Source organism: Staurois parvus, unplaced genomic scaffold (assembly GCF_062004578.1).
Source record: "Staurois parvus isolate SC_StPar_1 unplaced genomic scaffold, SC_StPar_1.0 ptg000980l, whole genome shotgun sequence".
NCBI classification, from domain to species: domain Eukaryota; kingdom Metazoa; phylum Chordata; class Amphibia; order Anura; family Ranidae; genus Staurois; species Staurois parvus.
The window spans coordinates 368061-512239 of NW_028318776.1; the positions used below are offsets into that span (position 1 = coordinate 368061).

The 144179-nt window shown below is 41.4% G+C and overlaps 1 protein-coding gene across 1 annotated transcript; it reads left to right on the forward strand.

The window, feature by feature from the left end:
• The first annotated feature begins 47292 nt into the window (after window positions 1-47292).
• Window positions 47293-111443, forward strand: GRXCR1 (glutaredoxin and cysteine rich domain containing 1). The gene is made up of 4 exons (XM_089657305.1): window positions 47293-47765; window positions 90131-90370; window positions 107067-107132; window positions 111167-111443. The coding sequence occupies exons 1-4, from the start codon at window positions 47367-47369 to the stop codon at window positions 111344-111346; spliced, it is 885 nt and encodes a 294-aa protein (XP_089513431.1). The 5' UTR covers window positions 47293-47366; the 3' UTR covers window positions 111347-111443.
• The last annotated feature ends 32736 nt before the right edge of the window (window positions 111444-144179 follow it).

Here is a 144179-nt window from a genome sequence, read left to right on the forward strand (position 1 = left end):
AAAGCAACAACCAAAAACAATTTTTATTATTTTCAGTGCTGTTCTATAATCACTAATATTTTGTGACAAGTTGGACAACATTATTAGTGATCTTTAGACAGTATGAGTTGTTACAGAACACATTCCCATACATCCCAACTTAGGGAGATGTGTTATGTTTGAGTTATGTGGACCATTAAAATCCACAAGTTAATTATTTTCCACCACTACCTTTCCTTTACATTGGTGTTCTGGTTTCAAATGTCGCTTTAGGCTTTGACATACCTCCTTAGATCCAGTCTGTTCAGACATCAGGACCATTGTTAGAAATCAAGGCCCCATACAGCTTACCTGTACAGCCCCCGAAAATATAATTATTAGTGGAAATAAACACAACATAACTTACAAAATTCCTGCTAAATCTAAAAGATAAAACTGTATTGAGTTAATAAAGCTCTGTGTGTGAATGAGGTCTTGGGGCTTATTCACACGAGTACTGTGGCCTGTGCAGTACAAATAGGCATTTTTAAAAATGTGGCTGGAGCAGTGTGCAGCCAGCCTATGTTATGCTATGTGGATGCAGCAACTGTACGAACACAGCCGCAGGTTCTAATTTGACAGGTGTATGGGTACAGATGTATATCCCAGAATACAGTGTGCATTTGGGATCAGTCACTTGCACCTGCAGACCTGTCATTATTAGGACCGGTGGCTGTGTTTGCACTGCCCCTGCAAGTAACAGGCAGCTTCAGCCACACAAACAAACCACTCATTCACATTGTATGAGCCAGAGAATCCGTGTGAAAGAACCCCCAATTATGTGTTTTTTATTACAATTTTATTTTTTTAATTTTTTTTTTATAATTTTTTAAAAAAACTCTGTTGGGTGGTTTTGGTGAAATAGCAGGAGTCTAAACAGACCCCTAATGTCTCACATTGGAAAGAAAGTAAATAATTGTTACAGGTTGGCCGCTCTGTGCAGAATCACGTATCTATACACATGATTCTGCTTTTCCAGGTGGGGGGCACATGCACGCCCACCTACCTGATCTGTCATTGGCTGCTGTACATGTCAATCACTGTGTTCCAGTCAGCAATCCATGGCCGGGAACCTGGCAATCGGCAGAGAAACTGACAGGCGAGATATCTACAGTGGCAAGAGATCAGGGGAGCTCAGGGGAGAGAAATTCCCTAATAAAACAGTACACAGTGCACACCAATAACATTCAATAACACACAGTTAACCCTTTGATTTCCCCAGATGTTAACCCCATCCTGCCCGGTGTCATTAGTACAGTGACAGTGCTTTTTAATAACACTGATCACTGTATTAGTGTGACTGGAGATATCAGGGACAGTTAGTCAGTTTCCACCCAGTGTCAGTTAATGTCAGAATGCCCACCGTACAATCACAGTTCCGCTGTAAGTCTCTAAACACCGCCATTACTAGTATAAAAAAAAAAAATTCATTATCTACTGTATACCATTGTTTGTAGACGCTATAATTTTCACACAAACCAATCAATATACACTTATTGGAATTTTGTTTTTACCAAAGACGTAGCAGAATACATGTAGGCCTTAATTTATGAAGATTTTTTTTTTATTGGATATGATTTATAGCAAAAAGTAAAACAATGTTTTTGGTTTTTTTTTTAAATTTTAAATAATTTTTCATGTATAGATTGAAAAAAATAAAAAACTCAGTAGTGATCAATTACCACCAAAAGAAAGCTTTGCTTGTGTGAAAAAAAAGGATATAAATTTAATTTGTGTACAGTGTTGCATGACCATACAGGAGGGCCGTTAGTACTTCTGATCAGCAGCCGTACCAGACAGTATAGCATACCTTCCAACTTTTTGAGATGGGAAAGAGGGACCCATAATAGCATAAAGTATGTGGGCAAAGGACATGCCCCTGGCGGTTGTTGTCACTACTTTACACTTGCTTTTGAATGTTACAAATGCAACAATTTAGAAAGTGGATAAAAGGTTCAGAACTACAAAACACTTTTTTGGTAGATGAACAGTGTATTGTTATACAGGTATATACATCAGTTCAAAATGAGGGCCAAAGAGTAGGAAAGACAGGGGGACTTTGTTTTAAAAGATGGGCAGTCCAAATCAGATACAGTTGGGAACATAGGAGTATGGTCACCTACCTTTTTGGCACCATCTATGGGTAGCTTAACTTTTCAATAGGACACATAAATTGAATCCAACTCAATTTTACTTCAGCTAATTGCAGTACAAAATGTTCATCCAGTGTAAGAATACCTTTCCTGAACCCCATCTCTTTGAAGTACTAACACTGAGGTAAGCATTGATGGAAAAAAAAGGAAAAGGTTACAGGGGAGCGAGCAGATGTAAGCATTGGTGAAAGAGGGGAACAGGGGAGGGTGCAGAGGTGAGCACTACTGAAAAAGGGGATACAGAGGGTGTAGAGATAAGCATTGGTTAAAAAAGTAACAGAGGAGGTACCTCTCCTCTCGTGCACACGCTCATCAATGCTTGGGACCAGGTGGGGCCGCGCTCATGTGAAAGTCAACATTAAGGTGGTACCCTGGCTTAGAGATGAGCAGTTCACTGTGTGCAGTTGAGCAACATATAGATCTCCTCTGTGGAGTATTTCAGCCCATGTCAATACAGATCTTTGCTCCCTGACTGCTGCATTTAGGAGGGACAATGCTGAACATATGCCCTCTCCACCTGTCCAGCGTATCTCTGCCACTGATCTTGCTTATATTCACATCAGCGCCTTAGCTTAACAAGTATGGTAGCTCTATCAAGCAGGACTGAACTGAATAAATCTGGATGCATCTCGCGTATCAGGTTTGTCCAGCTTACTTAGAATCTAAGGTAGCTGATTGACATTGTATATACATCTGGACAAAATGTAATATAATGATCTAATATATTCTCAAATTACAGACAATTTTTTTCTGCCTGAAGCTGTTGAGCATGCTTCACTGTACTGTGTAGGTATAGTGCGGGTTAACAGTCAGTGTTATGAATATTTAACAGCCCACTGGGCTTCAGGGGCTGGTAATGTGTGCTAGGGAAGTGTTGAATATTTGGGTGACTCTATAATGGGGTTCCGTTTTCCAAGGCTTATTCCCTGAAAGGATGCAGCTACATGCTTTTTGTCTCTCTTGCCAGTTCTTTGGGGTCAAGGGATTGGATGCTGCAGGAATTTCCCAAGAGGACTCTTTCAAAATGCTAGAAAATATTTCTGGTTTAGATCAGTGGTTTTCAAACTTTGGGCCGAGGGCTGGATGTGGCCCTTTGCTAGCCTTTGTCTGGCCCTTGGGGCACTATTCCTCCCATTGATTTGTGGCACTATTTCTAACACGGATACCAACAGTGGGGCATAATTCCTCCAACTAACACTAATGATGAGGCACTATTCCACTAATAGCAATGATGGGGGGCACTATTCCATCTACTGATAGCAGTGATGGGGCACCATTACTCCCACTAATACAAATGATGGGACATGATTCCTCATAGTTATACCAATGACAGAGCACTATTCCTCCTCCTACAGACCACAAGCACTACGCAACACCACACCTGATGCTGGGCCTGGAACACTTTCTGTCCCTATTTTCTGGCCCCCATAATCTGAAGGACAGTACACTGGCTCTTTGTTTGGAAAGTTTGAGGACCCCTGGTCTAGAGGAAGCAACTGAATCTGTCCCACAAGGGGGCCAGGGATTTTGGGTGACATACTATATTTGACCAAATAGGTTGTATTACTTGGATAGTTTGTTGAAAATCAGAAGCTGGTCAGAGATCTGTCATTTTTCAGTAGTAGTCTGGTGAGGAAGCTTAGTCGGATAGTGGATTGTGGTGGTGGTAGGTTATCGTGATTAACCTTGGATCTACATCACAAGATGATATGATTGATGATGGATTTACATTTGTTTTGCATTGTAATTAACAAATTTTTGTAGGTGTGTTTATTTACTTTTAAAGTGATTCAAAGCAGAAAGTGGTTTACCTTAATGCATTCTATAGGTATTCCTATAAAAATAATTTCCTCCGTTTCTGTTCTAGTGACCACTCAACATTTCTTTCACTTTTAGAGATAGAAGTCATCAGCACATATAGAGAAGGTAAATTCCTATTGGGGGCACGGACCACAATAAAAACCTGACAGGTGTTCTAATACCTCTAACAGAAGAAAAGGTTTTGCCTTCAGTTATACTTTAGCAGTTATTTGCAGTATCTAACAGCAGTGAATACCCCCCTCACATTATTGTAAATATTTTATTATATCTTTCATGTGACAACACTGAAGAAATGACACTTTTTTACAATGTAAAGTAGTGAGTGTACAGCTTGTATAACAGTGTAAATTTGCTGTCCCCTCAAAATAACTCAACACACAGCCATTAACTACCTGCCGACCGCAGATAGCCGAATGACGGCTGCACTGCGGCCAGCCAGTTCTGGGTGGACGTCCTACGGACACAGCTGATCACGTGACGTGGTAAAAGGCCAATCACAGCGGCCTTTTACCACGTGATCAGCCGTGTCCAATGACACGCTGATCACCGGGAAATGCAAATGCCGGTTCTCGGCTGCACTTTCCTCACGCTGTCAGAGCGTGAGGTAAGTGCTGCCGAAAACCGGCAGTTGTCAGAGCGGGGATCGGCACCGATCATCAGGATCACTGATCATCAGTGCCCTGATGATCGGTGCCCAGCAGTGCCACACACAAGTTCCGCCCACCTGTGCCCAGCAATGCACCCACCTGTGCCCAGCAGTGCCACCCACCTGTGCCCAGCAGTGCCACCCACCTGTGCCCACCCACCTGTGCCCAGTAGTGCCACCCACCTTGCCCACCCACATGTGCCCACCAGTGCCACCCACCTGTGCCCACCAGTGCCACCCACCTGTGCCCACCAGTTCCACCCACCTGTGCCCACCAGTGCCACCCATCAGTGCAGCCCAGCAGTGCTGCCAGTCAGTGCCACCAGTCAGTGCCCAGCGGTTGTGCCAGTCAGTGCCACCAGTCAGTGCCCAGCAGTGATGTCAGTGCCACCTATCAGTGCTGTCTATCAGTACCCATTATCAGTGTCACCTATCAGTGCCACCAATCAGTGCCGCATATCAGTGCCACCTATCCGTGACACCTCATTAGTGCTGCCTATCAGTGCAGCCTATCCGTGCCACCTCATTAGTGCTGCCTATCAGTGCCGCCTATCAGTGCCGCCTATCAGTGCCCTTCAGTGCTGCCTATCAGTGCCCATCAGTGCCGCCTATCAGTGCCCATCAGTGCTGCCTCATCAATGCACATCAGTGAAGGAGAAAAATTACCTGTTTGAAAAATTTTATAATAGAAACAAAGAAACTTTTTTTTTTTCAAATTTTTTTGCACTTTTTTTGCTTATAGCTAGAGATGAGCGAATTATTCAAAAATTCGATTTGGCTGATTCGCCGAATTTGAGGAAGAAATTCGATTCGATGCGAATTTATTCGCTGCGAATTTAACTTATAAAAAGGGTTTCTAGGCTTCAGAGAGCCTTTATATTAGTGCAGAACACTGTACCTTTAATTTAAATGCCCTTGGAGATGAGGAAGGAGAAGAAGAAGGAGAAGGAGAAGGATGAGAAGAAGAAGGAGAAGGATGAGAAGAAGGAGAAGGATGAGAAGAAGGAGAAGGAGAAGGATGAGAAGAAGGAGAAGGATGAGAAGAAGGAGAAGGAGAAGGATGAGAAGAAGGAGAAGGAGAAAGATGAGAAGAAGGAGAAGGAGAAGGATGAGAAGAAGGAGAAGGATGAGAAGAAGGAGAAGGAGAAGGATGAGAAGAAGGAGAAGGATGAGAAGAAGGATGAGAAGAAGGAGAAGGATGAGAAGAAGGATGAGAAGAAGGAGAAGGATGAGAAGAAGAAGGATGAGAAGAAGAAGAAGGATGAGAAGAAGGAGAAGGATGAGAAGAAGAAGAAGGATGATAAGAAGAAGAAGGATGAGAAGAAGAAGAAGGATGAGAAGAAGGAGAAGGATGAGAAGAAGAAGAAGGATGAGAAGAAGAAGAAGGATGAGAAGAAGGAGAAGGATGAGAAGAAGAAGAAGGATGAGAAGAAGAAGAAGGATGAGAAGAAGGAGAATTCCAAGCCGGCAAAAAGTGTATCTGCAGAGCTCCGCTATTTCTTAGCGGAGCTCTGCAGGTACACTTAGCGGAGCTCTGCAGATACACTTTTTGCCGGCTTGGAATTCTTCTTATTTTCATCCTACTTCTTCTTCTTCTTCTTCTTCTTCTTCATCCTCATCCTCATCCTCAGAAGAAGAAGAAGAGGATGAGGATGAAGAAGAAGAAGAAGTAGGATGAAAATAAGAAGAATTCCAAGCCGGCAAAAAGTGTATCTGCAGAGCTCCTCTATTTCTGACAGTTCTCTGACATTCACATTTACAGCGGTTGAAACATTGTATCTATTTGTTTCCATAAATGGAAACAAATAGATACAATGTTTCAACCGCTGTAAATATGAATGTCAGAGAACTGTCAGAAATAGCGGAGCTCTGCAGATACACTTAGCGGAGCTCTGCAGATACGCTTTTTGCCGGCTTGGAATTCTTCTTATTTTCATCCTACTTCTTCTTCTTCTTCTTCCTCATCCTCAGAAGAAGAAGAGGATGAGGATGAAGAAGAAGTAGGATGAAAATAAGAAGAATTCCAAGCCGGCAAAAAGTGTATCTGCAGAGCTCCTCTATTTCTGACAGATACACTTTTTCCCGGCTTGGAATTCTTCTTATTTTCATCCTACTTCTTCTTCTTCTTCTTCTTCTTCTTCATCCTCATCCTCATCCTCTTCTTCTTCTTCTGAGGATGAGGATGAAGAAGAAGAAGAAGAAGAAGTAGGATGAAAATAAGAAGAATTCCAAGCCGGCAAAAAGTGTATCTGCAGAGCTCCGCTAAGTGTATCTGCAGAGCTCCGCTATTTCTGACAGTTCTCTGACATTCACATTTACAGCGGTTGAAACATTGTATCTATTTGTTTCTTTTCATTCTTCTTCTTCTTCTTTTCATTCTTCTCATTCTTCTTCTCGTTCTTCTCATTCTTCTTCTCATTCTTCTTTTCATTCGTCTTCTCATTCTTCTTTTCATTCTTCTTCTTCTTTTCATTCTTCTTTTCATTCTTCTCATTCTTCTTTTCATTCTTCTTTTCATTCTTCTTCTCATTCTTCTTTTCATTCTTCTTCTTCTTTTCATTCTTCTTCTCATTCTTCTTTTCATGAAGAAGAAAAGAAGAATGAGAAGAATGAAAAGAAGAATGAAAAGAAGAAGAATGAAAAGAAGAATGAGAAGAAGAATGAAAAGAAGAATGAAAAGAAGAATGAGAAGAATGAAAAGAAGAATGAGAAGAATGAAAAGAAGAATGAAAAGAAGAAGAAGAAGAATGAAACGAAGAAGAAGAATGAAAAGAAGAATGAAAAGAAGAAGAAGAAGAAGAATGAAAAGAAGAAGAAGAAGAATGAAAAGAAGAATGAAAAGAAGAAGAAGAATGAAAAGAAGAAGAAGAAGAATGAAAAGAAGAATGAAAAGAAGAAGAAGAATGAAAAGAAGAAGAAGAAGAACGAAAAGAAGAATGAAAAGAAGAATGAGAAGAATGAAAAGATTCTTCTTCTTCTTCTTTTCATTCTTCTTCTTCTTTTCATTCTTCTTCTTCTTCTTTTCATTCTTCTTTTCATTCTTCTCATTCTTCTTTTCATTCTTCTTTTCATTCTTCTTCTCATTCTTCTTTTCATTCTTCTTCTTCTTTTCATTCTTCTTTTCATTCTTCTCATTCTTCTTTTCATTCTTCTTCTCATTCTTCTTTTCATTCTTCTTTTCATTCTTCTTCTCATTCTTCTTTTCATGAAGAAGAAAAGAAGAATGAGAAGAATGAAAAGAAGAATGAAAAGAAGAATGAGAAGAAGAATGAAAAGAAGAAGAAGAAGAATGAAAAGAAGAAGAATGAAAAGAAGAAGAAGAAGAATGAAAAGAAGAATGAAAAGAAGAAGAATAAAAAGAAGAATGAAAAGAAGAATGAAAAGAAGAAGAAGAAGAATGAAAAGAAGAATGAAAAGAAGAAGAAGAAGAATGAAAAGAAGAAGAAGAAGAAGAGGAAGAATGAAAAGAAGAAGAAGAAGAAGAATGAAAAGAAGAAGAATGAAAAGAAAAATAAGAAGAAGAATGAAAAGAAGAAGAAGAAGAATGAAAAGAAGAAGAAGAATGAAAAGAAGAAGAAGAAGAATGAAAAGAAGAAGAAGAAGAATGAAAAGAAGAATGAGAAGAATGAAAAGAAGAAGAAGAAGAATGAAAAGAAGAATGAAAAGAAGAAGAAGAATGAAAAGAAGAAGAAGAAGAATGAAAAGAAGAATGAAAAGAAGAAGAAGAATGAAAAGAAGAAGAATGAAAAGAAGAATGAAAAGAAGAATGAGAAGAATGAAAAGATTCTTCTTCTTTTCATTCTTCTTTTCATTCTTCTTCTTCTTCTTTTCATTCTTCTTTTCATTCTTCTCATTCTTCTTTTCATTCTTCTCATTCTTCTTCTCATTCTTCTTTTCATTCTTCTTCTTCTTTTCATTCTTCTTTTCATTCTTCTCATTCTTCTTTTCATTCTTCTTTTCATTCTTCTTCTCATTCTTCTTTTCATTCTTTTTCTTCTTTTCATTCTTCTTTTCATTCTTCTTCTTCTTCTTTTCATTCTTCTTCTTCTTCTTTTCATTCTTCTTTTCATTCTTCTCATTCTTCTTCTCATTCTTCTCATTCTTCTTCTCATTCTTCTTTTCATTCTTCTTCTCATTCTTCTTTTCATTCTTCTTCTTCTTTTCATTCTTCTTTTCATTCTTCTCATTCTTCTTTTCATTCTTCTTTTCATTCTTCTTCTCATTCTTCTTTTCATGAAGAAGAAGAGAAGAATGAAAAGAAGAATGAAAAGAAGAAGAAGAATGAAAAGAAGAATGAGAAGAAGAATGAAAAGAAGAATGAAAAGAAGAATGAGAAGAATGAAAAGAAGAATGAAAAGAAGAAGTATTCCAGTACAGCAAAAAGTGTATCTGCAGAGAGCTCCGCTATTTCTGACAGTTCTCTGACAGTTCCTTCACATTTACAGCGGTTGAAACATTGTATCTGTTTCCGAATAAAAACATCTGTATCCTAAATGGAAACAAATAGATACAATGTTTCAACCGCTGTACATGTGAAGGAACTGTCAGAGAACTGTCAGAAATAGCGGAGCTCTCTGCAGGGACACTTTTGCCGGCTGATCGGGAAAAATCCGATTCGCGCACCCGAAGTATGCTAATATTCGGATTCGCCGCGAATCGAATTTTTCCTGAAATTCGAAACGAATTCCACTTCGCCTGGTTCGATTCGCTCATCTCTACTTATAGCACAAAAAGTAAAGTGCCCAGCAGCTATTAAATACCACCAAAAGAAAGCTCTATTTGTGAGAAAAAAATGATAAAAATTTCATATGGGTACAATCTTGCAGGACCGCGCAATTGTCATTCAAAGTGCGACAGCGCTGAAAGCTGAAAATTGGCCTGGTACATAAGGGGGTATAAGTGCCCGGTAGGCAAGTGGTTAATGTCTAAACCGCTGGCAACAAAAGTTAGTACATCCCTAAGTGAAAATGTCCAAATTGGGCCCAAAGTGTCAATATTTTGTGTGGCCATCATTATTTTCCAGCACTGCCTTAACCCTCTTGGGCATGGAGTTCGCCAGAGCTTCACAGGTTGCTACTGGATTCCTCTTCCACTCCTCCATGATGACATCATGGTGCTGGTGGATGTTAGAGAGCTTGCGCTCCTCCACCTTCCATTTGAGGATGCCCCACAGATGCTCAATAGGGTTTAGGTCTGGAGACATGCTTGGCCAGTCCATTACCTTTACCCTCAGCTCTTTAGCAAGGCAATGATTGTCTTGGAGGTGTGTTTGGGGTCATTATCATGTTCGAATACTGCCCTGCGGCCCAGTCTCCGAAGGGAGGGGGATCATGCTCTGCTTTAGTATGTCACAGTACATGTTGGCATTTATGGTTCCCTCAATGAACTGTAGCTCCCCAGTGCCAGCAGCACTCATGCAGCCTCAGACCATGACACTCCCACCACCATGCTTGACTGTAGGCAAGACACACTTGTCTTTGTACTCCTCACCTGGTTGCCGCCACACATGCTTGACACCATCTGAACCAAATAAGTTTCTTGGTCTCATCAGAACACAGGACATGGTTCCAGTAATCCATTTCCTCAGTCTGCTTGTCTTCAGCAAACTGTTTGTGGGCTTTCTTGTGCATCATCTTTAGAAAAGGCTTCCTTCTGGGACGACAGCCATGCAGACCAAATTGATGCAGTGTGCGGCATATGGTCTGAGCACTGACAGGCTGACCCTCCACCCCTTCAACCTCTGCAGCAATGCTGGCACCACTCATATGTCTGTTTCCCAAAGACAACCTCTGGATATGACGCTTAGCACGTGCACTCAACTGCTTTGGTCGACCATGGTGAGGTCTGTTCTGAGTGGGACCTGTCCTGGTAAACCGCTGTATGGTCTTGGCCACCGTGCTGCAGCTCAGTTTCAGGGTCTTGGCAATCTTCTTATAGCCTAGGCCATCTTTATGTAGAGCAATAATTAATTTTTTTCAGATCCTCAGAGAGTTCTTTGCCATGAGGTGCCATGTTGAACTTCCAGTGACCAGTATGAGAGAGAGAGCGATAACACCAAATTTAACACACCTGTTCCCCATTCACACCTGAGACCTTGTAACAGTAACGAGTCACATGACATCGGGGGAGGGAAAATAGCTAATTGGGCCAAATTTGGACATTTTCACTTAGGAGTATACTCACTTTTGTTGCCAGCAGTTTAGACATTAATGGCTGTGTGTTGAGTTATTTAGATGGGACAGAAAATTTACACTGTTATGCAAGCTGTAAGCTCACTACATTGTAGCAAAGGGTCATTTCTTCAGTGTTGTCACATGAAAAGATATAATAAAATATTTACAAAAATGTGAGGGGTGTACTCACTTCCGTGAGATACTGTATATAAAAAGTACTCTCTGAGATGTTGAGAAAGCAAGGCAGTATTTTGTGAAAAATTAATTACGAAACGTGGTGACACATTTCTGGCGTGGACGCCATCTTGCTAAACCCTAAACCCATGCAAACTACACCCATAGCATGTGGTTTGAATGCTTGTTTTCTCTGATACCAATTGAGTGGGCAATTGGCAGTGTTATGTCTTTTTTTATGCAATAAATGGTAATACACTATGGAGGATCTCTCTTTTATGTCATTAATATGATCCATATGTGAGTTGGCTGTATTACGGTTACACATATTTGAAGGGGAGATGTTAAACGCATATTACTGAAGGGGCCTTTACTATTTGGAAAGATACCACAGAGGGGAATCTGACCGTGGAGTGATCCCACAAGCGTTTTGGCCCATTGGGTCACGGTAAGGAGGTGAGAAGGCAATTCAGCTAGTTTGGATTTTATTACCAGCGACGGTAACGCACATCCACTGTATCACCTGCATGTTTTTGAAGCAATAGTGGATCACCTGGCAAATGTGCACTTTTTTGACTTTTAAAATTATTTATTTCTTATTGATTTTTTCTCACCTATATATGTATATTTCACTATACAATTATTTTTAGTCATTTTGGATTATCTTTATGTGTTATCAATTGGGGGTGATTGTTGTTTGTTTCTTCTTATATTTGTTTTATTTAATTGGAGTTCTTTGTGAAGTTCCCACTGAGCATGAGTCACTTTATATAGGAGCTATATTCCTTTTTTTAGGGATTCACTTTTCATGTGTCACTTGGTTTGTTTTGGTTTTTAGTTAGGCTGATTTTTAGCCACTGATCCCAATTAGGGATTTGGGTTGTTTGTTTATTTTTATTTTGTGGGTTCACCAAATTTGGTCCAATTAGGACCACGTGTTTTTCATGTTTTCTTGTCACTTGCAAGATCCCGGAGAGGATCAGATCACAGTATATGTGTCACAGTTTATGAATTTTTTTCACCCTTTTATTATCATTGTATTACTATATGTGGTTATATGAATAATTATGTAGTAGCACTACACCAATAGATTTATATATATTTTTTTAGCACCATTTTCACCTATAGGTATAGGATTGGGTGTTAGCAGCTTTGTAGTTATTATTTATATATATTTTTTCGCTTAAAAGCGCAGGAGGTTAAAATCATCATTATTATTTCTTCAGTGTTGTCACATGAAAAGATATAATAAAATATTTACAAAATTGTGAGCGGTGTACTCACTTTTGGGAGATACTGTAGCAGTATTTCTCGTGCATATCAACAAATATAATAAAATGCTTTCAATTGTGTGTTTAACAGACTAAAAGGGAGCAAAAAAGAGAAGTTCACATATCAGCGTTTAAATACTCTTTAAAAACTTGGCAGATCCTTACCTAAAACCGTATCTGATTAACATGGCAGACACCCTGCTAGATGTGATTCTGCTTGAAACTGGCTATACACTGATCAGCAGTTGCAGCCAATTGACTGCAGCTGCTGATCAACAAATGTTTTCTAGCATGTACCTTTGACAGAAAACAAACAATCGATTTCTGTCCAGAAAGGACAGTCACACACTAATTGAAATTTGTCTGGTTCCTGCTGAATCGGCCAAATTGTGATCAGTGTATGACAAGCGTTAGAGGAAGACATCATTTGGCCTTCTGGTGAGATCCAAAATGTGAGAATATACTCCTGCTAGGAATGTATGCTCATGCAGTTTGAGATTCTCAGCTTTGTCAGAATCCCAGTGGCAAGTGATGTTACCTTTGCTTAGGTGGGTACACCAGAAGCCAAGGTATTTTAAGTTTTTTTTTTGTTGTCCCATTTTTTTTTAAAGGTTTAGATGTTTTTTGGTTTTTATTTGGGGATTGGAAGCTGCAAATAATAGACCTTGTGTAAGGCCCCCTTAAACTTTTGATTGGCAGCACTTCACTATAAACTTTTGCCTGTGGCAATGCAGAATTATGAAAAAGTAAAAAATAGCTGCTATATAACAAATAAAAACAACAAACATACATACGGAAACAAATATATATTTAGACAGGGAAACATTTTTGAAGACAATTAGGTGGAATTCCTATTAATTGTAATTGAAATATTTGCTCTCACAGTACTGGGAAAATAAATGCTAAAATGCGCCAGTAGAGTTGTACTATGTTAGCTGTGATGAAAGTAGTTTGATATTAAAATATTTACTTTTATTGTCTAACTAAATGCATTGAAAATAAAAGCTGTAAAAACAGGTTAGGTTTTTATGGCACTCACGCTGAGTTGCATGATCATAATGTGGAGTACTGCACACCCACTGGGGGGCACTGTGCTAAAGTACACAGTTAACATGCAAGTCTGTCCTTTTCTATCAGGATTTCTTGAAATGTTACTTTTTATTACTTTTATGCTGTGTTACAGATGCAGTTATGGTTATCTTCTAAACAGAAGGGATTTGATCCTATTGCAGTGATCTCATCGCTTTCCACCTTTTCTGTTCTATCCACCAAATTCTAACTTAGTCTGTCTGAATTTAGCACAATTTCCACCAGTGATGTAACCAGTCTAAGAATCACTGGGGACAGTAAAGGCTTGTAAGGGACATAGAGAAAACTGAGAAAAGGACTGTGCATGGAACAAAGTAGCAGATGACCACACTCCAGCAAAAAGATCCATCAGCTAGTACAACTGTAGAGGAATGAGACTTCTAATGCATTCCATGCTTGAGTTAAAAGCTCTTCAATGTGTAGTGTGTTAGAAGTCTCACTCCTCCTGTTGTAATAATTTACAGATATGAACAATAAAGGAATCTTTATACTAAAGTGCAGTCATCCATTACTTTGTTTCATGGACTTTCAGTGACAAGCTAAACATGCACCCAGTATATTTACGGGCATATGTGAACCTAATTTGAGAGGTATATGTGTATTGAAAGCTGTGCTGGTCGAAGTTACTTTGCAGATGAGATGCTTCCTCATTTGGTTTTCCCCTAAGCGTAGTGTTGCTTTTGTTTTTTTCTGCTGCCTGTAGGTATCACTGGTACCTCTGGCAATAGAGTGAAATGCCATAGTAATACTGGGTTATGCATTACTGGGTTGTGCTTGAGGAAAATGTCTGGGTGCAGAAGAAACCTGTTTGTCCAGTGTGGTCCTGCTACTGGAGGTCATGAGCTCAGGGAGCCTCACAGAGGACAGTAGTCTAGAAGAAGAAGTGATGCCCTGAATTGTTTTCCAGATGTAACTCTGCTGCATTAGATCCCGAGGACAAGGAACTCTGGGAAAATATCAAGAGGGTCACCGAGGCTGCTGCTACTGTGAGATATACTACTGCTGCTAGAAGAGGTACAGATTCCAACTTAAAAGGCTCTTTAGTCAGTACTGAAGTCTATAGATGGAGTGTGTGAGTTTTCAAGTCAGTAAGGGAGTTCTGAATTACTCACCCCTCTTTCCCATGTCTTGTTCTAATTAATAAAATATTTACTGTGACTGGCACCTGATTGTTACATATCTCCTATACTTCATCCATGGACTCAGCCCTGGGAAAACGCTAGCCCATTTTGTCTCTGGGGGTACATCACATGCCCCAGAGGAAGTCAGAAGTGCTCCAATAATATACTTTCAGAGAACTATTTCACTGAACATTCACCATTAGTTATGGTGGAAGGAACCCTCTGTTTCACTATTTCAAGAATTTGCAGATCATTAAATTCTATGAGATCCATGGTGTGTTAAGTATATCTAAAGCCTATATTTTTTATTTTCAGTTTCTTTTTGTATCCTATTAAGAAAGTGTTCCGTCTCTTCCTGTTTTTCAGACATAACAGGGAAATAAACCCAAAAGAACTGTATGCACAACCAAGCCTAAAATATATGTGGACAGGAAGTTTAACTAAATCTACCCAAAGTAAGGTAAATCCACTTTTACACAGATCCCTGTCTCACTCAACATTTTAGAATTTCCCTGACTTTTAGTCCTGGTGAATGTGGGAATGCAGACAGCTATAAATCAGGACAGGGATTCTAATCAAAACTAAAAAATGGCTTTAAATACACTTTAAGTAACTTACCCTTAACTGGAAACTATAATGGTTTACGATTTTTAAATTACATTCTTTGTTTTATTCATTTTGTCTATATTTTACTACAGTAAACAATCTTTGGGTTACAAATAAATAAATAACACATGATTAAGGATTTAGAGAGCACTATTGGTTATCAAAGGAAGCAGCACAGCAGCAGCCAGCCTTTTGACTAGCATTTTCTGACTGAAACTTCAGAATAAATCGTCTGATAAGAAATTAGTTCCTGGGAGGAGTCATTCAGTTCTCTGTGTAATTTCATATTGAGATGCACAGTTTTGGAAACAAAAGGCTGTTCATCACAGATTGCTAAACAGTCTCTGAAAGATATGTGAAAAGGTGTCACACTCCACAGTGCCATCCTTCAGTGTCAGCTCTTCCCTTGTAGCCAATCAGTGGCCACTGGCGTCATGACCAAAACACTTTCAGGCACAGTTTTAAGAGGTCAGAACACTGGGCCCCCAGTGCCTGAAAGTATTCCTAGTGATCCTAGTTTTCCCTGTGTTGCTATTCCCTCCAGTGTCCACCATGCTTCTGTGATCTCCAGTGTACCTCTTCCAGTGACCTTCAGTGTGAACCAGTCAGCCACTTGTTAACAGCACATGAGAAAGTCTGCAGCCTGTATCAGTGTTTCCCTTTGCATTACCAGCCAGTTTCCTACTCTGTGCCCCCGTGCAAGCCAGTCTGTTTCCACTGATCCCATGTGACCTAGTTCTGCTTGGATTGTGCTCCCTACTGACCTGTGATCCCAGCACTTCTGCTCTACAGGAGACTCTTCCTGCATATCTTATCCAGTCCTAGGTAGTTGCCTGCTCATGTGAGTTGGAGGGCTGCAACCTGGGAACTGTCTTCAACTAAACCATAAGCCCAAGCAAGGTGTTCTGGAGAGGACCAGGTGGCTTGTTAAACTCTGTGCCTCGGACTAAACAACTGGACTATCACCTCTGCTGAATGAGTGGGCATACTCAGCTCTCACCCAAATTCAATGCACCTCCCTATTCCCATAGATAAAGTCAAAGTTAGGCATATACCAGTCAGATCTATTTTCCCTGATTAAAGCTGTCTTGCTGCTGGCCAATTTTATACTGCTGTATTCTCTTCATTATTTTAATTCTTCTAATACAACCCCCAACTGTGCTCTTAGTCATTTTGGGCTTAAAATTAATATTTAACCCCACGCTCCCCCCGTCTAGCCTGGGGATGTGATGTTGTTCGGCTTTGGCATTCTTGGATCCCTGCTCTTGGTTTGGCTATCCTTTTTTCTTTTGTACTTCTCCTTCCTTTCCACCCTTTTTTCTCTGTTTGCTTTGGTGTGGCAGTGGATAACTGCCTTTATTCTGAGTTATTATCAGTGTTATATTTATGTTTTGTTATTTAAGTGCCATTGATGGCCCCTGCGTGGGCTTATCTTTTGCCCTGTTGGTGTTAGAGCACTGATTTCTCTAATTTCTAGTTCCTCTATGTGCAATTGATAGCCCCTGCGTTAGCTTGATTTGTTGCTCCTGTGTTAATTGTTATAAATTAATAAAAACCATTGAAATACAAATAAAATATTTAAAAAAGCCTTAAAAAAATTGATATTTAACTTCTGGCCAGGTTTACAATGTTGTGGTTTCTTCAAGCTAAAATCCCTAGTAGTGGGCCCCATGATGCCCTGCAAGGGTTAAATGCTTGTTAAGACTAGGGGGTAGAGGATAAAGCTGTAATATTCTTATCCTGGCTAGCCCAGTGTTCTTCTTTTCTCTCTGACGCTCTGGGTTGTGATTATGAACATTCCCTCTGCTTCCTTATGTACAATACAGGACTTTTGTTGCCTTTGAAAGGGGCTTTGCAGGGCTGGTTGCACAGAGGAAGGGAGTCTCCTTTATTATAAATGGCCTGATGGACTCTTCTAGTAATGTATATTAGTGTAATTCATGCATCATGACAACTTCCTTTTAGGTAACAGGTGAATACTATGCTTCCACAATTTAGACCTGTTTAATGGACACACATTGTGGGCAAAACTAGTAATTATGGTGCATAGATGAAAAGATAGGAATTCTTAAAAAATATCAGAAGCCATTAAGTAAGTCAAGATGACAGTGTCTTTTTAACACTTACCCTAATAATGAGCATTTTTTGGAGCAAGGGATGCTAGTGTGACGGTTAATGAAGATGGTAGACAATAGTGTGTGCATTGAACAGCGTGTGGTAATTAATTTTCTTGTGAACAAAGATGTAAAACCTGTGGATATCTACAGAAGACCTCAAGCACAGTACGGTGATGAGATGCTCAGCCTCAGCCAGACATTTGAATGGTCTAAACATTTCAATGATGGCCATATGTCTCTCAGTGATGATCCCAGCCATGGTGGTTCCCCAGCCCACAGCAGTCATTCCTGTGAACATTCAGCTCATGGAACGCCTGATCCTGGATAACTGACACATAACTTTTCATGAAATTGGACTCATAAAAGAGATCCTCAGAGATCAGCATTTTAGCACTGATGACAAAGCGAAGCAGTCTGTCCTAGGATGGTTCAGGCATATTGACAAATCTGTCTATGCTGAAGCTTTCCAGGCATTAGCTAAACACTGTGATAAGTGTATGAAATGTAGCAGGGGAGTATGTCGAAAAACAAACACAGTTTCCACTCCATGAAATTTGTTCTTTTATAATATAAACTGAGAAATCCCAGTTTGACTAGAATGCCCTTCATATTTATAATCTCTTGCATCTCCTTGCCTGTCTCTTGTGAAAGCTAATAAAAAAGTGTGAGTTGCACAAGCACCTTTCCCAACAACCCAACACATACACTATATTGCCAAAAGTACTGGGATGCCTGCCTTTACACACACATGAACTTTAATGGCATCCAAGTCATAGTCCGTAGGGTTCAATATTGCGTTGGCCAACCCTTCGCAGCTATAGCAGCTTCAACTCTTCTGGGAAGGCTATCCACAAGGTTTAGGAGTGCGTCTATGGGAATGTTTGACTATTCTTTCAGAAGCACATTTTTGAGGTCAGGCACTGATGTTGGACAAGAAGGCCTGGCTCACAGTGTCTGCTCTAAATTATCCCAAAGGTGTTCTATCAGGTTGAGGTCAGGACTCTGTGCAGACCAGTCAAGTTCCTCCACCCCAGAGTCGCTCATCCATATCTTTATGGACCTTGCTTTGTGCACTGGTGCGCAGTCATGTTGGAACAGGAAGGGTTCATTTCCAAACTGTTCCAACAAAGTTGGGAGCATGAAATTGCCCAAAATGTCTTGGTATGCTGATGCCTTAAGAGTTCCCTTCACTGGAACTAAGGGGCCAAGCCCAACCCCTGAAGACAGCCCTACAACATAATCCCCCCTCCACCAAATTGTACACTTGGCACAATGCAGTCAGGCAAGTATCGTTCTCCTGGCAACCACCAAACCCAGACACGTCCATCGGATTGCCTGACAGAGAAGCTTGATTTGTCAGTCCATAGAACCCGTCTCCACTGCTCTAGAGTCCAGTGGTGGCATGCTTAACACCACTGCATCCAACGCTTTGCATTGCATTTGGTGATGTAAGGCTTGGAGAAGGTTGCTCAGCCATGGAAACCCATTCCATGGGCTCTTTATGCACTGTTGTTCTGTTAATCTAAAGGCCACACAAAGTTTGGAGGTGTTTAGCTATTGACTCTGCAGACAGTTGGCGACTTCTGCATACTGCGCTTTAGCATGTTCTGACCCCCACTCTGTCATTTTACATGGCCTATCACTTTGTGTCTGAGTTGCTGTTGTTCCCAGTTGCTTCCACTTTGTTATAATACCAATAACAGCTGACCATGGAATATTTAGTAGCAAGGAAACCTCACGGATGGACTTATTGCACAGGTGGCAACCTATCACGGTACCATACTTGAATTCACTGAGCTCCTGAGAGCAATCCTTTCTTTCACAAATGTCTGTAGAAGCAATCTGCATGCTTAGGTGCTTGATTTTATACACCTGTGGCCATGGAGGCGAGTGGAACAACTGAATCTAAAGACATGCTGCTGGTAGGTTAATTGGCTCCTGTCTAAAAAAATTTCCCTAGTATGTGTATGTATGAATGTGAGTTAGGGACTTTAGATTGTATAGTGTGGGTACAGGCAGCAAGTAATAACTCTTTATACATATATTTAACATATGTATAACAGTGTTCTCCTCATTGTTCTATAGGTTTTATGTTTGGTGAGTTTTCATTTCTTTATTATATCTTCAGGTTGGATTTAAATTTTTGTATTACTGTATTCTACATTGCACTGAATTGTGATTGATTAATGTGTATATCATATATACAAATTAAAATGAAAACAGAAGAGTGTAATCAGCAGACTGGATTCTTCATACAGCTCTGGATGAAGTTTCCTGGGTGCACAGCAGCCTCCTGTGGCGAGTTTGTTGACTGAACTATTCACTGTAATTTTAGATGACATTATAGCACACCTGTGCTGAGAGGAGAAGAGAGGCTGCCAGTACTGACTTCTCTGGAAAGATATTAGTTCCCTGACTGGCTATGGCTTTAATCGTTTTTGAGTCCTGTAACACATTTACTGACCTGTAACATGCATGGAGATTATATACTAATTTCAAATTAGCAATTTAGTAAAAACTTTCTGTATAAAACATGCTGCACAGTTTATACACAATATTTATTACACACACTAAGTGCTGTTTCACACTGGTGCAATTTTTGATTTGAGTTGAGTTGCACAGAATTGTATGACAAGGGAATTCTCATTATATTCAATGGTGCACGTTCTCATCAATGCGACTCAGCACAGTTTGGTTTTGGAAAATGTTCCCGTGCTACTTTGATGCAACTTGGCTGCATTTTTGTATATTCTATGGGGCCAAGTTGCATCAAAGTAGCATTGAAGTTGCACTACATAATCACACTGAAAATCACAGCAAAATCGCTTTGTAGTAGTGTGAACCAAGCCTAAGTGTGCTTGCAGCTTATTATTGTCCTTGATATACAAAAGTTTCATTTCTACTTTAGTAAGAACTTTGACTTAGCATGACAGGCAGGTGACTAGCTTTTCCAGAAGGAAAAGTCAGCAACAGCAGCCTCCATAGCCTCTTATCCCAACTTTCCAAATTGTTATCAGGTACTTACTGCAATTTTCCTTTCCTGGCCTATTCTCATGATAGCACACAACTGGTTAACTCTCCCTCTGGAACCCACAGGACCACCTCTTCCTAGATCAGTAAAAGACAGCCCCTTCCCAACTGAAGTGTTCAATAACCTAACCTGCGATAGGCCACTAGGGAGGGAGTCCTGTGCTGACATAAGGATAGGCCAGGAAAGGAAAATTATGGTCCGTACCTGATAACAATTTTCCATTTTCCTGGCCCACCTCATGTCAGCACACAACAGAATATAACTAGCAGAATAAATGTTTGGGATGGAACACATAAAAAGAGACACTGACAGTCAAAGAAAAGGTACTAAAGACTAAAATAAATTATTGCTCTTCTCCCAAACTTTGCAGAACTTGCTGACCGAACATCTAGCTTGTAAAATTGAATGAAGGCTACACTTAAGAGCTTAAGCTAGTGGTCTTCCATATATCTTCCTCTATAATCCTGGTATACCTGCCCCAAAGGCTGTCATCCCCTTGTACCTCTTCTAGAGCAGAAATGCTTTCTTCCTGCATGCCAATTTAATCACCTTGGTAATCCAATAGAAGATGACTCTTGAGGACCTGATGACAAAATGAAAACATTGTCCAATATCCTCACCTAACCCTGCTTTTAACTTCTCCACAACTTTATCCCTGACCTGTCTGGTGTGTTCCTTGACCTTCATGCTGCTGTTTGTTCACTAATGTTCTCTAACAAACCTTTGAGGGCTTCACAGAACAGCTGTATTAATACTGAGAATAAATTACACACAGTTGTACTCTATTTACTAATTAGGTGACTTCTGAAGGTGATTGGTTCCACTAGATTTTAGTTAGGGGTATCAGAGAAAAGGGGGCTGAATACAAATGCACCCCACACTTTTCAGATAATTATTTGTAAAAAGTTTTGAAAACCATTTATCATTTTCCTTCCACTTTACAATTATGTGTCACTTTGTGTTGGTCTATCACATAAAATGCCAATAAAGTACATTTATGTTTTTGGTTGTAAGATGACAAAATGTGGAAAATTTCAAGGGATATGAATACTTTTTCAAGGCACTGTATCTGCACAAAAATATGGAGAAAATAATATTAATCTCTCACAAAAGCAAAAACAAAACAGGTACATTGTCCCTTTAAGACCCATCTGCTTTCATTCATGTACTTCATAAGCAGTAGCAGGTGAGCCAAGGCAGCATGTCCAGAGGCAGACAGGGGACACAGAGTCTGAGACAAACCAGTCAGACTGTCCAACCTCCAGAAGTGCACAGCAATGGAGCAACAGCAACAGGTCTTTACTTCACAAGAGAAAAACCTGACAGGACGAGAGAGAGAGAGAGAGAGAGAGAGAGAGAGAGAGAGAGAGAGAGAGAGAGAGAGAGAGAGAGAGAGAGAGAGAGAGAGAGAGAGAGAGAGAGAGAGAGAGAGAGAGAGAGAGAGAGAGAGAAGCCAATTTCTCTACTGACTTCTAAGGCTGTTTACGCCATTGCTTGGTGACTGGTGGTCACTCTCCCGTGTCGCCCCATCAACCTGACTCCTGTGACATCATTCACAGCTTCTCTCAGACTGAAAATAAAGCTAAGGAGAGCAGTGCAGCATTCTGCCAATACAACACAGAAAAAAACCCCAAAGGAGAGCCCAATGGTGACATTGCAGGGTTTAGTAATACCACACCCATACAATACTAGTGCTGTTTAACAGCTTAGGAATCGCCCTATAGCAGATATACTGCTAGAGTGCGGCACCTGTGCGCAGAATCACGTATATATACGTGATTGTTCATTTCCGGGTAGGGGGCTCGCACGCACCCTACCCGCGCCGCCATTCATGACTGCGGATGTCAATGACCCTGTCCCTGCCAGTAATTACCCGCCAGCGCCCGGTGATTACCGAGCATCTCCGACGGGGAGGAAGATTGCTTTGTTTACAAACAATCTTCCTCCCTTTCAGCTTGAGCACACTATACGGGATACACAGTACAGCCATCCTGATCAGTGTGCTTACAGTAAAGCACACCCCACGCCCCCTAGTAAAACACTCCTAGCACAGTTAACCATTTGATCACCCCTCACATTAACCCCTTCCAGCCCAGTGCCATTAGTATAGTGTCAGTGCTTTTTTTAGCACTGTATTGGTGTCACTGTGGTGTCAGTGACACCAGGTTAGTCCCACCCCAGTGTCAGAATGTCTGCCGCAGTCTCGTTAAAGTCACAGATCACCGCCAATTATTTGTAGAAAAAAAAATCCCATTATCTATATATGCCATTTGTAAATGTAGCAGAATACATTTTGATCTAAATTTATGATGAAATTTGATTTTTTTTATTTTTTTACTGGACATGCTTAATAGCAAAAAGTCCAAAATATTGTTTTTTTTTCTCAAAATTGCTCATAGCACAAAAAAAAAAAAAAAAAGCACAAGCAATCAAATATTACCAAAAGAAAGCCGAATTCATGGGGAAAACTGATGTAAATTTCATTTGCGTGCAGCATTGCATGACCGCGCAATTGTCAGTTAAAGTAACGGAGCACCGTAACGCAAAAAATGGCCTGGTCAGGAAGGGGGGTAAATATTCAGGAGGGCAAGTGGTTAAGAGACTTTTCCCTTGCCCAGATACCCAGAGCACCCAGTTTCAGGAAGGTTTACTTTGAAATGCCTGGGTCTTTCAACACCAGGAGAGGCTGAATCTAGAGGGGTAAGTGCTTCAGGGGGGAAATATTTACAGCAACCAAAATACTTACCAGCTGCAATCAACAGGTGGCTTCAAGTATGATCACAAAACAAGAACACTTCAGTTGGGGAGGGGCTATCTTTTTTTGATAGGGAAAAAGTATAGTGCATCCAGAAAGTATTCACAGCGCTCAACTTTTGCTACATTTTGTTATGTTACAGGCTTATGCCAAAATGGATTAAATTAATTTTTTTCCTCAACATTCTACAAACAATACCCCATAATGATAACATGAAAGAAGTTCACTTTGAAATCTTTGCAATTTATTAAAAATAAAAAAACAAAAAAACCCCCACACATGTACATACTGTAAGTATTCACAGCCTTTGCTCTGTACTTTGTTGAAGCACCTTTAGCACCAATTACAGCCTCAAGTCATTTTGAGTATGATTCTACAAGCTTGGCACTCCTATTTTTGGGCAATTCCTCCCGTTCTTCTTTGCAGTACCTCTCAAGCTCCATCAGGTTGGATGGGGAGCGTCGGTGCACAGCCATTTTCAGATCTCTCCAGAGATGTTCAATCAGGTTCAAGTCTGGGCTCTGACTGGGCCACTCCAGGACATTCACAGAGTTGACCCGTAGCCACTCTTGTTATGTGAGCTGTGTGCTTAGGGTCGTCCTGTTGAAAGATGAAATGTCGCCTCAGTCTAAGGTCCAAAGTGCTTTCAAACAGGTTTTCATCAGGGATGTCTCTGTACATTGCTGCATTCATCTTTCCTTCAATCCTGACTAGTCTCCCAGTTCCTACCGCTGAAAAACATCCCCACAGCATGATGCTGCCACCACCATGCTTCACTGTAGGGATGGTATTGGCCAGGTGGTGAGCGGCGCCAGGTTTCCTCCACACATGACGCTTGGCATTCAGGTCAAAGAGTTCAATCTTTGTTTCATCAGACCAGAGTGTTTTGTTTCTCATGATCTGGGAGTCCCTCAGGTGCCTTTCAGCAAACTCCAGGTGGGCTGCCATTTGCCTTTTACTGAGGAGTGGCTTCTGTCTGGCCACTCTAACATACAGACCTGATTGGTGGAGTGCTGCAGAGATGGTTGTTCTTCTGGAAGGTTCTCCTCTCTCCACAGAGAAACGCTGGAGCTCTTTCGAAAAGTGACCATCAGGTCCTTGGTTACCTCCCTGGTTAAGGCCCTTCTCCCTCGATCGCTCATTTCCCGCTCTAGGAAGATGGCTGGTGGTTCCAAACTTCTTCCATTTACAGATGATGGAGGCCACTGTGCTCGTTGGGGCCTTCGATGCTGCAGAAATTTTTCTGTACCCTCCCCCAGATCTGTGACTTGATACAATCCTGTCTCAGAGGTCTACGGGCAATTCCTTGGACTTCATGGCTCGGTTTGTGCTGTAACATGCACTGTTAACTGTGGGACCTTATATAGACAGGTTTATGCTTTTCCTAATCATGTCCAATCAACTGAATTTCCCACAGGTTGACTCCAATCAAGTTGTGGAAACATCTCAAGGATGATCAGTGGGAACAGGATGCACCAGAGCTCAATTTTAAGTGTCATGGCAAAGGCTGTGAATACTTATGTACATGTTGTTTTTTTTATTTTTTATTTTTAATAAATTGCAAAGATTTCAAAACAAACTTCTTTCACGTTGTCATTATGGGGTATTGTTTGTAGAATGTTGAGGAAAAAAATTAAATTAATTTAATCCATTTTGGAATAGGGCTGTAACATAACAAAATGTGGCAAAAATTAAGCGCTGTGAATACTTTCTGGATGAACTGTACAAGCTCTCTTCCCAAACATGGAGCAAAAGTCATTTGGTCCCTGCTGAACTGGCCAAATTTCGATCCACGTATGGCTGGCTCTAAAGTAACAATAGGAGAGCTTTCATTTGAGAGTTTTCATCAAGATGTGATACAATGACCTGCCAGCAGAATTGCAACCCATGTAGTTGTAGTGTACAGACTGGATTGGTCTGGTGATTCGATCCCAGGTTCTGATCCCTTAAGTGTACAAGCAACCAGGCACAAGGTATCTTTGTTTGGGGGTATCAAATCTCATTAATCCTCAGACACTAACCAGGCAGGAGTTGTTCTTTCTTTGTGCTTTTTTATTTGGTAGAACTGAGATGGGGATTGAAAAGAGATTTGGGATGCCTGGAACGTGAGAATTTGCTGAGGACACTATCCTGAAACAAAGAAACAATACAAGGCAGAGTTTTTCTCCACATAAAGGTAGCAACAGTTTCAGCACAGGGGGGGCTTCCTCTAAAGCGCAGCCCTGGCAACTAGGTCTGTAACAGTCCTTTTAGCCAGAAGTGGTGCACAAGGGACAGTCACTCTCTGAGGATGCTCTGGAGCCTACTCACTTTAATCCGTGTCACAAGGCACCCCAGAAAGTTCCTGTCTGGATGTTGCTTTGACGTTTCTGTGACTTGAAAGGATGACACTTCTGCTCCTTGGTGAGCTAGACACATCTGGGGTTTCTTTAGGTCTCTCCTAAGCCTAGGAAAGTTCGCCAGCAGGAGATTGCCCAGCCTGGAAATGGTGTCAAAGGACCCTGCTACTCTCTGCTCTCATCCTTATATACCACTCTCAGCCCTCTAGTGGCCACTTTCTCAATCAGGGATTGTCGGAGTCTGTATACAAAGCCAACTCAGGGGGAGACAGGCCAGCTTGCAGCTGCAGAACTCAGAGTAGGCAAAATACAATTATATCTCCACTTCTAACAGCAGAGGCAAAAAAACTACATTTGCCTCACTTCTAGCACTTAAGCTAGGAGGGTGTTGCATAGTCTACTGGATGCCCTCTACCTTTGTTTTTCTCCCTGTAGCCCCCCCCCTTTTCTACCTGACAAAAGCCTACTGGGTGGAGTGGTTTCACATACCTGGGTAGTGAGCCTGTGATGAAGAGGAAGGCCTCCGGCTCGGGGGCTACTGGCAGAGAAGCAACAGGAGCACAGTGAGGTATGAGTGCCCGTGATCAGTCCAGTAGTCTGTGTGGCAGGAGCAGCAGTCAGCAGGTGTATGTGGCAGCAGAACAGGTTAGCTAGCATGGAGATTGGCTGGCGGCAGGCTGTGGGTATGCAGCAGGAAGCAGGAACCAGATGTGAGCTTGTGGGACTGAAGAGCTGTGGCAGGCAGGATGAGCAGGATCAGACAACCCGGGTCAGTAACGGTCAGGCAGACAGGTATAGACGGCAGATAGCAGGATAGTTGGGTCACAAGCAGGGGCGGACTAACAACTCATGGGGCCCCTGGGCAATAGGGGAGCCCCTGTGTCCTTGCCCAAACTCAAAAAAGCCTATGAAAAAGGTACCAGGGGCATCTCATGGGGCCCCCTACTGACCCCGGGCCCTCAAGCAGTGCCTGAGTTTCCAAATCGTCAGTCTGCCCCTGGTCACAAGCCAAGTCAGCAACGGGAGGTCAGTCAGGCAAGAACAGGAGGCAGAAGCAGAACGGAGGTCAGGATCAAGTCGGGTCAGGATCAGAGGTCAAACACAGGAATCAAGAACGAGCACATAGAAGATGTAGACCAAACAGCAATGTGTCAATACTGCTGCTTGTTTAAATAGCCCATTTGGTGCCAGCATTGGTGACAGGCACGTGAGTGTGCATGAATACATGCATGCGCCTATGCCCATGTCTGTGCACATCTGCTCGGCCAGTTACCAGTCTGTGCCTGCGCATATGTATGTGCCGGGAACCTTCATTTGCGCTATGGGCAAGCCTACCCTGACATTTGGTGTATAACAAAGATAAAGGGGGTATTAGCTCTGACCCTCCTGCAGAGATGTCCACCTGGAGATCATAGTGTGATGCATGCTTGTCTATAAGGGCACAGCTTAAAAGTGAATCTGGTAATAGATGATTCTTTTTTTATATCCATGCAGCGGGCTGGACGAAACAAAAAAACAAAAACTGATTCCTCCAACCACACAGTTGAGGTGGATGAAGGCTCCCACCCTCCGCCTCCTTCCTTCCACACCAGGACATTGTATTCTGATAGCAGGACTCTCCTTCGATAAAAGGTTTCCAACATTCCCTTTCAACAGTAGTCAGTCAATTTAACCATCAACTTCTGTTGAACAGGACAGCCACACGTATCAAATTTGGACCAGTTCAGAAAGAATTTTAATCCATCTATGGTCAGCTTTAGATAGAAGACTTACAATGCACACAACATAAAAGAAGATAGGTTGCTGTCGCTTGAGCTTGGCACCCATCACTCACAGCTTATTGAGAGCTGCACTGATGTCATAATGTTTGTGTTGCTCTCTGTATCATCCATGACTGTCCACAACTTGAAGACTATTTGGAATGAAGAGAACCTAATGTGTTCTTTAATCTGCCATATGACATCAGAAAAAGGTAAGTAAAAAAGCAAAAAAAGCCACTGGGGGACCTTAAGGACTGAGGGTGGGGGAAGGCTTTAGAGGCACAAAGTCTAGAGTTGGGAGTTAGGCTTAAAATGACACAAACAGAACATTTGCCTGTAAGTGCCATAATATTGAACAGGGGTATCAAAATAAAATTCACGGAGGCCCAGCCATTCACATTTTCATCCAGCAGAGGTCCGAGCCTCATGTTTGAGCTATGACTCGGATCCTTCATGTCACAGCCCCACTCCCTTACATTAGAGTTTCTCCTTTACATCACTGTCACAGTTTCCCCTTTACATCAGTTCTCCCTTTTACATCACAGTACCCCCTCTACATCACAGTACCACCTTTTACAATACAGCCCCTTCTATAGAATACAGTGTTCGTTTTACACCACAGAACTTTGCTTTTAATTCCCCCATTTACATTACAGCCCCATTTATATCAATGCTCTCTGTCCCCACTTCACATCACAGACTCCCTCCTTACATCACAGACCTTCCCCCTTTACATCAGTGTCCTAAACCACCACCTCAAATCACAGCCCCCCTCCCCTTCACATCAGTGTCCTCTGTCACTCCCTCACATCACAGCCTCCCCCCCCTCCTTGCACTTCAGTCCCACTCTCCACCCCCTTTCTTTGTATCCCAGTCTCCTTTACAGCCCCTTTCCTTGCATCCCAGTCCTCTTTATAGTCCTTCATCCTTGCATCCCAGTCCCCTTCACAGACCCCCTTCCTTGCACCCCAGTCTCCTCCACAGCAACACTCCTTGCACTCCAGTCCCCTTTACAGTCCACCTTATTGTATCCCAGTCCCCTTCACAGCCCCCCTCCTTATAATCCAGACCTCTTCATAGCCCCCCTTCATTGCTTCCCAGTCTGCATTGCAGCCTGCCTTCTGTGTATCCCAGTCCCCTACACAGTCCTACGCCTTGCATCCCAGTCCCCTTTACAGCCCCCCCTTTCTTTGCACCCCAGTCTCCTTCACAGCTTGGTATGTTACCTGGCTTCTAAGGCTGGCGATAGAAGGATAACATTTTGAACACAAATTCTCAGAATGCTCTCAGAATGTTCAAGTGTAATTCAAAAGATTTCATTTGCTTTTAACATTTGATTTTGCAATGAATGGACTGAAGAAAAACCACATACACCATTAAAAATTCCTTCAAGAGAAACCTTCCATCCTGCGAATGGTAATTTGACCTACTAATTACAGAAAGTTACTTTCTTAGAACAATCTTTTCCTAAGAATATTCATTCAATATCTTACCCATCTATGGCCAGCTTAACAGGCTCTCTGTATAACTGTTGTTATACACAATGTTAGATTGTTTGCTTCTCCGGGATTTCTTTGAATGGTTCTGTGTACTTACAAATATCTGCATCAACTGCTGTTACTTTATCAATGTGGGAAATAAACTATAAATGACTCCAGCAAAGCCAATCTAGAATATCAAAATGCCAGGATATACAGCATATCAATCTCATCATTTCAGCAGAGAAGGCATCAGGAATTTTTATGGAATTACACAGCTCAGTGCTTCTGGTACAAATAAAATAATAATTCCACCAAAAGCCCTGTTCACACATTCACATTTTAAAAAGCCAGTCAGAATGGACTAAAATACACTTGCCATTAAATTCTGGATAAAGCCTTTTCATAACTTTGTGTTGTGTTGCAGGACAGCATTGAAAATAGTTCAGGCCTTTTTTTTTCTTGTCTATGTTCAGGCATTTTGTGCCCCATAGAAGTGAATGGTAGCACATGAAAAAGCACATATGTTGTGTTTTTCACGCATTTTCTACTCCTGGTAACCTGGGTACCTGCCATGTGCTCACACAAGACCTCAGAGCAAGATGACTGCTACAGACAGAAGGAGAGTTAGATGCTGAAATGTTCATTAGGGAGATTAGCAACTGTTAGTGATCAAGAGTGGATTCAATATCTTCACCTTGTCTTCTCCACCTCCTCTTCTAGCAAAGCTGCTACAATTGCTGTTGATGCTGAAAGTATGGCAGGAAATCTCTGATTGCTCCCATGTGCACTAATATACACCACAAGCTATCCACGAAGCAGCTCTCACAAATTGGTGACTAATGATGTCACAGCAATGGCTAACATGAAAAACTCACAATGCATAGACACATTGAACACACATGCGCAGATGTGTATCATCATGCATTGATAACATATAATCACAAAGGTGTGCACCTAGCCTTATACTTACCAATTTAGTAATATTATATGGTCTTTTTTAGTTTCACAAGTGGCAGTCATCAATGGATGGGCTGCTGTGCCCGCACAATCGCAGCCGCAGGGAAACCACATAGATGCCAACCTAACCTTACATCTGTTCATAGAATGTCTGCATGCTAACCCAAGCTCTATCCATGTTATAATATGGATTACACAGTGACTGGACATCTCTCTGTCAGACGTATGTACAGTATATTGTTCTTATTTTGCATATTTTGAATAATTTTGGATAATTTTTTCATGGATTTTTTTGTGTGTTTTTTGGTCTCAAATAATCTTCAGCATTCCTATCATAATTTTTTTCTCTCTGCTTTTCTATAGTTCATCTAAATTTTAACTCTTCTTCCAGATTGTTCTAAATGTCTGAAGATTTTCCTCAGTATGCCATAGACAGGCAAATCCCTCAGAAAGTTAGGTTGTAGGACATCTAACCACACATGATTAAAACTCTAAACCATCAGAGATGGCCCTGAATTTCCATGATTTGTCCAACATGTGGATGTGGTTCATATGCGGTACAAAAAAAGAATGATTGGTAGCAACTGCAGAGATTTACTAACTTACTGAAGAATATCCCAATGTGACAAGAATCAGTTCCAATATTTCCAAGTGTGCATTTTCTTTCTTGTGTTAGCCATTTGCCCAGCTGTCATGTGCAGTACTTAGATCAGTCACATTGCCTGTCCAATGATGGACAAAGTCTGTTTTTTTTGTTGCTCTGCAGAGAATAAAGGGGTTCCCTGTAGTCTTTGCTACAGTACAGGAATATGAAGCCAGAAAGTATTGGAAGCAGATGTGCATCACACAGAATTTGGAGAAATGGGATTGGGCTTGAAAACCTTTTATAATTGCATGCCAGGCACATCTCATCTTTCTCCACTCACTCCATAGATATGTAGTGCAAAGGGACATTTAAGACCTGTCCCTGGTACTCAGCCACTGTATCACTGGAACAAGGCGGTGTCATCTATAGGGTGACCACTAGATGTCATCTGTCCGGATGGAAGCTGTATCCAGCCACTATATTAATGGATCAGGAGGGTGTCATCTATAGGGTGACCACTAGATGTCATCGGTTCCAGGAGGAGCTGTATCAGGGATCCAGGGATGTCACTTGCAGATGTGTTCTTGCTAGGCACAGCCCCAGGACCTTCTGATGATGTGTACTTACACAATACGCGTTAGGGAAGTGCCAAGCTATGTTTATCCTGTGTACATGTACCTCCGGGTCTGGCCGTTTATTAGCAGCTGAACCTTTGTTAGTAAGTTCCTTTTTGATTGCTTATTGACCTTAATAAACGATATCACACTATTTGAGGCCTTTTTCCACGGGCTCTTTATTTCTGGGGAGCCTGTAATCCAGAAGGTCCTGGTGCTGTGCCTAGCAAGAACACATCTGCAAGTGACATCCCTGGATCCCTGATACAGCTCCTCCTGGAACCGATGACATCTAGTGGTCACCCTATAGATGACACCCTCCTGATCCATTAATATAGTGGCTGGATACAGCTTCCATCCGGACAGATGACATCTAGTGGTCACCCTATAGATGACACCGCCTTGTTCCAGTGATACAGTGGCTGAGTACCAGGGACAGGTCTTAAACGTCCCATGCGCTTTAACATGCGCTATCTGGTTAGTGCATTACTTGGCTATTTTCTGATATCCACTATTTCTGGCTCCTCACATGTTGGAGACTGTATGCATATTCAGCACATCTGATGAACTTACGCAGTCATTTTACTGATCCACAATCATCATTTACTCTGAAGGTTCACGAGGTGCCTTTTGTGCCAGCAGCTACCCTACCTACATCCTACTGTGTGCTCGATTTTATATATATATTTGTATATATAAGTTTATTTTATGTAGTGCAAAGGCCTGCCTGACTAAATTCTTAAGCAAGGACCAGTTGGCAATTGTAATTGCTGTGGTCCCAGTACATATATTTTGACATTTATGGTATTATCTGTAGCTAAAACATAGGTACAATTCTGCTAGTACCTACCCTAGCATAGTTATTGTAGTCTTTGGATATGTGAATGCTAAGTTCTAGTCAGGCCCATACCCCAGAAAGAGTCCAGCAAAATAACTGCCAATACTGTAGAGTGCACTGACCATTCGAGCACTCGGGCACTGTTCGAGGGCCCGGGGTCAGTAGGGGGCCCCATGAGATACCCCTGGTACCTTTCATTGGCTTTTTCATAGGATTTTGTGGGTGAGGGCGAGGACACAGGGGCCCCATGATCCCTTATTGCCCCTTAGTTGTCAGTCTACCCCTGGTAGAGTGGTAAAGAAAAGTTGACCTGTTTTTACGTCTATGGTGACAGTCCTACTTTCAGAGAATGAGCAGGTGATATCATTGCTCTGGTTCATGGCACCTACCCTGAGTGTAAGAATCAGACCTCTATTTAACACAATTAGAGCTTGAGGTGGACAGAGCTTTTTTTGTGGTGGGACCTTATGCAGATGATTCTCTTTCCATACTTGCTGTATGCTGTTTATCATATTGTTCGATGCACTTATGTAATGTAAACACAGCTATATGCTTTTTATTCATTTTTGTATTAAAGCAGTATTACAGTATTAAATTATATTTCATGCATAAATCCTTCCCACATTGAGAGAATTTATGGAGATGCCTTTGGAATAATGGTAAAGATACAGTGAAGGAAATAAGTATTTGATCCCCTTCTGATTTTGAATGTTTGCTCACTCACAAATAAATGATCAGTCTAAAAATCAACTGGTAGTGTATTGTAACACTGAGAGACAGAATAGCAAAAAAAATTCAAAAGAAATGCATCATTCAGCAGGATTTCTGGTTGCCAGGTGTCTTTCATACAGGTAACAAGCTGAGATTAGAAGCAGTCTGTTAAAGGGGGTGCTGCTAATCTCATTTTGTTACCTGTATAAAAGACACCTGTCCACAGGAGCAATCAAACAATCAGATTCCAAACTCTCCACCATGGCAAAGACCAAAGAGCTGTCCAAGGATGTCAGGGACAAGATTGTAGACCTACACAAGGCTGGACTACAAGGCTACCAAACTATCGCCAAGCAGCTTGGTGAGAAGGTGACAGCAGTTGTGCAATCATTTGCAAAGGAAGAAACACAAAACAACTGTCAGTCTCCCTAGGTCTGGTGCACCATGCAAGATCTCACCTCGTGGAGTGTCAATGATCATTTGAACAATGAGGAATCATCCTCTGGAACTCCCAATCCATCAGACTATCACCTACTCTCCTCTCATTTAGGCGCACCCTGAAAACCCATCTCTTCAGGGAAGCCTACCCCACCCCCTGCTAATTGCCGACCTCTTCCACTCTTCCTACCACTCCATTCCCCACAGCTATCTCCTCCTGTACCACTATCCCCTCCCTCCTAGATTGTAAGCTCGAAAGAGCAGGGCCCTCGAACCCCTCGTGTATCACATTGTATTGTTTTCGTACTGTTGCATGTTCTGTCTCCCTTTGTAATGTACAGCGCTGAGCGAACTGTTGGCGCTTTATAAATACTGTATAATAATATTAATAATTTCAGAACTATAAGTGAGAATCTTGTCAATGATCTCCAGGCAGCTGGGGCCACAGTCACCAAGAAAACAATTGGTAACACACTACGCCGACAAGGATTGAAATCCTGCAGTGTCGCAAGGTCCCTCTGCTCAAGAAAGCACATGTCCAGGCCTGTCTGAAGTTTGCCACTGAACATCTGAATGTAGCAGAGGAGGACTGGTTGAAAGTGTTGTGGTCAGATGAGACCAAAATCGAGCTCTTTGGCATCAACTCAACTCGCCGTGTTTGGAGGAGGAGGAATGCGGCCTATGACTCCAAGAACACCATCCCAACTGTCAAACATGGTGGTGGAAACATTCTGCTTTGGGGGTGTTTTTTGCTAAGGGGAAAGGACAACTGCACCGCATCAGAGGGACGATGGACAGGGCAATGTACCATTAAATCTTGGGTGAGAACCTTCTTCCCTCAGCCAGGATATTGAAAATGGGTCGTGGATGGGTGTTCCAGCATGACAATGACACAAAACACACGGCCAAAGCAACAAAGGAGTGGCTCAAGAAGAAGCACATTAAGGTCCTGGAGTGGCCTAGTTAGTCTCCAGATTTTAATCTGATTGAAAATCTGTGGAGGGAGCTGAAAGTTCGAGTTGCCAAACGTTAGCCACCAAACCTTAATGACTTGGAGAGGATCTGCCAAGAGGAGTGGGGCAAAATACCTCCTGAGATGTGGGCAAACCTGATGGCCAACTACAGGAAATGTGTGACTTTTGTGATTGCCAAGGGATTTGCCAACTAAGCCCTGTTTTGTGAAGGGGATCAAATACTTATTTCCCTCATGAAAATGCAAATCAGTGCATAATTTGTTAGACATGCATATCTTTTGATTTTTTTGTTGCTATTCTTTCTCTCAGTGTTACAATACACCTACCATTCAATTTTTAGACTGATCATTTCTTTGTGAGTGGGCAAACATTCAAAATCAGCAGGGGATCAAATACTTATTTCCTTCACTGTATCCTTTATGAAATATTTGGGTATTTGTTTCTTGATATCGTTTTCCTATTAGAAATCTGAAAATAATGGAGAAAATGTGCATCTAACCTTTATACTTTAAGGTCCATCCCATCTGGTGAGTGGGATTTTTTGAGGGTCATTTGAGGATAACACAGTTGGAGCATATCTGATGTGCAGTTAAAAACACGTGGTGTTGTAAATAATTTGCCTGGTTAAAGGTGGTGGATCTTTTTAAAAGCACAATTTATGTATTATAAATGAATCACAGTTACTCAAAGATTGTGGACTTGGTGGTCCATGCTTCTTTTGGTAGCAGACACTTTCTGTGACAATGACAAAGCTGCCCTCTACAGTATGTCACTGCATTTTTGTGGTATAACTGTTTGTACAACATTATTACCCCCCCCCCCCCATTGCCATAGCTGCCATTACATTGAAATCAACTTTAGTAAAACTAAGGTCAGATAATCCTAAAATGAGAAACAGTGGGTCTGCATGCTGGGGAAGTAGGTTTCTTAATATTTACACATTTAAAAAAATGTATCTTATTTATCTTTATTTTATTTTCATCACAAGGCTGTCCCTGCCCTGTTGAAGCATAGGGATATCAATGCAACCTGGGTACTACTTTACAAAAAAAACAAAAAAAAAGAAAATTCTAGGCTTAAACACCAGATTGTCTCTGTACCAAATGTTTTTTTTTTTTATGGTTTCCTTGCAATATAAGACTACTAGCTTAAACACTGGCCTTGCAAAGGTGAAGATGGCTACAAAAGTTCTTTTTGTGTTATCTGCATTTTTTTTTTGCTGTAAGACAGCTTTTCAGTTTGGCCTCAACTGCGTCCTTGGACTATTCTGACAATGTGGATTGTACTGATAGCATAAAGGAAAAAGTGGAAACTGTTGTTTCAAAGGAGTTGGAAGCCTCAATCAAGGAAGACAATTAAAAACTGACAAAGAAAAAGGCCTTCTATCTGGTTTTCTTTGCTGTGAGGATCACAATGAGGCAAAAAAGACCAAAGCTCATACATATTTTCTGATTGGCAAAACAGACATTACCCCTTTGCCTGACAAAGATGAAGAGTTTGATGAGAATGCAGCTGGCTTTGCTTAACTGCTTCAGCTCTGCCCCTAGCAGAAATACTGCTACAGGGCGGCAGCTGTGTGCAAAATCACGTCTATATATGTGGTTGTGTATTTCCGGGTAGGGGTCTCTTGCGTGCCCTACCTACGTTGCCATTCGTGGCTGCGGCTGTCAATCACCGAGTCCTGGCTCGTGATAACTTGCCGGCGCCTGATGATTGCCAAGGATCTCCGACGGGGGGAGAACTGTTAGTTCACAGCCATGCAAAGCAGTGTGCTTACAGTGAAGTACAAACACAGCACACACTGTACAATGGCACACAGTTAACCCTTTGATCACCCCAGATATTAACCCCTTTCTGCCCAGTGCCATTAGTATAGTGTAAGTGCTTTTTATTAGCACTGATCACTGTATTAGTGTCACTGGGGATGTCAGTGACACCAAGTCCATTCCTCTCAGTGTCAGAATGCCCGCTGCAGTCCCGCTGATCACTGCCATTACTAGTAAAAATTAAAAAAAAAAAAAGCCCAGTATATAAACCGCCATTTTAAAAATCTATAGATTTCACATAAACAAATTAATTTACACGTATTGGGATTTGTTTTAGCAAAGACATGTAGCAGAATACATTTTGGCCTAAATTTATGAGGAAATTTGATTTGTTACATTTTTTTACTGGACATGTTTCATAGCAAAAAGTCAAAAATATAATTTTTTTCTCAAAATTGTTGGTCTTTTTTTAAAGCACAAAAAATAAAAAAGCGATCAAATGCCACCAAAAGAAAGTTCTATTCGTGGGAAAAAAAGGACATAAATTTAGTTTGGGTGCAGTGTTGCATGACCGTGCAATTGTCAGTTAAAATAATATAGCGTGGTAACGCAAAAAAATGGCCTTGTCAGGAAGGGGGGTAAATCCTCTGAAGGGCGAGTGGTTAAACAACCCAGTCCTTGTGGCAGAATAATTTTTTGTTGTGGAAAGGAAAGAAGAAAAACATTTAATCTGTTTATGCAGCTTATTGTGTAAGGTTTTTTAGTGTTTCATTAAAATGTGTAACTTACTGTTTTGTGAATGCCTTATAAATAGTTACATAAGTTTGCATCTTGTTATGTTAATCTACACTGGCTATTTTTATGTACTATTAATTATAACATAAATAACTTCTACATTTTAACTGGCCATAAACAGAATCAGGGATAAAGGGCCTAACCGATGTATGCCTAACTTTTGTTTTTTCTATGGGGGTGGGGTGGGGGGCAGTAAATGCGAGTGATCCTGTGGGGACCCCTCTCAGATTGCTACAAGAGTACTGTGTAAGAACACTGTGTGTAAAAGACAACACACCTTTTCAGGCTCCCCAGACACAGAACCCTCGTAGGCCTATCCATATGACACAGAGAATGAAGTCAGCTGCACCACCCTCATCCCAGATGGCACTGAGAACTTCTTCATGGCACTCTCAGCTCTTGCTCCTGTAGTGGGTACTAGCTGCTCTTCCACAGAAGCCTCTCTCTCTGCCACTGTGTACTGGGGGGAGGGTGGGTGGTGCAGGTAGGTAGGCGGTCTTTTTCCTGTTCCTTGGGGGCCCACTCAGGTACCAATGGTCACACCTGGACACAGCTACGAGATCTCGTAAAGTGAATGCATTCAAGTCACCTCAGTTGCGATTGCAAACACTTCAGCTTTATTGGCATAATATCAGGGTTTTTATACTGTAGCCTTTGGGCAGACTCCAGATAACACACGTTCAGACCATCCAATCAAATACATGTACATTATCTTTACCTTAACTCAACAATTTGTATGATGTCTGCATTACACCTAGGTTTCTGCCTTATCTTTTACACCATATCTGGCCTAACGCGCAGACCATGGCTTTAATCTGGCCCAACGCCAAGCTGTTGTTTCAACTTTTCAGAAATGAGAGTAAAGGTTATCTCCTTTTTTGTAAAGTTTGCAAAAACACTTATTTCTACATATAGCTGGCATAGACAGTTTTGTTAGTGTGTACAAAGTTCATACAGTATATATATTTATGTTAAGCAAGCATCTTGTATTAGTGTGTACAAAATGGATTTGGTTATGTTCCATTAATCCTTTCAGATGGTATTTTATATGGATACCACTAACTTATTTCCTTTGTTTGTAAAGTCTTATATTTTATTTAGTTTTTTTTTCTGCCTGCAGCTACAGGGATCGCTTTATATGCTGCAGGTAGAAGGATAGAATATATGCTATTTAGCAGCTTTCAATCAACAATTATATTATCACAAATCACCCTTTTTTATATTAAAAAAAATCCTACGCCACATTTTATTAAAACTCCTGAGAATGGGGGCTGACTGTGACCCAAAATTAAAGGGGCAATGTTGCTTCTTTTTTTTTTCATCAGGCTCCATTTTGGTTATTTATCTGCTCAATACCCTGTTCCAGAAGGTTAAACGTATGTTCCTGATTTTTTTAATAAATTTCTTCACTGTATTTGGTGACACAGGTCTTACGCTAACATTTTCATAAAATAGCTTTATCAAGGAAGACTAAAAGCTCTGCCTGTAGATGATATCTTCACACTGGGAGCAAATGATCAGCAGTACAGCAAAGAACTGAATATTCCCCACATGCTGACAAACACGAATGTCCTGCAGAGTCCAGGAAATGAGTTGTCAGTGTAGATGAGACTTTCTATGTGCTATCACTGAACTTTAAATATCACAGAAACTATGATACAACTAGAGATCAAACTGATGTGGTCTGCCTGACATGAGTAAAAACATTTTTAATGGTTCTCTCCAAACAAGTGTCTTAAGTTATCAGCAGAAACCCAGAAAGCCAATAAACCTTTAATATCATGACTTATTACATTTTGTGTCAGGATCAGATCACAGTTTAGATGCTTGCTTGTGCTATTCAGATGGCATGTTAGCTTAGCAGGTATAGCTCATTGGATCCTCCCATGCTCGCCTCCAGGACTTCTCCCGAGCTTCTCCCATCCTATGGAATTCTCTACCCCAATATGTCCGGCTGTCTCCTAATCTATCCACCTTTAGATGAGCCCTGAAAACCTTTCTCTTTAAAGAATTCTTTACTGCTTCTATCTATTAAACCACCATTTATTTCCTCCAATAGCTCATCCCCCGACAGCTATTACCTTTTGTATCACTCAACCCTTCCCTCCTAGATTGTAAACTCTAACGAGCAGGACCCTCTGTTTCCTGTACCAAATTGTATTATAACTGTAATGTCTCCCTTCGTTTTGTAAAGCGCTGCACAAACTGTTGGTGCTATATACGTCCTGTATAATAATAATAATCAGTACTTCTAAGCGCTACCACCTTGGCACTTTGCCTAGTTTGTATGACAAAGAGCTACTGCCTCAGAGCTCTTGCACTAAAAATTTACATATTGCTAGGTAGGTTATGGGACTGTTTGGTGCTGATGATGCAGGGGCTTGTGTACGCTGCTGGATGGGTTAAGCGTATTAGGTGATGGGAAACACAGCATTTTGCAGTTGTAACTTGTATCAAGGTGAGGGGAAATCATCCAGTTGGGATACCTGCACAGGAGACAGCTGTTTAAGATATGATATCCCCCATACTTCTGCCCACTTACTGACCTGTCACCAAAAAAAAATAAATTTAAGGGAAATTCCTCTAATGAAGTTTTACAAACAGTTTTATGTTATCCCAGTAACATCTGGACCTGGGTAAATACACATTTTCAGCACCACGGAAAGCTCCAGATGATGTGCCGTTCTAATCTAAGCTGGTATTGCAGTTTACTGTGCTGGTTGTGACTTTTGGATAGTCAGTGAGCAAACATTTGCCATAGTACAAACACAAAATTGTGTACATGCTCTATAGATGTAATAATTGTCCCCCTTTCAGGGTCGGTTAACTTTGTCTGTCCTGGTTGCGGGTGAGAGAATCACATCGTTCCCGCACTCACAACCACCCACAGTCAAATTGCGCTGCTATTAGGAGACGTGCAGGGCTGCCATTCATTATGAATGGACCCACCACACATCTCAGCCCGCAGTGCGATTTGAGCTGTGGGAACTGCAGGGAAACCACATGGTCAAAAAGACCATGCAGTTTCCCTGCGGCCGCATTTTAAAAATCCTGCATCCACCTTTTTTTGTGTGGAAACATGGGCATAACAGCCCATTCAAATAAGTGGGCTGCCGTGCCCGAGCAAATGTGGACCGCACGGTCCACAATAGTGTGAACCAGTGCTTAGTCTTTAGTCTGCCATTTCAGGTGTACAGCCTGGTATCACCATAACAAGAGAGCCATCATTGCAATGGATCTCTGCTATACCCCTCCCAGTCTGTGTGGCCTTCAATGTCAAGCTGGTGCTTCTAGCGGATGGGTTGGTTAGGTGGGGCTCAAAAGAAATACTCTTCTAAAAGAAAAAATACTTTGTACTGATAGGCATTGAGTAACTCTACACCTTTTGTGCTTCATGAAGGAAATAAAAAAATGTTGGGGTTTTACCTGCCCTAGTATAAGAACAAATAAACACCAAACATATTTTTTTTAACACAAAAGCAGAGTCCTCATGTGCTCAATCAACTGTTTATAAAAAAAGTGTACATTATACATTACATACCTATTTTGTTGCAGTCTTTAGCCTGGTCCAGTGATGTCATGGGTCCTTCCACTTTTCCTCAGCAGTAGCAATGGGTGGTCCTTCCCCCTGTAGTAAATGATGATTATGTAATTACACGTGAGACAATGAGTGCAAACTGCATGATGGCGCACCCTCTGGAGGTGTGTCTACAACTTCGTGTACTCAAAGATAGTGAATGGAATAGGTTTGGCTGTCATTCAACCTAGTAGAGACTCACGGCATAGTATGCAGGAACTGGGATGAAGTTCAGAGGGAGTAGTAGTGTTTGGCCACAGGAGGAAAAGAAATCTACAAACAGATATGTAAACATAATTGCAGGTTTTTTTCATTTTTACTAAGGGCAGATGAATCCATCTCTAATTACTTCATAGAACTCTGGAACTCTGGTCCTGTCTCCTGTAACATTTGACAGGAACTAACCAAGATGCAGCTGTAAGGCAAGGGTTACATCACCAGTGCCTCACTTAACTTGGAAGTAGAAAAACAGTAATTGTAAGTAAAAGCAAAAAATGTTTGCTGAGCTGATGAATGTAAGATGATTTGATATCAGCATGCTGAGCTGTGTTGCTAAAATGATTTTTTAGTGAAATGGGGAAATATAAACTTTAACCCCTTGACGCCGACATAACACAAATATGCAGCCTCACAGAACTGAGCTTCTTTCCGTGGGGCCGCACGGCACGCTCTCAGCGCAAAGACCGCAGTGTCACTGAGATTCTGGGTCACATGATCGCTGTGATAGCCTCTGATTGGCTATCACAGTGATCAGTCACTGTATAGCCCGGCCCCCTTGTTTTTTTCTCTCTCTATGAATGGAGGAGAGAGATACATTGTATCTCTCTAACTCCTGGCATAGAGGGAAAAAAATGTTTATTAAAAAAAAAAGAAGATAAATAAACATTAAAACATAAAATCAAAAATAAAGAAAAAATACCTAGATCAAGGTTTTATCTAGTTCAGTGCCAGGGTAAGTGTTTGGGTCAAGGTCAGGGTCAAAGTCAAAAGGTCAGGGTCAAAGGTCAGGATTAAAAAAAATATGCTATCAGTGTCATTTAGTGTCAGTGTGTTTTACGTACAAAAAAAGACAAAAACAAAATGCGCACTATTGTTTCTGAGCTGTACTACAGGTACAAACAGGAAAGAACATAAACATATATGTTATCACTGCGATCATCAAGAGCTGGAGAATTTATTTTGGGTTGTTCTTTGGTGGTAGGTTATGGTAGTAACAAGAAAAACACAGCTAAATACTATTTTGGGCCAGTTTTCCTTCTATTATAAAAAAAAAATCAGGAGATATCCATTACCATTTATCACCAAATGAAAGCCCAATTTATCCTGAAAAAAACAAGGTATCATCCACCTGGATGTACAAAATAGTTGTGATGATCTGTACGGTTTTACTAACACATCTCAATGTTGCAAAACTGTGCTTAGGCATTTAGATTTGTGTTACCCTTAGGTGTGAAGGGGTTCAGTAACAGGTGTTGCCAGAGGATAACTTTGTAATTATTAATACATGATCACTTTAACAAACTAAATTTGGTTCCTGCTTCTCACACTGTCTAATTACAGTTAGTCCTGGTGGGAGCTTGCTCAGGAATATGTGCAGAGGAATGGAAGAGTTTGTCAAGAAGTGGATTTATGCAAATAGCCCATTGGCTTAAAGAGTGCCTAAAGACCTTGTCTATATTTATTTAATACATAAATAGGCTTTGACCCTTGACCTTTGTATATTACTTATAAGGCCCTTTTGATTGTAGACAATGCACTCTACAATCTCTTATGTCAAACACCCACAAGGCATATATTAATGCCAGGGATCACTACATTTTTACTTAGGTGACATGACAGAGCTTTGTAATGCATTGCAAGAAAGAAATACGTTTTACTAGAAAATATAAAGTATTTTACTGGTTTTGATATGTACCTTATCAAATAATGGCAAATGTGATTTTTTGTTTTGGTAATGAGGGCTTCACTTTACGTGAAATCCTGCAGGATGTTCATACGCTATAGAAGGCCCTGAACTGATTAATGATTCATTTGCTGTTAGCATTTTACATCATGTTTGGCAGATTTTCTTTCATCTCTTGTTGGAGACTATACAGTATATTACTGACTTGTTCTAGAGAGGGAATACCCACTGTGTAGTGATTAATGAAGACATAAACTGCACTTTTTGATAGACGCCATAGATGGTATTTGAAGGAACAATCACCTGTGTTCGAATATAACTGAAAAAAAAATGCATTTTATACTTTTTCCCCAAATAGAGCAGCCTAGGTAGACATTTTTCTTTGTCATGTTTTGAATGAATGGCTCTAGAAAAATAACTGGACTACATATCGAGTATATTAGTTTTCACATGTGATTAGGGCCATGATTACAATAACTGACACTCACTGAATGTGGATCCTTACTGTTTCTTGTTATGTAACTAGCACAGTTTTACTTTAGATTGTTTTACTTTTGTCATATTATTGGATTTATTGTATAAGACAGATCTAGGTGTGTGTAGGTTTGGTCTGTACTAGATGCAAAACTGCTGTAAGAATAATTTCTATGAGTCATCAATATCAGGTGATTACAAGATCCTGATCGTTTATTTAATTTTATTTAACCAAAGAATAATTGGCCCAAAAAAACTAGAAAAGTATATTACTTACCCAAACCCTTATTTTGTTTAACAGCATATAAAAAGTGACATCAATGTAGATACTGTAAATTTTAAATATATTAATAATAATCACCACATTTTTGAAAAACTACAAAAATAGATATCCCTAATTATTTTAGCACATTAATTATGATCTTCACCTTACTGTTGCTCATGTAGCAAATGCCTATGGGTATAAAAGCCATCTGCAGCATAGTGACTAAGCGGTTAGAATACTTGCCTTGCAGTTCTAGGTACCAGGTTTATATGCCAGTGCCACCAGCGACACATGCTGCATGGAGTCTGCATTGTCAGCCCATGCTTTTGAGGGTTTTTACCAGCTGCTTCAGTTTCCTTTACAATCCAAAACATATGTTCTTAAGATGAGTGTATGTAATAGATGTACGGTGTTAATATGTTGGTAAACTATTAATGGAAGGTTAATAAAATAATTCTATTAGTTTTTGTTAGTTTTACAACACAGACTACTACGTAGTACTAATATTACCACTCCTATTACTACTCCTAATACTACTATTATACCTACTACAGGTGCATCTCAATAAATTAGAATGTCATCAAAAAAGTTAATTTATTTCAGTATTTCAATTCAAAAAGTGAATCTCATATATTATATAGATTCATCACACACTGAGTGATATATTTCAAGCATTTCTTTCTTTTAGTTTTGAAGATTATGCTTACAGCTAGTGAAAATCCAAAATTCAGTATCTCAGAAAATTAGAATATCACAATAACAAAAAAAGGATTTTTAATACATTTTTAAATGTTGGCTTACTGAAAAGTATGATGGACATGGAGTACAGTATAGTTTGCACTCAATACTTGGTCAGGGCTCCTTTTGCATGAATTACCACATCAATATGGCGTGGCGTGGAGGCGATCAACCTGTGGCACTACTGATGTGTTATGGAAGCTCAAGTTGCTTTGATATTGACCTTCACCTCGTCTGCATTGTTGGATCTGGTGTCTCATCTTCCTCTTGAAAATACCCCACGGATTCTCTAAGGGGTTTAGGTCAGGCGACTTTGCTGGCCAATAAAGTACAGTGATACTATGATCATTAAACCATTTATTGGTATTTTTGGCAGTGTGGGCAGGTGCCAAGTCCTGCTGGAAAATGAAATCAGCATCTGACTAAAACTGGTCAGCAGATGGAAGCATGAGGTGCTCAAGAATTTCCTGGAAGAGGGCTGTGCTGACTTTGGACTTGATAAAACACAGTGGACCAACACCAGCAGATGACATGACTCCCTAAATTATCCCTGACTGTGGAAACTTCACACTGGACCTCATGCAACTTGGATTCTGTGCCTCTCCACTCGTCCTCCTGACTCAGGGAGCTTGATTTCCAAATGAAATGCAAAATTTACTTTCATCCAAAAAGAGGACTTTGGACCACTGAGCAACAGTCCAGTCCTTTTTCTCCTTAGCCCAGGTAAGACGCTTCTGATATTGTTTTGATTTTACAAATCTGCCTTCCTCACTTACACCTCCTCCCTCCATGCCGCCAAGCAGGCCTTCTTCGTAAACCTGATCAACACCCTCTCCACCTGCCCTTGCCGACTCTTCTCCACCTTCAATTCCCTACTCTCTCCCCCCCTCCTCCACTCAGTACCTCGCTTACCGCCCACGAGATTGCCACTCATTTCCACAACAAGATTGACGCAATCCGTAAGGACATAGTCAACTCGCAATCTACCTCCCCACCTAGCCTCTCCCCCCCATCTCCCCCTCATCTCTTCCCTCCTCTGACCTCGCAACCGCAGTGACCCCCACCACACCCAAGGCCCCGCTTACTGTAACCCCCCCAGCACTGCACTCCTTCAGCCCTGCTACCACTGAGGAAGTCACCAGGGTATTCTCAGAAGCCTGCCTCACTACCTGTCCCCTGGACTCTATCCCCTCTCAACTCTTCCGGTCACCCCCCTCTTCCCTCATCCGCTCCCTCACCCACATCTTCAACCTCTCCCTCTCTACCGGCGTATTCCCCTCCCCCCTAAAGCATGCGCACATCATCCCCATACTCAAAAAGCCCTCCCTGAACCCCACTGACCCAAACAACTTCAGACCCATCTCCCTGCTGCCACTCACTTCTAAGCTCCTTGAGCGCTTAGTCTACGACCGCCTAAGCACCCACCTAACTGACAATAATCTTCTTGATCCACTACAGTCCGGCTTCCGTCCCCTACACTCCACTGAAACCGCCCTCCTCAAAATCACCAACGACCTACTTACCGCCAAAGCTAAAGGCGACTACTCTGTCCTCCTTCTCCTGGACCTCTCCGCGACCTTCGACACAGTTGACCACCCCCTCCTCCTTAATAAACTACTCTCCCTTGGCATCAGAGACACCGCTCTCTCCTGGTTCTCCTCTTACCTATCCTGACGCTCCTTCAGCATTTCCTACAACGGTGCCACCTCCCCTTCCCTCCCCCTCTCTGTTGGGGTCCCCCAGGGCTCCGTCCTTGGACCCCTTCTCTTCTCCATCTACACCTCCTCCCTTGGCAAACTCATACACTCCCACAGCTTCAACTACAACCTCTACACCGATGACACTCAAATTTACCTCTCCACCCCTCACCTCACCCCCACATTCTCCGCCCACATCACTCACCTCCTAAACGACATCTCAGACTGGATGTCGCTCCATTTCCTCAAGCTTAATCTCTCCAAAACTGAGCTTCTCGTCTTTCCCCCTGCCCGCGCCCCCCCCCCATCCTATCCATCACTACCAACAACACCACCATCAATCCCGCCCCACAAGCCAAAGTCCTAGGCGTCATTCTGGACTCAAACCTTTCCTTCCAACCTCATGTCTAATCACTCACAAATACATGCAGGCCCCACCTTCGCAACATCGCCAAGATACGCTCCTCCCTTACCCCAGACACCACTAAACTACTAGTACACTCCTTGATTATCTCACGCCTCGACTACTGCAACTCCCTCCTCACCGGCCTACCCCAGTGCAGGCTCTCCCCGCTTCAGACCATCCTAAACTCAGCGACTAGACTCATCCACCTCACCAACCGCTCCACCTCTGCCACCCCCTTCTGCCTATCCCTCCACTGGCTCCCTATTGCCCAATGCATCAAATTCAAACTACTCACTCTGACCTACAAAGCCATTCACAACACTGCCCCTAACTACCTCACCAACCTGATTCCCAGGTACCACCCTACCCGTACCCTTCGCTCTTCACAGGACCTCCTTCTATCTTCCTCCCTGGTCTCCTCCTCCCACGCACGACTGCAAGACTTCTCCAGGTCCTCCCCCATCCTCTGGAACTCACTACCCCAATCCATCAGACTGTCACCTTCCCTCCTCACCTTCGGGCGCTCCCTGAAAACCCACCTCTTCAGGGAAGCCTACCCCACCCTCACCTAACAGCCGTTCTCCTTCATTCCTCCTACCACTCCATCCCCCACAGCCATTTCCTCCTGTACCACTACCCCCTCCCTCCTAGATTGTAAGCTCGAAAGAGTAGGGCCGTCTAACCCCTCGTGTGCTGTTTGTAGTTGCTGTACTGTTTCCTGTATTGTCCCCCCCTCTATTGTACAGCGCTGAGCAAATCCTTTGGCACTATATAAACTCGATGTAATAATAATAATAATAATAATATTGTCTTTGGTTCAGGAGTGGCTTGACACAAGGAATGCGACAGTTGTAGCCCATGTCCTGGATATGTCTGTGTGTGCTGGCTCTTGAAGCACTGACCAGCCATAGTCCACTCCTTGTGAATTTCCCCCAAATTCTTGAATGGCCTTTGCTTCACAATCCTCTCAAGGCTGTGGTTATCCCTATTTGTGCACCTTTTTCTACCACACTTTTTCCTTCCACTCAACGTTCCATTATTATGCTTGGATACAGCACTCTGTGAACAGCCAGCTTCTTTAGCAATGACCTTTTGTAACTTACCCTCCTTGTGGAGGGTGTCAATGACTGTCTTCTGGACAACTGTCAAGTCAGCAGTCTTTCCCATGATTGTGTAACCTACTGAACCAGACTGAGAGACCATTTAAAGGCTCAGGAAACCTTACAGGTGTTTTGAGTTAATCAGCTGATTAGAGTGTGACATCATGAGTTTACAATATTGAACTTTGTCACAATATTGTAATTTTCTGAGATACTGAATTTTGGGTTTTCACTAGCTGTGAGCCTTACTCATCCAAATTAAAATAAAGAAATGCTTGAAATATATCACTCTATGGGTAATGAATCTATATAATATATGAGTCTCACTTTTTGAATTGAATTACTGAAATAAATTAACTAGTATTCTGATTTATTGAGATGCACCGGTATATGTATAAACAAATTTGATACTTTTTTCATTGAGGATCACAATGCTGCTTTGTAAATGTTCATGATTTATCAGAGTTGAAGGTTTAAGTAGATACAAATACATAAAATACATTTTCATAATGGTTAACCAGAAAAAAAATAATTTTCTCCTCTCTACTTATGACAGTGTGCTTTTAACACAGATAAAATCAAGGGTTTTTATTATATAGTAAAACAGAATTAGTTCATGATTGTGTTAAAAAGCAGACTCATACCGTGTGTCCTGCATTTTAATAATTCTTTTTGTTAACCCCACTTAGTATATATATTTTTCGACGTGTTACTTGCTTCCCTTTACCCTATCCGCTGTGAAAGTACACAAGAGTTCATACATTATTAATTGGCCATATTAATTTACAGGTTTTAGCTTAAGGGTAACCATAGCACACAGGAATTCATTATTTATTGCAGTTTCAGAGTAAGCTAGACATTTCCTTAGTAGACTTTATTTCCTTATGGGTGCTGCTGTCATTAGTGGCAATAGTATAGCTGACCAGGAAACAAGGTGGCACTCTGGCCCTGGACAATGTTTTGCTTTTACCCATGGATGGAGATTTGTTAAACATGGACATGAAGTCGGAAGCGGATAGGCAACCAAGGAAAGTCAGGTTCAGGATAGCATCATCCTATAGTGGGCGAGTGTTGAAAGAGGTCTACACGGATGGGGATTCTGTGGATTCTGAATGTGCCAGCAGCTCAGAGACTGACCAGAACAGCATACCAAGCGATACAGATGGGAACCATAATGGATTTTTAGGTTCAGAGTTTGATGAAAGTGAAAATGAGCCCGATGATTTGCTAGTTCTAGCAAGGGCCACTAAGGACAGGGGATTTGCAACAAAACGAGTGAACATACTGAGTAAAAATGGAACAGTCAGAGGCGTCAAACATAAAGTCAGTGCTGGCCAGGCCTTGTTTGATAACTTGGCAAAAGTATTCCAGGTAAGCAAATTAAATACTTTTAAAGTTATTAATGCAAATAAACTTCATTTATTTTACAGTTAACACAGATATTGACTGCAAACCTGGGTATTGACCTAACCATTAAAATGTAATTTCTTCTTTTGGTCAAAAACATAGTAAGAATCATAAATGGCATATGAATAAAGCAACAACCATTTATTTACCGCTATTGAAATGTTTTCTACTGTTGTAATCCAAGTTACCGATTGCCTGAATAGCAGAATTGGGAACTGCTTATCACTGCATTGAATGTATTGGTAACAATTGGAGTTTTAGTAAAAATATTTTCCCCCTTGCTTGTACAAGCATTGGCAGATGAATTACCAGTGAGGAAACAGACATACTAGTTATTTTCTACTTTCATTTTCAAGCTTTACAGTAGTCAATTCTAAGTGCAGAGCACCTCATTTTCAGCAGTTTGTAGAGAAAGGACACCTTTGATGTCTTTAAAACAGCAGTGTATGTAGTAGACCTTGGAAGGTGGGAGATATAATCAAGATGTTTAACACAGGGAAAAAACATCAATACCAAATGTGATTTGATCATTTTTTTTGCGGTGGTTTAAATATATATATACAGTATATGTTGCAAAAAGAATATGCTTTATAATCACATGATGGACTGTTAAACTTTGACTTGATTTGGTGGCTTCTAAAAAAACCTAAAATACAAATGACCTGATATAGAAGCTTTTAACAGCAACTGCAAGTGTTAGTACACAGTGCTTATTGTTTTTATTAATTTATATTTCTATAGCACTTTTCTTCCTGGGGATTTTAAGTGCTTTATCTGCTTCTGGGAGGAATGGTGAGGAAGCCATCTTGGGCACAGTTAGTGGAATATTATACTAGGGCTAAGTTTAGACAGGAGACAATTAACTTTCCAGCAGGTCTCTGGAGTGTGGGAGGAAACTGCAGTGCTAAGAGGAAACCCATGCAAGTTCAATGAGGACATGAAGTAAACTACTTGCAAATGGTGTCCCAACTAGGACACAAGCCATAGACCTCAGTGCTGAACATTTGATACATATCACATTTTAATTTTTTAAATCAGCTATTGTATTAAATTAATTCACAGTGACCCTGTACCATGTGATGGCTGTGGCCTGTCACAGCAATCACAATAGTATACAAAGTAATCATGAATGAATGCCAAACACAGTTTAAGACAGATTGCTTATACATTGAACATCACTGTATAAGTAATCATAATGGAAAAAAAAATCCAAATCATACCCCCCTCAGTGTAGTACAGCATCACAATGGTTAGACTGTGCTGCTCCGGTGACAGGATGTACAAAAAAAAATAAAAATAAATACATTATATATATATATATATATATATATACACACACACACACACAATACCCTGCTAGGGTCTAAACGAGGATTATAACCCAGGATTCTCAACCGTGCAGCTTGAGGGGCTCCAGGGGGTTTGCCTAATGCATAGGAAACTGGCTTTTCAGTTTCCTCATTGTTTTCTAAAGTCTGTGTTGGGACCTGGAGCCTGGAGAGTTCTAAGCGATCCAGGTGGGATGAAATCTCTAGTCCTGGGTCCAGGTTTTGTGAACAGCCAGCACACTGATTACACAGATGTGTGCAGGCCTTTTTGTAGAGACCTGACCATGGTTCTGGGCTCCACCCCAGCAGACAGAAGGTCATCACCCAGGAGTCAGAAGGGTTCCACCTAGAAGAGAGGTAGGAGCCACAGTAGCAAGGGGCTGCTAGCAATTTAGAGCTGGTGAGCAAACAGGGGATGTACGAGATAGACGAAAGGCCTGAAGTGGAAGGCCAGAGCAGCAGTGCTGTCTGTAGAAGCCAGAAGGCTGAATGTTTATTTCTTTGCAAGTGTGAAATGCTGAAAACCCCTGTGAGGGAAACCTATGATTTAGATTTTTCTGGACCTTGGAACTTTCTTTTAATAAAATTGGGCCAGAAAATTCCTTAAAAAGAAGAAAGAGTGGTGGTGTTCTTCTAAAGCTCTACCATTTAAGTATTGGGACACCCCTCCAAATCATTGGATTACGGTGTTCCAATCACCTCCATGGCCATAGGTGTATAAAATCAAGCACCTAGGCATGAAAACTGATTCTACAAACATTTGTGAAAGAATGGGTCACTCTCAAGAGCTCAGTGAATTCAAGTGTGGTACCGTGATGGGTTGCCACCTGTGCAATACGTCTGTGTGTGAAATGTCCTTGCTTTGAAATATTCCATGGTCAACTGTTTGTGGTATTATAACAAAGTGGAAGCATCTGGGAACAACATCAACTCAGCCTCGAAAAATGACAGAGCGGGGTCAGCTCATGCTGAAGCGCACAGTGCGCAGAAGTCACCAACTGTCTGTAGAGTCAATAGCTAAACACCTCCAAACTTCATATGGTCTTCAGATTAGTACAACAGTGCATAGAGAGCTTCATGGAATGGGTTTCCATGATCAAGCAGCTGCATTCAAGGCTTACATCACCAAATGCAATACAAAGCATTGGATGCAGTGGTGTAAAGCATGCTGCCACTGAACTCTAGAGCAGTGGAGATGTGTTCTTTGGAGTGACGAATCACGCTTCTCTGTCTGGCAATCTGATGGATGTGTCTGGGTTTGGCGTTGCCAGGAGAGCAGTACTTGCCTGACTGCATTGTGCCAAGTGTTAAGTTTGGTGGAGGGGGAATTATGGTGTGGGGTTATATTTCAGGGGTTAGACTTGGCCCCTTAGTCCGAGTAAAGGGAACTCTTAAGGCATCAGCATACCAAGACATTTTGGACAATTTCATGCTCCCAACTTTGTGGGAACAGTTTGGGGATGACCCCTTCCTGTTCCAACATTACTGCGCACCAGTGCACAAAGCAAGGTCCGTAAAGACATGGATGAGCGAGTTTGGGGTGGAGGAACTTGGCTGGCCTTCACAGAGTCCTGACCTCAACCCAATAGCACATGTTTGCATGTTTGGGATGAATTAGAGTGGAGACTGCTAGCAAGGCCTTCTTGTCAGACAACAGTGCCTGACCTCACAAATGTACTTCTGGAAGAATGGTCAAACATTCCCATAGACACACTCCTAAACCTTTTGACAATCATTAATCAATGCCGTGCATAACAAATACCATATGTGTAAATATCAATATCTGTGCAATACCTTAACACAAAAGTGCTAGTGCAGTGATAATAAAATAAATAAACAAAGTGTTTAAATTCAACCACATATGTGCATCAATATTGCATAGTGTAGACTCCCATATACACAAAAGTCCAATTATGTGCTCGGATTCCACTTATATGGTTGAAATCTTGTGCATATAAATACGATTCTTCTATGTGCAAACAACTCAGCACCTTTTAGTGTTCCTCCACCTCTGGCAAACTTATGCTCTCACCTCCTTGTTTGACCCGTAATGACAGGTCAAACCGCACTTTTCCCTTTCACACAGGCAGGTATGATATCTTTAAATATAACTCCTAATGGTGGTCAGGGTGCCATTGTCTAGCCTGTACAGGTCTGTGTGTCTTTCCATGGATATGCCTTCCCAGACCATCACTGACCCACCACCAAAACATTCATACTGAATGATGTTACAGGCAGAAAGCATTCTCCACGGCTTCTCCAGACCCTTTCACGTCTGTCACATGTGCTCAGGGTGATCCTGCTCTCATCTGTGAAAAGCACAGGGCACCAGTGGTGGAATTGCCAATTCTGGTGTTCAATGGCAAATGCCACTCGAGCTCTATGGTGCTGGGCATTGAGCACAGGGCCCACTAGAGGATGTTGTGCCCTTAGGCCTCCCTCATGAAGTCTGTTTCTGATTCTTTGGTCAGAAACATTCACACCAGTGGTCTGCTGGAGGTAATTTTGTAGGGCTCTGGCAGTGATCATCCTGTTCCTCCTTACACAAAGTTGTAGATACCAGTCCTTCTACGGTCCTGTCCAGCTCTCCCAGAGTAACTGCCTCTCTCCTGGAATCTCCTCCATGCTCTTGAGACTGTATTGGGAGATGCAGCAAACCTTCTGGCAATGGCACGTATTGATGTGCCATCTCGGAGGAGTTGGACTGCCTGTGCAACCTCTGTAGGGTTCAGATGTCACCTCATGCAGTAGTGACACTGACTCTAGCCAAATACAAAACTTGTGAAAAACAGTCAGAAAAGATGAGTAAGGAAAACAAAATGTCTGTGGCCTCCACATGTAAAACCATTCCTGTTTTGAGGGGTCGCCTTATTGTTGCCCATCTAGTGCACCTGTTGTTAATTTCATTAACCAAAGCAGCTGAAACTGATTAACAACCCCCTCTGCTACTTATCTGACCAGATCAATATCCCAGGAGTTTAATTGACTTGATGCTATACTCTGTTCAAAAGGTGTTACTTAAATTTTTTTTAGCTATATATATACAGTTGCAAGAAAAAGTATGTGAACCCCTTGGGATTATGTGGAGTTTTGCATGAATTGGGCATAAAATGTGCTCTGAACGTCATCTAAGTCACAACAATAGAAGAACACAGTCTGCTGAACATAATACTACACAAACATTAGATGTTGCCATGGTTTAATTGCACATAACATGTAAACATTCACAGTGCAGGGAGGAAAAAGTATGTGAGGCCCTAGCTTAATGACTTCTCCCAGAGCTAATTGGAGCCAGGAGTGAGCCAACCTTGACTCCAATCAGTGTGATGACATTGGATGTGTTGCTGACAGCTGTCCTGCCCTTAAAAAACACACACCTGTTTTGGGTTTACTGGTTTCAAGAAGCACTGTCTGATGTGAACCATGCCTCGCAGAAAAGAGCTCTCAGAAGACCTACGATCAAGAATTGTTGACTTGCATGAAGCTGGAAAGGGTTACAAAAGTATCTCCTTGAGCCTTGATGTTCATGTGTCCACGGTAAGACAGACTGTCTACAAATGGAGAAAGTTTAGCACTGTTGCTACTCTCCCTAGGCGTGGTCGTCCTGTAAAAATGACTGCAAGAGCACAGCGCAGAATGCTGCATGAGGTAAAGAAGAATCCCAGAGTGTCAGCTAAAGACCTACAGAAATCTCTGGCACATGCTAACATTTTTGTTGACACATCTACAATAAGGAAAACATGAAACAAGAATGGAGTACATGGGAGGACACCACGGGGGAAGCCATTGCTGTCCAAAAAGAATTTTGCAGCACGTTTGAAGTTTGCAAAAGAGCACCTGGATGTTCCACAGCACTACTGGCAGAATATACTGTGGACAGATGAAACCAAGATTGAGTTGTTTGGGAAGAACACACAACACTATGTGTGGAGAAAAAAAGGCCCAGCACACCAACATCAAAACCTCATCCCCACTGTGAAACATGGCGGAGGGAGCATCATGGTTTGGGGCTGCTTTGCTGCCTCAGGGCCTGGACGGATTGTTGTCATTGATGGGAAATTGAATTCCAGAGTTTATCAAGACATTTTGCAGGAAAACGTACGACCATCTGTCCGCCATCTGAAGCTCCGCAGAGGATGGGTGATGCAACAGGACAATGACCCAAAGCATACAAGTCATTCAACAAAACAATGGCTGCAACAGCACAGAATACGCCTTCTGGAGTGGCCCAGTCAGAGTCCTGACCTCAACCCCATTGAAATGCTGTGGCATGACCTTAAGAGAGCGATTCACACCAGACATCCCAATAATATTGCTACACTGAAACAGTTTTGTGAAGAGGAGTGGTCCAAAATTACTCCAGATCGTTGTGCAGGTCTGATCTGCAACTACAGGAAACGTTTGGTTGAGGTTATTGCTGCCAAAGGAGGGTCAACCAGTTATTAAGTCCAAAGGTTCACATACTTTTTCCTCCCTGCACTGTGAATGTTTACATGTTATGTGCAATGAAACCATGGCAACATCTAATGTTTGTGTAGTATTATGTTCAGCAGACTGTGTTCTTCTATTGTTGTGACTTAGATGACGTTCAGAGCACATTTTATGCCCAATTCATGCAAAACTCCACGTAATCCCAAAGGGTTCACATACTTTTTCTTGCAACTGTATATATATATATATATATATATATATATACAGTTGTGTTCAAAATAATAGCAGTCAGACATCACTAACCTGATCAATCACTGTTTTTGGTAGAAATTATATTTCTACATGGCAAATAATTTACTAGCAGGTGTAGTAGAGTAATAGAAATCCAACAGACCCAACAGTCATGACATGCATGCTGCTGATTCTGTGTAATTGAATCACTAATTGAAAGGGGCATATTCAAAATAATAGCAGTGTGGAGTTCTATTAGTGAGGTCATTCATTCTTTGAAAAACAGGTGGCAATTATTGCCCTTATTTAAGGAAGGAAGGCAGCAAATGTTGTACATGCTGGTTACAATGCATTTCTCTCTGAAATTCTGAGGAAAATGGGTCGTTCCAGACATTGTTCAGAAGAACAACGTACCTTGATTAAAAAGTTGATTGGAGAGGGGAAAACATATAAAGAAGTGCAGAAAATGATAGGCTGCTCAGCTAAAATGATCGCAAATGCTTTAAAGTGGCAACTAAAACCCAAAATACGTGGAAGAAAGCGAAAAACTACCATTCGAATGGATAGAAGAGTAGCCAAAATGGCAAGGACTCAGCCAACAATCAGCTCCAGGAAGATCAAAGAAGGTCTAAAGTTACCTGTGAGTACTATTACAATTAGAAGACGCCTATGTGAAGCCAAGCTATCTGCAAGAAGCCCCCGCAAAGTCCCACTGTTGAAAAAAAGACGTGCTGAAGAGGTTACAATTTGCCAAAGAGCACATTGACTGGCCTAAAGAGAAATGGAGCAACATTTTGTGGACTGATGAAAGTAAGATTGTTCTTTTTGGGTCTAGTGGCCGGAGACAGTTTGTCAGACGACCCCCAAACACTGAATTCAAGCCATAGTACACTGTGAAGACAGTGAAGCATGGTTGCGCAAGCATCATGATATGGGGATATTTCTCATACTACGGTGTTGGGCCTATTTATCGCATACCAGGGATCATGGATCAGTTTGAATACATCAGAATACTTGAAGAGGTCATGCTGCCTTATTCCGAAGAGGAAATGCTCTTGAAATGGGTGTTCCAACAAGACAACGACCCCAAACACACCAGTAAACGTGCAACATCTTGGTTCCAGAACAGCAAGATTGACGTTATATAGTGGGCACCCCATTCCCCGGATCTTAATCCAATAGAAAACTTGTGGGGTGACATAAAAAATGCTGTTTCTGAGGCAAAACCAAGAATTAGAGAAGAACTGTGGAATGTAGTCCAATCATCCTGGGCTGGAATACCTGTTCACAGGTGCCAGAAGTTGGTTGACTCCATGCAACACAGATGTACAGCAGTTCTCAGAAACAGTGCTTATACAACTAAATATTCATTAAGTGATTGAAAGGAAAGCAAAATCTTCAAACATTTTTCAGTTTATATAGTGAATGTTTGAGTTTGTAAAGAAGAATACAAACACTGCTATTTTTTTGAACAGTCTAATATCCACTTTTCTTCAATTTTCTTAGAGGAACAACACAAATTTGATATAGTTTTCTTCATGTTTTGATTTGGAATAGAATGTGTAGTGTTCCCAATGCATTTGTGTGTATGAAAATAAAAGCTATTAGAAGGATTTTGAGCTTCATTCACTTTTTTCAACACACTGCTATTATTTTGAACACAACTGTGTATATATATATATATATATATATATATATATATAGTGAAGGAAATAAGTATTTGATCCCCTGCTGATCTTGAATGTTTGCCCACTCACAAAGAAATGATTGGTCTAAAAATCGAATGGTAGGTGTATTGTAACACCTGTCTGAGAGACAGAATAGTGACAAAAAATTCAAAAGAAATGCATGTCTAACAAATTATGCACTGATTTGCATGTTCATGAGGGAAATAAGTATTTGATCCCCTAGCCTTCAGCAGGATTTCTGGCTACCAGGTGTCTTTCATACAGGTATCAAGCTGAGATTAGAAGCAATCTCTTAAAGAGAGTGCTGCTAATCTCATTTTGTTACCTGTATAAAATACACCTGTCTTCACACCTGGACATCACTGCATGGGCTCAGGAATACCTCCAAAAATCACAGTTCACCGCGTTATCCAAAAATGCAAGTTAAAGCTCTATTATGCAAAGAAGAAGCCATATCTGAACATGATCCAAAAATGCTGCTGTCTTCTCTAAGCCAAAGTTCATTTGGTCAGATGAATTTAAATTTTACATTCTTTTGGCAACCATGGGCACTGCGTCCTCTGGACTAAAGAGGACAGTGACCTTTTGCCTTGTTATCAGAGCTCAGTTCAAAGCCTGCATCTCTGATGGTATGGGGGTGCAGTAGTGTATATGGAATGGACAGCTTGCATATCTGGAAAGGCACTATCAATGCTGAAAGATATATCCAGGCTTGAGTCACATGTGCTCCCATTCAGACAATGTCAGGAAAGGCCTTGCATATTTCAGCTGGACAATACTAAACCACATACTGTATCTATGACAACAACGTGATTTCATAGTAGAAGAGTTTGGGTGCTTAACTGGCCTGCTTGCAGTCTAGACCTTTCACCACTGGAAAATATTTGGTGCATCTCGAAACGATAAATACAACAAAAAAGACCCAGAACTTCAGAGCAGTTAGAATCCTATATCAAGCAAGAATGGAATAACATTCCTCTTCCAAAACTCCAGCAATTGGTCTTTGTCCCAACTTTTTTGAGATGTGTTGCTGGCATCAATTTCAAAATTACTTTTTTAAACTTTTTTTATGAAAATGATACAGTCTGTCAGTTTAAACATTTGATATGTTTTGTATTTTCTATTGTGAAAATATATGGGTTTATGAAGTTTGCAAATCATTTATGTAGATTTTACACAATGTCCATCTTTTTTGGAATTGCAGTTGTACACTGAGTCCCTTCAGCAACCCCCATCAAAGCATGAGCTGTGCTCATGGCAGAGCTTAAGGCCTGATCTGAAGTGTATTTAACTGATTTAAACTAAAAGTTCAATTTAGTTAAGGATTTAAAACATGCTTGTTAGATTTTAAGCTCCAAGGAGCAGGACCCTCCTAACCCTCTTGTATTGAACTGTATTGTTGCTGTATCATCTCCCTTTATATCGTAAAGTGCTGAGCAAACTGTTGGCGCTATATAAATCCTGTATAATAATAATAATGGAGTATGTTTGGGGCACCTGACCTCCCTATTTTAATATGGAGGTACTTTTAATCTGACCAAATGGATGTCAAAGCATCAGGATCTATTGCACTATATGGCATGCTTCAGGAAACGTTATTCATGTAGATATGCTTATTTCTCTCATTACATTCTTATTTTTTTTTATTTTTTTATATTTTACTTGTACCTTAGCCTCTCCTCACAGAAGTTTTGTTTTATGATTACCTGAGGCAAAGCAGCATGGTGTTCATGGCCTTCATGGTGTATTATATGGAATTTAGTATCAGAAACTCCTCAATGATCATTATGTTCTCTTGCACACCTGCTATAAATTCGCATTGCTTTACTTTAAGGGACAGAAGTAGATGGCTGCAAAATTCTACTGTCTTCTTTGTTTTCTTATTCTCGAGTGGCCCAAATAAGGATTTCATGCTTTTCTCAGTCTGTGATTGGACAGTAAAAAATCAGTAACATACTGATGAAATCATCACTCTGCTCTCTTCTCCTCCCAGGATGAACAGTGCTGTGCAATATAGTACAACCTGCGCTCCTCTTTCCAGCCTAAATTCGGCTGAGCTGGGGATTACAAGAGGTTAACATAAAGTAAAACTCAAATTATTTTGCTAGTTCTTTGTAAAAATAAATTGTATGTTTTTTTTAATGAATCCACAACTGGAATAAATCATGTTTTTTTTATGATATCAGCTCAGAGGTTCTCTTTTAGTACAATTCCTATATAAAACGAAGGATTACCTGGTGGTACACCTGAAAACTAAGGAGATATCAGGGTTGCCGGCAGACAAGGTCCAGATAGTTCAAAATAAACAGAAAGCTTCTTAACTGAGGAATATGCTTAGGTCAAATTAAACAGCAAAGGAAAGCATTACTATTTCCAAGATCATGACTAATTAGCCATTGTTTAGCAACTAAAAAGTGTTCTAAGCAAGTTTAGAAACTAAACAGTGTGTCAGCATGCTAAGAGAACCAGAGAACCAGAAGGGCAGAGAGCAATAAAGGAGATGTTCCAGATACTAAGGTGTCTGATGTCAGAAGTTATTGCAGCCAGCAGCACCATGTGAAATGTGGTAAGTCTGTGCAAAAAGGTAAATAATAAACATCATTAAGTAGGGTAAATGGAGTTTTCTGCATATTGTGATGTCCTTTCTAGGCTACAGTCTAATCTGGGAGGAAGAATAAAAGCCAATAGAAGCTGAGAAAGCTGGGTCCTGGTGTGGGTACAGTTTGAGGGTTCCATATACTGCGGTTTGTTATAGTTATTATATTTACTGTTGAGTTTTGTTCATCATGAGCTTGTAATGGGACATTTTCTTCTGCTGTTCTTCATCCAAACTCTATTGTTGGATACTATTCCTGTAGCACAAATGATTTCTAAATGCTTCTCTGAAACCCTTAACCACTCTCTATCAATAGGCCATAAACAGCCTGGACTTCAAGTGGTTATAACACGCTCATGACTTCAGTTTGGTACCATCTTTTTCAGATGATAATTGGCTTTTCAGTAAAAGTTATTGATTTTATGGTACTAAGTAAGTGATTCACCAACTGTCCTCCCATTCCCGGACCCCTGTGGTGTTCCCAGGCTCTCCTGTTCCCTCAGGGAACCCAGAACTGCAGTAAACTCTGCCAGGATGCTGAGCTTAGGGAACATTCCATCCTCATTCTTCGCTGTGACTAATGCGTTATATCATGTACAATGAACTATGTTTTTGTTATAATATGTTTCATGCACTATGTATGCCCCTGGTTCACAAAGAGTTAATGTGTTCACTTTTTATTGCTTTGTCATGTGAATCTCCATGTGTTCATGTGTTCTAGCTTTTAGAGCTTATGAATACAGGAGATCAGCATTGAGTGGGGGGTTGTCGGGCTATGCATGGATAGAGGATAAGTTTATCTCCAGCTGGAACCCGGTCAGGGTTTCAAAGTATGGACTGAAAGCTTATGGACTTTGACGTATCATGCCAGAATTTGGGACTATTGACAAATAGATGTATTGGAGAGACTATATTTCTGTCGTGCTATGTATGGAAGAAATTATTTAAGTAAACAAGGTTTTATGTTGAACAGTCTTTGCCTGGTCTGAATTTTTTTCCCTAATACAAAGTGGTGCATGCAAGGTGTATCACACAGAACACAGTACATAATGGGGAAGACATTGCAATATGAAGATACAGTACAAGTGTCCCATGTGTGACTGAGTTATCCTTTGCAGTTGTATCACCACTGCCGGTGAGTGGGTGTCTATTATATGACAGCATGCAGCAAGCGAGAAAGTGGGGTGACTTAGGCAGGGTGATAGAGGTCCCCAATAGTGAAGGGATCAGTTTGCTTGGGTTCCTTCCCTAGCAGTTGGTACTCCACAACTTGGGTCTGACTGCGGTATGGGCATCATAGGGAGCTGTCCTGAGAGTCACGAAAGAGAGAGAGAGGCCTCAGGGATTAAAGCACAATGTTGGGCTTCCTGGAGTACACAGCAGTGTAATGTTAGAGTGAAGAATATATGTGAATGTTCTGAAGAAACCAAGAGTCAAGTGTGATTATCTGTGTCACTGGGAGAAGCGATGGGTAATGATGGTGGTGTCTGGTGCAAGCTAGGTGTCACCAAATCAGAAATGATGCAGAGTGTGATCATGGACTGAAGGTAAAGATGTTCTGCCGAAGTGTAAAACAAGTGAAGTGCAAAGAAACTAAAGGTCCATACAGAAAGAAGTGTCATTATTAACTGAGAGTGCTGCCTAAACGCCTCTGCATGTGTTTAGGCAAATACCTCTGTCAGCCTCTAGGGGCATGAGCGTACATCCCCACCTGAACCTGCTTGCAGTATGATCTGAAAGCGACAAATAATTTGTTGCTTCCAGGTTCAGAGCTCAGTATTTACTTCACTCTGCGCCTCTCTTTATTGTGTCTTTTTTTTTCCTCGCATACTGCTGCAGAGGACTCTTCCTGATGAAAGCTAAGTCACATGGCCTTGACAGGTCATATAACCAAGCTATTCTCCTTCTCTTCATCCACTAAAATGCATGGGGCATTGCTTGCTTTGTAGAGCCCTTCATAAAGCCCAACTCTGTGATAGACATTTTTTAGGCAATGTTTTAATCATGTAAGGTCATACTGCTGCTTTATAAATCATCCTCAATTTATTAATACCATAGATCCTTATACCTTCTTAACTATGATTTTGGTGGAGTTTTTATTTCTGCTACAATATATAGGTGCAAAGTACCACATGCTCTTTAGAGATTAAAAACAAAATAATTCATTTTGCAGGTACATTATTTATGTAGTTATTTACTTGAGACAGCAGGAGTAAAGGCAGCAGACAGTGATATGGTAATTTATCAGATTCTGTTGAACATATGTTGTCCTATCCTTGTAAATATTCATGAATGTAAAGTCTGCATTCAGTTTGACAAATGCCTCACAATTATAATTCCTTAGTTTGGAGGTCTGCATTTGGCCATGTTACCTGAGACTCCCTGAGAAGAATGAATGGTACCATCTCTTTCACTGAGTAGCCTGTATTTCCTCAGTTCATACATTGGTATTTATGGTCAGCACTAATTGGCTTTCTTTAGCCAATTTAAAAGAAAGGAACATAGTCAGCTATTAACTTTGATAACATCTTACAAACTGTATGGTGTACAGTATACCAGGGGTGCCCAACCTGTGACCCAAGACAGCTATGCATACAGCCCAACACAGAATTGTAAATTGACTTAAAAACGTAGATTCTTCATAATCACGCCTTATTCATGTCATCACTTTTCAGCAGCACCTATATTTGTGAGACGCTAGTTTCAAGGGTGAATCACACAAAGGCCAACATTAGAACCAAAATATCTGTTGATCATCTTGAGAATTCATTAATTGAGAATTGCTACTAAATTCAATGAACCAGGTATTGATGCGTTAATTTATCAAAAACAGTGTCAAATATTGCACTAGTTTTATGTTGCCCTCTTTTATTTTTATTTTAAAAAACATTACAAAAAATGTAGTTTTATTACTCAGATAGGTAGAATATCTGTATCAGTGATCATTACCTTGTGATCTGTGCAACGTTTTCTGCTCATCAGCTATCCTTATTGTTAGTGTATTTTGTGTATGGCCCATGACAATTCCTCTTCTTCCAATGTTGCCCAGGAGAGTCAAAAGGTTGGCCCCCCTGCTGTATACCAACAAGTATTTGTGAAATGGTAAAGTAAAATGATGCTAATATATTTATATGACGTCAGTACTCTGATATTCTGATTATGCTGAATGTACTGTATGTTAATTGTCCTACACATTTTGTAGGACATAAACACAAGCTTTGATAAATATATGCTGACTTCTTTGCACAATGCCCAGCACCCTGTTTAATAGTACTGATCAACTTTTATGTTGAATTTCATATTGAAAAGTGGGGCAGTGAGAAAACAAACAGTGCTATAATAAATGTTATTACATATTACATATGTTACCCCCCATCCTCTGGAACTCACTACCCCAATGTTTCATTCTGTCACCTACCCTCCTCACCTTTAGGCGCACCCTGAAAACCCATCTCTTTAGGGAAGCCTACCCCACCCTCACCTAATAGCCGATCTCCTCCACTCCTCCCACCACTCCATCCCCCACAGGCACTTCCTCCTGTACCACTGTCCCTCCTAGATTGTAAGCTCCAAAGAGCAGGGCCCTTGAACCTCTCGTATATTGTTTTGTTACTGTATTGTCTCATGTACTGCCCCCCACTATATTGTACAGCGCTGAGCAAACTTTTTGGCGCTATATAAACACTGTATAATAATAATAATAATAATAGTATAGGAGGTCTGTGATGACAGATATATGACAGAGTACAATAAAACCCAACTCCAGCGAAAGCGTTTTATTAAGGGCCTGTTCACATCTGAATCTCACCGAAACACGATGCATGCACCAGTCTATGACCCCTAATCCCTATACTGGGGAAAGTCCTGCCTAGGAGACAATGCTATGACAATGCAGGCATTGTCAAACCCTTCCCTACTGACCTGTACATTGGGACCCGAATTCGGCATTGGAGCACTCAAAATAAGTCTCTCCGAAAACAGGTGTAGGTGTCTGAATGGTGTTCCAACCTCATTCTCCGAGGGGACTACATTCCTTACAAGTTATATTTGCTCCCAACAGGCTCTGTCCTTCCCAGAATCCATAGTAGCTCAGATTCCTCTTCCTATGTTTTCCCCAGGTGGTGGGTGAGGCTTTCTTTCAGCTCTCTCTGTGTCTCCATACAACCCTGCAAATGGCCAGTGCTCTGTTTCTCTCTGCCCTCTTTCTTCATAGTTGCTCCTTTTCTTAGCAACTGGGGAGGGAAAAAGAAATTGTAGAGGCAGCTGTGTAAGGGTAGCTGCAGTATCAATGTAAGGCTGGCAGCCTTATCTGTACAGCCGCTTCTCTTCTGCTAGTGCTTTAGACTAGGGCTAGACATATGGCAGCCAGGAGTATATAATATACACTGTGCATTAAATAACCCTAACGGCTGAACTTTGTATGTTGTGCTGTACATTGCATACTCCTGACTGTTGCATTCTGTATGCTGTACTGTCCGTTGCTTACTTCTGCCTGTTCTTCTCTCAGAGTGCAGTGGTCAGAAATGCTTAGCACAGAGTGCAGCATTTAGACTTTGTACATGGTAACATGGAGCCCTACCTACAAACTGCAGAGATTAAAAGTACCAGCACCACAAGAAACAATTGAACAATTAATTTCCTTTTTCTCAGGCAATAATTTCTCCCCACACACAAAATTTCCTATTTTCAGCAAAAATTCAACAAAAAAAATCTTTCTCAGAACTTCACCCCCCCAACAGCAAAAATCCATCCTCCCTCTCCCCATACCTAAGCAACCCCCCCCACCCCCAAACAACCCTCTCCAAAAACTCCCCCCAAGCAGAAATTTCCCGCTATCCTCATCCCTTTTCCAAGCAAGAATCCCACCCAACAGAAAATCCCCCTAGCATAGTACAAATTTCCCATTCATGCAAAACGCATACCAGACCTCAGATGAACAACTTCCGGCTCAGAGTATGGTGAAGTCTTCCCAGGATTCCTTTGTCTGTCTCATGTGACACATTAGAGCCCAAAGAGAGCCTAGGGAAATGCTGTACATCTACACTCTGATCTTTAATGGCAATTTAACACTATAAGGATGCTCCTACATAACTGTACTGTAGGTGTTTAACCCTGGGTCACAAAAGAAGAGTATCATAACACAAGCTGATGGTATTGGACCTAGCAATGCCAGTTCAAATTTGTTCATCTGCTTGGGAGGAAATGAAATACCTGACATTTCTGGGTAAAGATGATCATTGAGCATGTGACTCTCCCCTCCTCTCCCTTGTGACAGTGCTAGGTACCTCCTCATTAATCCAGTTGTGTCCAATGCCATTGGGAAAATAGTCCATACCTGTTTCTGCTCTTACAAATTGGTTTGTTGCCCACATGAGGCTTTCCTTTTCTAGTCCCAGTGGCTGCATGACATGGTGGGGACATGAGGAAAGGAGAGTGTTACTGCTGTGAAGGGAAGGGGGGAAGGGGGTAGTAAAAGTGACACTTTTATTTTGCTCCACATAGGCAAAATAAAGGTTTATTTTTAATGTATTGGTAGAAGCATGGTAAGTGCTCTGTGCCTCCACTGAAATCTGTTTATGATACAGTAGGATCTCTACCAAGCCCAGAAAGAGAGTTGATGTAACATAACAGTTTTGAAGGCAATATAAGAATTATAAAAACCTCCTCTGTTTATTAGCAGGGATTTCAAAACAATTTAAAGTGATATTAAACCCTTACATAAACCCATTGAAGTGACTAGCATCAGGTGATGCACAGGGATGAATTCATACTCCTGCACAAGCTATATATGTTTATCTGCACCTTTCTCTCCTCCATAACCTTCCAAAGTACACAGTTTGATGGTATTTCTCAGCTTCCAGGAAGTAGGGGATGGGGTCTGACATCACACACTGTACAGCACAGAGCATAGAGCTGAGTGTAATCTGAGTGGAGGGAAAGGGCACAGCCCCCTTTACACAGTCTCATAGGGATACATAGTAAAAAGGTGGTAATTGAGCGCTGGGAACAATAGGAATAGTGAAAAAAAGCTGCTAGCATAAAGGCAACCTCTAAACCCAATATAGAATAAATAAATAAAATAAAATATGCAGCGCTAATATGTACTTATTCATATTAGCGCTGCATATTTTATTTTATTCATAGGGCTACATGCACATCTGAGGATGTCAGTTACCTGTTGAAAGCTAGCGGGGGACTCATGCAAATAGCAGAGACACAAGAGAGCTCACAGAAACCACATTAAGTGCTTTGAACTGAGGCAACTACACAATATAGAAGAATATTTGTTCATTTTTCATTTCGGAGGTCTACAGCCACTTTAAAGGTATGTTTTCAGAACAAAAAAGGCAGCTGCTAATTCTGATGTATTTTTAGGTGCATAGCATAGGGTTGTCATTCCTATCTTCCCACCTGGTAAATCTCTGACACAAAAAAGGCAGGAACACCCAATATACACATACATGTTACAAGTCAGTGATTTACAAAGCAGTGGAGGATAAAGATGACTGTCTTGGAATGTCCACCAAATATGTCCATAATAACCATAATTCTTCCCTGAAAGGTTGTTTTTAATTATTCCCTTTCCAGCCATTTGTCTTTCATGTTCATTACCTTCTTCTCTTTACACACATAGCACGGCCTAAACAAACACTTTTTTTGTGAAAATAATCTGTAAGGGTCAGCTGAAGTCACACATACTTTTACTATCAAGTGTTTGAGATCAGACAGACAGGGGTATTAGATTACATCCCCAGACACACACTTTATTTCCAGGCATGGCACACGGCTGAACTGATAATGGCTTTTGAGTAACTGCGTATAATACAAGAACAAAGGCTCTCTTCATAGAAAGCGACCATGCTACTTACACACAATGTATGAGTTTTACTGAATAATACATATTCTGGGGATTAAGAATACAAAGCTGTACACTACTCAGCATGCACCTGTTTGTCATACAAGGTAATATCTCTGATAAGAAAGATGTTTCTCATTTATTATAATGACTTATTCATATGGTAAAAGAATATACACCATAGGTCCAGCAAGGTAGAGAGGAAAGTCTTCAGAAGGGCCAGAGGGTTAATGAAGGGGCTTACATACTACATCTTATAAAGTATCCTTTATGTTATTGGACTAACAGGATAATATGACATTTCTGCAGACAGTATGCAGACAGTATGCAACATTTATTTTTTGTGCCTTGATCTTTTTTTGATGGGGGTGTTGACAAAATTTCTCTCCCCAAACAGGATATTGCCCAAAACCTATGGGTAAGTAAGAGAACCAGATCCTATGCTAAGTGGAAGAGTGGGCTTGATAATAAAATTGGCAGTGCTTCCACCGAGGAAAGGGCCTCTGTGAACAGAGGGGATTGCTTTCTTGGGAATGTGACCAGTAATATAATCAAAGCAATTGGGAACAGAGGAACTACTGCAACATGCATATAGGATTAACCATAGCAAGCTTTATATAAAAAAGATGAATAATAGTACATTCATTCAATGTACAAACAGGTATTATCAGCAAAGGGTCCAGCAAACATCCTGGTGGAATTGTACACATATACCCAGGTACAGTATATATAGTTATTAATAGAGATACCTCCAGATGAATGTTGTAGTATAGTTCATTTGAAGGGGCCTCTGAGGATGATCAACATGCTGTGCTCATCTTGGTGTCACAGACCTGAAGGCAAGATCTGCAGTGATGGGAAGACCCTCCAGCCATTTTCCAACCAGCCTGGAACACAGCTTTTCACCAGCAGAAAATGTGATGTGACTCTGGAACCCAGTCAGACTATCTACTCTCTGCATAGTCCCTAGTAGCATCTAATCTATCATGCAAACAGACCTCTAACTGCCAAGTGGCCGTCGGATGCCTAAACTGACTCTATCCTATGCTGGTTACAGAGTCTTGAGCTAAAACTAGCTATAGAATCCCAAACCAGAGGGGACAGTGTTACCTAGACTAACAGGAGCTGCATATAAGTTATACTGTAATAAACAGGTTCCCTTGCTATAGATATATCAGTTTAGCGCTAAATCATTTCCATACCTCTAATGTGCAAAAACACAAGATGTAAGGTGGCTTAGATGTGATGTCATCACGCAAGGTGCCAGTGGGAGTCTTGCATTCTGAACTGCTTGGTTTGAAGCTCATTGAACTTAGGTTCAGGGCCATCTTTAATATGGGGCAAAAGGGGCAGCTGCCCTGGTCATCTCCTGTAGTACATCTACACTCTCTGATCATCTCCTGTAGTACATCCACATTCTCTGATCATCTCCTGTAGTACATTTGCAGTCTCTGATTATCTCCTGTAGTACATCTGTACTCTCTGCCCATCTGTAGTACATCTGCAGTGTCTGGTCATCTCCTGTAGTACATCCGCAGTCTCTGATTATCTCCTGTAATACATTTGCAGTCTCTGGTCATCTCCTGTAGTACATTCGCAGTCTCTGATCATGTCCTGTATCAAATTCTCAGTCTCTGATTATCTCCTGTAGTACATTCGCACTCTCTGCTCATCTCCTGTAGTACATCCACAGTCTCTGGTCATCTCCTGTAGTACATCCACAGTCTCTGTTTATCTCCTGTAGTACATCCACAGTCTCTGTTTATCTTCTGTAGTACATCTGCAGTCTCTGGTCATCTCCTGTAGTACATTCACAGTCTCTGATTGTCTCCTGTTGTACATTCACACTCTCTAGTCATCTCCTGTAGTACATTCGCAGTCTCTGGTAAATTCCTGTAGTACATCCGCAGTCTCTGGTCATCTCCTATAGTACATCCACAGTCTCTGGCCATCTCCTGTAGTACATCCTCAGTCTCTGGTCATTTCCTATAGTACATCTGCAGTCTCTGTTTATCACCTGTAGTACATTCACAGTCTCTGATTATCTCCTGTAGTACATATGCACTCTGGTCATCTCCTGTAGTACATCCACACTCTCTGACCATCTCCTGTGGTACATTTGCAGCCTCTGATTATCTCTTGTAATACATCCGCAGTCTCTGGTAATTTCCTGTAGTACATCTGCAGTCTGTGGTCATCTCCTGTAGTACATCCACAGTCTCTGATTGTCTCCTGTTGTACATTCGCACTCTCTAGTCATCTCCTGTAATACATCCGCAGTCTCTGGTAATTTCCTGTAGTACATCTGCAGTCTCTGGTAATCTCCTGTATTACATCCGCAGTCTCTGGTCACCTCCTATAATACATCCACAGTCTCTGGCCATCTCCTGTAGTACATCCTCAGTCTCTGGTCATCTCCTATAGTACATCTGCAGTCTCTGTTTATCACCTGTAGTACATTCACAGTCTCTGATTATCTCCTGTAGTACATATGCACTCTGGTCATCTCCTGTAGTACATCCACACTCTCTGACCATCTCCTGTGGTACATTTGCAGCCTCTGATTATCTCTTGTAATACATCTGCACTCTCTGACCATCTCCTGTAGTACATCCGCAGTTTCCGGTCATCTCCTGTAGTACATCTACAGTCTCTGTTTATCTCTTGCAGTACATCCACACTGTTTCGTCATCTCCTGTAGTTCATCTACAGTCTCTGATTATCTCCTGTAGTATGTCTGCAGTTTTTGATAATCTCCTGTAGTATGTGTATTAGACTTGGTTCACACTGCTGTGACCTAGGATCCAACTTGTGAGACCCCACATGACATGTGAAATTCAATGTTTCCCTGTGAGAGCCATCTTAACTAATGCTACACAAGTCACTCTGACTTTAGAAAAGGTTCATGCAGTACTTTGGTCTGACTTGGGTAGGATTGCAGCCCCTGGACTCTAGTGTCTAAAGTCGCAACAAAGTCAGATCAAAGTCGTGCGACTTGGCCATCGCAGCAGTGTGAACTGCGCCTTAATGTGTCGCTTTACTTGCTTAATTATTTGGGATTGCTCTACTGCTCAGTGTGTGGTAATGATGTGCAGTAACCTCTAGCAACCAATCAATGAACAGTAGTGATCTGCTGTAACCTCTAGCAACTAATCAGTGAGCCATAATGTGTGCTGTAGCTTCTAGAAACCAATCAGTCAGCAGTAATGATGTATAGTAACCTTTAGCAATCAATCAGTGAGCAGTAATGATGTGCAGTAATCCATAGTAATCAAACAGTGAGCAGTAATAATGTGCAGTAACCTCTAGCAACTAATTGGTGAGCTGTAATGTGTGCTGTAACCTCTGGCAACCAATTGCAATCGCTTCATGATCTGCTGTAGTAAAGTTTTGGGTCTACTTGATATTTGTTGTATGTCTCAAAATGGGAGGGGGGGGGGGCAAGAAAATGTTTTCCCAGAGTCAAATCAATATTGAAGGCGGACCTGCTTTGTTAAGCAGCATTACTCTTTTACCTTTACAAGAACTTTACATTGGAATAAAGGTGTTTTAATTTACTGCATTGTGGCCTGCACCTATAGCCTTTTTATTTACTGCTGGTTATATATGATGCCTATGCATGAGCTGCGATCCTGAGAGCTGTTGGGAAAATGCATTTAAACCTTTTGACTATTTTAACTCTAAATGGCCCATTATACTCGGTAAGAGGCTTGCAGCTTTACTTTTCACATGGTGTTGGCACTCATATTCAGGTTGATTGGAATACTGGATGGTGAAGGTCTTGTTACAAATGTTTGGGCACGTAATAGCACATTTGACCATTTATGTTTAAATGGTCTATTTTATTTGGTAAGAGGCTCACATTACATGTTGAAGTGAGAACACAGATATATGGTGAAATTCCAGCACTGGAAAAAAACACAGTTGGAAGAATTATATTGCTTTGGACTGAGACATTGGAATATTTGCTTTTTGTATTGGAACACTGTCATTTGTGATTTGTGGCACAATTGCACAGCTTTTATTTATAATGTGTGATTTGCTTTAGAGTATGTACACATTTTTTGGCACTCTTTGCACTTTAAATAAGGCATATTAATTTACATTTATTGTATGATCAGCACTTTACATTTTGCGTTTTTGCACATTAGAGGTATGGTATATTTATAGTTTTTTTGCAGATTCGGTATCACAAATTGAGTGTGGCAGCTTTATCCTGACAGTTTTCCCCAGTGCAGAATTTATTTTTGGATTTTTTTAGGTTCCCTTACTAACATACAGCAAGGTGACCACCACACGCACACTGGATCACTGACTGAACTGCCTGGTTTAGTGAATGTAAGATAACAACAAGTTGACACATATACTTCAGTCACTAGTCATTAAATACACCCATAAGCTCTGGGCAACAATAGTAATCTATTAACATAGGAACACTTCTCTAATAAACCCTGCTTCTGTTATGGAATAACAACTGTTCTTCCATGGGGACATGTGGTCTCAGCTTCAATTTCTCTCTTCGCTTCCTACTAGTGGGGATTGTAACCCAGCTACGCAGAGACAGGAGGTCAGGCAGAAGAGGACAGCAGAGGTAATGAATAACTCCTAAATTAGCAAGGACAATTTTGCAAATTTGAAAACCTGGGACACAGGGACATAATGACTTGGACCTGTTATCCCATGTTCTTTAGAGTTATTGCTAGTTTTAAACAGTATCAAAACCCCAAAACAAAATGTAATATATTACAGCTTACTCATCCATAAATACGGTGGCTGTTTTGGTTTCTTTTTTTCTACATTTCACTTGGTGATCTGGTCATTAACACACTTTCTGTCCTTGGATAATTCTACTTGAGGAAAAAGAGACATATTTAGACAGCAGGAATGTCAATCTGATGGACTTGACTAACATGTTAAAGGCAAACTCCTTCTAACACAGGTGTTTTTTTCTTTTGGGATAAAGGTTTTACATAAATTAACAAAAGTTGGCCATTGTATCAGTCGTCATTGGTAAATGGCTTGTTTCAACCCTCTACCTACCACTTTTTCTGGACAGATTGGTCTGTTAAAGGAAGTTGAAAAGTAACAGACTTAATGGCCAGATCACAAAGTGAAAATAAATGAATAGAAGAAAACGAATGAAAGCACTACATCTGAGATTTGGGAAAAGCTGTAGAAAAACAGAATCAGTACCAAGTAATGGTAGTACAACTAAGGAAATAAAAGGACATTAAGCAATTGGACAAATAAGAGTACAGTAAGCAAGGTAGTACAGCACATAAAGACCATAACATGGTGTATGATTAACTCAGTCTTGATTAGCCCACTGTGTTCAACTGTTCCATGAGTTATGGAAGGATGGAAATTTGTCGCCCCTATTAGCTAGTATTTTTTCACAGATATAATTAGTTTTAACTATTTCAACAGTTTTGGAGGAATTAGGAGAGAGGTTATTTTTCCAATGTTTAGTGTTAGTGTTTTTGGCTACTAATAAGATATGGATGGCAACTGTGCAGAAATTGTCAAAGCTGGTTGCGGAGGAATCAGTATGTCTGTACCTTCAGAGATGATTTGAAATATGTTTTTACAATGCCATAGTATGTGCATCAACATGCCTCTGGAGCCACATTCTTTCAATCATGTAGGAAATTGTGAAAGATAGAATTTTGCAAGTCTGTATGGAGGTAAATGCCATCATTGGGTATTTTTTTAGTTAGTTCCCAGTGCTCTATGTAACTGGTGGCTCTGTAAACAGAGCTGAGGGCTGTTATTCATTGTGTGTCTGAATATGAGGCTGGGAGGTTTACTTCCCAGTGGATAATTGCAATGCTTTTTGTGAAACATGTTTTATTATGAAGAATGTCATAGAATAGAGAAATCCCTCTTTGATTTTTTGTAGGGTAAGTATAGTACTGCCATACTGCAGTGAGAATAGACACTTGTTGGTCGGGCATCGTATATAAGTAGTGTGCAATACTAGTATAGTATAATATATATTACTGTATATATTCACTGAAGACACCCTGAAAATCAAAGTGAAAACATGATTTCGCAGGCTAGTCCATTTTGCTGAAATTTAATTGCAGCAACTCAAAATGGTACTCAGTAGTTTGTATGGCCCCCACATACTTGTATGCATGCCTGAAAATATCAGGGTATGCTCCTAATGAGACAACGGATGGTGTCCTGGGGTATTTTCTCCCAGATCTGGACCAGGGCATCACTAAGCTCCTGCACCGGTGTCGGATGGACTGAAACATGATATCCCAGAGGTGTTCTATTGGATTTAAGTCAGGCGAGTGTGTAGCCCATTCAATGATATCAATTTCTTCATCCTCCAGGAACTGCCTGCATACTCTCGCCACATGAGGCTGGGCATTGTTGCGCACGAGGAGGAACCCAGGACCCATTGCACCAGTGTAGGGTCTGACAAGTCCAAGGATTTCACCCCGATACCTAATGGCAGTCAGGATGCCATTGTCTAGCCTGAAGAGATCTTTGTGTCCCTCCATGGATATGCCTCCCCAGACCATCACTGACCCACCACCAAAACGGTCATGTAAAACGATGTTACAGGCAGCATAACATTCTTCATGGCTTCTCCAGACCCTTTCACATCTGTCATAGTACAGTATAACATATATTACTGTATATATATATATATATATATATATATATATATAGTGGGGGCTAACTCAAGTGGGGATCACCTTCCCTTGGGAAAAAGGCACTCCAGACGGCAGATCTTTTCTTAATTGTCTGACTTGTAGCCAGGTTTATTTAAAAGGTTCTATAGCCAACAAATAAAACAAAACAGAAGATAAATCCTTGTCATCCAGACACTAACTAAACAGCAGAGATTAATATCTCAGAGGTGAAGGGCTTCTCCCAGTCACCAACAAAACAAAATGTTATGCAAACCTTTTCTCTTTTCTTACAAAGCAAGAGCCACCTTTTGCTCCAGTCCTGTTTTATTTATACCACCTGCTGGTAGTCACAAGTGGAACGGAAAATCCTGTTCAGAACCAACATTGCTAAGGTGGTTCAGAAAACTGGACCAGATTCCACCTTAGTTCTCTACATATGAAAGCATGCAAGGTAATACATAACATCCCTCAATCACCTCGCATTTCATAATATCATTTTATATATATATATATATATATATATATATATATAAATATATACTGCTCCAAAAAATTAAAGGAACACTTTGAATACATCAGATCTCAATGGGGAAAAATATTATGCTGGATATCTATGCTGATATGGACTTGTGAGTACTGACATTGAGAAACATAAGGATGCCCCAACGTTTGATGGAAATGAAAATGATCAACCTACAGAGGACTGAATTCACTGAAGACACCCCGAAAATCAAAGTGAAAACATGATTTCGCAGGCTAGTCCATTTTGCTGAAATTTAATTGCAGCAACTCAAAATGGTACTCAGTAGATTGTATGGCTCCCACATACTTGTATGCATGCCTGAAAACATCAGGGTATGCTCCTAATGAGACAACGGATGGTGTCCTGGGGTATTTCCTCCCAGATCTGGACCAGGGCATCATTAAGCTCCTGCACCGGTGTCGGATGGACTGAAACATGATATCCCAGAGGTGTTCTATTGGATTTAAATCAGGCAAGTGTGTGGGCCATTCAATGATATCAATTTCTTCATCCTCCAGGAACTGTCTGCATACTCTCGCCACATGAGGCGGGGCATTGTTGCGCACCAGGAGGAGCCCAGGACCCACTCCACCAGTGTAGGGTCTGACAAGTCCAAGTATTTCACCCCGATACCTAATGGCAGTCAGGATGCCATTGTCTAGCCCAGTGGTGGGCAACCTTTTTTTTCAACTGAGCCAAATCTCGCCAAAACCACAATTGAAATTTATTTTGAGAGCCACATTTTTAAAACTGAAAATACAGTACATAGGATGGTACACTGTTTTTAGTTTCAATAAGTTTTTTTAGTAATTCATCCCCCATAGTAATTCATCCCCCATAGTAATTCATCCCTCTTATAGTAATTCATCCCCCATATAGTAATTCATCCCCCATATAGTAATTCATCCCCCATAGTAATTCATCCCCCCTATAGTAATTCATCCCCCATATAGTAATTCATCCCCCATAGTAATTCACCCCCCATATAGTAATTCATCCCCCATAGTAATTCATCCCCCATAGTAATTCATCCCCCATATAGTAATTCATCCCACATAGTAATTCATCCCCCCTATAGTAATTCATCCCCCTATAGTAATTCATCCCCATAGTAATTCATCCCCCATATAGTAATTCATCCCCCATAGTAATACATCCCCCCTATAGTAATTCATCTCCCATAGTAATTCATCCCCCCTATAGTAATTCATCCCCCCTATAGTAATTCATCCCCCATAGTAATTCATCCCCCATATAGTAATTCATCCCCCATAGTAATTCATCCCCCCTATAGTAATTCATCCCCCATATAGTAATTCATCCCCCATATAGTAATTCATCCCCCATAGTAATTCATCCCCCCTATAGTAATTCATCCCCCATAGTAATTCATCCCCCATATAGTAATTCATCCCCCATAGTAATACATCCCCCCTATAGTAATTCATCCCCCATATAGTAATTCATCCCCCATATAGTAATTCATCCCCCATAGTAATTCATCCCCCATATAGTAATTCATCCCCCATAGTAATTCATCCCCCCTATAGTAATTCATCCCCCATATAGTAATTCATCCCCCATAGTAATACATCCCCCCTATAGTAATTCATCCCCCATAGTAATTCATCCCCCCTATAGTAATTCATCCCCCCTATAGTAATTCATCCCCCATAGTAATTCATCCCCCATATAGTAATTCATCCCCCATAGTAATTCATCCCCCATAGTAATTCATCCCCCATAGTAATTCATCCCCCCTATAGTAATTCATCCCCCCTATAGTAATTCATCCCCCATAGTAATTCATCCCCCATATAGTAATTCATCCCCCATATAGTAATTCATCCCCCATAGTAATACATCCCCCATATAGTAATTCATCCCCCATATAGTAATTCATCCCCATATAGTAATTCATCCCCCATATAGTAATTCATCCCCCATAGTAATTCATCCCCCATATAGTAATTCATCCCCCATAGTAATTCATCCCCCATATAGTAATTCATCCCCCATATAGTAATTCATCCCCCCTATAGTAATTCATCCCCCATAGTAATTCATCCCCCATATAGTAATTCATCCCCCATATAGTAATTCATCCCCCATAGTAATTCATTCCCCATATTAAGTTCCCCATATAGTAATTCATCCCCCATATAGTAATTCATCCCCCATAGTAATTCATCCCCCATATAGTAATTCATCCCCCATAGTAATTCATCCCCCATATAGTAATTCATCCCCCATAGTAATACATCCCCCCTATAGTAATTCATCCCCCATATAGTAATTCATCCCCCATATAGTAATTCATCCCCCATAGTAATTCATCCCCCATAGTAATTCATCCCCCATATAGTAATTCATCCCCCATAGTAATTCATCCCCCCTATAGTAATTCATCCCCCATAGTAATTCATCCCCCATATAGTAATTCATCCCCCATAGTAATACATCCCCCCTATAGTAATTCATCCTCCATAGTAATTCATCCCCCCTATAGTAATTCATCCCCCCTATAGTAATTCATCCCACATAGTAATTCATCCCCCATATAGTAATTCATCCCCCATAGTAATTCATCCCCCATAGTAATTCATCCCCCCTATAGTAATTCATCCCCCCTATAGTAATTCATCCCCCATAGTAATTCATCCCCCATATAGTAATTCATCCCCCATATAGTAATTCATCCCCCATAGTAATACATCCCCCATATAGTAATTCATCCCCCATATAGTAATTCATCCCCCATAGTAATTCATCCCCCATATAGTAATTCATCCCCCATAGTAATTCATCCCCCCTATAGTAATTCATCCCCCATAGTAATTCATCCCCCATATAGTAATTCATCCCCCATATAGTAATTCATCCCCCATAGTAATACATCCCCCATATAGTAATTCATCCCCCATATAGTATTTTCATCCCCCATAGTAATTCATCCCCCATATAGTAATTCATCCCCCATAGTAATTCATCCCCCATATAGTAATTCATCCCCCATATAGTAATTCATCCCCCCTATAGTAATTCATCCCCCATAGTAATTCATCCCCCATATAGTAATTCATCCCCCATATAGTAATTCATCCCCCATAGTAATTCATTCCCCATATTAAGTCCCCCATATAGTAATTCATCCCCCATATAGTAATTCATCCCCCATAGTAATTCATCCCCCATATAGTAATTCATCCCCCATAGTAATTCATCCCCCATATAGTAATTCATCCCCCATAGTAATTAATTCCCCATATTAAGTCCCCCGTGTCAATTCACTTACCTTTGCTCCGCGCGTTCCTCTCGCCGTTTTCCCGCGCCGTTCCGGTCTTCAGGGCGGACTGTGAGAGGAGCCTAGCTCCCCTCACGCTCTTCACGCTGCCCCGCCTACACACATCCTGACAGCCACATCCGCGGGCCAGATTAAAAGGTCCTGACTGTTGGGGCGGCCGCCCGAGAGGAGGGAGGGGAGCGGGCGCCCGGTACACAGAAGAGCTGCATTAGCGTGTGTAAAGAGCCGCATGTGGCTCGCGAGCCGCGGCTTGCCGACCACTGGTCTAGCCTGTAGAGATCTTTGTGTCCTTCCATAGATATGCCTCCCCAGACCATCACTGACCCACCACCAAAATGGTCATGCAGAATGATGCTACAGGCAGCATAACATTCTTCATGGCTTCTCCAGACCCTTTCACATCTGTCACATGTGCTCAGGGTGAACCTGCTCTCATCTGTGAAAAGCACAGGGTGCCATTGGTGAACCTGCCAATTCTTGTGTTCAGTGGCAAAAGCCAATCGAGTTCTATGTTGCTGGGCAGTGAGCACAGGGCCCACTAGAGGATGTCAGGCCCTCAGACCACCCTGATGGAGTCTGTTTCTGAATGGTTGGTCAGAGACATTCTCACCAGTGGCCTGCTGGAGGTTGTTTTGTTGGGCTCTGGCAGTGCTCACCCAGTTCCTTCTTGCACAAAGGAGCAGATACCGGTCCTGCTGATGGGTTAAGGCCCTGTCCAGCTCTCCTAGAGTAACTTCCTCTCTCCTGGAATCTGTTCCATGTTCTTGAGATGTGTTGGGAGACACAGCAAACCTTCTGGCAATGGCACGTATGGATGTGCAATCCTGGAGGAATTGGACTGCCTGTGCAACCTCTGTAGGGTCCTGGTATCGCCTCATGTTACCAGTAGTGACACTGACCCTAGCCAAATGCAAAACTAGTGAAAAACTGTCAGAAAAGATGAGTAGGGGAAAAAATGTCAGCGGTCTCCAACTGTAAAACCGTTCCTGTTTTGGGAGTCATCTCATTGTTGCCCATCTAGTGCACCTGTTGTTAATTTCATTAACACCAAAGCAGCTGAAACTGATTAACAACCCCCTCTGCTACTTAACTGACCAGCTCAATATCCCAGGAGTGTAATTGACTTGATGCTATATGATTAAAAAGTGTACCTTTTATTTTTTTGAGCAGTATATATATATATATATAGCACCGCCCTAGTTAGATGGTAGGATGTGTATAGTTAGGTTAAGCATAGCTGTGTTTCTCTGCTTACCAGAGAGGCTGTCTGGTAAATTCAGTGTGGTATTCTGCTTAACAGAGTGCTATGATTGACTAGTGAGGTCTGCGCATGCTGCTCTGGTGTTGTCGGAGTTTGTCTGAGCTCTTCCTGCATTCAGGAAGCTATGAGAGCCTTCTAGAACATGGGTAGGGGCTAGGCAAATGCACAGCATGAATATGGATACAGCCGTGGCCAATTGCGGGTGAGGGTGACCCCATTGCATGCTGGGAGTGATATATATATTCTGAGAGCACATGGGCTTTGGGTTTTTCCTGGGAGAGGATTGAACAGCCAGGTTGGAAGCAGGCTGCCTCGCCTGGCAACAGGCTGCCATGCAGCCTCAGGTGGGTCAACCTGAGGGCCTGAAGTTAAAGAGTGACCCTGTTTATACAGCAAGCTGACTGAGGGGAGTTGTTTGCCAAAGCTCTGTCTGGTGTCACTGGAGGGTTTTGCTTGGAAGATTGGAAGGAGGCAACCATTCTGTTCTTGGGCCTTGTGAGTACTGACATTGAGGAATTTGGGGACTCTGTGTGCTTGCTACCTCCTCTAGTGCTTGATAGTCAGCATGGGTCAGAAAAAAGGGAACACTGGCTAGTGCTCTGAAGATCTTATCCAAGTGTTGCTACTGCAAAGGACTTTGCATATCTACGTTACCTTTGGGCTGTCGCAGTCTGTCGTAACTGGCTTATACTTGAGGAGCTCAGTTCTGTAACTACTACTACTGCAAAAAGGGACTTTGCTCACTCCTAAACAACTTGCTGCTATATGTTATATGCTATATGTCTGCTATCTGCTGTCAGCCAAGACTTTATAAGTGCTAAATTAAGAGATCAGCTAGATGTCCTCAGTGTGAATAGTTTTAATTTTAGAGTATCCTACTATAATTCCCCATCCCTATCCCCAGTTCTACAATAAACTAAAAAAAAAAAAATCCCCATGACTGGTTATTGAAGACAGTGAGCAGAACTGTGTGTGAGTGTATATGGCTGCAGAAATATACTGTGCCCAGACTGCAAGGTGAAGAAAGGGGAGCTCATGGAAAACATACAAGCAGCTCCTGTGGGGGCAGCGCTACATAGATATACAGTGAAGGAGATAAGTATTTAATCCCCTGCTGATTTTGAATATTTGCCCACTCACAAAGAAATTATCAGTCTAAAAATTGAATGGTAGGTGTATTGTAACACTGAGAGACAGAATAGCAACACAAAATTCAAAAGAAATGCATGTCTAACAAATCATGCACTGATTTGCATGTTCAAGAGGGAAATAAGTATTTGATCCCCTATCATTCATCAGGATTTCTGGCTACCAGGTGTCTTTCATACAGGTAACAAGCTGAGATATAGTCAGAGGTCAATGTATCCTGCTCCACCACATTTCCTATGTTTATTAAATTGCAGATGGGAACTTCTGAGTTTTTTCCTGCCCATAGGAAGCATCTAAGTAAATAATTTAGAGAATATACATAGATGTTTATTAGGTAGGGATATTGGTAGAGTGTGGAAGACATACAGAATTTGGGAGACAATAAGCATCTTAAGGGTTGTCAGTCTTCCAGCCCAGGATAGTTTGGATTGGGATAATTGTGTGATGTCTAGGGTTATATTAGCTAAAAGTGGTTTGTTGCTGGTATTGGATGTTAGGGTAATTCCAAGATAAGGTACACCTTTATCCCCTCCCCCGCCTTATTCCCCTCGTCCTTCTTGTCTCCCCCACCTTCCCAGCTGGACATCAGCCTTTGGGTCACACTAAGTTCTTGTTTGACTAGACAGCTCGGGTCGTATCTTGGGTAAAACACAGAATATTACTGGGATAATAATTGTAGGACTTTTCTGTTTTAGGTTATTTATGTATGCTGTATACCTTGTCATTTACAGACTACTTGACTAGGTTTTATGTACCTCAATTTGTTTGTATCACTGCACATCTTCAATAAACGCAACTGCTAAAAAAAGGTATACCTTTATCAGACCATGTGTAAGGAAAGGTCCTTTGTAATAAAGATCTAAAGGTCTGGGTCTAAACCCAAATGGAGCATTGGGGATTTTGAAAAGTTGACTTTGCATTATAAAAGAGTACTAAAAAGAAATAAAACTGCTCCTAGGAGAGATGAGGATGGGTTGTTCAGTAGGAGAATTACATCGTCAGCAAAATGGTTAATCTTGTGGGATTAAAGCCTGAATCTCAGGGTACGAGGGCATGGTCTCTGCTAAGGGTTCAATAAGAAGATTAAATGTAGAGGGAGAGAGGGGGCACCCTTGTCAAGTGTCATTAGTGATTGGAAATTACTTTGACAGTATATTTTTTGTGTAAACTTGGGCAGTGGGGTTTGAACATAGCACCAAAATGGCAGATACGATTGTCACAGTACATCTGAATTTGTTGAGTACCTGTTTCATAAAATTCCAGTGGATTCTGCCAAATGCCTTCTCTTTGTCTAATGAAAGAAACAGAGAAAGCTTTTTTCTGATCTCTGTGAACTGAATAATATTTATGAGTTGTCCAGTATCATCTGAGGATTTTCTTCCACAAGTAAACCCAGTTTGGTTGGGTGAATTAGGCGAGGAAGAATGTCTAAGAGACAAGATAAGATCATTTTTGTGTACATTCTTACATCAATATGAAGTAGAGAGTTTGATCTGAAATTCTGGGGTGAGGCCAAGTCCTTACCCAGTTCTGGGATTTTTATAATTAAAGCCTTTAGCATTTCAGCAGAAAAGGATGCAATTGAAGCTGATTTAAAGAATATCTAATTTTTATCTAATCTTTATTTTCAAACAAAGGTTTTCATATACAAAAACGAAGAAGAATATCTCCTTTAAATATGGGTTGAGAGTTTGCGTAACTTGTAATATTCACTAGAGAGGCCGTTTGGGCCTGGAGATATGCTACTGGGTAGAGAGTTTATGCAAGGACCTAGTTTACTTGCTGGTGACACTGTGCTGCCTAGAGTGGAAAGTTGTAGTTCCAGTTTCCACCAGCAGGTGTCTCCTAGCAGTCTGGAAACTCTAGTAATCAGTCTCCACTAGATTATGGCTGCTGGGCATGTATATAGGTCTCGCCTCTTTGTTCCAGTGTCTTTGCCTGAGCCTGTCCTATGTTTAGTTTTGACCTTGCTTTGCCTACCAGCCAGATGTGTGCATTGTGCTTAATCCTGAGCCTGATTCCATCCTGATCCTGCCTTGTAGCTGTACACTGGTGAGCCTGCTCTTGATTTTGCTCTTGCCTTGTATCCTGTGCCTTGCTGCCTTGTGTCTGCTCCCCTTGTTTGTGACTCCAGTCCTGGTTCCCCCTTACTAGCTGTTCCCTGCATCTCTAGTTTACCTTGTTTGTCCTTATTCCTCATTTCGTACATATCGTATATAGTCAGTTTGTAGTTAGGCTTCCTGTTACTTAATTAGTCACTTTGGTTATAAGGTTGTAGTTCACTTGTATATTTATGTTTGCTGTTTTTACAGTGTTTGGATGTCTTTTGCTTTGCTATTAATAACTTTACTTTACAATATCTAGTCCTGTCTCCGTTTCCTTGTGTATGTAAGCAGGTTGTAACTGCTTAATCAGTTAGATGCTGGCCCAGGCTGAGCTAGGAAAGAGTTAAGCTCACTGCTCCCATGGAGTGGGCATTTTGGGGCTTCAGCAGGCCCACCTGAGATATAAAAAGGTGGAAGGCTGAGGTCTGAGAACCTTCTAACATCCCTGCATGCTCTGGTGTGGTGCTGTGCTGTTGCTGTTCCCGTTTCCAGAAGAGACCAAGTCACCTTCCTTCTATGCCACCATCTATGGACTATGCAATCATCTATCAACTCTGTCAAGATGAACTGTCATCTACTGTATAATGTATGCCTTGGCCATCTATTAGTTAGTTAGGGTTATTGAAGGAACTGTTGCACTTTTTATCATATTTTGCATTACAGATGTACAGTAAAGACTGTTAACTTTCCCTGAGCCGGGTCTGAAGTAAATTCAAAGGGGTGCATATTGGGGCTGGTGTTTTAAAAAAACCTTGGCCTGTAAAGCACTAGCGGGGCATGCAGAACATCGCACTACAGTGCCAAGTAAGTATGCTAAGGTAGAGCAAGGTCATTGCTAATGATAACTAAGTACATCTTCAAGACACAAAGCAGCCAGTTGAGGCATGGTACCTGGATAAGGTGAGGTACACTCTGGTAGTGAGGGGGTTGTCATTTGGCTCCTTTCCCTGCAGTCCATCTCTCACAGCAACTGGGAGCAGACCAGGAATATGGAGGTCCCAATACTGACTTTATGGTATGAGAGAAGAAGGGTTACCGCAGGACATGCATGGGATCTGTGCTAAGTGTCCAGTGGCATCTTATTCTGTTACTGGGAGTGAGATAACAGAAGCATGCTGACTGTGGAGATGCGGCTGGACCCGCCACTCCAAATGCAACATATCAGTCACTGTGTGTATAGCTATAGAACATCACCTAACAGAGAAACTTCACTTTATTACTACATATAGTGTCAGCTCATATCTAAGTCGAGCATTAGTGAGCACACCCCCAGACAAAGGTGCCTCTACCGGACACGGTAGACCCCACCCACAATATGGTGTAGTCAGACCTTTGCCAGTAAAACCCAGCCACCCTTCATGTAGCTATGAAGATCTGGCCATCTCAGCTACAGCTCTCAGCTCCTTGTTTTAATGGTTTCAGCTAGTGTGAAAGGATCATTGAGACTTTGTAGTTGGGCGTCTGACAGCTTGGGTAGGTGTACTTTATCTAGGAACTCCTAAATTGCAGATTCGGATGGTTGAAGGAAGAGAGGATCATCTTTTAGATTATAAAGGGTATTATAGAAGTCTGCAAAGGAGTCCGCTATAGCTTATGGATCGATAATTTTGTGTTTTGCTGGGGGATGAATGAGGTGGGAGATTGAGGTTTCGGATATTTGAGATTTAAGTCTTTGTGCAAGGAATTTACCGCCTTTTCTGCCGCTGGCATAATAATTAATTTTCAGAATCTGAATGTAGTTTTCATGTTGTTCACATAATAGTCTGTGAAGGTCATGTCTAAGCTGGATTAGTTTATAAAAAGTCATTTGGGTATTGTCTGATTTGTTGATCTTTTCTAGAGATTGGATCTCTGCTAGAAGGGCACTAAATTTTGGGTTGGGAGAGCAGAGGATTTGACAGTTCTTACTGTAAAGTTACCTGGCTGTTGACAGGCTTCGCCCTGTACCCAAGCACTGTTGACCTCTTAGTTTTGGGGTCAATCCTTCTGGTAAGCAGGTGGAGTTTGTCTGTGGTGGTGGAGCACTGGACACTGCATCATGGACTGCTGGCACTTGTAGTTTACAATATTATTTGCATTTACATGCTGGTTACTATTATTATTATTATTACATTTTGTGTTTGAGCACTTTTATCACTGAATGGTGTCACTATATTTGTCATAAATTTTTTGCCAGTGTTTAAGAGGTCAAAACATCTATTTTTGCATTACAGATGGAACTATTTACCAGTGGACGATATGTCCATGTTGTGTTTTGAAAAAATTATAATAAGAATTAAAAAAAGTTTACTTTCATTTTCAGGCTTCTCAGGGTCTGTGACTCATAAGTCTTGAAAACAGACACTGACAGGCAATGAACATTTTCAGAAGAAGGCCTGCAATGGTAGAATAAATATTTAGTTTCATTTTCACACATTGGGTTTAGTTTGCACACATTTATAAATACTTGTGTAAGCTGCAGAGCCACCTCATAGCAACCAAGTATTATCTGCAGTCCTAAGATTTTGAGAGCTTCCAAAGTAGGAGCACATACTGTATATAATAATGGATAGACTGAGGGCAGGTAAGCCTGGAAGGAGCCCACTTCTTCTTAAAGGCACAGTGACTGTCTCTGGCAGTATGTTCTTCTGACAATCCCCTATTGTACGTCTACAGTTGATAGTTTTCTATTGTAGTACATTCACCTAATATTATGTGTGGCCCTTTGGAGATGTCAGGGGCTGTAAACATCTGCCCTGTACATCACTGCCTTAGACTGGAACAGACTTCTCATGGCTGACGTTTTACCCAAAGAATGTACTAATTGAACTGTTTTGCATACAGAAAACAAAGGTAATTTCCCTCAAAAACTGTACATACAAAATAGGCTGATTTTTTTTTCTACCTTTAAAAGTGGTCCAGTCATACAAAACTGAATCATTTTTTAATTTTAAAAAACTGAACTACAATGTCTAATTACAATTACACCCTTGTTGTCACCCTTATTATATAAATATAATAAGAGTGACAAATGTTAAAAGTGACCTTGCAATTTGACAATATAGTGCAAAGAAAAAATGCTTTAGTGCCTTCTCTACCATCTGTACATACTTATCTTCCCTTCGTTCCCCTGCTGCGCCATTTGGCCACTGGGTAGCCAGGCTCAGTTGGGTCAGGGGTTGAAGATTTTTTTCTTGTCCTCAGAGTCCTGATTGGCCAATCACCAAAAAGAAGTGCAGTCACATGGGAGATTCACCTTCCCCGTTAATCTTGGTGACTATTATCACCGAAGTGAAACTGAAAAAGAATCACAGATTTTGAGTGGCCACTAGAACAGGTGACCCTGGTGACTACCAGGGATTTCCCTCAATTTGGCTGTTGTGGCTATAAGACAGGAAGTGAAGGGAAGCCTTCTAAATGGGACACAGATGGCAAAAACACAACACCTGATAGGGATTATAATCCTCCCTTACGCAATCCACAGTTAAAAACGTTGCCTTCATTTCTACTTTAAGTGCGGCATTTCTCATTTTTTGATGTAGCCTTTTACTGATAATTAACAGATTTATAATTAAGGTGTACTAAATATGTAAAAAATATTAAACTGTCATGCCTAGAGTATATCCAAAATCTTCATTTTGTAGACAAAAAGGTCTATGTGACTGTGGGTGTGGTTGCCACCATCCCTAATATCATATACCAATTGAATTACCATCTAAGTGGGATTTTAAAGGGAACCAAGCACAAAATATAAAATCATAAAAACGTACTTTTATTACTTTTTATTTTAAAAGAAACTAATCAACATTAGAGGACATAATCCATGACACAATGTCTGATAATACACAATCTACAGTCAGGTCCATAAATATTGGGACATCTACACAATTCTAACATTTTTGGCTCTATACACCACCACAATGGATTTGAAATGAAACGAACAAGATGTGCTTTAACTGCAGACTGTCAGCTTTAATTTGAGGGTATTTACATCCAAATCAGGTGAACGGTGTAGAAATTACAACAGTTTGCATATGTGCCTCCCACTTGTTAAGGGACCAAAAGTAATGGGACAATTGGCTTTTGAGCTGTTCCATGGCCAGGTGTGTGTTATTCCCTCATTATCCCAATTACAATGAGCAGATAAAAGGTCCAGAGTTCATTTCAAGTGTGCTATTTGCATTTGGAATCTGTTGCTGTAAACTCTCAAGATGAGATCCAAAGAGCTGTCACTATCAGTGAAGCAAGCCATCATTAGGCTGAAAAAACAAAACAAACCCATCAGAGAGATAGCAAAAACATTAGGCATGGCCAAAACAACTGTTTGGAACATTCTTAAAAAGAAGGAACGCACCGGAGAGCTCAGCAACACCAAAAGACGCGGAAGACCACCGAAAACAACTGTGGTGGATGACCGAAGAATTCTTTCCCTGGTGAAGAAAACACCCTTCACAACAGTTGGCCAGATCAAGAACACTCTCCAGGAGGTAGGTGTAAGTGTGTCAAAGTCAACAATCAAGAGATGACTTCACCAGAGTGAATACATAGGGTTCACCACAAGATGTAAACCATTGGTGAGCCTCAAAAACAGGAAGGCCAGATTAGAGTTTGCCAAACGACATCTAAAAAAGCCTTCACAGTTCTGCAACAACATCCTATGGACAGATGAGACCAAGATCAACTTGTACCGGAGTGATGGGAAGAGAAGAGTATTGAGAAGGAAAGGAACTGCTCATGATCCTAAGCATACCACCTCATCAGTGAAGCATGGTGGTGGTAGTGTCATGGCGTGGGCATGTATGGCTGCCAATGGAACTGGTTCTCTTGTATTTATTGATGATGTGACTGCTGACAAAAGCAGCAGGATGAATTCTGATGTGTTTCGGGCAATATTATCTGCTCATATTCAGCCAAATGCTTCAGAACTCATTGAACGCCGCTTCACAGTGCAGATGGACAATGACCCAAAGCATACTGCAAAAGCAACCAAAGAGTTTTTAAGGGAAAGAAGTGGAATGTTATGCAATGGCAAAGTCAATCACCTGACCTGAATCCAATTGAGCATGCATTTCACTTGCTGAAGACAAAACTGAAGGGAAAATGCCCCAAGAACAAGCAGTAACTGAAGACAGTTGCAGTAGAGGCCTGGCAGAGCATCACCAGGGATGAAACCCAGAGTCTGGTGATGTCTATGCATTCCAGACTTCAGGCTGTAATTGACTGCAAAGGATTTGCAACCAAGTATTAAAAAGTGAAAGTTTGATTTATGATTATTATTCTGTCCCATACTTTACTATATGGCTAGATAACAAACAATGGAGGTGACTACAAACTCACTATGAGTATTCTGCATCCTCAATATCTATATACCAGCCAAAAATGATCAACCAAAAGTCACAATAAATTCCACTAAGGATTATACACTACTGCTAGTTAGTATAATTGGAAATCACATATATCTGTGAGTTCCACCTAAAATGTTGGTAGCTATTTATTACTTACAGAAGATCATCTATGACATTGGCTTAGATATTCCCTAATATCACTTGTGTCAGCTGCCTCTGCTTCCAATGTTTGTCTGATAATGATTACTTGAAAATGCCTTTCTATGAATATCTTGCAGTTACAGGAGGGAATCACCCTCCTATCAATTAAACCAATTAGTTTCCTTTGTGTGGATCCCCTTTCATGGAGGCAAGATGGTGTCTGATCACAATCTGCCGGCATTCTCACCCAGTGTACATGTGAGGCAAATGACACACAGCTCGATGACATCACATCCGGCGTCATGAAATGATACGCAATCGCATCATGTCCGGCCCCGCACCACAAGTCCCAGAAGCCAGGAAGGCGATGGTCCGAGACACACCGTTGACACAGAACATTCGCCACACCCGCCACCACCACAGTGGGAAAGGAGAGGGACACACACACAATTTGTCCATGTGCTTCCCCTCCTAAAGGAGTCAAATACAAAACAATAATGTCATAAAAAACACAACCCAAGCTTATATCTGTAAATAAAGAAAAAACACAATTACTCATTCAAATTGGAATGGGTCTCATCCAGAGGGAGAGAGGGAAATAAACCCATAATAGTTTGCCATAGCTAATAATCACCATGAACAAGTGGTAATAATAGGACCATAAATATATTACATTGGCATACATTTAACCCCGTATTATCGTGAAATTTTAAATCAGTTTTACCCGAGCTAAAGCCTTCTAAAAAAGTCTGAAAACTCTCAGTCTCATTGAGGCCTGGAGGAGTCATGGCATTCAAGTGCCTAATCCAGCACATCTCTCGCTGGAGAAGCACTTTATTCCAATCTCCACCTATCATCAGAATGTGGATTCTATCCAGAACTGAAAAGACTACTTTTGGCATTACATATTTGTGAATTTTGGCTACATATCTACCCAAAGGTAGGTATAAATTTCCAAATGCATACTATGGAAATGTTTATATATGCATTTCCAAAATTCTTGACGTGTTTTTTCTACATAAAAGGAACCGCATTCACACTGCATGAGGTACACAACCCCTTTGGTTTTGCAGTTGGAGAAATGCTTTGGGGTAAATCATTCACCATTTGGAAGAATAATGTGTTTGCAGTTACTAACAAATGAACAGTAGGTGCAGTCACCACATGAAAATGTGCCAACATATTTGCACAGATTTGTTCTCATTTCTCCCTCATTTTTTGTATGTAATTGCTGGAATTGTACTCACTAAGTTTCCTAATATGGATTCTTCCGTTAAGACAGGCCAATTCTTTTCCCGTATTTTCCTAATCTTGTTGTGTTCATTGGAATACTTCATAATGACTCTAGTTACCTCTCCTGTGTTCTAATGGGTTTAGGCTTGAACAAAAGATCATGTCTATTGAGATTTTAACTCGATTGAATGCCTTTTTAAGAGACTATTTGGTATACCCCCTTCTTAATAACCTTTCTGTAAGCCTATTTTCCATTTGAAAATCTTCACTGTTCATACAATTATGTTTAATTCTTAAAAACTGACTAAATTGTATGGATCTTTTTAGTGGTTCAGGATGGAAGCTGTTAGCATAAAAGATGGTATTGCCGTCAGTCTCCTTTCTGTAGAGTTTACTACTCAAACGTCCCCCTTGTTCTTTTTTTATACTTACAGCAAGCAAATTCACCTTATGGTAATCATATGCCATAGGGAAAAAAAGATTAGCATTATTTTGATTCATAGCATCCAAACATTGTTTTAACAAATTTTCTGGTCCTTCCCAAAAAAAAACCAATATATCATCGATATATCTTTGCTACATAACAATGTGGCGCATATACCTTCAAGAAAGACTCATTAGACAAAACTTCCTGCTCCCACACCCCCAGGTACAGATTGGCATAAGATGAGGCACAACACTTCCCCATAGCTATGCCCTGTACCTGGAGGTAGTGGGAGCCATGAAAGACATTATGGTGCTGTCAAGGATCCGGATATGACCAGAGATGTGTGGATTGATACAGGGAATAGCAGGCTTCAGGAGTAATGTAATAATATAGTTTATTTGTGCGACACACCAATATACAAACGCACCATGCAAGTAAAAACCAAATAATCAGAAACCTTCACCCAATATATACAGAACAAAAGAGTAGTCAGGGCTAGCTGGGGTCATACACAGTTGATCAAGCATGGGGTACAGACAGGACACGGAGCAGATCACAGGGAGCAGGGAGCAGGTTCAGGAAAACAGGTTATCACAGGCACATGGGAACAAACACCAAGGCACTGATTGCAGGCCTGGTTACTGCTTAAATACACCTCCTGCAATCAGCCTCAGGTGATGGCTTGATTGCAGGAGGTGAGACCCTGGCTGCTGAAAAGCAGTCGCTGGTAAGTACTGGTACTGCAGCCCATAGAGCAGGCGAGCCCCAGCACCACTAGCGCTGAGTCCTTTCCTGACAGGTGCAGAATGAAATCCAACATTTGTAGAATTAATTCATTGTATTTCCATTCCTGTGTACTACGTTGCTGTAAGATATATCTCACAGATGCAATTCCTTTTGTGTCTGGAATACTTTACAGTGATTCCACATCCACTGTCACTAGAAGCACTGTCTCAGGAATATCTAAATTATCAATGATTTGTAGTAAATGTATTGTATCTTTCACATATTATGCCAAACTAATCACATGGGGTCTCAAATGCACGTCAGTTAACTGACTTACAGTATTCCCTCAGAGATAGACCCAGTAGCAGAAAAGATGGGCCTCCCCAGGGGTCAGGCAAATCTTTTTGTACTTTTGGGAACACATAGAACGTAGGCACCCTGGGGTGCCTTGTTCGAATGAACCCCCAAAGATCCTGTGAAATAATTCCTCTTCTGAATGCATCATCTACTAGGTCATAGAATTTCAAATAGAATGTGTTTACAATAGCTGCAGAAATTTTTTTTACAACATTTTCTTTTATTTAACATTTTTTGGCACATATTTTTATACATGATATTGTCCGTCAAAACTGTATTTCCTCCTTTATCAGAGGGTTTAATAGTTATTGTCGTATTACTTATTAAGGATTTCTAATTGTTCTGCTGTATTCAAATTCTGCAATTCATTATTGGTTTTCAATGATTCAATTTTCCTAGTAATTTGTTTAACAAATAAAGCTATAGTTGGATTTTGATTCAGGGGCGGAAATTTGGATGATTTTTTAAAAAAAATGTTGTTTTATTTTCTGTTTCCTGTTTACTTTCCACAGTATCCTCCAATAAGGCCTCAATGTCTATTACATATTTTAAGTCCCTCTATTCATTTTCCTGTAACAGCAGATTTAGATCTTTAATCTGCTGTTGTGAGACCCATTGCACATGCTGCATCTTTATTCTCTTGTCTGACATAAAGGCTTTTAAGCAGTAGTTTTCTAGCAAATGAATTTATATCTTTTATCAGCTTGAATTTATCAGTCTTCTAATAGGGGCAAAATGATACCCCCCAATGATAAAACTTGTTTTTCTTCCAGGGACAACTCATAAGATGAAAGGTTAATTACAGTTAAACCCCCTTTTGTGCTGTCTTGATTACATAAGGTTCTATACCTTTCAGGGGCATATTTATCACAAGGCAAACAAGGCATTTGCCTAGGGTGGCATTTTTTAGGGGGCAGCACTGGCCCCCCGGAAGAAGGGACATATGTGGCATTGGGACCAGGTGGGATCCGAGAGAAGAGGCGGGCTACTTAATGGTGTATGCAGAGCCCGACTGTCATTCCAGGGGATGTCCAGAGTTAAGAAGGTGGGGTCTGATGTTGGTCGATGTCAGGCTCTCTCTCTGCTGGGGAGGATGGGGCCTCCAATTTTTGTGTTGCCTAGGGCAGCACAAAACCTAAATACACCACTGATACCTTTTCTAATTTTGGGTGAATTGTTTATGCCTTGTTTGTCTAAAAAAGTGTCTTTCTGTGTTGTATCCTGAGATTTTGTGAATTTTTTTGTGAATGGTATGCCAGTACTACCACGTGCACCACCTACTTTTGTATTGCTATTATGCCCACCACCTTAGTTACCATATGATGTCTCCACTGTTTGAGGATCCATCGTGCGTTTCTTGATTTGTTCAATCTTCCCATCCAGCTGATGTCATTTGTGGAATAAACCCTTCCATTTCTGAAATGAGTTGTCTACTTGAGAAGAACGTGATGAAGAAGAAACAGAGGATGAGACCAATAAATTGTTACCATCATGTACATTATTTTGCTTAAACCTTTGTTGTCTTTTTTTAAAATCTTTGTCTTTTTTTAAAATCAAAGGCTTGTACTTTGTGGTATTCCCAGCTGTGCATATTATGCATGTTTAAACTTCACAAACAGTTGAATCTTGATTGTTAGTTGGTCAGCTTCGGGTATCCAGCGCATTTAAAAGCTCCTTATTAAAGCTCCTTCCTCAGGGATATAAAACCACTCTGTAACATAAAAATCCATTTACAGTCATATATACTACAAAAAAACTGAACATTTATAGCTCATATACATAGTGAATACCTGCAAAACTTACATAGTTTAATTAAGCATTGATGTAATCTCTCATAGCCATAGGCAGTAGCCTATCTAAAAATGTTCCCATTTTACTGGTTTAGAGCAGTTGGATGAATGGAAGATGGCTGATTATTGGCTGCTGTATTTTGTGCATTGTTCTTTTCTTTGGTATATACATGTGTACAGTACCTGACATCATTATTGTTGGTGTCCTGCAGGCCTCTACCACACTGGAATATGGGCGGATAGTGATCTACACCACCAGTCTGCGTGTGGTGAGAAACACATTTGAGAGGTGTGAAATTGTGAGGAAGATCTTCCAGAATCACAGAGTAAAGTTTGAAGAGAAGAATATTGCTCTGAATGGCGATTATGGAAAAGAGCTGGATGACAGATGTCGCCGGGTATCGGAACTGCCATCTCTGCCTGTTGTTTTCATTGATGGCCATTATCTCGGGGTGAGTTGCCAAAACAGTAGTGTGATTTCTGTTGTGTTCTATGGCTTTTAAATATTTCACAAAACACAAGACGGCAAACTAACGAAATTTGTGTAGTCAGGCACTGATGTCGGACGAGAAGGCCTGGCTCACAGTCTCCGCTCTAATTCATCCCAAAGGTGTTCTATCGGGTTAAGGTCAGTACTCTGTCCAGCCCAGTCAAGTTCCTCCACCCCAAACTCACTCATCCATGACTTTATGGACCTTGCTTTGTGCACTGGTGCTCAGTCATGTTGGAACAGGAAGGGGCCATCCCCAAACTGTTCCCACAAAGTTGGGAGCATGAAATTGTCCAAAATGTCTTGGTATGCTGACGCCTTAAGAGTTCCCTTCACTGGAACTAAGGGGCAAAGCCCAACCCCTGAAAAACAACTCCACACCATAATCCCTCCTCCACCAAACTTTATACTTGGCACAATGCAGTCAGGCAAGTACCGTTCTCCTGGTAACCGCCAAACCCAGACATGTCCATCGGATTGCTAGACAGAGAAGTGTGATTCTTCACCCCAAAGAACACATCTCCACTGCTCTAAAGTCCAGTTGCGGCGTGCTTTACACCACTGCATCTGATGCTTTGCATTGGACTTGGTGATGTAAGCCTTGGATGCAGCTGCTCGGCCATGGAAACCCATTCCATGAAGCTATCTATGCACTGTTGTTGTGCTAATCTGAAGGCAACATGAAGTATAACCACTTGCCCTCCAGAGGATTTACCCTCCTTACTGACCAGGCCATTTTTTACGATACAGTGCTGCGTTCCTTTAACTGACAATTGCGCGATCAGGCAACACTGCACCCAAATTAAATTTACGTCCTTTTTTCCCACAAATAGAGCTTTCGTTTGATGGTATTTGATCGCCTGTGCTTTTTTTTTTAATTTTTTGCTCTTTAAACAAAAACATTTTTAAAAAAACCTATATTGTTGACTTTTTTAAATTAAACATGTCCAGTAAAAAAATAAAAAAAAAATCAAATTTCGACATAAATTTAGGCCAAATTGTATTCTGCTACATGTCTTTGCTAAAACAAATCCCAATGTGTGTAAATTAATTGGTTTACATGAAAGTTATGTTTACAAATGAGGGTATATATACTGGAATTTTTTTTTTGTACTAGTAATGGTGGTGATGAGCAACTTATAGCGGGACTGCGGCAGGCATTCTGACACTGGGGGGAACTGACTTGGTGTCACTGACATCCCCAGTGACACCAATACAGTGATCAGTGCTAATAAGCAGAGCACTGACACTGTACTTATGGCACTGGGCACGAAGGGGTTAACTTGCGCGATCAAAGGGTTAACTGTGTGCTGTTTTACTATGAGGCTGTGTGCTGTGTTTCACTGTAAGCACACTGTTTTGTACGCAGAGCCATACAAAGCAGTGTGCAGGAGCTTGCAGGGGAGAGATCTGTATTGTTTACATACAGGTCTCTCCCCCATCGGAAATCCCCGAAGATCGCTGGGTGCCAACGGGTACCACCAGCCGGGACCTGGTGATTGACAGCCTAGGCGAATGGCGGCGCAGGTAGAACGTGCGTACGACCCCTGTCCGGAACTGCAAAATCATAAATATACAAGATTTTGCGCACCTGTGCCGCCCTGTAGCAGTATTTCTGCTTCTGCGGAAGCGGTTAATACCTTTAACAATTGACCGTAGAATATTTAGTAGCAAGGAAATTTCACAGATGGACTTATTGCACAGATGGCAACCTATCACGGTACCACGCTTAAATTCACTGAGCTCCTGAGAGTGACCCATTCTTTAACACATTTGTAGAAACTGCATGCCTAGGTGCTTGATTTTATACACCTGCAGCCATGGAGGTGATTGGAACACCTGAATCCAATGATTTGGAGGGGTGCCCCAATACTTTTGGCAATATAGTGTATGTCAAGTTATCAAATGTTTGTAAATAGTGATACCAAAGAATTGTTTTTTTTTTTTAATTTTTAAAATAAAACATGTTATACTCACCTGCTTTGCACAGGCGTTTTGCACAGAGCAGCGCTGATCCTCCTCTTCTCAGGTCCCCAGCCAGCCCTTTTGGCTCTTCCCCCTTGAGCAGTGGCCCCATAGCAAGTTGCTTGTTATGGGGACACTGGTGCGTGCTCGCTCCTGAGCCCTGCTCTCTGCGTCCATAAGACACAGCAGAGCACGTCTCAGCCCTCTGCTCCCTCCTCACAGGCTGTGATTGACAGCAGCAGGAGCCAATGAGGAGGGAGAGACCAGGAGAGCTCCCGTGCACACTGCTGGACCGAGACCGGGCTCAGGTAAGTATTGGGAGGGGTGGGGCTAAGAAGGCTCAGCCTTTAGAACCAATTTAAGCTGACCAGTTTAAGGCATGTTTAAGTGGAACTAGCTATGTCTGTGCCTATGCAATAATTTAAATATTCATTCTTAACAATCTGTAGGAAATCTGTACTAAGCAAAATACAGGGGCTGATATTGTTGATCTCCTCCTGAAAATGCCAGCTGCCTGGTTGGCTGATTTTCAGTGATTAACCTGGATGTAATCTAAATCACAACTCAAAAATAACTTACCACATATCAACGTGCGTCACAGTGCATGTGCTCATGCGCATTTGATGTGCGTTATGATGTACAGTATGTTGACATTCAGTGCAAAGTACATTACAACATACATTAGAAATGTGTAACAACCCTCGTTTCAATAGTAATGTGCAGGGGTGGAGCTCAGGGGGAAACTCTGAAAATACCTGCAAGTGAAGCTTTGCCTGGACACAGCAGCTCAGAATTCAGAGGAACCAGAGGGGACTGAATGTACTGGGTGCCTTCATTTCATATCTTTTGGCAGCTTTCAGTATTCCTAAAGTGAAAGATTCAGTTTAAAATGGAACTAAACTCTGCAAAATACTCACAACCACCTTCCAGCGATGCAACAGTTACATCCCCCACCAGCTGCTGTCATCTTCTCCCTGGGCTACTTCCGAGTGCAGAGTTTTCGGCCTTTTGATTGGCCAGTTGGGGATGACGTGATTCTGGGCATACTCATGGCAATCAGTCATTCTGGCACAGCCATAGTGTGCTGAGAATGCATGCTGAGCTGTGCCTGTGCAGCTCAGTGTGCATTCAATAGAAGACTGCAAGCAGGCAGGTAAGTGCGTCTTATTCCAGAAGAACTGCCTGCTTGCAGTATTCCTAATTATAGGTTTATTGTAATTTCTCTGTACAAGTCAATAGAATACGCATAGCAAACACATAGCAAATGCATTAAATGAATGGAAAGGGCAATGCAACCACAAATCTTTATTACACGCCTATGAACACCAGCTAATAAAAAAAGAGGCAGCAATCTGCCCTTTGTTTCATCATTTGCCTAATAAAACTTTCTAATGTATGTCTCTAGGGAAACAAAAGGGAGAAAATCAACCTTTTACACTTTTTCTAATTACAATCTAGTCTTGGTCACAAAATAAAAATGGTTTATTAACCTACTGAAGTGCAAATGGTGTGCTTTTCTTATGAAGTTGTTAACCTATTATGAATCTGTTGTCACTTATTGAATTTCACAATGTCATCTGGACAATGACAAGTCAGATCTAGTATTTTATGAAATGAAGCAGTCTTAGCTAACAAATCATGATGCTGCCACAGACATATGTCAAAATGCTTTTATATTTTTAGGTAAACTAAATGAAACACTACAGATGAATTAGATATAATATGATGTTTTATAGTGGGGAGCTTCTGATTTCTGGCTTATAAATGTCCTGCATGGATACACAGCACCACCTGCCTTTTAAACAGGATTGGTGTATGTGATAAATCACAGCTGAAATACTGACAATAGCGATGATGAGCTAGGAGGGTTATATGTGTGCTCTATGTTTGTATATTATTAGCTGCTTGAAGCATAGTACACACAATGAAGAAATAGGATTACCGATTGTCCGATTTTCCACGATAGTGTTTATAATGTAGTCGGAATGGTATTGGCTTGTAAGAAAATTCTCATGTGACATAGGCAAACGTAGCTACTTACTACCGTAGTAAATGAGGAAGTGTAGGGTTGTCCTATGCTTCTGATCATGCACTTTTTTCTGTTTGATTATTTCTGTATGATTACTGTGCACATTAAATGAAAATCGGACATTGTGTTCACATACGATAAAAAATTTCCAGTTTATTTTTAATTAGTCTCCTTTTCTTTTTTTATTACTTATTTTGAGCAGTTCAAATACTCTCCCCTTATATCCTGGTACTGGTCAGTTATTTTCCTTATTTATCTTTCCATACTCTCAGAAATATCCCCCCTTCCCCTTTTCTCCTCCCATCCCTTTTTTTTTTTTTGGACCAGACCTTTTCTACGCTTTGGTTTACGAATTCATTGTTCGGCCATGGACCTTTATGTGACAATACTTCGATCAACCAATTATTTACCTTCTCCTTTTGCTGTCTCTATATCTGACATCTCTCATATGTCACACACATAACTCAATCTACACTAAATTCTAGACTAACTTTGCTATATCCAGACTGAATTGTAATCTTATAATCATGTCTTTTATTATCCTTTGCTGAAGGTGGAGGTTTTGTTTCTTTATCTTTTATTATTTGCCTTTATATTGTATACTGACTGTATACTAAAATTTAATAAAGCTACTGAACAAGAAAACATGGCTGGCAGCTGTGGGTTGACCATTTGCTGCCCCCATTTTTTTTATTCCAAAAAAGATTTTTATTTGGAAAGGAAGGTAGAACATACATCATACATAACCAAAAGTCTTACAATAAGAAACAAATATCCTGGTAGCATAACAGATGAGAAGTAGGACCATATAAATGCACTTTAAGGTTGTGAACGGAAGCCTCTGCAGGAGAGAATTCTAATTTTGGGGTAAAAGCATAGGTGTCAGAAGAAAAAGTGGTTAAAAAAGGGGGGGGGGGGAACCGGTTGGGTTGAGGAGTCAGTTAGGTGAGAGAATTCTGCAGTTGTCTGTAAGTGGATCTAGCAGGCCCATTTAGATGAGAATTTCATGGGAGAGTCTTAGGCAATAGAGATTAGTAGTTAAATCTCAGCTAGTTTTTGAACTCTACGGAGCCATTCCTTGATTGGGGGGGGGGGGAATGGGCATCCCAGGTGGATTGGGATACTCTGTTTAGCGTCTTTAACCATGTGCATGGCTACTGATTTGAAGTTGATTGTGTGGGGTAGAGGAGAGTGGTGAAGTAAGAATTGGGCTGGTGTGAAGTCTAGGTTGTAAGTAGTCACCTGTAGGATGATGCAGTGTACCTTGGACTAGTATAACTGAAGGTGTGGGCACCACCACCAAATGTGTAGGAGTATCTCACGTTCTCTCGCACCTCCATCAAGTTTCTGGGTAATCTAGGCGGAATTTGTCCAGCAGAGTGGGTGTCTGGTACCAACGCAGTAGGAACATTTGATCCTAGTCTTCTTGGGAGAAGGAACTAGAGAAGTCTTTTTCCCAAGCCCCACAGGCAGGGCTATTATTGGAAGGTTGGTCAGAGAACAGCAGTGCATGCACAGTGGATATCAGGTGGGGTTGAGGGGTCTTATTAGAACATAACTTCTCTAAAGGTGTAAGGGGTCTGGAAGCGGGTGCATTTTTGTCTAGGGAATGTACTGTAGGTAATGTGAAATCAGGAGATAAGTCCATGAGGGGATGGGAGCTCACCTCAGATGGGATGTGGTGATCAAGCAGCCAGGGCGCGGTGCCTAGGCTGCCCCCAAATTGTGACTAGTCCCTGTCAGAACCATGACTGAGCTTATTGGGTATAGCAGGTTATATTGTCATAGTGTGGATATGTGCTACCTTGACCCTGAGAGTTCCTGGCTCCTTCCCTTCTTTTCTGTTTTCCTCACTTTTCTATATTTTATTTTGTCTCTGTAATTATCATTAATGTACAGTACATTCCTTTTGTACCTCTGTCAGGAAAGGAATCCCCATGTGCGTAGGCGCATGTATGTAAGGAATTCTGTTCACGGCCAGACTTCTAATGCGCGGGCATGTGCGCGAACCGTTGTGTGAGCAGGAGTGCACGCGCATGCGTGAACGCGAATTCACATTAGTGCCACAGGGACTATTTAAACTGCACTATTGCAGTCTGTCAGTGCCGTTTGGTTTATTGCATTCCTGTGTTTCTCATACCAGTTACTGCCTGCTCTTCTGTGATTGACCCAATCTGCCCGATTCTGCTCGCTAGTTGCTGACCCGGACCGTCTTACCCTGTCATGTGTCTGTTCTTCATCTTCCTCTGCCATCCTGTGTCACTCATCTGCCAGACTATCTGGTGCTGGGGTTCTGCTCTTCCGATTACTCCTCAGCATCAACCAGCAAGAGACTATCAGGCACTTGTGCCACCCTGTGCTCTGGCATTCCCTGTCACCTTATCAGGGGCTCCTGAACTGGGAGATCTGCCAACATATTGCTGCACTCACTCAAGCAGTTAACAGCCTGCAAGAAGGTTATACTCAGCTTGAAATTTGCCTTCAGTCCCTGCTGGCACCTGTGATATCTGCAGCAGCTTCCTCTACCTCTGCAGCTACGTCTGCTGCCCAGGCTTCTGGTCCCCCTACGGTGATGATGCTGCCCCCAGAGCCAAGAGTTCCCATTTCAGAGATGTTTTCTGGTGATCGGACTAAATTCCCTGCGGTTCGTAACGCATGTCAGTTATACTTTGCATTGCAACCCTGCACGTTCTAACTGTAATCCACGAATGTGGGTTTTGTAATCTCGCTGTTGCAAGGAGAACCACAGACCTGGGCTCACCATCTCCTCGAGAAAGAGGATGCCAAACTATCTACTCTCAACACCTTTTTCAACACAATGGCTCAACTCTATGATGACCCTCAGCAATCAGCTTCTGCAGAGGCAGAACTTCACTCCCTTCAGCAGGGCTGCAGAACCGTCGAAGACTATGTGACAGAATTCAGACGCTGGAGTTCTGACACAAGTTGGAACAATCTTGCCCTGCATTACCAATTTCGCTTGAGGCTTTCTGAACCACGGAAAGATGAACTGACCAAGGTAGGAGTACCTAGTTCCTTGGAAGGACTGATTGCCTTATCCATCCAGATTGACTGGCGACTCAGGGAACGTCGGTCAGAACGGTCCTCCAGCCAAGCCTGTCTCGTCTGGATGCTACCCAAAGTATGCACATCTGCCAGTCCAGTTTCTACCGCTGCACCTGTATCTGATGAATCTGAGCCCATGCAGTTGGGGCAACTACATCCTTCTGTCACGACTCCTGATGCTCCTGATGGTGTTGATGGACTTGCAGCAGGCTGAGACCAGGTCGCGGTCCCCAGGTATGCCCAGCTGCGGTAGAGTAGACCGCTAGTGTCACGTACTTTAGTAGTGAGCCTGACGTGAAGAGGCAGAGCAGACCAGATCAGGATGCAGATGGATCTGTGTGGCAGGTAGCGGAGTCAGGCGGGCTGGGTTTGGTATCAGAGAAGGCAGAGCAGACCAGAGCAGCAGGCAGAAGGATAGTCAGGTCACAGGCCAGGTTCAGCAACAGGAGGTCAGAATGATCAGGAGCAGGCAGAAGAATATCCAGAGACAAGCCAGGGCTCAGGGCAGGAGAAGGTCAATGGTAGTCAGGAGCAGGCTGGGTTCGGCAACAGGAAACAACTCAGAGTCAGGAATCACAGGCAAAGGAATAAGACCATACGGCAATTTGGATCCTGCAGTGGCCCGTTTAAATAGCCCGCCTGGTGCCAACAGGCGTGCCTGGGTCCTAGTGCCTGCCCGGCGCCATCATTGGTGACAGGCCCGCCTGGGTCCTAGTGCCCGCCTGCCTGTATGACTTGTCAGGATCCTGACAAGGCATCCTGACAAGGCATACACCTTCCCTCACACCAGAAGAGTGTCAGCACCACATACAGCATAATCTGTGCCTCTACTGTCTAGAAGCCGGTGATTATGTACGGACCTGCCATGCAAAACTGCCTAAGTGCCTGTCCTTGTCATCTAGCAGTTATCTACCAGCTCTGACTACCTATGTGCAATTGCCACTCTCTATCTTTTTTCAGCTTTCGGGAAGAACTATTCCGTGTCTACGATAATTGATTTCAGGGCCTTCAGCTGTTTTATAGACATATATTTTGCCACGCAACATCAAATTCCTCTCCAAGCCAAGGCCCAAGGACTTTCTGTGTTTCTTGTTAATGAGTCTAGCATCAAGTCAGGAATGGTGATACAGGAAACTATTCCACTACCCGTGTCTACAGCTTCCATAAATCACCATGAACTTTTATGTATAGATGTCATCTCCTCACCTCTGTCATCCTGGGTATGCCTTGGCTACTGGCCCATAATCCTCATATCAACTGGGCCACAGGAGAAGTAAATTTCTAGTCTTCTTACTGCCAGGAACATTGCAGGCCCAGCTCATCAGTTCAGACCTTGGCCCTATTAGGCTTGGGCTCGGACAATAACCTTCAGTGGTTCAAGAGGCCTACCATGACTTCCTAGATGTCTTAAACAAACGAGGGACTGACACCTTACCACCACACAAATCTTATGACTACCCATTGAACTTCTACTTGGGGCTGAAATTCCATTTTGAACGAATATTTCCTCTTTTAGAATGCGAACTTGAGGCACTGATGGAATACTTGGACATCAGTCTCAGCAAGAGGTTTATTCGTCCTTCTACTTCTCCAGCTGGGGCAGGAATTTTCTTCATAGAGAAAAATGATCATTCCCTCTGGCCCTGTGTGGATTACAGAGACTTGAACAAGATCACCCTGAAAAATCGATACCCTTTACCACTGGTCCCTGAACTTTTCCAGAGGCTTCAGTCCGCTGTAATCTTCACCAAACGGGACTTACAGGGGGCCTATAATCTTGTACAGATCAGAGAAGGGGGTGAATGGAAAACAGTCTTTCGCACACGGTTCGGCCAGTTTGAGTACCTTGTAATGCCCTTCGAATTATGCAATGCACCAGCAACATTCCAGTACTTCGTTAATGATATTTTTAAGGACTTTCTGGATATTTTTGTCATCGTTTACCTTGATGATATCTTGATATTCACAGTTTCCCTAGAACTCCATCGAATACATGTCAGGAAAGTTCTTCACCAACTCAGGCTACATGGACTTTATGCTAAACTGAAAAAGTGTGACTCTACCGAGGGAATTGAGATGGATCCACAAAAGGTCTCACCCTAGACAAGCCTGCCCCAACCGATAAGAAGGGAATGCAGCGATTCATCGGCTTTACCAACTTCTACTGGAAGTTCATTAGGGATTCTATGCAATTATCGCACCTATCACACAGTTAACAAAGCAAAATGTACGTTTCTGCTGGTCTCTGGAAGCACAGACTGCCTGTTAAAAACTAAAAAGACTGTTCACGTATGCCCCTATCTTGAGCCATGCTAACCTGGCTCTCCCTTATATCCTTGAAGTGGATGCTTCTGAAAATGTGGTAGGAGCAGTCCTATCGTAGAGTCAGGGACTAAAGACTCTGTTGCAACCCATCGCATTCTTCTCAGGAAAACTCTTTTAAGCCAAGAAAAACTGTTATGTAGGTGACCAAAAGTTATTAGGAATCAAGTCCGCTTTGGAAGAATGGAGGTACCTACTGGAAGGAACAGCCCATCCCATTCTGATCTATACTGTTCATAAAAATCTGGAATATCTGAAGGCAGCCAAGTGACTGAGACCTTGTCAAACCAGGTGGGAACTTTTCTTTTCCAGATTTGTTTTCCACATCACATATAGTCCTGGGTTCAAAAACATTAAACCTGATGCTCTATCCCAAATGTTCGATGAGTCCAAGCAAACCCCTTCTTCTGACACCATTTTATCTTCAGACCTGCTAACACAGATTAAGCAAGCCTCTGCAAGAATTTCCGCTCCTCTAGGAATTCATATGGCATTAAGGGAAGGATTGCTGTGGTCAGAAGATAAGATTTTTGTGCCTGAAGAGGTCCGTCTGGCAGTACTTAAGCTATGCCATGACCACCCACTAGCTGAACATTTTGGTATTAGTAAGACCATTGACTTAGTGCAATGTTTCTTTTGGTTGCCAGAGGTGATCAAGAACTGCAAAGCCTATGTAAATTATTGCGGTAACTGCACCCGTAATAAGAACAGTATAAACAAGGCTTGAAGGATGATTGCAATGGATTTTATTGTGGCAATTCCTCTGTCCAAAGGACACTCAGCTATTTTTGTGGTGATTGATCGTTTCATCAAGATGGCCAACTTCCTACCCATGAAAGGTATACCCTCCGCAGCAGAGACAGCACGAGTCTTCATTACAGAAATCATTGAGGCTCCATGGTATACCTGCTGATATTGTTTCAGACCGGGGAGTCCAATTCACTTCCTGGTTCTGGACGGCACTCTATGGGTCCTTTAAAGTGCATCTTTAATTTTCTTCTGCCTACCATCTGCAAACAAATGGACAGACTGAGACAACAAACCAGACGCTAGAGCAATATTATTATTATTATTATACAGTGTTTATATGGCGCCAAAAAGTTTGCTGAGTGCTGTACAATATAGTGGGGGACAGTATATGAGACAATACAGTAACAAAACAATATACGAGAGGTTTGAGGGCCCTGCTCTTTCGAGCTTAAAATCTAGGAGGGAGGGGATAGTGGTACAGGAGGAAGTGGCTGTGGGGGATGGAGTGGTGGGGGGAGTGGAGGAGATCGGCTGTTAGGTGAGGGTGGGGCAGGCTTCAGGGTGCACCTAAAGGTGAGGAGGGTAGGTGACAGTCTGATGGATTGGGGTAGTGAGTTCCAGAGGATGGGGGAAGTCCTGGAGAAGTCCTGCAGTCGGGCGTGGGAGGAAGATTCCAGGGAGCTAGAAAGTAGGAGGTCTTATGAGGAGCAAAGAGTACGGGTTGGGTGGTATTTGGGTATCAGGTCGGTAAGGTAGTTTGGGGCAGTGTTAGGAATGGCTTTGTACGTCAATGTTAGTAGTTTGAATTTAATGCGTTGTGCAGTCGGGAGCCAATGGAGGGAATGACAGAGGGGGGTGGCAGATGCGGAGTGGTTGGTGAGGTGGATGAGTCTGGCCGCTGAGTTCAGGATAGACTGAAGCAGGGATAGTCTGTGATAAGGTAGGCCGGTGAGGAGGGAGTTGCAGTAGTCGAGTCCTGAAATAATAAGGGATTGAATGAGTTGTTTAGTAGTGTCTGGGGTTAGGAACGTACGTATTTTGGAGATGTTGCTGTCAAGGTCCTACCTTTTCCCTGAGGTTATGTTACTCCATGTGCTGGCGTCCATCTTGGATTCTGCTGTGCATGATGGGAATCCTTTTTATGTCTTCAGGTCTCTGAGGTCCACCCCCCAGAGGGGCGTGGCTGATTACATATAAGCCTGTGGCCCGCACATGCTCTTTGCACTTGTGTCTTGTGTCTTTGTGTTACTATTACTCTGTTCTGACTCTCGTGACTCTCCTGGTATTCTGATTCGGCTTGTGACTTGACTATTCTTTGTATTCTCCTTTGATCTGACCCTCTGTTGCTGAACCCGGCTTGTGACCTGTGATTCTCGTCTGCTGTCCTGTACTGTTTTGTCCTGTTGTTGTTGACCCCGGCTTGTCTGACTACTCTTTTGTTTCTTCCACCAGCTACACGCCATTGGCGGCGGCCATTACCGCAGCTGAGGTGTCTCGGGGGCCGCGACCTGGTTCCTGGCTGCGTCAAGTCCATCCCCACCATCAGGGGCCCTGGTGAAGGGCAGCCTGGGACTTAGACTCCGCGCCCTGAGGGACTTTGGTCTGTGGGTCGTGGTTGTCGTCAGCCAGTGCGTTACATTGGTAGGCCTGCCTGTCCGTTCCTCAGCTCCTGCCCTGACAGTTGCGGAAGTGGAGCCTGCATGAGTTTGCCAGCGATTGGACATGGGGTTGAAAGGACAGATTTGAGTCTAGAGTGACACCTAGGACTTTGGCTTGCGGGGTGGGGCTGATGGTGGCGTTGTTGGTCGTGATGGAGAGGGTGGGGGTAGGGGCGCGGGCTGGGGGAAAAATCAGGAGCTCGGTTTTGGAAACGTTTAATTTGAGGAAGTGGAGTGACAATATCTTTGTTGTTTTACATCCTTTTCCCAAGATGATTGGGTATCCTTTTTACCTTTGGCTGAGTTTGTGTATAACAACTTTACACATTCTGCAACCCAACAATCTCCATTTTTTGCAAACTATGGCTATCACACATCATTCCTAACCAATGACTTTCTGGAATCTTCTGTACCTGCTGTCCAGAATACTTTGAACTTTTTTCAGCAAAACAATAAACTCTTACAAGACACAATAGCCAAAGTACAGGAAGACAGTGAAACAGTTTTTGACAGGATATGAAGAGGTGAATTGATCCTACAAACCAGAGAACAGGTTTGGCTATCCACCGCAAATCTGAAGCTGGCTTGTCCCACTAAGAAGTTGGGTTCTAGATTTGTGGGGCCTTTTCCATTTAAGAGAAAGATAAATGATGTGTCTTATGAGCTGTCTTTGCCTGATTCTTTCAGAATTCTTCTGGTATACCACGTGTCTCTGTTAATACCCAGGATCTCAGATCCCTTTACGGGTAGCAGCACTGGTCCACCAGAACCTATGAATATTGATGAAGAAGAAGAATATGAAGTGGAATCCATCATGGACTGCAGGAAGAGAAGGAATCAGTTACATTTCCTGATAATATGGAAAGGGTACGGAGTTGAAGAAAAGTCTTGGGTACTGGAGACTAACATACATGCCAAAGAACTGATCCAATCAATTTTCCATAGGCATCCTAATAAACAGGCTCAATTGGGTATCTGGAGGCTGCCCATAAGGAGTGGGCAATGCCAGGAAAGGAATCCCCATGTGCGCAGGCGCATGAATGTAAGGAACTCTGCCCGTGGCCGAACTGCTAGTGTGCGATCATGTGCGTGAACTGGTGAGTGAGCGGGAGCTTGCGCATGTGCCAACATGAATTCGCATTGGCGCCACAGGGACTATTTAAACTGCACTATTGCATCCCGTCAGTGCTCTTCTGTGATTGAGCCGGTCTGCCCCTGATTCTGCTCTGATGCCACCTGTACCAAATCTTGCCCTGTCTTTGGATTACGTCTCTGCCTGGTTCTCCCATCATATACTGTCTGCTTTTACTGACCCTGGCTTGATTCCTGACTTCCTTCCTGCCTTCCGCTTGTACCTCATCTGCTGGCTAGTTGTCGACCCGGACCGTCTGACCCTGCTGTGTGTCTGTTCTTCAGCTGCCTCTGCCATCCTGTGTCAGCTCATCTGCCAGCCTATCCGGTCCTGGGGTTCTGCTCTTCCGATTACTCCTTAGCATCAACCAGCGAGAGACTATCAGGCACTCATGCCAGCCCTTGCACTGCCATTCCCTGTCACCTTACCAGGGCCTCCTGAACCGGGGCTGAAAGACAGGTCTTCCCCCGCACTTCAGGCTCCTCCATTAGGTACGTTACAACTTCGGAACTCTTAGGCGTAGATTTCCTTATGATACGGGGTTACCTTCTCCAAACTTTAATGTTTGTTTCCTTATATTCTGCTCCAAGTATTAAATCTCATGTTGCTAACTACTGGAATAGTTACATTTGTTAGCACTTAATTTGTTATGAGAGTGTTTAGTAATGTAATCAGATTGTCTTGTATGTTGATTGTACACTGCCTTATATTTTTTTCCAATAAAAATATTGAACAACCAAACTTTCTGGCTTGCACCCTCAGTTTTTATCATCTGAAAAGTTGTAATTGGCTGTCGAAAGCCCTATACTAATGACCAGATAATTGAACGATCGTTCGTCGTATAGAAATTTTTGGATGATTTTCTTATCATGTGTACAAGCAATGAGGATGTTTGATTAGAGTATAGGCATCCATGCAGTTTGCTTCTCAACAATGCCTGGTAGCAGCAACAGTATTTTGCCCAATGTCCTTTAGAAGTTCATCTGGCCGTGATACAATGACATTAAACAGATTTGCCCATATGTGTGTACTGTAAAAACTGTAAGGTGAAGAGATTTGGAAACAAAGATTAACTTGATATACAGTATGTTGACCATTTATAACAAAATTTAAATAACTAAATATCAGTCAGCAACTGAAGGCCTCTTCAAAATACAGTACATTCAATTTTTTTTAAGTTATAATGACAGGTAACAGCCATTATTTCTAATTTTAGCCATTGTTTTTCATTTTATAGACTCCAGAATGACTGGTTTGGTACCAATGGATTGGTACAAGGCCAATGTGGTGCCTATATTGTATATTAAAAGGGAACAAGGTCTTCACCCAGTATCTACAGGCCTGTAAGTTTAACTTATGTAGTAGTGAAAACATTTTAAGGGGTTTGCTAAAAGACCACCTACTAGAGTATGTGCTGAAAAAAACTATGCCATAGGCAAACTTTAGTGTGGATTCAAAAAAGATCAAGGTTGCAAACAAATCTCCTTTCTTTTTATGAGTAATTAAGCAAAAATTTAGACTAAGGGGTGGCTATGGATGAACTTTACTAAAGCATTTAATACAGTTTCCTACAGGCACCTAATGTGTAAGTTAAGATCTATAGGCTTAGCAAATTTGGTCTATACATAGATACTTCCACAAAAAAAGCCATACCTGTCATAGAGGACTGTCAGTATTAACCTTTCCTTCTGCCCTTACCTTCAGAATGCTGCTGTGTTCATGAAACCAGTACTTCCAGAAGTGTTGATCTCCTGTGTCCTCCGAAGCTCTCACTAATTCCACTTGCTGACTCACCCATTACAAGATTGAGTAGTGAAGTAGAGGTGAACAGGAGCAACCACTGAGTGCAGAGGGAAACACAGAAGATCAACATGCCTTGAAGTATACTTTCCAATAAAATTTGTTTTCAATGGAGCAGTGTTCTGGCAGTGGGGGCAGTGGGAAAAGTAAGCAATGGCAGTGCCCCTCTAAAGGTATGGTTGCTTTAGGGATTTAGATGTAATGTACTTTTACAGACTGCACTCAGGCACTATTGATTAATTATTCATACCCTAAATTATCTAAAGTTGTTAGTGGTGTGCCCCAAGGGATCATTACTTTTACTTGTTGATAAAGGATACTGGGTTTTGGAGCAGTAAAGTGTTGTACACTGTTAGTAATGGGTAGTAGTAGTAGAAGCATAATAATGTATGCAATACATTTTGCGGTGCACACTTTCAATAACACTAGCTTGTTACTTCAGGCATGGTTTCATCAAGAGTTTGGGAGAAAGAGTACATTTTCTGTGTTTGCAGACGACACAAAACCATGTAGTAAAATAAATCCTCTACAAGATTTTGGCTTACAAGGTGACCTGAATTCACTGTTTGGTTGTGCAACTACATAGCTCATGAGGTTTATTAGGTGTGATAGGGGTTGATAGATGTAAAACGATGTAATTTGGTGGCTAAAAGAAAAATATGTATGCATCATATAATCTCGAAGAATTACAATAATATCCATGCAATGCCAACCTGCATGGTAAGCAAGATACTTTCTTCTATTAAAAAAATTATATAGACTTTATGAGATCTCATCCTGAAAATGTATTTCAGTCCTGGAAAGGAGGGAGTGCAAAGAAGGGCAGCTAAATTAGTAAGGGATATGGAGGACCTTAGCTATGATACAAATATTTATTTTCCATGGAGCAAAGGTGATTGTGTGGGATTCATCATATAATTTAGTGGAATTACAATAATATCCATGCAATGCCAATCTGCAGCTTCTAGAGTGAGCAAGATACTTTCTTGTATAAAAAAAATTATATAAACTTTTTGGAGATCTCATCCTGAAAATGCATTTCAATTCTGGAACGGGAGTACAAAGAAGGGCAGCTAAATTAGTAAAGTGTATGGAGGACCTTAGCTATGATGTGCATATATTTTCCATTGAGCTAAGGTGATTGGGTGGGATATGACACCTTGCATAAATATATAGATGGTCCATATAGTTATTTTTGTGTAATGTTCAGATATACCAAAATTACTGCGTGCTTGATTTTGTCTACCCCATACAGAAAATAATTAGCCTGCCAGCACCCAAAAATGGTTTCACACCTCTAACAAATGAAACAACCAAATATGATGCAGCAATAATAAAAAATAACTTAATGTGAAATGAAAATATAGCCCTCAAACTATTCAATTAAGAGGTCATACATCACTTAATCAATATCATAAGGAGTTAAAACTCCAGACCAATGTTACATCCAACAATTGTACCCACTGTGGCTTCTATGGTATCTTCCTCATTAGGTACAGTAGAGGTCAAAGAGAAAACAGGCAAGCCATAGTCTTTTCTGCTATAATTGTTTCACTTGCCCACTCACATTGAAAATGAAGGAAACCACAGTAAAACAACACATAGGAAAGAAATGTTTACTTTCAGGTAATTGTAAATGACAAGTGGGTGCATTCTTAAAAAGTTTAACCTCTGCATATAAAAAGGCTTCTAAGAAGGATGGGAATTTCTACATTTACTCTCCATCCCTTCCCCCAACAGACCTAAAGAGAGATGAGCACTTTTAAATTGTTTAAAAACATATTTAAGCTAGGATTACTCTTTGAACATGTGAACTTTTTGTAACGTACAAGTCAATATTCGACCATACATACTGTGATGACCAAAAATTGCACATGCTAACATATTTTGACAAGCATACAAAAATGTTTGATTTTACGATTATATTCCATTACAGGGTGCTGAAAAAATACTGTCAATGAATGAATCTGGAGAACTTCAAGATCTCCTAATGAAGATTGAGGTGAATGATCCTTCCAAAAAAAATCTTTGTATTGATTGTTGCATGAAAACTAATGTATGTGAAGGAAATACACATGTACTGATTTGATGTAGATTTAGATATGTAGCCACCCCCCCCCCCCATACTCCCAGTGGGAAAGAGAACCCTCAGCACTAAGGTAAGCTACAAATCCCCCAAAGTGAATCTATGGCTGAATTGGAGGAGTTAAATAATAATTGGGCATCGGTCACTTTTCTGATAGAATTCTCTCTTGATTCACATGGAGAGAGGCTTAGGGCTCCAGATACCTTCGGCAGCATTTCTAGAATCTGATCCCACTCTTGCTGTCACATGCATAAAAAGAAAAAGGGACCACACTGTAATGCAAAAAAGGGCCATATGGCAAACATTAGCAGCACTGTATTTAGAACTTCACAACTAGGCATTAGGTGCCTCCATGCTTCTCCAAGGGAGTACTATGTTCACTTGATGGTCCGACTTGTTCCCCTATAGCAGGATATCTTCTGGCTCTTCACCTTGGGTGCTGTGTCCCCCTTAACCAGGCAGGACAGACTTCTGGCCTAGCCAGCATATCCCATTGCATATACATCCCCAGGCCAAAGCTTGGGGAGAAAACAACCTCTCACTCAGCTAACCCCTAAATATGTATGCCCTCCCCAGCATGCACCCCTGGCAAAAACACTTTCTAGTGGTTGGTCAGGGGGACAAAGATATTCATGACCAAACATTGCTGCAGTTCTCCTATATATTTTGAAAGGTCTCAGTGAAACATACTGACAGCAGTCTGGAATATCAGCAACATTGAGTTTAAGGGAAAATCAAGTGAGATGCAACAAAATAGCTTAGGCAGAATACCACCTGGCAGAACTACAATTGTCCACCCACCTCTGCTCAGAGCAAGGTGGCTACAGTCAGACAAGTTACTTCCAAATACAGGTTTCAGAATTTCATGAGGTGGTCAGCAGAGCAAGCAGATCATATGAAACATGAGCACTCCTCTTCTCCTTTGCCTGCCAGAATTTTAAGATTTTATGTCTAAAATTCCCTCATTCCACTGAAATGTGAATAAAGATTTTTTTTATCATTTTGATGGGTTTATTTTTTTTCTAATTTTTCATTTATAAAAACATAAATCTAGATGATAGAGATGTAATTCCTGTTTTTTTAGGAAACAGTCACAATATTATATCCGTTAACCCTAAAATTCTTTTTGTGACCATACTGCATAGCAATAGGTGAGCATTACACCACATCCAAGACCATGTAGAAATCACAGTTGAAAAGATTTTCATCTGCAAAACAAAATGTCATTCATAGATTTTAAACCTGATCGGTTTCTGTGATACAGAAAAGACTATCTACAGTAAGACAGTTCATCCCCTCCAAAAAAGTAATAAGCAGGGCATCTGTGTGGCAATTGTGTAGTATGGCCATGGGGTTAACGTGGTAAACATGTGGTGGCTGCAATAGTTTACTTTTTATCAGTCTTTTCTCTTTTATTTTCACCTTGTGATCCTGCCAGCAACACACTCACACCTGTCCTAAGGTGATAACACTCACTCAGTGCTGGTTCACATATGTGCGGATGGGATGTGGTTTGAATTGCTTCCAAACTGCATGACATGTGAAATAACATTGCTATATGTCCAATGCACTGGCGGTGTGGATTCAGTGTGGTTTGAAAAAGGGTCATGCACAATTTCTGAGCAGTGTGGTCTGGTTCATGTGTGGATTACAGCTTATTGACAAAATCCTGAGCTAATCCAGTCCTGAACCTGATGTAAACCTGACATGAACCGCTGAGCAACTATTGTATCAATTAGCTGTGGAACCTGAGCTTCAATCCGCACCACATATATGTGAATCAGCTCTCAATGTAATGTGTCTATGAATTGTTGTCATACTAGGCTGCTCTTTCGTCTTCCTCTCTTTCATCTTAATCTCTTTTATTTTCAAATGTCCTCTCTTATTTCAAACTTCTTCTCTTAATCTTTTTTACATGGGGAGCAGGGGAATTTTATTAACTAATTATAGTAATTGTATTAGTTTACAGAAAATACTTTGGATTAAAGATCCAAAATTTAAAAACTGAATGGTTGGCTGTAGGATGATTTAACTGTTACAAAAGATTGGATATAATAGAAAAAACAGTGGAAATACCACAAGCCTAAGTTTAATCATCTGAAAGCCAACAGCTCAGTTTTTGGTAGATGCTTAGAACTTCCTGTGAATTGAATTAAAATATAAATTAATGATCTCTTCCACTCAAACTATCTTCTGTCCTTCAGTATCTATATTTCATAGCTTGGATGGAAGACATCTTCACTTGAGGTTTCAATTCAGCTGATGGGAATTTACAAGCATCTACTGAAAACTGAACTTTTGGCTTTAGGATGACTAAGCTTTTGTTATTTCCATTATTTTCTCTATTACATCCAGTCTTTTTTTTAATGCCCCCTCTGGTTCAGTGTTGACAGTACATCTCCAATAAGCTTTTACTGACTATAAGTACAAAGACCCAGGAATAGTGATACTGTTCTGACACATAGCAATGACTGTCAGGGTAAACATTGGAGGTGTTGTTTGCCTGATGTTCAGCAATTATATTTTTTGACAAATCTGTTGGGGGGTATACTTTAGTGGATACTTAAATAAAACAGGGTACAACTGGCCATGTAATGTAGTGTGAGCACAGTGGCTGGTACGTTTAAGAATGTTGGATTCAGTAGCGTAGATAATCATAGTGATGGCACAGTACATGAAAATAAGATAGAATGACTTAGTGGTGATATGGTAGATAATGTAACTTTGGGTGCTATGTTGATTATTCCATGGTATAGCACACTGTTTAGGGGAGGGGACAGGGCTAAGAAATCATTTAAATCATGTTCAGGTCCTATTTTATGGAAAAGATCATGCATCTTTTGACACCATACACATACAAAGCAAATTAGCTTTGAGAAGTTTATAGCTTTTCCTTTTCTAGTTTTGTTTACTGATCATTGTGAAAAGCAGCAATCAAAATTTATTACTCCACTGGTTAAAGCTTTATAGTCATCCATAAAGTATTTGTAGTGTTCAGTTCAGATAAACATTCACACATTATGTTATTTACGGTTATGAATTATCCATGTCATCTGATGGCTTGTTATCCATGGCATGTTGATTTCAGGTTACGTAACACTTCTGGTACAACAAGTTGACATAATGGCTTGCTGTCCTGCATTATTGTTTGTTCTAGTTGCTCTTCAGAGAATCGTTAGCAATGATGGAGGCACATGCACAATTGTGAAGACGTTAACGTTAACAATTGGATATATGCCACATGAGCAATTTTGCTGGTCCATGAATTGCCTTCAAGAACAAACAGTACTTCAGAAGGGAAATATGCAGCTGTTTTACAGTAAGATCTCCTAAACATCTGCAGATTACAGTATAAAACCTGACCTACAAAATAAGTTATTGAGATCAGTTCAATTGAACTGTACTGGGGCTCAAGATTTGGCTACTGTCCTGCTCACTGGGCCTCACCAGCTGTTGGCTGTGAGCTCTATGGCAAATAGAAATAAATGTGAATGGATAAGCAATGGCTAAATGGCTAACATGGAAAATACTGCCCTGCAGACAGACTCAGGAGGGTAGTTGCAATTTGTGGTTGCTCAGTAACACAGTTTAGAGTCATCAATGTAGCTGATAATTTGCAAGTTGTGCACTGTATAAAAACAAGCAATCCACTGATAACATGTCACCGAATCTGAACAATCCATAGCAGATTTGGCCGATAAGGATGTCCAAATAAAGGAAATAGGAATATCCATAGTGTGTGTGAGTGTGTGTTGTGGTTGGGGGGGGGATAGGAAAGAAGTCATATGGGAACCAATAAGAGGTGATGTAGCTCTCATATAAGCACATTTTGCATTTAGTATCCTTAATATCCCTATCTGACTTAAAATGGAGGGTCGCCCCATTAAAAATGCTCGTATAGCTAGCCCGACAGCATAATCTAATAATGAGTTTTCTTGTTTTTCTTGCAGAGAGTTCAGCACCCCCATGCATGTGCCTCCTGTGGGGGTTTTGGCTTTGTCCCTTGTCTAGTGTGCCATGGAAGCAAGATGTCAGTGTTCCGGAACTGCTTCACGGACTCTTTTAAAGCTTTAAAGTGTACGGCCTGCAATGAGAATGGCCTACAGCGCTGTAAAAGGTGTACTGTATAAGACAAGCAAAGCTTCTTTGTAGCCTCGTTTTGCAATTGATCATTTCTTGCACATTTTTTAAGGTGACATTTGCATCAATAAAGTGAATTTCTACATACCTTGACCTCTTTTGATTTTAGTTTATTAAAATGTTTTTATTGTAAGATGCAGTGCTGGCTAATAGAAAGGTAAAACACAATTCATATTAGCTATATTGATGCCTACATTCCGTGTTGCAGGCAGTAAACCGTCACAATACGTGTTCATACTGAATAAAAGAAAGCTTATATTCTGAGAAGTAGGCTATGTAACGTTCAAGCTTTCCTAGGCATAAATGAAAGCTGAAACCTTATCTAAAGACTCCACCCCTTTTTACCAACTGAATTACCATGATTACTGAGAAGACAAAAAAAATCAATGAACCATTGCAGTATGTGCAGAAATACTATCCACCATGCCTTTTCTGGCAGTTTCTGTTTACATGTAACAATCAGTTTTTCTGCTATAAAATTTCTTACAACCCCCAAATATTATATATTTTTTAAAGCAGAGGCCCCAGAGAATGAATTGGAGGGTTTTGCATTTTTTTTTATGACACATGGAATATTCACAGCGGTTTTTCACATGCAATTTTTTGGGAAACACTTTTTTAAAATTTTAATGTAAAAAAAAACCAATACATAACCCAGCTTTTTGTAACATATAAAAGATGGTGTTATGCCTAGTAAATAGATACCAAACTTGTCACACGTTAAAGTTGCGCACGCCCATGCAACTGCAACAAAAGATGTAAATTTTACTATCCATAGGCGATGCTTTAAAAGATTTTACAGATTACCAATTTAGATTTACAGAGGAGGTCTGGTGCTAGGATTACTGCCCATGATCTGATATTCTGATGTTCACGGTAATACCTAACATATATGGGATGATCTCTGTTTGCATGCATGTGGGACCAACGTGTATTTTCGCCTTTGCTCGCAAACACGGGGAGATGGATAATTTTTTTTTTACACTGTTGCCTTAAAAAAAATTTCAAAAAAATTATTGCTGTCACAAAGAATGTAAACATCCCTTGTAACAGCAGTACTGTAGGTCTGTGACAGGTACTCTTTATGGAGAGACCTGGGGTCAGTAAGACCCCAAATCCCTCCTCTGCCCTTAAAAACATTCAATCACACCAAGATCTGTATGATTAAATGCTTATTTTTTTTTTTAAATGGTGCCGTATATTTCCAAGCAAACCGGAAGTGATGCTCGATCATCACTTCCAGGTTACTATTAAATGGAGCAAAACAAAGCTGATCTGGTTTTTGTTGTTTGTGACCAGCCGGCAGTAGTTCAATTACGACTCTCATTAAAGAGATCCTGTTAAAGTCGCGGAAGGTGGCGAAGAGGGGGGGATGTCCCCTCCCGCTGCTTTAATAGTAATTGAGCGGCTACTTAGCCGCTCTAATTGCTTTTACAAGAAAGCTGATGGCTCTAAAAAATGGTGCTGGGATGATATCTACAGCTGCAAGCATTATCCTGGTACAACCACTTGACCTCCAGTGACGTGCCAGGTACGTGACTGGTTGGCAAGTGGCTATTGAACTGTACAGTCCACCAGAAAAAGCCAAGCTAGAAGACTCCATGTACAATGGCTTAAAAAAAATGCCAGTGCTCTTGGCAGAAAAAATACTAATTTTGAGCATTTTTGTACTAGCATTTGAGAGCATTTAATATTTTTTCTGCCAGAAAAATGCTCTAAAAATGCAAAACAGAAAGATTTTTTTTTTCTGCCTCTAAATGCTGAGCTTAAAATATGCCTCTGGACTACCTAATGTGCATGGACACATAAGATAACATTAGTTGCATCTACTGGCAAAAAGCTAAAAACCTTTAAAAGCAGAGTTTTTTTTAAGCCAGTGTGCATGCAGCCTAAATGAGAAGATGAAAGCATTTTATTAGAGCGATCCATTCACCTCCACTGCAAGATTTACACAGAAGTTTACAGGCAAGGCAAAAATAAACCAAAATGTAAAATCAAACCATGAATATTATGTTAGGATGCCCTCTGAGAATGCTATCTAGTCATCGGTGCCCTGTGATACACTGTAGGTCCAGTTGTGTCATTACTTGTCAGTCTCCTTGCCCTCAGTCACTCTCTCAATATCTTGTCAGTATATGACACTGTACACAAAGTAAAACAAGGGGCTGGAAAGGGGGATGTTGAGTGTACTGCAGATAAATACGTGACAGGGACTCAAGCCAATAGAGAATTGTTGACATGTTTTTCCTATTTAATTTTAACTAATATAATAGTTATTTCCACAATAAACATTTATGTAACTCATGATAAATGTAAATAAACATAATAAACGTTTATATTTTAATTTCTGTTTATTGTAGACAATAGAACTGTGCCTGTTTCAGAACAGGCAAGGTCACATAGCTACATAGTCAGGTTGAAAAAAGACACAAGTCCATTTAGTTCAACCAATGGAAAAAAGAAAAAGAAAATAGAAAGCCTCCATATAAAGAACCTTAATCCCACAGTTGATCCAGAGGAAGGCAAAAACTCCACAAGCAAGTTCCAATTGGGGAAAAGTTTCCTTCCTGATCCCCTGATGGCAATCAGATATTTCTTGGATCAATCTCTGATGTTATTACATATAAATGTTAGTATCCAGTTATATTTTGTGCATTTAGGAATGCACCCAGCTCTTTTTTAAAAATTATTTCCATAGCTGACCAAATCGACTTCTTGAGATAGTATTTTACACATTTTTACAGCCTTTCAAAATAATAAATGCACATTTGTTTGCAGGTAAAAAAGGTAAAAACGGGTAGAACATGTAACATCTTCCCAAAGGTGAACTTATCCTTTAAATCTCTTTTCCTACAGACATAAAGAGATCCCCCTTGTTTATTGTAATGACCTTAAAGTGATTATTTGTTCACTATATGAACCATTTATGTATTTGTGATGATTATATTCCCCCTTAATCAACACTTTTTTATTCTTTAATCTTTCCCCATAACTGAGCTCCTCCAAGTCTCTTATCAGTTTGGTTGCCCTTCTCTGTACTTTTTCCAGTTCCCCAATTTCCTTTTTGTGAACTGGTGCCAAAAACTGAACTGCATATTCCAGACAAGGTATTACTAATGATTTGTACAGAGGCAGATTATGTCTATCTGCCTCTGTAGTCTATACATCTTTAATTATGAAGTATTTTGCTAGATTTGGAAATTGTATGTTGACGTTGCATGTTATTATTAAGTCTATGATCCACCAGAACACCCAGATCCTTCTCAACTATTGACTCAACCAGTTGTTTTCCTCTAGAATGTATAATGCATGCAGGGTTTAACCTCCAACTGCGCACCTCTACATTTATCAACACTAGCTCTTATTTGCCACATAGCTGCCCAAATAATGCATTAAGGCTTGCTTGTAAGTTGGAGACATCATGTAAGGACATTATAGCTTCATAGCTTGGTGCCATCTGCAAACACAGAAATTATACAGAAAATAAACATCCCAATATATTCAGCAAAGAGACATCAGTCCAGCAAAGAGACATCCCCATATATTCAGCGGAGAGACATCATAATCCAGCAAAGATACATCCCCATATATTCAGCAAAGTGACAGTCCAATCCAGCAAAGAGACATCCTCATGTATTCCACAAAGAGACATCCCCGTATATTCAGCAAAGAAATAACCCAATCCAGCAAAGAGACATCCCCATATATTCAACAAAGAGGCAGTCCAATCCAGAAAAGAGATATCCCCATATATTCAGGGAAGAGACATCCTAATCCAGCAAAGAGACATCCCCATAGATTTAACAAAGAGACAATCCAATCCAGCAAAGAGACATCCTCATTTATTATGCAAAGAGACATCCCCATATTATCAGCAAAGAGATAACCCAATCCAGCAAAGAGACATCCCTATATATTCAATAAAGAGACATCGCCATATATTCAGCAAAGAGATATCCCAATCCAGCAAAGAGACATCCTTATATAGTCAGCAAAGAGACGGCCCATTTCAGGAAAGAGACATCCCTATATATTAAAAAAAGAAAGATCCTCATATATTCAGCAAATAGATATCCCAATCCAGCAAAGAGACATCCTTATACAGTATAGTCAGCAAAGAGACAGCCTATTCCAGCAAATATATCACCATATTTTCAGCAAAGAGACAGTCAAATCTAGCAAAGAGAGGGCCCAATCCAACAGAGACATCCCAATTCAGGAAAGAGACCTCCCCATATAGCAAAGAGACAGACCAATTCAGCAAAGATACATCCCCATATAGCAAAGAGACATCAAAATCCAGCAAAAAGACATCTCCATATATTCAGCAAAGAGACTTTCTCAGATATTCAGCAAAGAGACATCCCCATATATTCAGAAAAAAGACAGCCTGATCCACCAAAGAGACATCCCCATATATTCAGCAGACAGTCCAATCCAGCAAAGATACATCCCCATATATTCAGCAAAGAGACATTCCCATATATTCAGCCAAGAGATATCCCAATGCAGCATGATATACCCCCATGTATTCAGCAAAGATACAGTCCAATCCAGCAAAGAAATATCGCCATATGTTCAGCAAAGAGACATCCCCATATATTCAGAAAAAAGACAGCCTGATCCACCAAAGAGACATCCCCATATATTCAGCAGACAGTCCAATCCAGCAAAGATACATCCCCATATATTCAGCAAAGAGACATTCCCATATATTCAGCCAAGAGATATCCCAATGCAGCATGATATACCCCCATGTATTCAGCAAAGATACAGTCCAATCCAGCAAAGAAATATTGCCATATGTTCAGCAAAGAGACATCCCCATATATTCAGCAAAGAGATGATCCATTACAGCAGAGATATTCCCATATATTCAGCAAAGAGACATCCCCAATCCAGCAAAGAGACACAGTCCAATCCAGCAAAGAGATGGGCCAATCCAGCAGAGATGGCCCAATCTAGTAAAGAGACTTCCCCATCCAGCAAAGAGACAGCCCAATCCAATAAAGAGACAGCAAAATCCAAGAAAGAGACAGTCACAGCCAGATCCAACAAAGAGACATCCTCATATATTCAGCAAAGAGACATCCTCATATAGCAAAGACATAGCCCAATCCAACAAAGACACAGTCAAAGCAAAATCCAACAAAGAGACAGTCACAGTACACCTCCAAGCACCACTCAGCCCTCACAGCTGTTCCCACTTCACCTCTGCTCTCTGCCAAGCATCACTCCTTCGATGCCCCCCAATCTCCTGCATATGTCAGTGCTAGAACTCTTCCAAGGCTCCTCCAAGGGTCCCCCTTATCAGAATCCCAGGGGGGGAAAAGTCCTCTTTTTTGGTGGGACTTTAACGGCACAATTTACTTTTATGATAAATTTCAACAATTCAAAAGAAATTTTTTTATAAAAACAGTATCAAATTTTATTTTTACAATCTTAAAAAATAAATATAAAGCTACAATACATAGTGCAGCGGTGTCATCATAGATGGTATTGCAAATCTAATCATGGATCATGCATGGTTCGCACTTGACACGTTTCGAGTTCAACAAAAATCTCTTCTTCAGAAATGCTCAAGAAGGCATGACGTACGATTCCATGTGAGGTAAAAACTGCCAGGAAATATTAAAAACAAAATGTATTGTGAACACAGCCACGTATTTCTCATATATCTCAGATGAAACAACAATTAATAAAGAAAAAACTGAGACCAGTGGATGAAAAATGCCACCCAAAGGCCTCCCGAAGGGGCCCAGCCCAAATGCACCCTCAACAAGATTACCTGCTGGTTGATACTGATAGGGCTGTGCTATTATGAGTGCAAAACGATGACCACAAGGAATTTGTGTGAGAAAGTGTTGATGACCTGATAAAAATCAGGATTGAGATGTGAAAGACAATATACCAGGTGGGGCAATATACCAGGTCTATCCAAAGAAGCATGCTTGATGGCTATGGCTTGATAGCTCAGCAGAATGTAAAAAAAAAAAAAAAATTCTGGTTAAACAAAAAAAAAAAAAACAGTGTGAGAGCCCCCCCCCCCCAATCCATACCAGGCATTCCTGGCCTGGTATGGATTTTGAGGGGAACCCCATGACAAAATAATAAAAAAAGACATAGAGTCTTCTCAGAATCTATACTACAGGTTTATACAAGCATGCAGCGCAGCAGGCCAGGAAAGGGGGAGACAAACAAGCGCACCCCACTCCTGAACCATACCAGGCCTAATTTCCTCAACATAAGGGGGTGCTTTGGGGGAGGGGGACTCCCCTCCAAAGCACCTTATCTGCATTTTGATGGGGACAAGAGCCTCTTCCTGTCTACACTGGGCAGTGGTTGTGGGGGTCTGTGGGTACAGGGCTTATCAGAATACAGTACATACACTTATTCACCAAAAAAAAATGTGCAAAGTAAAAAAAAACATAGAGAGAGGTTTTGACAAGCCCTTTATTCAAACCCCCCCAAAATGTCCCCTGAAGTAGATCCAAGGTCACTGCTGAATGCCGACATGCACAAAAAAAAATGCTGCACTCTGGACACGACGTGTCTCATCCAGTGACCCTCACCGAAGAACAGCACGGGAGTGAGGTCACCTGGTGACATCATTCCCCCAAAGCACCCTTCACATTAAGGGTATGTAGCCTGTTATTGTTCAGGAGGGAGGGTGCTTGCTCACCCCCCCCCCTCCCCTGGCCTCCCAGGCTGCATGCTTGGATAAGGATCTTGTATGGATTCTGGGGGTCCCCACGCCATTTAAAAAACAAAATTGGCTTGGGGTTCACCTTGAAATCTATACCAGACCTAGGGGTCTGGTATGGATTTTGGAGGGGACCCTATGCCATTTCTTTTTAAATTTTGGCATGGAGCTACCCTCAAAATCCATACCAGACCCAAAGGGTCTGGTAAGGATTGGGGGGGCATGCTATTTTCTTTAAAAAAAAAAACACTTGCCGTCTTGAGGATTTACCCCCCTTCCTGACCAGGCCATTTTTTGCGTTATGGCGCTGTGTTACTTTAACTGACAATTGCATGGTCATGCAATGCTGCACCCAAATGATATTTACGTCCTTTTTTCCCCATGAATTGAGCTTTCTTTTGGTGGTATTTGATCACCTGTATGGCTTTTATTTTTGCGCTATAACAATAAAAAGATCGACAATTTTGAGAAAAAAAACAAACAATCTTTTTGACTTTTTGCTATTAAACATGTGCAGTAAAAAAATGTAAAAAAAAATCAAATTTCATCATAAATGTATGCCAACATGTATTCTGATACATATCTTTGCTTAAAAAAATCCCAATACGTGTAAATTAATTGGTTTACGTGAAAGTTATAGCATTTACAAATGGTGGTATATATACTGGGCTTTTTAAAAAATATATTTTTACTAGTAATGGTGATGATCAGCTACTTATAGCTGGACTGTGGGTATTCTGACAGTGGGAGGTACTGACTTAGTGTCACTGACATCCCCAGAGACACCAATACAGTGATCAGTGCTAAAAAAAAATCACTGACACTGTACTAATGGCACTGGGCAGGAAGGGGTTAACATGTGGGGTGATCAAAGGGTTAACTGTGTGCTGTTTTACACTTTGTCCATGTGCTTCACTGTAATCACACTGCTTTGCATGGCTATGCTGTGCAAAGCCATCGAGAGCAGTGTGCACAAGCCAACAGGGAGAACTGTTTTGATCTCCTTGTCGGAGATCCTCATAAATCACTGGGCGCCAGTGAGTAATCACCAGCCGGTACCCAGTGATTGACAGCCACGGCCGCGAATGGTGCGCAGGTAGGACACGTGTGCGCCTCTGTGCACGCCCCCTACCCAGAAATGCGAAATCACATTTCTATACGTGATTTTGCGCACACGTGCTGCCCTGTAGCAGTATTTCTGCTATAGGGCGGTCGGGATAACCAGCACTTTTTTTTGTTTACATTCTGCTGTCAGTAGGGAATCCCACTGACAGTGGATGAGTCATGGTTGTTAAGGATGCAGTAACCACCCACTCCTTAACCACAACCACAGCTATTCACAATGAATTCAGATCTGTCCGAAGTTACACTGGGTGCATTAAAAAATTATTCAAATCTACATAATAATATACAAAACGAATCTCAAAGAAACAAAACAAATCCCGAAAACAAACTGGAACAGCATAATCAAAACAAATAAACAAAATTATCAACATAACAAATGCACCTGAAATGAAATTTACTGGTGTGCACATGTCTAGTGATCATCTGAGATGGACCACTAAACTTACTTAATCACTGTATTCAGACCATGAACAACAATAACTTTAATCTACGGTTCACTATGTCATATTGTTCTATTACTTTCCTTGATGTAGCCATCAAAAAAGAATCCACTGGTAAGCTCTCAAGTGGGCTCTATCATAAACCCACTGCAGGCAACACATCTTACATGCACATACATTAGCTCACACCCGCGATCTTTAGTCGCTTCCATTCAAATATCTCCAAATTAGACATAATTGCTCAGACAAGGACAATTTACTAAAAGAAGCAGAAAAACTTATAAAAAGATTACTCCAAATGGTGTACACACCCAAGTGCCTCAATAAGGCATTTAAATGCACTAGACAGAAATCCTTTTGTTTACTAAAAAAAAACAGATAAAATGAGGGGAATTGGGATAATTACCCGATATACAAGACAACATTACAGCATCAGAAAGATCTTGCAAAGATATTGGCATCTTCTATAATTAGATCCTGCCTTGAGCCACCACATTTTGAAGACCCCCATGATTACTTACCACTGAGGTAAATCTATAAGGGACCATTTGGTATACAGCGAATTTGTGGGCAGTTTTAGGAAAGATACATGTACAGTAAAAATATAGGTACCTTTAAATGTGAGGGATGCTCATATTGCCAATACGTAAACACCAGCAAAAATGTTGTCTTACCAAATAGTGACCCTTATAGACCCAAATATTTTGAAAATTGTAAGATTTTAGAAGGAATCTATTTACTCATGTGTGAATGTGGGGGCTTTTACGCTCAAACTTGAATTCTGGAGATGAGCGTACCGTTATATTGCAAGTATGAGATCTGCCAACCCTGATTTACTTTTGGGTTGACATGTAAGGCATATTCATGGAGGCAGATTCCCCAAAATCCATTTCCTTATTCTTGACTGAGTCCATCTAAGTGGAAGAGGAGAGGACTGGAACAAAATTTTGCTCTGGTATGAAACTAGGTGGACCGTTTCCCTCCAAGCCACCGCTCCCCCTGGGCTCAACAACACTGTTAGCTTTAAACCATTTTTGGATGGATTCGCATCAGGAGGATGGGAAAAGTTGTTCAAAATTGATTAATTTTATATGTCCCGTTCCCTAGGGTGCCCCCTCTTTCGTTTCTATCTTTAATATATCTTTGGAATGCTAATATGTCAAGGACAATGCTTGAGGTTCCTTGTTTTGACTCTCCTGTTTCTGTCCCTTTTTTTTCTTTTTTTCTCTCATATATATGTTTGAGGGCCTAGCCATCTAGTAAGCCCATTTGAATGATCCTTGCCAGTGGTGTAAGCTTGCATTTGTAGGTGGCACATTATGACTATGAATCTTTATATGTGTGTTCTTAATAGTTATTGTTTCTCCTGCTGTCTTCCATTCCACCACTAGGTGCCACCAGCATACCTCTCCCTTGGGGTCTCACCTGTCTCCACCTGGTACACACGGGCAACCTATGATTTTTCGTGGCTGGAATTCTATTGCAATTTATGAAGTGGAGTGGTGGCTGTCTCCGCTGGATGGGTCTGCCCCTGTTCTCCACTTCCCAGTGCTAGCCGGGCTGTCATTACCATGTGCGACAGTGGGTATGTTTGCGCGTGACATCATCCCATCTTGAGTGATGGGCTGGCGCCGCAGACACGTGAGCCATGGGGGTCACCATGACAGTCGTGGCCGGACATGCGCGGTCCTTTGTGTGGACTGAGCACAAGCTGGCACCAGATGCCATCTTATTTAAGCCGGTTACTGCTGGGCAAGGTGTATTGTTTGGGAGACCATTGGTGCTGTCCCCATCTCTTGTCTGTGACTGCTCATCTGTGACCGCCTTTTTCTGGGGATACTGTCTACATTTGTGCTGGCGACTATCTCTTGTTACACTGGGACATTGCTTTTACCTAGTAAGACTCTATGGGGTTTATTTACTAAAGCTGGAGAGTCCAAAATCAGACTCCCTTCTGCATAGAAACCAATCAGCTTCTAACCTCAGCTTGTTCAATGAAGCTTTGGCAATGAAACCTGGAAGCTGATTGGTTTCTATGCAGAAGGGAGTCTGATTTTGGACTCTCCAGCTTTAGTAAATAAACCCCTATATGTTTCCACATTTGTGATCACGTTGCCTGATATTCTATCAGCCATTCCTATTAACAATCCCATTGGAGGGCCCATTAGAATTTATTGCCTTTCTTTTTGCATGTGATGCATTGCAGTCTTTATGTATACATTTTATATTATTACTTTTGTTGTTCATTTTTACTACATTTATAAGCATACTTAGTGCTTCTTTATATATATACAGGTGAAACTCAAAACATTTGAATATCGTGAAAAAGTTCATTTATTTCAGTAATGCAACTTAAAAGGTGAAACTAATATATGAGATAGACTCATTACATGCAAAGCAAGATAGTTCAAGCCATGATTTGTCATAATTGGGATGATTATGGCTTACAGCTCATGAAAACCCCAAATCCACAATCTCAGAAAATTAGAATATTGTGAAAAGGTGCAATATTCTAGGCTCAAAGTGTCCCACTCTAATCAGCTAATCAAGCCATAACACCTACAAAGGGTTCCTGAGCCTTTAAATAGTCTCTCAGTCTGGTTCAGTAGGAATCACAATCATGGGAAAGACTGCTGACCTGACAGTTGTGCAGAAAACCATCATTGACACCCTCCATAAGGAGGGAAAGCCTCAAAAGGTAATTGCAAAAGAAGTTGGATGTTCCCAAAGTGCTGTATCAAAGCATATTAATAGAAAGTTATGTGGAAGGGAAAAGTGTGGAAGAAAAAGGTGCACAAGCAGCAGGGATGACCACAGCCTGGAGAGGATTGTCAGGAAAAGGCCATTCAAAAGTGTTGGGGACTTTCACAAGGAGTGGACTGAGGCTGGAGTCAGTGCATCAAGAGCCACCACACACAGACGGATCCTGGACATGGGCTTCAAATGTCGTATTCCTCTTGTCAAGCCTCTCCTGAACAACAAACAACGTCAGACGCATCTTACATGGGCTAAAGAAAAACAGACCTGGTCTGTTGCTCAGTGGTCCAAAGTCATCTTTTCTGATGAAAGCACCTTTTTCATCTCATTTGGAAACCAAGGACCCAGAGTATGGAGGAAGAATAGAGAGGCACACACTGAAAGATGCTTAAAGTCCAGTGTGAGGTTTTCACAGTCTGTGTTGATTTGGGGAGTCATGTCATCTGCTGGTGTTGGTCCACTGTGCTTCATTAAGTCCAGGGTCAATGCAGCCATCTACCAGGAGATTTAGGAGCACTTCATGCTTCCTTCTGCAGACGAGCTTTATGGGGATGCTGACTTCATTTTCCAGCAGGACTTGGCACCTGCCCACACTGCCAAAAGCACCAAAACCTGGTTCAATGATCGTGGGATTACTGTGCTTGATTGGCCAGCAAACTCACCTGACCTGAACCCCCTAGAGAATCTATGGGGCATTGCCAAGAGAAAGATGAGAGACATGAGACCGAACAATGCAGAAGAGCTGAAGACCGCTATTGAAGCATCCTGGTCTTCCATAACACCTCAGCAGTGCCACAGGCTGATAGCTTCCATGCCACGCCGCATTGAGGCAGTAATTGCCACAAAAGGGGCCCAAACCAAGTACTCAGTACATATGCATGCTTCTACTTTTCAGAGGTCCGATATTGTTCTATGTACAATCCCTGTTTTAATGATTGCATGTAATATTCTAATTTTCTGAGATTGTGGATTTGGGGTTTTCATGAGCTGTAAGCCATAATCATCACAATTATGACAAATCACGACTTGAACTATCTTGCTTTGCATGTAATGAGTCTATCTCATATATTAGTTTCACCTTTTAAGTTGCATTACTGAAATAAATGAACTTTTGCACGATATTCTAATTTTTCAAGTTTCACCTGTATATATTTTTTTTTCTTGCATCAGGGATATAGTCTCACAATTTGGCTGTAGATGTCAACAGGCAATCTCAGTGTGGGACTCGTTTTGCCCCTCATGGATTGGAGGCTGTCTCTTGGAGGGCACTAATGGTGGTCTTGATGAACAGTGGGAGTATTCTTTTAACTTTATTGGTGGCTAGTGGAAGGGCAATGCTTATTTGGATGGTATGTGATTCATTGTTTATTCAACATTGTATTCTTTGTAATATTGTATTTTTGTATGACATTCTCATAGTCGCTTATTGCATTGTAGAGTTCTTCTTTACCATCCTTATCTTCAGCTCAACCCTGATGAAAGAAATATGCTTTTCTAAAATGCATCGGATATCCAACTGAAGAAATTCTATCTGCTCATCCTCACAATTTTGAACAGGAGGACTCAAATTTATACTGAACATACACCCTATACCCTATGTTCTGCCACCTTTATTGGTTTTTACTTTCATCTGCCTTTTTGAAGTGAAATTTTATCTAATTTTGTAATAAAATATTTTTGTATCTTATTGTTAAGTTGAGTTGCCTCTAAAGTCCTATGAGCGTTGTAAGGGGAAAAACCTTTTTCTGTCTAGTGATAAGAAAAGCACTGCATTAAAAACTTAAATGCAAGATATTTCTGATTATACGAAACCACTCTAGTAAGAAAAAAATCAAAGAAAGATACAATTTCATGTATTGGGGATACTGAATGAGGGTTTTGCAACTTGTATGGAATACACAAAAGATATCCAATGCAATGGACATTGGTAACAGGAAAACTATGGTGACAGCATTAGTTCATGCCTGCATAATATGTGTTGAAACATTACATCATTTATAATAATAAAAATACTATCAGTTTCATTAAACTAAAATTCTTTTGAACACTGTACACACTGTTGAGTTTGCGCTGCTTTGCCTTGCTTTAGAATTTATACACCATGATGTTTTTAGTTTCTGTCACAGAACCCCTTAGCAGCATCTGTAGCTGTTGAGGGGCGCTTATTCAAAGTTAGCTTTCTTTATTTGGGAGGTATTGGAGATATGGAGATATCCCAGGATGACCTGGCAAATCAATAAGTGAACCAGAAAGACTTCATCAGCAGTCACTTTCAAGTCAAGTGTATATATACATAGCATTATTTGCAGCATCATGGAGCAGCATAAAGGTGAGCGGGACTGGAAAGGAGCAACTAGCAGATGGCACGCTTGGTGCACAAAGTGGGAATGCTATAGTGGAAGTGTGAGCAGGGTCCATAAAAAGAGGACTGTGCCGCAAAGGATCAGCAGAGCTTGGGAACTGGAGTGGGAGAAACTAGCAGATGTCACACAAGGAGTGCAACATGGGTGCAATATAGTAGGAGGTCAGCAAGGACAGGAGAGAGAAAGATCAGCAAACTGGAGTATTAGCCGAGCTGGGGGTTTCTACTGAGCAGAGGATCAGCAAAGCTCGGGGTACTACTGAGAAGGAGCTCTGCTGAATAGGAGTACTAAGGAGCTGGAGATCTGTTGAACAAGGGTACTAATGAGCTGGAGATCTGCTGAGCAGATGTATTACGGAGCTGGGGTTTTACTAAGCCCCTTTAAAACAAATAGAAGACCAACACACACAGGACATTTGCCATGCTTCATTAACTCTTCAAAAATGCATCACAAAAGCATCAAAAACACATCAAAATATCATGTTAAAGAGGTTGGCGCTTAATTGTGTGTTATTAATTAGTGATGGGCAAAACATCCCTGTGTTCAGTTTGCGGTTGAACATTCGAACCTAATGGATGTTCGACTGCGAACTTCAAACTTAATGCAAGTCTATGGGACTCAAACTTGTAAAATCAAAAGTGCCCATTTGGAATGCAAGTTATTGGCCATAAAAGGGGCATGGGGACTCTGGTACTGCCCTGAGGGACATGAATCAGTGAAAATAACAAAACGTTTTTAAAGGGGCAGTCATATTTCATTGCTTAAAGGAAAAAAAAAAGAAAAATTACTTTAAATATCATGCCTGGGGGATCCCCTTAAACTACCTGCAAAGTTGTGCATCTGTACAATGTAAAGAAGCTGCTGCAGCAGGACTGACATAAAAAATAAATAAATAAATAAACAGCGTGGGGTTCCCCCCCCCCAATTCTTACCAGACCCTTTAGGTCTGGTAGGAAGGTTAGGAGGGACCCCACAGTAAGAAAGTAAAAAACAAAAGTGCATGGGTGTTCCCCCTAAAAGCCATACCAGGCCCTTCAGACCTGGTAGGACTTTTAAGGGGAACTCCACCCCTAAAAAATGGGGAAACAAAAGTGTGGGGTCTCCCTAAATTCCTACCAGACCCTTAATCTGAGCACAGTCTTGGCTGGTGTGGAAAGGGGGTGAGGACGAACGAGCACCCCCCCTTCTCTGTGGCTAACCAGACCACATGCTCTCGGCAGGGGAGCTCATTAGCATCAGGGTACCCCTTTAAATAAGTGGGCACCCTGAGGCTGCCCCCCCTTGTGAATGAGTATGGGGTACTTGTACCCTTACCCATTCATTAATGGGTTAAATTGAGTAACCTTTGAGACCTTTAGTAAAAAAAAAAGCCCAAAAAAAAGATTCATCGTTGTAATCCATCATCAATCACAGCGTCCAGCATTGTCACGACTCCTGACTTGCTGAAAAAAAAAAAAAAAAAAACACACCCACTGACCCGTCCGCACCTGCCAAGCACTCACTGCAATCTGACATTTGCTGGTCAGATGTAAACAATTGGGCGGGGCCAGCAGTGACATCACCGCTAGCTCTGCCTAATTGTGCTGTGATTGGCCAAAGAATTGCACCTGACTTGAGATCAGGTGCATTGCTTTGGCCAATCACAATGCACTGGGAGAGCTCAGTGCATCGTGGCCCGCCAAACATCCTTACCATTCGTGTGTTTGGCGAACACACTAACGGCTGATGTTCAAGTCAAACTTGAGCATCAAGCCCATCACTATTATTAATCAATTCAAGTGTAAACTAGACCTAAGGCTAACATATTTTTTTCAGATTAAAAAGAGACATGACAAAAGGCTCCAAATATTTAGGTAATTACACCAAGAATATACAGTATAGCAGCAGAGACAGCACAATAATGTTAATACTCTACATACCAGTGCAGTTTACTCTGTAAGATGATTTTTGTTTTTCAGTTTCATCTGTTGCAACCTGCTTTAGCCTGATTCTTAAATAATTTATTTTTTTGCAAGCCAAGCACTACAAATTCCTTGGTGGTATAAATAATGTAGAAGGTTTCCCACTGAATGCTTTTGTGGTTTCATTACGTGGCTTAGTCAAAGTGCATATGTTGTAATTATCATTAGTGGAGGGGAAACACAACAATTACACCCCTTTTTATATATCACAAAGCGATCTATGCTGCAATAAAGTAACTCAGGCTAGTTTCATGTGTTATACAGACTGTATTAAATTAACTTGTTGGCATAATATGTTAAATTATATGTACAAATACATGTGTAAAAATATATAGAAAATGTCAGGTATCCACATGTTATAAAATAATACAAGCAGAAAAAGGACACGCAAAATATTCTTTAGTTTACTTTGGTCACATTGCCTGGTGATGGCAGTTTTTATAACCACCTACAGACTGCGATTACCAATTCTAGGTTAACATTTGGGTATCTGCCTAGGATCCTTGAAGGGGGTAAAGAATCAAGGTGGCCAAAAGGAATGAAAAATTTCAGCAAAGTCACCAAAGGATTGAGAATTCCTGATCTGCATAGATCCAAGATAAGGGATCCAGAAATGAATGAAGCAAGAGGAAGGGCATGGCAGCTGTCATTTCAGAAGGAGATGAGCAACAAGAGTTTAAGCATTTCAAATATTCTTTATATATATATATAGATATATAGATATATATATAGATATATATAGTGGCTAAATGGTTAGCCCTTCTGCCTGGCAGTACTAGGGTTGTTGGTTCAAATCCCAGCCATGGCACCGCCTGCCTGGAGTTTGTCATGTCATGTTCTCCCTGTGCCTGTGTGAGTTTCCTCTGGGTACTCAGGTTTCCACACTCCAAAAACATGCTGGTTGGTTAATTGGATCCTGTCTAAATTGGCCCTAGTATGTGTATATATGACCTTAGATTGTACAACCCTTGAGGGTTAGGGACTGATGTAAATGTACAATATATATGGAAAGCGCTGTGTAAATTGATGATACTATATAAGTACCTGAAATTAAAAAAAATAAAACACAGTATATACTGTATATGAACAGTACAAGCATACTTTTCAGTAATTACAGTAAAAATTCACCAGGTGGCACTACTGTGCTTTATAGCGAATTCTAATCAGCAGACATGAAATTCAGGCATACAGTTGTTTAACTGTAAAAAAATAATAATTTGAGGAATTTGGAAACATTCAAAGTTTGTCTCAAGTGTTCTGATGAAGCAGAAATAGTAACAGCTAGAATTTGTCAGTCCATTAAAAGAAAATGCATATCTATATATTTTGCTTTCACAAATATCTGGAAGGCAGACAAAAACAATTCTAGCTGAATCTGTACTACTATTCATTTTGTAATGATAAACAGCATAAATGCATCATTTCACTAATGCATTAACACATTTATGGTACTTTAATAACCCTGCATTATGTTCTACTTATTACAGTGGAATTATGTTTTAAACTGACTATATTAGCATTTTTTCAGTTTTTGTAAATTCAGTTTACAGAGATTATCGCACAAGTTATCCCTTAATGCCCATCACTATCAGTCTGGTAATAACCAGGGGCGTCATCAAGGGGGGGACAGCCCATATAGATGTAGGGGGCCTGGGCCCCAAGTTGGCACCTCCTCTTTGTTTTACACTTATAATTAACAAGTCCTGACTCCCACTGGTGCCGCATGCTACATGGGCTCCTGAGTCCCAGTCTCCCGTTGGCTGCTGCTGTCAGTTATTGGTTGCTAGGACTGCCTGGTGTCCTAGCAACCAATCATGTGTATTCACAGGCTGTAACTTCCTCCCCCCCCGCTCCACCGCATGCTAGTGCTACGCCTCCAGGCTTCCGCTTTCTGTCCTGCTGCTGAGGAAGGAACTGGGACTCTGGTGAGGGGCACTTTTGGAGGATTCGGAGTGCTGACCTAGTGCAGGAGATCGGGGGGCATCAGAGGAGTGATGCCCAGCAGAGCAGAGAGGCAGGCACTGCTGAAGTGGGAACAGCTGTGAGGGCCGAGCGAAACCACACCAAAGATGCAGCGTCCAGGATTTTTTAAAACGCACCGCACCCGTAGCACAGTGACGTAAACAGTCCCAAAGGATTTGAAGAGAAACATTTTTCTTGCAAGGTAAGACTATGCAGGTAAAAACTATCAGTGTGAAAGAGCCCTCATATGTTGAAAGCACTGATGTCTTGGAATACCCTTTTCAATTTCACATATTAAGTTGTAAGAGTGTTAAAATAAAATTGGGTGCCCAGAAGGACTCAGTGAAATGGCCAATGGATGGATTTGGTGGGATGGCCAGTGAGTGGACCCTAGGGAATGATGTTGGTGGTCAGGTCTGGGGGGGGCAGGCTTACAGCTGTATAAGGGGCCCCACAATTTCAGATGGCTTCCCTGGTAATATTATGGGTGTCTACTGAGAAGAGCAGGGAAAGGAGCAAGCTCAGATGGAGATAAAATAAAAAAATATAATATACCTGGTGGTCAATAGTTTAATATCTATTTAATGAGAAAATGCACTGATTGCACAGCTATGTATGTGATGTGTATGCATAGTTTGGGAGATAGAACTCTGCTATAGATTATTTGAGTTACTTTCTGCAGTCATGGTCTAGGAAAATCTTCTTCATTATCAATTCAGCTCTAGCATCTGTATATCCTTACAACTTTTAGATTTTTACATTTCAGCTATGGGCCTGTTGATTCAGTGATAACTTTGTCATTACTTAAAGTGTTACTAAACGCAGGACCCTGCATTCACTATGTCTGGTCTCCCACAGAACATGGTAATGCAATTATTTTAGTATAGATAAACCTTTTCTCACCAGCAGTATATAGCAGTTTTGTGACTTCCATCAGTGTCTTCCTGAGCACTGGTTACATTTCTAGGAGGAGTTTTCATTCTCCTCTGACTGTCCTATGAGGCTGCATGACCCCTGACCCTCTGCTTGGACAGTATTAATTTGCCTTATGCTGATCACATACACCCTCGGAAAAAAAAAAAAAACACCAAACTGAGCATTTGCAGAGTGTCTCCTATGGCTCTGTACTAGCAGCAGATGGATAGGGGACTGTGGAAAAAAGGGAGGATCAAACATACTTTTTACATAATGCAGAGGAGTAACCCCTGAGGTTCCACAATGAGTATAACAAGCATGCCTTACTGCATATACAGACTGTTGTTACTGTTGTGGGTCTAGTATAACTGTAAGATTACAAAGCATTTTTTGGGGTATCAAGTAGGGCTTTCTCTGCAACATTTTCTTGCAAACATGTATTTTATTTTATATGAAATCCATAGGCAACAGATGTAAAAAAAATATATATATATTCTGAGTCCGTAGGGTTCAACATTGAATTGGTCAACCCTTTGCAGCTATTATAGCTTTAGCTAATCTCGGAAAGCTGTCCACAAGTTTAGGAGTGTGTCTATGGGAATGTGTGACCTTTCTTCCAGAAGCGCATTTGTGAGGTCAGGCACTGATGTCAGACGAGAAGGCCTGGCTTGCAGTCTCTGCTTTGGTCCATCCCAAAGGTGTTCTTTCGGGTTGAGGTCAGGACTCTTTGCAGGCCAGTCAAGTTCCTCCAACGCAAACTTGCTCATTAATGTTTTTACGGGCCTTGCTTTGTGCACTGGTGTGCAGTCATGTTGGAACAGAAAGGGGCCATCCCCAAACTCTTCCCACAAAGTTGGGAGCATGAAATTGTACATGCCGCCCCCCTGAAAAATGCTGCACAAGGCAGATGCCTTGTTTGCCTCGCAGCAGATACTAAAAGGGCCAATAAGATTGAAATCAAAAGTATGTGCACCCAACCTTTCTTCATCTGCCCTTCGACTCTTTTGCTCCTTTTTTTTTGCTTTGCCTGTGGCAAGGATATTTGCCACATGCTTTCCACAATAGTCTCCTAAATATAGCCTTTGAAATGTGTGCATCTGCTTCCTTATCCATTGTCATTTGAGGTAATCCACGCAAATTAATTTCCCTACCATTGTAGACTGTATGCAGGTCTAACATGCACCCTGAGCTGGGCAAGACAATTCCTATTGTGCTGATATAAATACATGTGAGTCATTGCCATGTGAGCTGCGTGCCTCCCTGTGCAGGAATCTGAGGAAGCAGATTTTCCTGGTCAAGAGATGACCAATGGCAGGTCTTGTGTTTTCTGGAGTGTTTACTTTTAAGGCTTCTGCTCCTAAAATAATTCAAAACACCTTACTTTGCATTGCATGAGAACTCTGTTAAAAACATGTCCCTTGTTGCCGTCTTCTACCTTTCCCTAGTCTTCTGTGCCACTGACAGGTGTGGTGAGCTTATATCTAGACAAAAAACATGGAGAAAGTCATTAATGTCTCACCAAAAAAACAGGTACACTGAGTCTATTTACGGCCATCTTCTTTCATCTACTTACTTCAGAAGCAGCAGGTGAGCCCAGGCAACCCTTCCAGAGGCAGACAAGAGACACTCAATCTGAGACAAAACCAGTCAGACTGTCAAACCTACAGGAGAACACAGCATAACAAGGGAGCAACAGCAGCAAGTGTTTACCTCACAAAAGAAAACCAGGCAGGACTTCAGAGAGAGCCAGTTCCTCTGCTGGCTTCTAAAAGTGTTACCGCTGTTGTATCAACCACAGTCACTCTTAGACTGAAAATAAAGCCAGGAGAGTGGTCCAGCGAGCTTCCTATACAAGACAGGAAAACCCCAAGGGAAAGGCAAGTGGTGACATTGCAAAGCTTACTAATACCACACCAGTACAATACCAGTGCTGTTTAAAGTGGTCCTTCAACTTACCCCGCCCCCATTTTTTTTTTATGCCCAGCTTACCTTGTGATGGTCTAATCAAAGTTCGGATACTCACCCAGCCACCGGATCCAGAATTGTCCTGCTGACATCGTTCTGTCAACAAACACTGGGTCCTGCGCCGCCATCTTGCTTGTGACATCATCGCAATGGCTGCCGACTCTTCTGAGTTCACCTAGTGGGGAATGCAATCACATGCCACTAGGCCTGCCCACTTCTAGTCTAGTGAATGAGCGACTAAAGACCCAGTGAGCACTGTGCATGTCATTCATCAAAAAGCGAATGACGTACATTGAGGGCCGGGGTTGAGCTGTTTCTACGAAAAAAAAGGTAAATTAAAATATACACTATATTGCCAAAAGTATTGGGACACCCCCCCAAATCATTGGATTCAGGAGTTCCACTCACCTCCATGGCCACAGGTGTGTAAATTAAGCACCTAGGCATGCAGACTGCTTCTACAAACATTTGTGAAAGAATGGGTCACTCTCGGGAGCTCAGTAAATTCTAGCATGGTACCGTGATAGGTTGCCACCTGTGCAATAAGTCCATCCATGAAATTTCCTTGCTGCTAAATATTCCACGGTCAACTGTTGGTGGTATTATAACAAAGTGGAAGTGACTGGGAACAACAGAAACTCAGCCACGAAGTGGTAGGCCACGTAAAATGACAAAGCAGGGTTAGCGCATGCTGAAGTACACAGTGCGCAGAAGTAGGCAACTGCAGAGTCAATAGCTGAAGACCTCCAAACTTCATGTGGACTTTAGATTAGCACAACAACAGGGAGCTTCATGGAATGGGTTTCCATGGCTGAGCAGCTGCATTCAAGCCTTATATCACCAAGTGCAATGCAAAGCGTCGGATGCAGCGGTGTAAAGCATGCCACCACTGGACTCTAAAGCAGTGGAGATGTGTTCTCTGGAGTGACCAATCCCGCTTCTCTGTCTGGCAATTCGATGGAGGTGTCTGGGTTTGGTAGTTGCCAAAAGAACGGTACTTGCCTGAATGCATTGTGCCAAGTGTAAAGTTTGGTGAAGGGGATTATGGTGTGGGGTTGTTTTCAGGGGTTGGGCTTGGCCCCTTAGTTCCAGTAAATGGAACTCTTAAGGCATCAGCATAACAAGACATTTTGTACAATTTCATGCTCCCAACTTTGTGGGAAGAGTTTGCTGCAAAGGGCTGGAGGGGCGTGCTTGTGTGGGCCCGTGTGCACCACCAATCCAGTTTCCGGTCAAATGAAATCTTTTATACCAACGTCAATGGTAGCACCCCAATCCAGTGAGGCTACTTTTAATAGCCTAGGCCAGACTAGAGGTGTAGGGATTCTCATCTGAGGTGGTTCAGACCTTCGTGAAGGCCACAAGATCATCCATGAATGCTACATATGAGAGGATATGACTGAAGTTTGTTTTGTTTGCTCAGCAAAATATTTCTCTCCTGTGTTCCCAGCTCTAGCCAACATCCTGGACATTTTTACAATCAGCACTAGAGGTTGGTCTAGCATAGAACTCTATTAAAGTACAGATCTCTACCTTAACCTCTTTCACTGGCTGCAATTGAGTGGAAGAACCGTTGACCAAATGATTCATGGAGGTGGTAATCCCTATGCAACCCCCAAGTAAATCCTTGTTCCCTTCATGGGACTTAGGATTGGTCCTGAAAACACTGGTGCAGACACCCTTTACTCCAATAGCTTCATTTCCATTGAGGTTCCTTCCTTGTGGTAAAACTAGTTCCTCTGACCGCAATTGCTTCACACAGAAGGATGTTGGCGATAACAGCAAAGATCCCTTTTGTGTCTTTTTACTAGAAATAGCGTTAATATGTCCATCTTCAAAGCTCAATTCTAAAGTGGTATTCAGTTTCCAGGAACACTGGGGGGCAGTGCCTCCGAGCTTTCACACAGGAGTCACTGAGTACAGGAAGAGCAGGAAGACTTCAGTTCCTTACACATAGTCACGTTGCTAACAGTGTACTTGCAAAGGTCAAAAGACATTAGGAAAGTGGACAATCTTTTCATTTTGCCATCAGATCAAGAGTCATCTTCTTTTGGATTACCAGGGTGATTAGATTGGCAAGCAGGAAGTAGGCCTTTCTGATCTGGAACAGGCGGACGCTTATTCAACTAGAGGCATGGCAGCCTTTGGACAGTTATGCCAGGATTACAGTGGAAAATATACGGAAGACAGCTAGCTTCAGGAGCAATTAAGCAGCAATGAGCAACACAAATAAAAAGTACCAGTACATATTAATGGTTAAAAAGATTTAAAAAGGTTGGCAAGGCAGACTTTATATGACAGCATGTAACATCCCCTTTGATTTGCTTTTTGCCTTTGATTACAATTTAACAATACCATGGGATTGCAGGTTGCACAATCCCCCACCCCTCCTCCTTACACCAAATAATAACTCTAAACCATTTCAAAGAAATACACGACACAATAATTGACAGAAGAATGGCTGTGGCACTTTAACTGGTTTATCCAAATTGCTAATGAATCATTTCTTGTTAAACTCAAATACACAAATTATAAAAGATAAAAATCATATAATTGGTTAGTCATAAGAAATCGAGCAAATATTATACATTTTATGAAATACCCATGTCTCCCCCTGTTTTAAAGGTGACAGACCACATAAAGTGCTTTTGTCAGGTGGGAGGAAGGGTGACTTTTTTTACTGACGCTTACCAACAGCAAGATTATGTGGGAAACAAGCCCTTTATATACTATACCCCATACCTTCTGAAAAATTCTGTGACACCTAATTGAACACCTTTTGCCTATGCTCAAGGCACATGAAAACCTAAAAGGGGCAGTGCACCTAAAACTATCAAAGTCTAAAATAATAGTATAATGTGAATAAATAAGGGGGGTGGGGGACAGGTGCAAACCAATGCAAGTGCACCTAAATAAATTGTTTCCCCTTTTTACATTATTGGTGCCCAATAATTCTTGCTGACATTGTAGACACTATTCTGCTATGTCAATTGGAGCAGCACAACCTGCTGCTGTGAGACACAAGTCTCAGCCATATTTAACCCATAAATGTGGCCAGAAGGGGTGGAGGAGGAGCAGGTCATACAACATACAACACCCACCTAAAATATTTAGTCTAATTTTTTTTAGGGAACATGTGGTTAATCTTCTTCTCCTTGCAGTTCTAGGTAGCATTAATATGGCCTTTTTGCTGCACTGGCTTTTCTACTGGGTTACATGATACCCTGAACAGTACATAGATTCACCTCTATAATGCTCAGCACTACGGGTGATATTACAACAATGTGTTAGTGGAGCCAGAACAGACAATAACAGACTGCCCAGGCAATGCTCATAAGTTCTGTCCACATCAAAAGTCCAGAGTGATGGCATGCCACTGTGACACAACAGCAATACTAATTTCCTAACACCTAAAATCCAACCACTCAGACCTCCCTATTTCAAACCTTCATATTCTAAACCCCGTATACAGAATAAGAGGCCTAAGATTTTTAAGAAAGGTACAGACTCACAATAGATTTGAACCTCTAGCTGATTTACCTGATGACAATTTTGGCTTTAGAGACTCTAGATGGCACCCACGTGAAGACCAAAGACCTCTAAGACCTTCTAGGCCATCATCTCCAGCTATTTATAGGAATAATCATCATAGTTGCCCATACAGATCATAATACCATAAAGATTATCCGCATAAGGGCCCTCACAAGGGCCCTCATAAACAACATAATTCAACTTATTACTCTCCCAGAACACCTAGAAATTTTCATCAACCACCCTATAATAATCAATATTATTCTCAAAACAGGCCTCCCCCCTATAACCATGCCCCTACTAAGAATTTTAATGAATAGATCAATTTATTTGCTGTAACAGAAAATTTGTGGTATATTTGCTAGAATGTCCATGCTCTAGGCAATATGTTGGCCAAACAACAAGGAGGCTAAGGGACCGCCTCAGGGATCATATTGCCAATATCAAGAAGGGCTACAAGGATCATTCCTTGTCATTACATTACAGGCAACACCATAATAGGGACCCCTCAACACTCAAGTTTGTTGGTATTAACATGGTTAACCCCCATTGGAAGGGAGCACACAAAACAAGAGCAGTCTCACAGCTGGAGACTAAACACATTTTTGAGCTTGACACTCTTTACCCTGCGGGTCTCAACGTCGAGTTGGACTTAAATTGCTTTATCGCTAATTTTTCATTAGTGTTTTATACAATTTTAGCACTATTAACAGGTATGTTATTATATTCGTATCTCTCTTATCCGAGAGGTTCATTATTACTGGTTATATTTTTATGTCTCTGGGTGTTGACCACAATTATTTCACTTTCATATGGTTGTATTTGCGCATTGCCGCATGATTATTAGCAGTATCGCTGTGTAAATACTGCTAGTGTGATTTTTCTGTCCGATATACTGACCGCCAGGCACCTTTGAGCTCCAGTAAAATGGTGCTTGATCGCACGCGCCATTACACACATATAAGTTCGCTATCGTGTCGTGGCGTCATTGGTTCCATTCCTCTGATGATGTGCGTGCGCATGTGACGCGTAAGGAGGAGCCCGGACGTCGTGACGCTATGCCGCCGGAGCCACGTGGAAGCCACCTTTAATATCCACAGGGTTAGTTCACACTATACCTGGATGCTATTTTAACTACCTATCGCAATTTGGATACCTTGAATGTTTACAATAAAGTTATTTTGATAACCTACTACACTATGGGCATCCTTCCCTAAACTCCCTGAGAGGAGTACTTATTTTCAGATCCAGGCTCATACCAAGAGGTGGAAGATTTCCTGTAAACAGGCAGTTCCTTCCAGCCAGCCCCTTTGAGGAAAACTCTGGTTACCTGTATCTTATTCTTCTCTACTGAGTCCTGTCATCACATGGAAGGGAGGATCGCCCAAGCTGACCAGACCTCTGACCAGACCCCTGATGAGGGATTTTATACAATGCTCTTACCTTATTTATTTCTAGTGAGTGCTCATTTCTATCAATTCCTAAGGAGCACCAGCAGTACCTAGTAGTTTTACCTTTTCACAAGTCATAGACTTTATGGACGTTGTCTTGAATTTATTGAATTTTATATGATTTTAGCGCTGCACTAATCTATATTATTTGTTCTACTGCATTATTGGTTGCTTTGAGTGCATAGCTGCTTTTGGGATTAAGCGCTCACTACTCCCTGTTTGTTTTTAAAATGGACACATACTTTACATTTTAGAACAGAAAAAAGTTATTAACTCTGGTATAGCAGGGCTATGTTTTAGAAATGTAGACCCACAAATCTTGGAGCTGGGCTTTAATATAACTCAATGCTTAGTGAATTATCCTAATAGGCAAACAAAAGAAATACTATTTACATTTTAAATTGATTCAGTACCCACCATAAAGGTTAATTCATAATTTGTCTTGACCAGCCTGTATATAGCAGGTGACATAGGAGTCTGGAAGTAATTGTCTCAGATATTAATAGATAGATTTATGATTGTTTTGTTAAAAAAGATTAAAATAGAGTAGGGTGACTGATCATGCAGGCCTGTAGAGCTGCAGGTGATACGATCTAGAGGGTTTTGCTGTTTGGGGTACCAGACTCAAAGACTTTGCCTTTTCCAAGGGAAACATTTGTTGCTGTTTAAAAGAACATAACCCATCTCACGCTTTGCCAGTGTGCTATTGGAATTGAAGTTGTGCTACAAAAATAAAAGACTGAAAATAAAATTTGCACATTGCCTAGGTCACCTGCCTGATCTCTGAGTCTAGGAAGGCCTGCATCAGAGCAGGTCATGCTAACTGTCATAGTGGCTTGTTTTCTTGCAGTCCATCAAGCCCTGTATGAATGAATATCCAGCCCAAAAATGATTGCATAGTTTCAGCCTAATGTCATAGAGGAGAGACTCAGGAGCCAGCATGAAACAGCATGGGACTTCTGGGTAAGTAAACATTGCTCTTACTGAACACCAAAGCAAAAGGGCACACAGTCTCCTGGACACCACTATAAGAAGATTCTCAGGCCACAGGAAACCAACATAGGGGGACATGCACAACAGTTACCACCCTTGTTATAGGGACAACACACCACTGATCACCAACATTTAAGGGGGCACAAACCCCTAATTACCAACGTTTAAGGGAGCACTCACTACTGTCCACACATATAAGGGCCACTTACTGCTGCTGCATTATGCAAACCATACTGTACATGTTATATAGTGTTGACCCCTGAAATTTTACTGCTCTTACATAATCCTGATCACTAAACACTTTATGCTGCATAGTTCTGAGTGTTGGAGGTTTACCCATTCCCCTTGAAGACACTGCCACTGTTAGGTGTGATCTAACCACACCCATCATTTGCCACTGTACCACACACAGCAACAAATTGCTTTCCTCGATGTGCCCTAGATCTTTTACAGTACTCACAATGCCCAGCATTGCCATTCTTTGAAATACAGGGTCTGGTGGTGACAAGGGATAAGCACAAAACCTGGCTGTTTGGGTGTTTGGAAGAAAGCCTGAACATTTGCTCCTCGGAAGGAGACAACTATGTTATAGTGATAATACTTTCACTATTATACATGAGATCTTCCAGCTGTTAAGGATGCTGGTGGATTTTTGCTTGGGGTACCCTTAAAATTCACACCAGACCTGAAGTCCTGGTATGAATCAGGGGAAGGGGGGGTGGGGAACCCCATGTTTCTCTTTTGTGCGTGGGGGTTCCCCATTAACATCCATACTGGACTCTCATCTAGGGTAAGGGTCTGGTTGAGATGGATGGAATCCCCAACTGTTTTGTTTACAAACAGCATGAGGTGGCTTGGAGCTGTTGTTTAGCTGACAATTAAAACACAATGTTTTCTTTGTAAATGTCAGTAATGCTATAGTATGTTGAATACATCGCACAGATATGCCACTTCACAGGCACAGGGTCAGAGCTAATAAACATATTATTTAATCCAGTTTTGCATATTTAATGTTTCACTTTAAGAATGACTATAATCACTGTTCCCAGCTAAACATTATTTTTTCAGTGGGGTTTGGATTCTGCACACAAACTTTTGTCATGTTCGCCAAACCCTGCATGAACTGAACCCAGGTATATTCGGCTCATTGTTAGTGGTGGTCATGCATAAAGGAGGGAGTCACTAGACTGACAGTAATAAATATCAGGCTGTGAGTAAATGTCTGGGTTCAGACCAGCACCAGGTATGTTAGAGTCACCGGCCATACTGCGTTATACCTGTTCAGCTAGGAAATTAATAAACTATGAATTCTGCCATCTTTTAGCAAATGCAATCCATTTATTTTGCATACAATTAATTAAGTATCCTAAATGAGTTGCAGGATTTTCTGTCTTGGCTTGATATTGTTCTTATAATTATTGCTTCAAAGATATGTTAATGTTTTTATAGTTATACTAATGAGCACATTACACTCATTCAACAGTTCATTGCTACTATGAGTGTATATCTAAAATTAGAAAAATAGGACAGACAATGCTGCCTGCAGTAATAGCATGGAAAAATGTAATTGTCTCAGGTCACATGTGGACAGTTTAGCTGAGGGTTACAATAGTCTAATGAAGCTGTCAGGTTGGTTTCCTTGCTAATGGATTCATTTGCCTTTTTGATCTCTCAATTAATTAGAGAAAATTACTCTATAGTTGGTTTCATCTTCATTGTTCCATAACACATTGGCAATTTTTTTTCCCTAAAAGTTCAGTGCCAAGTCATACAACTGCAGCCAATTGAAACCCAGGTGGTCTATAAAAGTCTTGTTGCTTTGTGGATTTAAAAAAGAAAATCTCCATATACATACCTTTTTAGCAGGTGTCTGCAGTGTGGCCTTATATCATGTAGGTAGGGTTCTTATCCTCCTCCTTTGTCCTTGACCATGGGCAGGTCCTGAATTTTTGCAGAGAATACCATGTTGTAAAGTAGCACCTCTGCAACATTCTCCTGTGAGCCCAGGAAGTGGTTTATACTGTATGATTTGGAGGATCAGAGAAAGGATGAAAATTACAGTGAAAGGCATAAACAGTATTTTTTGATTACAGCTCCATCTTTTTGTATATTTTTTTCATATTTGGATGCTGTATGGATGGGAAAGAGAATGTGCAGTCAATATTTATAGCCTATCCAACAAGACTGCATTATTGTTATAAAAAAAATACAAAATTATATATATATATATATATATATGTATGTTGTGGCAGTGCGGTATCCTGCCACGGTGGAAATCATGATGGAGACCCAGGATTCTCAACCATGCAGGTTGAGGGGCTCCAGGCAGTTCTCATAATGCAGAGGAAACGGGTTTATAAGTTTCCTCTTTGGTTTGTAAAGCCTGTTTTGGGACCTGTTGCCTGGAGATTTCTAAGAGATTTGGGAGGGATGAAATCTCCAATCCTGGGCCCATATTTTGGGAGCAGCCAGCGTGCTGATTGCACAGGTGTGTGCAGGCCTTTTAGGGGAAGCCAGGCCATGAATCTGGGCTCCACCCCGGCAGTTAGGAGGACTCCACCCAGGCAGACGGGAGGGCTCTGCCGTGGAGTCAGGTGGGCTACACCTAGGAGAGGTGGAAGCCAGACTAGCTGTGTGCTAGTGCCATACTTTGGGGAAAAGTCTGCAGGAGGCAGACTTAAAACTGCGTACAAGCCAGGAGGCTGAATACTGTATATTTGAATTCGTGTGATGGTGGATACCCCTGCGTGGGAAGAATTTTAGTTATTTGAACTTTCTTAAATAAAAGTGGGCAAACAGGCCCTTAAAAAATAAGCGAGTTGCTGTGTGCTTTGAAGAAGCTCTACCACTTGAAGCGAGTTCCCACATATGGTGGAGGATGCGGGCATAATTGGAGATCCCTGCAAAAGTAAGTTCATCAGTTATATGAACTGTGTTTATGTGCATTGGACAGCACAATTTGTGTGTGCAGGTGAGGAGAACCTGCCTTAAAGAGACAGTGCTTCATTTCTTGGTTGTTGGACTGTGCAAAAGTGTTGTGAAGTGACTGTGAAGATGAGGCGGTCAAAGCAAAGAAAAGAAGAAAGATTTGCTGATATGAGAGACCGAGCCCTGTGGCTGGAGGGGTTGTTATCCCCAGAACAAGCCCCATACATAAATGAACAAAGTTTGCCAAAATGGGAAGTGCATGTTGTTGCTGCTGGCAACACTGGTGAAAGGAGACCAGCTATGAATGTGCAGAGTCCTAAGCTGGAAAAAGGCTACAATGTGGGGAGCCTGGACAAGACACGCTGGCAAGAGCGATGCTTGCGGTGCAGGGAGTGGGGGCACACTGTCTCTAAATGCCCTTTGTCTCAGCCTCCATTGCAAAGTTGCATATCAAAGCAAAGGACTGCATCTGTGTTAGGCAAGCCGGCTCTGAGTGCAAGGAAGGAGCGACAGCCTGACCACAAGTTTGAGAAGAATGTGGTTGCCCATAGCAACACATGTGACTTCAGGCCTGCGGACCCTGTAAGAGGAGTGTCGTCTGCAGAGGATTGTGACAACGCAGAAATGAGAGTTCAGCGCATCTGGAGGAACCCACAAAGTTCAGCTGGGAGAGTGCCATCTCCCATAGCAACAGGAGAAAGCCTGCCAACCAGGAGAAGGGGCTACAAGGGAGATGTCGTTCCGTATCCCAAGAAGGTAATACCCTGCCTGGAATGTGGTCAGTTTGGGCATGGTATCTTTTCCTGCCCCAGATTATGGAATACCACTGATGAGGGTGCTACTGAGCAAAAGTCTTCATCTGCAAGCCCAGATTCCTTTTTAAAAATGTTGGCAGCCACCTCTGGCAACAGTGAAAAAGTACCTGTTGTGCCTGCAGGGGGTGCCAAGGAGTCAGAAGTGCCTGCCAGGGTATCATCCTATAGCTGCATGGATGAACTGGGTGGCCAAAGCCAAGCAGAGGAGAGACTACGCACTCAAGTGAAGGCTATGACACCTGCTTCAGGAAATGGTAAGACTGTTTGTGGGACTGAGTCCAAGGAAGTGAGAGTGTGTCCTTCAGGGAGTTCCACAATACAGATGGACATGGACTGGCTGCTGTGTGCTACCCTGAGTAGTGGGGAGGCACAGGGAACAGCCCAACGATTAGCAGGACTAAATATGGAAAAGGACATGGGGACTCTGCAGGTGCCTGCTATAATCCAGCAGAAGGCTGGGGATGGTAACCTAGGGGTGACCAAAACTGCCATGGCACCGTGTTCCCTAGTGATAGGTGCTGCAGAGATGCCCAGGGAAACCTCCCAGGAGCCCGCAGTGACGGAGCAGAGGATTTCCCAGGTCAGCTATGGAGCTGCAGTCATGTCTATAGGTAATGAGAATGCTGATGGTCATGCCGACAAAAGTGTTACTGTTGGTAAATATAATGTTATGGTTGGTGATGAGCTAGCACAGCTCACTAAAGATAATAGTGTTATTATGAATATGATTGAAGATATGTTGTTGCCCTTGGCAACAGTATCCAAGGCTGCAAAGGTGTCCATGGAAACCTCCTGGGAGCTCTGTGTGTTGGAGCCAGAGGTTGCCTTGGACAACTATGGTGCTGCTCTGGACAAGAGAGTACTTGATAATTTAAATGCTAAAACTGGAATTTTTGAAAATGCTCCTGGTGATAATGGGTTAATGGAGTCTGTCAGTAATGACAATAGGTATGGAAGTGTTCATGAGGTGAATGAAGCGCCATCAGAGTACGGTGGTGAAGGTGTGGTATTGCAACCTGTTGAGGTTAAAAATTTAGTGCCACAGTTTTGGTTGAACAAAAGTGATATATGTGATGTGTCTGCTGAGCCACTCTGTCCTGTGTCTCCTCCGACAGTTGGTGCGGTACTGCGTAGTACCTCTGATTGGAGCGCAGAGAAAGTAGACTGGGACAGATGGGCTGAAAACCTGTTGGCTTTGTTAAAAGGGACCTCTGCTTCCAACAGTGGAGTGGACATGACTTCTGCTGTGCTAAATGGAGGGACGGCAGATCAGCTTATAGACAAGGGCACACTTGCTGTTGCTGCAGATGGTCTCCCTCCCAATATGGACAGGCCAAGTGAGATTGAGCACATAGCAGAGATCGTGCCCACAACCCACAAAGGATCCAATGGTGTAGGATCGAATAGTGTGATACCAAATGAGCCAGTGTTGGTGGAAGTGTCAGATGGCACAAATCAAGTGATTGGGGTCAGTAAACCAAATGTGGAATTGTGTTATGACCGTCAGGTGTCAGGACAGTTGCTGGAAGAGGTACATGTGCCAGTGGAGCTGGTGGATAGCGACGTTGCCATGGGAGACAACCACTCCACGCTGTGCACTTGGTCTCCAGACACTGCCCTGCCAAACTTTGAAATTAATTCTGACAAAGGTGTGGATGTTTCTGGCCAGGAGGAAAAATGCAAGGCCCGTGTAAATGTTGATGATGATGATTTGGAAAAGTGCGAGGCACTGGTAAATGGTGATCATTTAGTTTCTGTGGGTGACCATAAACCTTATGATGGACCTGAAGGTCAAGTGGACATGTGTGCTGATAACCCTGAAACATGTGATGTGGTGGGTAATGATGTGGTAGACACAGCTGAGCTAAAAGCTGCAGTTGAATTAGGCCCCCTACAGGTTCAGGAGGGTACTCTGGGAAGAGAAACTTTAAATGGCTTATCTGCCCAGAGGGAAAACTTTAAGGAAGTGGATTATTTAAAGAGGTCCCCTGACATAAAAGCATCTGAAGGGCAAGGCAATTGGGCTGTCCTTCAGAAGGAGAGTAGGACATTGTCATCTGAGAATGTCAGTGACAAAAGGAAGTGTGCAGTGTACGGGGGGAAACCAACCGAGCTAGGTTTTGTCAGCAAGAAGATGCCTGTACATAGAATGCAGAGAGGGTCTAAGGTAACCCCAATAAAAGAGCCCACACTTTTTGTGTGTAAAAGCGTGACCCCTTCAAAGGTAAAGGGAAACCGGCGGTTGAGAGTGCAGTGTAGCTGCAATGTTATCAGACACTTAAAACTCAGGCGTCAACCTCATCCTCAGAAAGGTACCAAGTTTTGGAAGTTCCTTAATGGGCAGGTGACTTGGGTGGCCCCAAGGAAAATAGAGCGGCAACGCTTTTGGAAGCGTACCCGTAAAAAGGCACAGTGTCTTTATAGGGCCCAAGTCCGTGTGCTAGGAGAACATGGGGAAAGTCGCCTCATAAGACAGGAAGGAAAGTTTCCCTTTGAAAGCAATGTCAGTCAGGAATGGGCTCATATGGGTGAAGGCTGGCACAGAGGTGCCAAATTAAAGAGTTTGGGTGTGTGTGTTCTGCCCCCTACGGGATCAAAACAAAGGGGGGGGATATGTGGCAGTGCGGTATCCTGCCACGGTGGAAATCATGATGGAGACCCAGGATTCTCAACCATGCAGGTTGAGGGGCTCCAGGCAGTTCTCATAATGCAGAGGAAACGGGTTTATAAGTTTCCTCTTTGGTTTGTAAAGCCTGTTTTGGGACCTGTTGCCTGGAGATTTCTAAGAGATTTGGGAGGGATGAAATCTCCAATCCTGGGCCCATATTTTGGGAGCAGCCAGCGTGCTGATTGCACAGGTGTGTGCAGGCCTTTTAGGGGAAGCCAGGCCATGAATCTGGGCTCCACCCCGGCA

What these genes read in the sequence shown, in the direction of transcription:
- GRXCR1 (XM_089657305.1), top strand. Translation starts at nt 47,367, where the DNA reads ATGGATGGAGATTTGTTAAACATGGACATGAAGTCGGAAGCGGATAGG. An exon ending in ACTTGGCAAAAGTATTCCAG is followed by an intron (nt 47,766 to 90,130) that starts GTAAGCAAATTA and finishes GGTGTCCTGCAG; the next exon opens with GCCTCTACCACACTGGAATA. An exon ending in TTGATGGCCATTATCTCGGG is followed by an intron (nt 90,371 to 107,066) that starts GTGAGTTGCCAA and finishes ATTCCATTACAG; the next exon opens with GGTGCTGAAAAAATACTGTC.